General features: G+C 46.2%; 6 protein-coding genes across 6 annotated transcripts; 5 read left to right on the forward strand and 1 right to left on the reverse strand.

Annotated features, from left to right (window-relative positions):
• The first annotated feature begins 41,864 nt into the window (after positions 1-41,864).
• Positions 41,865-42,347, forward strand: LOC124681001 (zinc finger protein ZAT12-like). The gene has a single exon (XM_047216007.1). It carries the CDS (start codon positions 41,865-41,867, stop codon positions 42,345-42,347), a length of 483 nt encoding a protein of 160 aa, XP_047071963.1.
• A 1,311-nt stretch (positions 42,348-43,658) lies between these two features.
• LOC124680982 (ras-related protein RABE1c-like) lies at positions 43,659-46,432 on the reverse strand. Its single transcript, XM_047215991.1, has 9 exons — positions 46,415-46,432; positions 46,231-46,330; positions 45,292-45,364; positions 45,087-45,187; positions 44,927-44,992; positions 44,752-44,849; positions 44,358-44,420; positions 44,117-44,209; positions 43,659-44,037 (listed from the first exon to the last, which is right to left on the reverse strand). Exons 2-9 carry the CDS (start codon positions 46,301-46,303, stop codon positions 43,960-43,962), a joined length of 645 nt encoding a protein of 214 aa, XP_047071947.1. The 5' UTR covers positions 46,304-46,330; positions 46,415-46,432; the 3' UTR covers positions 43,659-43,959.
• Positions 46,433-58,950: 12,518 nt separating this feature from the next.
• On the forward strand, positions 58,951-62,330 carry LOC124680984. Its single transcript, XM_047215994.1, has 5 exons — positions 58,951-59,113; positions 60,045-60,133; positions 60,281-60,829; positions 61,073-61,220; positions 61,294-62,330. Exons 1-5 carry the CDS (start codon positions 58,951-58,953, stop codon positions 61,950-61,952), a joined length of 1,608 nt encoding a protein of 535 aa, XP_047071950.1. The 3' UTR covers positions 61,953-62,330.
• Positions 62,331-70,113: 7,783 nt separating this feature from the next.
• On the forward strand, positions 70,114-71,320 carry LOC124680986 (chalcone--flavanone isomerase-like). The gene is made up of 3 exons (XM_047215995.1): positions 70,114-70,237; positions 70,347-70,508; positions 70,622-71,320. Exons 1-3 carry the CDS (start codon positions 70,144-70,146, stop codon positions 71,059-71,061), a joined length of 696 nt encoding a protein of 231 aa, XP_047071951.1. The 5' UTR covers positions 70,114-70,143; the 3' UTR covers positions 71,062-71,320.
• Positions 71,321-76,401: 5,081 nt separating this feature from the next.
• Positions 76,402-79,434, forward strand: LOC124680987 (receptor-like protein EIX2). The gene has a single exon (XM_047215996.1). It carries the CDS (start codon positions 76,402-76,404, stop codon positions 79,303-79,305), a length of 2,904 nt encoding a protein of 967 aa, XP_047071952.1. The 3' UTR covers positions 79,306-79,434.
• A 1,200-nt stretch (positions 79,435-80,634) lies between these two features.
• LOC124681002 (protein synthesis inhibitor II-like) lies at positions 80,635-89,336 on the forward strand. Its single transcript, XM_047216008.1, has 2 exons — positions 80,635-80,676; positions 88,672-89,336. The coding sequence occupies exons 1-2, from the start codon at positions 80,635-80,637 to the stop codon at positions 89,212-89,214; spliced, it is 585 nt and encodes a 194-aa protein (XP_047071964.1). The 3' UTR covers positions 89,215-89,336.
• The last annotated feature ends 44,158 nt before the right edge of the window (positions 89,337-133,494 follow it).

The raw sequence follows: 133,494 nt of genomic DNA on the forward strand, positions 1-133,494 counted from the left end.
GGAAAAATGGTTTTGTTCTTTGTGGGAACACGGTGTAGGACATGATACGCAGTCAATATCGTCTCCCCCCATCATACCTTGGATAGACATGATGTATCTAACATGACGTTAACCAAATCAGTTAGAGTACGATTCTTTGTTCCGGCCACCCCATTTGACTGAGGTGAGTAGGGAGGCGTCCTCTCCTGGATAATATCATGGTCCCCAAATAATCTCCACCACGATCAGACCTAAGCCGTTTAATCTTTTGATCAAGTTGGTTTTCTGCTTCAATTTTGTAGATTTTGAAGTGATTAAAAACTTCATCTTTAGATTTCAGAAGGTACACATACAATATCAAGTGAAATCATCGATTAAAATCATGAAGTATCTTTTTTCATTCTTTGTCAACTCACCATTCATTTCACAAAGATCTGAATGTATAAGTTCCAGCGGTGATAAATCTCTTACCCCAGCAGTCTTGTGAGACTTGCAAGTTTTTTTTAGATTGCACACACACCTGACACTTGGAACTCTTGATAGTAGTATATTTCGTGGTCAAATTCGTCCCTCACCCCCTCATGTTCTTGGTTAAATTCGTGAGATCGGGCAACCCACGTGGTCTTAGCCTGCATCACTGATACTTGGAACTTTTGACAGTAGTATATTTTGGAACTAAATTTATATTTGCTAGCCGGGTCATCTATCCAAAATTAATACTATAATTAAATTGTAAATGCCAAATATGAAGGACGAGGTTTATCAAATTTGAAGTCTAACTTGATGATTGTACACCTCTTGATCCTCTACTGCCACGGAATTCAGTAAGAAGTAGTACAGCCCATTCATACAAGAACTTCATCCGAGGCGAGGTACTAGTTGGTAGTACAAAGAAGCAGTTATACAAATGTAGTCGCTCTCGGTTCGCGCATGTGTGCTGAGGTGAGCAGATTTCAGTTCGTGTTTATCCAAGTTAACTCCTCACAAGTCACAACTAGCTGCTCTGTCCCAACAAGAGGGAGTAGCATGTCAACTGCTGCAAAGTCGCATTACCCATTGTTTCATTAATCTATCTATCTATCTATCATAGACAAGTCCAAAGAACCGAGTATAATTATTGCGATACTTTCACAAAGAAACATAATCTGATTGCATATACTCCGTAATATAATGCTACTCGCACTGATCAGTGGCATCATTCTCAATTAGCTGAAGAAAAAACGTTCCTAGTAATACAATACAACATTCCTGAAGAAAAAACGTTCTCAGCCGCGTCCCTTAAAGCCGTTTTTTGTCCGGCGCGTCCCGATACGATGTCCGGCGTCTCGAGCCCGCCCCCGCCTCACAAGGGACGCTCCGGGCACGCCGGACACAACAAAAAGCAAGGTGAACTCCCACATGTCGGCGACCATTTCCATAAACCATTGGTTCGCATTTTTTTTCTCGTCGCTCCTTCCCTCCCGCGCATCCCACCCCTCCGCCGCCGCTGGATTTGTCGGCCGTTTCGACGTCTGATCTCTTCTGAGAGTCGGCACCGTCGTCGCAGCTGGCACTCTCGCCGGTCGTTCCGTCGCCGCCGCTTCGCCAGTGCGTTCCAGAATGCGACGTCAAATCCTCTCCACCTTCGTGCACACAAGGTGCTCGACGACTTGCCAAGTACGCGCAATTGGTCGCGGTTCGTTGCCTCGTCTGCCGCGGCACAATTTTAACCATTGATTTTGCTTCAGACATAGATAGCGACGATGAGATGCTTGCCCTACTGCTGGAGGACGAGCAAGCCTTCGACGACGACCTCCGGGAGCATTTGCTGATCATCGCGTCCCTCCAGGACATGCTTGACGCCGAGGCAGAGAAGAGGAAGAGGCTGCACCGCGGAGGATCAAGGCCGGGGAGAAAGAAGTCGAAGCTGCGGCAGAGGATGGAGGGGCATATCATGCTGCACAACGACTACTTCGCAGATGAGGCAACACATGCCGACAATTTTCGACGTCGGTATAAGATGAGCAAGGGTCTGTTTATGAATATCCTCCATGGAGTTCGAGAGTTCGACCCCTAATTCAAGCTCAAGCACGACACTGTAGGCGTTGTCGGGTTCTTGTCGATTCAGAAGTGGACCGTCTCCATGAGGATGCTTGCATACTGATACGTCTCCGACGTATCGATAATTTCTTATGTTCCATGCCACATTATTGATGATATCTACATGTTTTATGCATACTTTATGTCATATTTATGCGTTTTCCGGAACTAACCTATTGACGAGATGCCGAAGGGCCAGTTGCTGTTTTCTGCTGTTTTTGGTTCCAGAAATCCTAGTAAGGAAATATTCTCGGAATTGGACGAAATCAAAGCCCAGGGTCCTATTTTTCCACGAAGCTTCCAGAAGTCCGAAAAGAAAACGAAGTGGGGCCACGAGGTGGAGACACAGTAGGGCGGCGCGGCCCAAGCCCTGGCCGCGCCGGCCTAGTGTGTGGTCCCACCAGGACTCCACCGACCTTGCCCTTCCGCCTACTTAAAGCCTCCGTCGCGAAAACCCTATACGAAAAAAACCACGGTACGAGAAACCTTCCAGAGCCGTCGCCATCGCGAAGCCAAGATCTGGGGGACAGGAGTCTCTGTTCCGGCACGCCGCCGGGACGGGGAAGTGCCCCCGGAAAGCTCCTCCATCGACACCACCGCCATCTCCATCAACGTTGTTGTCTCCCATGAGGAGGGAGTAGTTCTCCATCGAGGCTCGGGGCTGTACCGGTAGCTATGTGGTTAATCTCTCTCCTATGTGCTTCAATACAATAATCTCATGAGCTGCCTTACATGATTGAGATTCATATGATGATGCTTGTAATCTAGATGTCATTATGCTAGTCAAGTGGGTTTTACTTATGTGATCTCCGGAGACTCCTTGTCCCACGTGTGTAAAGGTGACAGTGTGTGCACCGTGTGGGTCTCTTAGGCTATATTTCACGAGAATACTTATTCGCTGTTATGAATGGCATAGTGAAGTGCTTATTTATATCTCTTTATGATTGCAATGTGTTTTGTATCACAATTTATCTGCGTGCTACTCTAGTGATGTTATTAAAGTAGTTTATTCCTCCTGCACGGTGTAATGGTGACGAGTGTGTGCATCGTGTAGTACTTGGCGTAGGCTATGATTGTGATCTCTTGTAGATTATGAAGTTAACTATTGCTATGATAGTATTGATGTGATCTATTCCTCCTTTCGTAGTGTGAAGGTGACAGTGTGCATGCTATGTTAGTACTTGGTTTGATTATGTTGATCTGTTATGCACTCTAAGGTTATTTAAATATGAACATTGAATATTGTGGAGCTTGTTAACTCCGGCATTGAGGGTTCGTGTAATCCTACACAGTTAGTGGTGTTCATCATCCAACAAGAGGGTGTAGAGTCTAGCATCTATCTATTTATTCTGTTATGTGATCAATGTTGAGAGTGTCCACTAGTGAAAGTATGATCCCTAGGCCTTGGTCCTAAATACTGCTATCGCTGTTTGTTTACTGTTTTACTGCATCTATACTTCCTGCAATTTTACTACCATCATCTGCACGCCAGCAAGCACTTTTCTGGCGCCGTTACTACTGCTCATATTCATTCATACCACTTGTATTTCACTATCTCTTCGCCGAACTAGTGCACCTATTAGGTGTGTTGGGGACACAAGAGACTTCTTGCTTTGTGGTTGCGGGGTTGCATGAGAGGGATATCTTTGACCTCTTCCTCCCCGAGTTCGATAAACCTTGGGTGATCCACTTAAGGGAAACTTGCCTGTTGTTCTATAAACCTCTCGCTCTTGGAGGCCCAACACTGTCTACAAGAATAGAAGCACCCGTAGACATCAAGCACTTTTCACGGCGCCGTTGCCGGGGAGGAAAGGTAAAAGGCACTCATACTCCGGTCCCAGGTAAAGTACTTTTCTGTTGCCGTTGTGTGTGTGCTCGAAGCTATTTCCTTTAGATCCTGCAATTTCATCTTTTTGTTTCTTGTTTACACTAGTTAGGCATAATGGACAACAATGAGCTTCTTATTCTATTTCCTGATTTAAAACATGGATGGTTTGATGCGAAAATTAAAAAACCTATGGAATATATTAGTATGAACGCTTTGAACACCATTGTTGCTAATGATATGGAAAATTCTAAGCTTGGGGAAGCTGGCTTTGATGAGCATGATATTTTTAGTCCCCCAAGCATTGAGGAGAAAATTTACTTTGATGATACTTTGCCTCCTATTTATGATGATTATAATGATATTGGTCTTTTAGTACCGCTCGTTATGGAGGATAAATTTGATTATGATTACAATATGCCTCCTATATTTGATGATGAGAATAATAATGATAGCTACTTTGTTGAATTTGCTCCCACTACAACTAATAAAATTGATTATGCCTATGTGGAGAGTAATAATTTTATGCATGAGACTCATGATAAGAATGCTTTATGTGATAGCTATATTGTTGAGTTTGCTCATGTTGCTACTGAAAGTTATTATGAGAGAGGAAAATATGGTTGTAGAAATTTTCATGTTACTAAAACACCTCTCTATGTGCTGAAATTTTTGAAGCTACACTTGTTTTATCTTCCTATGCTTGTTACTTTGCTCTTCATGAACTTGTTTATTTACAAGATTCCTATGCATAGGAAGCATGTTAGGCTTAAATTTGTTTTGAATTTGCTTATTGATGCTCTCTTTTGCTTCATACTCTATTTTTCATGTGAGCATCATTAAAACTGATGAGCCCATCTTAATGGCTATAAAGAAAGAACTTCTTGGGAGATAACCCATGTGTTTATTTTGCTACTGTTTTGTTGAGTCTTGGAAGTTGTTACTACTGCAGCAACCTCTCCTTATATTTATTTTATTGCATTGTTGTGCCAAGTAAAGTCTTTGATAGTAAAGTCAATACTAGATTTGGATTACTGCGTAGAAACAGATTTCTTGCTGTCACGAATTTCGATATGCCTCCCTGTAGGTAACTCAGAAAAATCTGCCAATTTACGTGCGTGATCCTCAGATATGTACGCAACTTTAATTCAATTTGGGAATTTTCATCTGAGCAAGTCTGGTGCCACTTTAAAATTCTTCTTTACGGACTATTCTGTTTTGACAGATTCTGCCTTTTATTTCGCATTGCCTCTTTTGCTGTGTTGGATGGATTTCTTTGTTCCATTAACTTCCAGTAGCTTTGTGCAATTGTTATCACCAGAATTTGACCAAGTCAGAGGTGGGCCGCGATCAAGATGGACATGAAGAAATATATATAGAAGGAATACGTGAATCGGCCTTTTATACCAAGTTGGGCTTAATTGCCCGTGTATCTGTAACATATTAGATCACATTTTAGTTTAGAGATAGAATCTTACTCGTGCACGGTTTAGTGCACGCCCACATTAGAAAGTCCCCTGGACTATAAATATGTACCTAGGGTTTATGGAATAAACAACAACTCACGTTCAACCCCAAAACAAACCAATCTCGGCGCATCGCCAACTCCTTCGTCTCGAGGGTTTCTATCGGGTAAGCGACATGCTGCCTAGATCGCATCTTGCGATCTAGGCAGCACAAGCCCCACGTTGTTCATGCGTTGCTCGTATCGAAGCGCTTTTGATGGCGAGCAACGTAGTTATCATTAGATGTGTTAGGGTTAGCATTGTTCTTCGTTTAAGCATGCTTACGTAGTGCAACCCTTGCATATCTAGCCGTCCTCACGCCTATCTCAGGTGTGGGGCGGCACCCCGCTTGATCATTATTTAGTAGATCTGGTCCGTTACGATTGCTCCTTGTTCTACAAGGATTAGTTTAATATCTGCAATAGTTTGGCCTTACAAAGGGGGGGAGGATCCTGTGGCACGTAGGGTGGCGTTCGCAAGTCCTAAACGGGATGTTCCTAGGATCAACTTCATGTTGGTTTTTTTGGCCTTGTTTAGGATCGGCTTACGAGCACCGTGCGTGGCCATCTGGCCCAACCTCGGAGTAGGATGATCCGATTATGTGGTGAAAACCCTAAATCGTCGTAGATCTCATTAGCTTCATCTTGATCAAGCAGGACCACCAAGTATTCGTACACCCCGTACGGATCATGGGTGGATCGGCTCTTTGAGCCGATTCACAGGATAACCTGAGAGCCGATCGAGGCTCGTATTTAACGTTTACATGAATGCCCTGCAGGAAACTAAGCGAGGCAATCTCATCACCTTCCTGACCAGGTATAGGTCAGGTGGCACGCCCTTGCACTTCGCAACGCCGCGTGTGACCAGAAGAGCATTGCGGGCCGTCGCTCGGAGGGGTCTCGGCCAGCCGCAGCTCTAGGCTCCCCCGGCTCTACGAGTGTTGACAAGGCCGCCGCCCGCCGGTGGGTTTTGGCGATCAACACATTCCGGCACGCCGGTGGGACAATCGTCTACATCAACCACATCGCCATCTACATCCGAGATGGCGGACGGCACGCCGGTCACCTACGAGGATCCGCCCGACGACCTCAAGAAGCAATACAATGAGATCAAGGCTACCCTCGAAGCCGACCTCATCGGCTCTTTTCGGAGAACCCGTTCCGGTGGCATCGGATGGAAGGGGTTCTCACCGGAAGGTGCACTCGATGGGATAGACCTTTCTTCCCCGTCGGAGGAACGCACCGGGGTCCGCGGCAGGAGATCAACTACCCGGTGGCTCACTCGCTACACCGCCACTCGAGAACTTGGTTAACGTGCTCGGAGCGTGTCGCTCCGCGCGTGATCCAGGAGATCATGAGCCACCGGCACTCGCCGTCGGGACCAGCTCTCGGGACGCATCAAGGAGAATTGCCATTCCAGTCCCGTCCACCGCTGCCATTTGCGTTGGCAGCACTCGCTGAAGTGCCGACTACACCGGCATTCCTCGTCTACGGAATTGGTGGCGACCCCGGTGACTACCGGTTCTTAATGGAGGCGCCTAAGGAGATCCCTCATGGGTACGCATGCATGTATGTGCCGGATTGTGGTGACCGGGCACTCACAAACCAGGCCACAACATCGGGGACTCCGGCGAAGACAGGGAGGAACGTCGGCGGCAGAGCGGACGTGGCTAACTAAATACGCCACACCGACGAAACTCCCGAGCCCAGCTCCCGCAGCCGGCTCGTAGCTGGAAAAGCAAACGTGGCAGGCCAAGTACGCCACCCCGGCGAATCTTCGGAGTGCAACTCCTACGGCCAGCACGGCGGATCGGATCGGTACCATACCGAGAGACCAGTTCGGCATGATGCCGAAAAGAAGGGCGGTCGGCTATTCCAAGCCGTACCCCGACGATTACGAGATGATCCCGCTGCCACCAAAATATCGGCTCCCCGACTTCTCCAAATTCGGTGGATCGGATGGCTCCGGCTCCATCGAGCACGTCGGCCGATATTTGGCTCAACTAGGACCGGCTTCGGTGTCGGATCAGCTACGCGTGAGGCTCTTTTCACGGTCCCTCACGGGATCGGCTTTTGGATGGTACACCTCTCTACCAGCGAACTCCATCCGAGTCTTGGAAGCAATTGGAAGAGCAGTTCCATATGCAATACCATACGAAGCTTCCGAGTCCGGCATTGCCGATCTAGCACAATTACGTCGAAGCGCGGGGAAACGGTGACAGAATACATCCAGCGCTTCAGGAATCTTAGGAACCGATGTTATTCGGTTCGTATAACCGAAAAGGAAGCGATCGAGTTGGCAGTAGCAGTGCCTTGCAACACAGCTCAAGGACATGGCCTCCCAAGCAGATTATCCCTCACCGGCGCACATGGTTCGAAACTATCGGCATATGAACAGCGCCACCCCGACCTGTACCAAGACAAGTTCAAGCGTGCAGTAGTCATGGTCGATACGGAGGAGGATGAAATGCCTGCGGGAGGCCAAGAGATAGCAGTGGCTGAATGGACTCAGGGAGGAACCCCTGTGGCCTGCAAATGGGTAAAGCCACCAGGGCCGCCCAGGGGATTTGATTTTGACGTGACCAAGACTGAACAAATCTTCGACCTCCTGCTCAAGGAGAAACAGTTGACGGTTCTCGAAGGTCTCAAGTTCCCCACGGCGAAAGAGCTAAACGGAAAGCCGTACCGCAAATTCCACAACTCGCTTTCCCATGCCACCAACGACTGCCGGGTGTGGCGTCAGCACATCCAAGCGGCGATAGAGAAGGGGCGGCTAATTTTCAACCAGTACGCCATGAAGGTCGACACCCAACCCTTCCCCGCCGTTAACATGGTAGGAATCACCTACCCTGAAAGTTGCCAGCCAGGCCCCTCGTTCGAGCATCAACATGGTAGGGCCCGGAAACCACTCGGCAAAGATGGAGATGAGGGCAGCTGCTCTCATAGCAAGGATACGGATGAGGCCGCTCCATGCGATCGGCTCCGTCATGATGGCAAGCGCTATGTCACGGAGGGAGAGGTGAAGAATATAAGATATCAGCGACCCTCTCTCGATCACCTCCTCAACAAATATGTTAATCAGTATGGTCAACGCCGGCGCCCCTATTACAGTGATAGAGGAAATCGTTTGGCTAGAGAAGCCGAAGATATCGTCGGCAGGATCACGATGAGGAGGAGCATGAGCGCTATGCCACGGAAGCATCAAGGGAGCAAGACGACAACGCCAGGCATTGGGACTGCCCCTTCTTCGGACACTGCTGGGATTCAGGAATGAGCCGATTGCCCACAATCGGCAATTGCCCGAATGCAATCGAAAAAGAAGGAGGCAGCCAACGTGTCCGTGTTCGAGCGCTTAGGGCCTCTCCCACCACAAAGCAAATGCGCCGAGTCACCTCGTTGGGCAGATCTTGAAGATTCGGAAGACGAGGGAGAAGTGGAAGAAGACAGTACCACCGGCCAAGGTGGTGCCCTGACGGACTCAGCCGTTCCCAGAAGCGCAGGGTTCAGCGATTGCGCGGCCTGGAGGAAGCCGAAAGGTTGTACCTGCATACGCTAAGAAAGGCACGGCCCGATCTGGCTGCAAAGGTTCAGCGAACCCTGGATGAAGAGGGTCGTCCACGGAAAATGGAGTGGCGCCCTAAACAGAGGAAAGCCGATGATGAGACATCGGCCGGCACAAACATGGTACTCGTCTTGCCGACAGAGCGTAGCGCTCCACGACTCTACGGAGCACACAAGGTGGACGACAGCAGGCGCATCAAGTCAGAGGTTGGGTTGGTTTCATCCAGCCTGACAAAGTAGCAAGATCAAACCAATGGGCAAACCAGGAGAGGCTGATCCTTGTGATCGGCCCCAAGAAATTTACGAAGGGAACTTACAAAACCTTCAACGAACAAGCAACGTGGAGGCCGATTCCAGCAATCGGCCAAAATTATCCTCACCTACCTTTCTGCCTGGGTTCAACATGTTATCCAACAGAGCCGATACCATCAATTTTCTTGACAGAATCGGCTCGGGGGGGGGCGCCCAGGTATATGGAAATATGAGGGTATACAACAGAAGCATCTCATCTTTTGTTGATGAGGGTATACAACAGAAGCATCTCATCTTTTGTTGATGGGTAGTGGAATATGGGGGCCGATGCACAGGTCCCACCGGGCGTGCCAGAATGTGTTGACTGCCAAAACCCACCGGCGGGCAGCGGCCTTGTCAACACTGTAGAGCCGGGGGGAGCCTAGAGCTGCGGCTGGCTGAGACCCCTCCGAGCGACGGCCCGCAATGCTCTTCCGGTCACACGCGGCGTTGCGAAGTGCAAGGGCGTGCCACCTGACCTATACCTGGTCGGGAAGGTGATGAGATTGCCTCGCTTAGTTTCCTGCAGGGCATACATGTAAACGTTAAATACGAGCCTCGATCGGCTCTCGAGTTATCCCGTGAATCGGCTCAAAGAGCCGATCCACCCATGATCCGTACGGGGTGTACGAATACTTGGTGGTCCCGCTTGATCAAGATGAAGCTAATGAGATCTACGACGATTTAGGGTTTTCACCACACAATCGGATCATCCTACTCCAGGTTGGGCCGGATGGCCACGCACGGTGCTCGTAAGCCGATCCTAAACAAGGCCGGAAAACCAACATGAAGTTGATCCTAGGAACATCCCGTTTAGGACTTGCGAACGCCACCCTACGTGCCACAGGATCCTCCCCCTTTGTAAGGCCAAACTATTGCAGATATTAAACTAATCCTTGTAGAACAAGGAGCAATCGTAACGGATCAGATCTACTAAATAATGATCAAGCGGGTGCCGCCCCCACACCTGAGATAGGCGTGAGGACGGCTAGATATGCAAGGGTTGCACTACGTAAGCATGCTTAAACGAAGAACAATGCTAACCCTAACACATCTAATGATAACTACGTTGCTCGCCATCAAAAGCGCTTCAAGTACGAGCAACGCATGAACAACGTGGGCTTGTGCTGCCTAGATCGCAAGATGCGATCTAGGCAGCATGTCGCTTACCCGATAGAAACCCTCGAGACGAAGGAGTTGGCGATGCGCCGAGATTGGTTTGTTTTTGGGGTTGAACGTGAGTTGTTGTTTATTCCATAAACCCTAGGTACATATTTATAGTCCAGGGGACTTTCTAATGTGGGCGTGCACTAAACCGTGCACGAGTAAGATTCTATCTCTAAACTAAGATGTGATCTAATATGTTACAGATACACGGGCAATTAAGCCCAACTTGGTATAAAAGGCCGATTCACGTATTCTTTCTATATATATTTCTTCATGTCCATCTTGATCGCGGCCCACCTCTGACTTGGTCAAATTCTGGTGATAACACATGCCCCCCTGGTTTTGGAAATAACATTTCCAAAATCATTATGCTTTTCCTTCGAGAGGTCACGTCGTAGCAGAGTAGAGCCGTTACAGCATCCGTCATCATTATGCCCTGTCTTCTCAGCTTCTCTAAAAATCCTGACAGCTTTAGCATCGATCCCTTGGAAGTTGTAATGGCATTAATCCTTCGCCAGATTCATCATTATTTAACCGCGCCGACCGGTTAGCTCTCTCTCATATCCTCTATTCCATCCCCGCTATCGGCACCAAAAACCCCCTCTTCCTCGTAACAATGTCTTCCTCTTCCTCTTCTTTCTCCAAACTCTTCCCCCAATCTTCGCCGAAGAAGAAGACCGAAGGCGCCTCCACCCCGCAGTGAATCCCTTCTCCTCCGACAAGGAGAAAAAGAAGGAGAAGCAGCGAAGGCCAAAGCCTCTCCTTCCGCCCAGCTCCCGCCGAAGAAGCGCCCCGCATGTGGGCGGACAGCGAGGACGAGGATGATGACGAAGAGGAAGAGGAGGAGGACGACTCTTCCTCCTCCATCGGGTACCCGCCGACCAAGCGCTTCCGCTCCCGGGCGGACAGCGAGGATGATGATGATGACGAGGAGGAAGAGGCCCCGGCCAAGGGCCGGGGCAGCAGCGACGAAGAGCTCCTGGGAGCAGCGCCGATGACGTCGGCGGCGGCGATGACGAGGACAGCGACGACTAGTAGTATAGGACTAGTAGTAGCAGTGCACTAGGCACCAGATCCCTCTTTTGAGAGCCATCGGCTCTTTCTTGTAAAGCCGCTCCTTGGAATTAATGAAATTGTTCTTTCCATTTATCCTTTAATTGCTCCAATTTCATTCCCTCCGTTTGCCATGCTAAGACCGACAAGCAACGCGTCGGACTTCTTTCCTTTCTTGCAGCAACAAAGACAGTCCAAGCCCCGTACTAGGCGTCGGCTTTTCCTTCCCGGCTCTCGCCCGAGACGGCCATGATGCAGCCGCAGCCGAGGTAATCCTGATCGGCTCCCAAGAACAAGGCATCTTCCAGGCTTGTTGCCCCCCGAGTCTCGGCCCAGGTAAAGCAGAGCTGTATGGACCTAGGCTCGATCATGTCTGAGGGAACTCCTTATGCCGAGCTAGCCGATTTAAGTATACATCGGCTTCCCAAAAACGGAGAACCTTCAAGGTGAGCTGCCCCCCGAGTTTCTTCAGTCCCTGCCGGCCGACAGGCTCCCCGACATTGATCTCGATCATTGATCCGATCCACGCGCCCATGCTGCTCCTGACATTGTTCTTGAAGAAATCTCCCTTGAGTCGATGGCCCTGCATCGGCTTTCATGTCCTTAAGTCGATGCCTGCTGCATCGGCTGTGTTCGAAAATTTTCGAATTTTCACTTTTTGTTTTTTTTTTTTTTACAGCCGACCTGTGCATCGGCCCCCATATCTCAATACCCGTCAACAAAAGATGAGATGCTTCTGTTGTATACCCTCATATTTCCATATACCTGGGGCCCCCCGAGCCGATTCTGTCAAGAAAATTGATGGTATCGGCTCTTTGGATAACATGTTGAACCCGAGCGGAAAGGTAGGTGAGGATAATTTTGGCCGATTGCTGGAATCGGCCTCCACGTTGCTTGTTCGTTGAAGGTTTTGTAAGTTCCCTTCGTAAATTTTTTGGGGCCGATCACAAGGATCAGCCTCTCCTGGTTTGCCCATTGGTTTGGTCTTGCTACTTGGTCAGGCTGGATGAAACCAACCCAACCTCCGACTTGATGCGCCTGCCGTCGTCCACCTTGTGTGCTCCGTAGAGTCGTGGAGCGCTACGCTCCGTCGGCAAGACGAGTACCATGTTTGTGCCAGCCGATGTCTCATCATCGGCTTTCCTCCGTTTAGGGCGCCACTCCATTTTCCGTGGACGACCCTCTTCATCCAGGGTTCGCTGAACCTTTGCAGCCGGATCGGGCCGTGCCTTTCTTAGCGTATGCAGGTACAACCTTTCGGCTTCCTCCGGGCCGCGCAATCGCTGAACCCTGCGCTTCTGGGAACGGCTGAGTCCGTCAGGGCACCACCTTGGCCGGTGGTACCTGTCTTCTTCCACTTCTCCCTCGTCTTCTGAATCTTCAATATCTGCCCAACGAGGTGACTCAGCGCATTTGCTTTGTGGTGGGAGAGGCCCTAAGCGCTCGAACACAGACACGTTGGCTGCCTCCTTCTTTTTCTGATTGCATTCTGGGCAATTGCCGATTGTGGGCAATCGGCTCATTCCCGAATCCCAGCAGTGTCTGAAGAAGGGGCAGTCCCAATGCCCGGCGTTGTCGTCTTGCTCCCTTGATGCTTCCGTGGCATAGCGCTCATGCTCCTCCTCATCGTGATCCCGCCGACGATATCTTCTCGGCTTCTCTAGCCAAACGATTTCCTCTATCACCGTAATAGGGGCGCCGGCGTTGACCATACCGATTAACATATTTGTTGAGGAGGTGATCGAGAGGGGCCGCCGATATCTTATATTCTTCACCTCTCCCTCTCGTGACATAGCGCTTGCCATCATGACGGAGCCGATCGCATGGAGCGGCCTCATCCGTATCCTTGCCGTGAGAGCAGCCTGCCCTCATCTCCATCTTTGCCGGAGTGGTTTCCAGTGCCCTACCATGTTGATGCTCGAACGAGGGGCCCGGCTGGCAACTTTCGGGGTAGGTGATTCCTACCATGTTAACGGCGGGGAAGGGTTGGGTGTCGACCTTCATGGCGTACTCGGTTGAAAATTAGCCGCCCCTTCTCTATCGCCGCTTGGATGTGCCGACGCCACACCCGGCAGTCGTTGGTGGCATGGGAAAGCGAGTTGTGGAATTTGCGAGTACGGCTTTCCGTTTAGCTCTTTCGCCGTGGGGAACTTGAGACCTTCGAGAACCGTCAACTCGTTTCTCCTTGAGCAGGAGGTCGAAGATTTGTTCGGCCTTGGTCACGTCAAAATCAAATCCCCCGGGCGGCCCCGGTGGCTTTACCCATTTGCGAAGCCACGGGGTTCCTCCCCGAGTCCACTCAGCCATCGCTATCTCTTGGCCTCCCGCAGGCATTTCATCCTCCTCCGTATCGACCATGACTACCGCACGCTTGAACTTGTCTTGGTACAGGTCGGGGTGGCGCTGTTCATATGCCGATAGTTTCGAACCATGTGCGCCAGTGAGGGATAATCTGCTTGGGAGGCCATGTCCTTGAGCTGTGTTGCAAGGCCTGCTACTGCCAACTCGATTGCTTCCTTTTCAGTGATACGAACCGAATAACATCGGTTCCTAAGATTCCTGAAGCGCTGGATGTATTCTGTCACCGTTTCCCCGCGCTTCGACGTAATTGTGCTAGATCGGCAATGCCGTACTCGGAAGCTCTCGTATGGTATTGCATATGGAACTGTTCTTCCAATTGCTTCCAAGACTCGGATGGAGTTCGCTGGTAGAGAGGTGTACCATCCAAAAGCCGATCCCGTGAGGGACCGTGAAAAGAGCCTCACGCGTAGCTGATCCGACACCGAAGCCGGTCCTAGTTGAGCCAAATATCGGCCGACGTGCTCGATGGAGCTGGAGCCATCCGATCCACCGAATTTGGAGAAGTCGGGGAGCCGATATTTTGGTGGCAGCGGGATCATCTCGTAATCGTCGTGGTACGGCTTGGAATAGCCGACCGCCCTTCTTTTCGGCATCATGCCGAACCGGTCTCTCGGCATGGTACCGATCCGATCCGCCGTGCTGGCCGTAGGAGTTGCACTCGAAGATTCGCCGGGGTGGCGTACTTGGCCTGCCACGTTTGCTTTTCCAGCTCTGAGCCAGCTGCAGGAGCTGGGCTCGGGAGTTTCGTCGGTGTGGCGTATTTAGTTAGCCACGTCTGCTCTGTCGCCGACGTTCCTCCTGTCTTCGCCGGAGTCCCCGATGTTGTGGCCTGGTTTGTGAGAAGCATCTCATCTTTTGTTGATGAGGGTATACAACAGAAGCATCTCATCTTTTGTTGATGGGTAGTGGAATATGGGGGCCGATGCACAGGTCGGCCGTAAAAAACAAAAAAAAAAAAAAAAAAAAAAAAGAGGGTGCAAATTCGAAAAAATTTCGAACACAGCCGATGCAGCAGGCATCGACTTAAGGATATGAAAGCCGATGCATGGCCATCGACTCAAGAGGAATAGCCGTTACGATCAGAGGGTTGATGGAGCACTAATGGAAGAGCTCCGCAATGGGGTATTGTAAGAGCTCGGATCCTCTCTTCAAGAACAATGCCACCAAAGGAAAGGAGCCGATCTGGCCGGCAAGAACTGAAGAGACTCGGGGGGCAGCTCACCTTGAAGGTTCTCTGCTTGGGGCTACATCATGAGTTAAGGCTAATGTCGGCACATGTGTCTGGTTCGCCTTCACTAAGGCTCGGGGGGCAGCTCACCCTAAAGGTATTGCCCTAGGGAGCCGATTTAATTGGAATCGGCTAGCTCTGCGACATAACTGGTTTGGAGAGCGGTGTTCTGTTACAGAGTCATCAGTTTGAGCATCCAAGACAGTTCCAGGGCTCTTTTAGAATCGCTAAGATCAAGTCGCCAGCTTGCCAGGATCGGATGTGTCGTCGTCATCGGCAGAAGCCAGCTAGCTTGAAGGGATGGCTAAATTGGCCTGTCTCGCAGATTATCATGAAACTGATGCGGTACCATCAGTCATTAAGTATGGATTAGGCCAACAGTCGACAAATTCAGCATGAAAGAAATCGGCAAAATCAAGCTAAGGGAATTCTTCATTAATTTGAGGATTTCTTACAATGGGGAGCCGATTGCTCAAGGAGGGAAGAACAAAAGAGGGGTCTATTGACCAATCTACTACTGCTAGGCCTATACTAATTAGGTCCTAGTCTACGGGCCATCACTGCCCTCATCGTCATCCTCAGAACTCTCATCGGCACTGCTACCGACGGGCTCCTCGTCGCTACTCCCGTAGCCCTCCACGGGGGCTTCGTCCCCGTCTTCATCGTCGCTGCTGTCGTCGTCCCACCACATGCGGAGGCGCTTCGCTGGCGGATAGCCCTCGAGGGAGTCGTCGTCGTCGCCTTCTTCTCCCTCTTCTTCAGAGGTTGGGCAGCCGTTCCAGGAGAACTGGTCGTCCTCACTTTTGGGCTCCAGTTCCCCGTCGGCGAGGAACTGAAGATCTTCATCCCCGCTGGTCAAGGACTTGTCGTCCTCAGACCAAATGGAGGAGGCATGGCTCTCCACGTCCCAGTCTTCCGGGGCACGAATCTCTGGCGGCGTCTCGCGGGAGGAGTCAGACCCGTAGGAAAGCTCGGAGGAGGAGGAGGAAGACATGGCGGCACAGAGGGTTTTTTGGTGCTAATGCGAGAAGGACGAAGGAGACGCAAGCTGTTGAGAACGGTTAAATAAAGGGGATATGGGAGAGGTTCAATGCCACAGCAGTTTCCGAGGAGGTGTTGCCCAATTGGAAAATTTTACGGCCACGTGGAGAAGTGGAAGGGGCAATGCATCATGATGGGGATCCTGCGGCAGTTCTGCTCTGCCACGACGTGACCCGACGAAAGAAAGCGTAATGATTTTGGAAATGTTATTTCCAAAACCAGGGGGGCATGTGTTATCACCAGGATTTGACCAAGTCGGAGGTGGGCCGCGATCAAGATGGACATAAAGAAATATATATAGAAGGAACACGTGAATCGGCCTTTTTACCAAGTTGGGCTTAATTGCCCGTGTATCTGTAACATATTAGATCACATTTTAGTTTAGAGATAGAATCTTACTCGTGCACGGTTTAGTGCACGCCCACATTAGAAAGTCCCCTGGACTATAAATATGTACCTAGGGTTTATGGAATAAACAACAACTCACGTTCAACCCCAAAACAAACCAATCTCGGCGCATCGCCAACTCCTTCGTCTCGAGGGTTTCTATCGGGTAAGCGACATGCTGCCTAGATCGCATCTTGCGATCTAGGCAGCACAAGCCCCACGTTGTTCATGCGTTGCTCGTACTGAAGCGCTTTTGATGGCGAGCAACGTAGTTATCATTAGATGTGTTAGGGTTAGCATTGTTCTTCGTTTAAGCATGCTTACGTAGTGCAACCCTTGCATATCTAGCCGTCCTCACGCCTATCTCAGGTGTGGGGGCGGCACCCGCTTGATCATTATTTAGTAGATCTGGTCCGTTACGATTGCTCCTTGTTCTACAAGGATTAGTTTAATATCTGCAATAGTTTGGCCTTACAAAGGGGGGGAGGATCCTGTGGCACGTAGGGTGGCGTTCGCAAGTCCTAAACGGGATGTTCCTAGGATCAACTTCATGTTGGTTTTTTTGGCCTTGTTTAGGATCGGCTTACGAGCACCGTGCGTGGCCATCTGGCCCAACCTGGAGTAGGATGATCCGATTATGTGGTGAAAACCCTAAATCGTCGTAGATCTCATTAGCTTCATCTTGATCAAGCAGGACCACCAAGTATTCGTACACCCCGTACGGATCATGGGTGGATCGGCTCTTTGAGCCGATTCACAGGATAACCCGAGAGCCGATCGAGGCTCGTATTTAACGTTTACATGAATGCCCCGCAGGAAACTAAGCGAGGCAATCTCATCACCTTCCCGACCAGGTATAGGTCAGGTGGCACGCCCTTGCACTTCGCAACGCCGCGTGTGACCAGAAGAGCATTGCGGGCCGTCGCTCGGAGGGGTCTCAGCCAGCCGCAGCTCTAGGCTCCCCCCGGCTCTACAGTGTTGACAAGGCCGCTGCCCGCCGGTGGGTTTTGGCAGTCAACAGCAATGTCCAGAAGTTGTTAAGAATGATTGTGTCACCTCTGAACATGTGAATTTTTGATTATGCACTAACCCTTGAGTTTGTTTTAATTTTGGTGTGGAGGAAGTTTTCAAGGGTCAAGAGAGGAGGATGGTATACTATGATCAAGAAGAGTGAAGAGTCTAAGCTTGGGGATGCCCCGGTGGTTCATCCCTGCATATTTCAAGAAGACTCAAGCATCTAAGCTTGGGGATGCCCAAGGCATCCCCTTCTTCATCGACAAATTATCAGGTTCCTTCTCTTGAAACTATATTTTTATTCGGTCACATCTTATGTACTTTACTTGGAGCGTCTGTGTGCTTTTGTTTTCATTTTTGTTTGGTTTGAATAAATTCATGCTTGTGTGGGAGAGAGACACGCTCCGCTGGTTCATATGAACACATGTGTTCTTAGCTTTTAATGTTCATGGCGAAGGTTGAAACTGCTTCGTTAATTGTTATATGGTTGGAAACGGGAAATGCTACATGTAGTACTTGATAAAATGTCTTGGATAATTTGATACTTGGCAATTGTTGTGCTCATGTTTAAGCTCTTGCATCATATACTTTGCACCCATTAATGAAGAAATACGTAGAGCTTGCTAAAATTTGGTTTGCATAATTGGTCTCTCTAAGGTCTAGATAATTTCTAGTAAAGAGTTTGAACAACAAGGAAGACGGTGTAGAGTCTTATAATGTTTACAATATGTCTTTTATGTGAGTTTTGCTGCACCGGTTTATCCTTGTGTTTGTTTCAAATAATCTTGCTAGCCTAAATCTTGTATTGAGAGAAATTCTTCTCGTGCATCCAAATCCTTGATCCAACCACTGTGTCATTTGTGTCCACCATACCTACCTACTACATGATATTTCTCCGCCATTCCAAAGTAAATTGCTTGAGTGCTACCTTTAAAATTTCCATTCTTTACCTTTGCAATATATAGCTCATGGGACAAACAGCTTAAAAACTATTGTGGTATTGAATATATACTTATGCACTTTATCTCTTATTAAGTTGTTTGTTGTGCGATAACCATGTTCCTGGGGACGCCATCAACTACTCTTTGTTGAATATCATGTGAGTTGCTATGCATGTCCGTCTTGTCTGAAATAAGGGAGATTTAACACTCATTTAATGGTTAGAGCATGCATAATGTTAGAGAAGAACATTGGGCCGCTAACTAAAGCCATGATCCATGGTGGAAGTTTCAGTTTTGGACATACATCCTCAATCTCATATGAGAACATTAATTGTTGCTACATGCTTATGCATTAAAGAGGAGTCCATTATCTGTTGTCTATGTTGTCCCGGTATGGATGTCTAAGTTGAGAATAATCAAAAGCGAGAAATCCAAATGCGAGCTTTCTCCTTAGACCTTTGTACAGGCGGCATAGAGGTACCCCTTTGTGATACTTGGTTAAAACATGTGTATTGCGATGACAATCCTGGTAATCCGAGCTAATTAGGACAAGGTGCGGGCACTATTAGTACACTATGCATGAGGCTTGCAACTTGTAAGATATAATTTACATGATACGTATGCTTTATTACTACCGTTGACAAAATTGTTTCTTGTTTTCAAAACCAAAGCTCTAGCACAAATATAGCAATCAATGCTTCCCTCTGCGAAGGGCCTTTCTTTTACTTTTATGTTGAGTCAATTCACCTATCTCTCTCCACCTCAATAAGCAAACACTTGTGTGAACTGTGCATTGATTCCTACATACTTGCATATTGCACTTGTTATACTACTTTACATTGACAATATCCATGAGATATACATGTTATAAGTTGAAAGCAACCGCTGAAACTCAATCTTCCTTTGTGTTGCTTCAATACCTTTACTTTGATTTATTGCTTTATGAGTTAACTCTTATGCAAGACTTATTGATGCTTGACTTGAAAGTACTATTCATGAAAAGTCTTTGCTTTATGATTCATTTGTTTACTCATGTCATTACCATTGTTTTGATCGCTGCATTCATTACATATGCTTACAATAGTATGATCAAGATTATGATGGCATGTCACTCCAGAAATTATCTTTGTTATCGTTTACCCGCTCGGGACGAGCAGGAACTAAGCTTGGGGATGCTGATACGTCTCCGACGTATCGATAATTTCTTATGTTCCATGCCACATTATTGATGATATCTACATGTTTTATGCATACTTTATGTCATATTTATGCGTTTTCCGGAACTAACCTATTGACGAGATGCCGAAGGGCCAGTTGCTGTTTTCTGCTGTTTTTGGTTCCAGAAATCCTAGTAAGGAAATATTCTCGGAATTGGACGAAATCAACGCCCAGGGTCCTATTTTTCCACGAAGCTTCCAGAAGTCCGAAGAGAAAACGAAGTGGGGCCACGAGGTGGGGACACAGTAGGGCGGCGCGGCCCAAGCCCTGGCCGCGCCGGCCTAGTGTGTGGTCCCACCAGGACTCCACCGACCTTGCCCTTCCGCCTACTTAAAGCCTCCGTCGCGAAAACCCTATACGAAAAAAACCACGGTACGAGAAACCTTCCAGAGCCGCCGCCATCGCGAAGCCAAGATCTGGGGGACAGGAGTCTCTGTTTCGACACGCCACCGGGACGGGGAAGTGCCCCCGGAAGGCTCCTCCATCGACACCACCGCCATCTCCATCAACGCTGCTGTCTCCCATGAGGAGGGAGTAGTTCTCCATCGAAGCTCGGGGCTGTACCGGTAGCTATGTGGTTAATCTCTCTCCTATGTGCTTCAATACAATAATCTCATGAGCTGCCTTACATGATTGAGATTCATATGATGATGCTTGTAATCTAGATGTCATTATGCTAGTCAAGTGGGTTTTACTTATGTGATCTCCGGAGACTCCTTGTCCCACGTGTGTAAAGGTGACCAGTGTGTGCACCGTGTGGGTCTCTTAGGCTATATTTCACAGAATACTTATTCGCTGTTATGAATGGCATAGTGAAGTGCTTATTTATATCTCTTTATGATTGCAATGTGTTGTGTATCACAATTTATCTGCGTGCTACTCTAGTGATGTTATTAAAGTGGTTTATTCCTCCTGCACGGTGTAATGGTGACAGTGTGTGCATCGTGTAGTACTTGGCGTAGGCTATGATTGTGATCTCTTGTAGATTATGAAGTTAACTATTGCTATGATAGTATTGATGTGATCTATTCCTCCTTTCGTAGTGTGAAGGTGACGAGTGTGCATGCTATGTTAGTACTTGGTTTGGTTATGTTGATCTGTTATGCACTCTAAGGTTATTTAAATATGAACATTGAATATTGTGGAGCTTGTTAACTCCGGCATTGAGGGTTCGTGTAATCCTACACGCTTAGTGGCGTTCATCATCCAACAAGAGGGTGTAGAGTCTAGCATCTATCTATTTATTCTGTTATGTGATCAATGTTGAGAGTGTCCACTAGTGAAAGTATGATCCCTAGGCCTTGGTCCTAAATATCGCTATCGCTGTTTGTTTACTGTTTTACTGCATCTATACTTCCTGCAATTTTACTACCATCAACTGCACGCCGGCAAGCACTTTTCTGGCGCCGTTACTACTGCTCATATTCATTCATACCACTTGTATTTCACTATCTCTTCGCCGAACTAGTGCACCTATTAGGTGTGTTGGGGACACAAGAGACTTCTTGCTTTGTGGTTGCGGGGTTGCATGAGAGGGATATCTTTGACCTCTTCCTCCCTGAGTTCGATAAACCTTGGGTGATCCACTTAAGGGAAACTTGTTGCTGTTCTACAAACCTCTGCTCTTGGAGGCCCAACACTATCTACAAGAATAGAAGCACCCGTAGACATCACATACGGAGCACCTGCCGATACACAGGACGACGACCTTCGCATGAGTGAGTCTACTGCTATTGAGTGCATGTACAACTTTTGCCGAGCTGTGGTGGGAAATTTTGTCAAATACTACTCGAGAGGGCCAAATGAGGAAGATACTACAAGGATCATGGAACAAAATGCTACGATAGGATTCCCTGGAATGCTTGGAAGCATCGATTGCATGCACTGATCATGGAAGAACTGCCCGTTTGCTTGGCAAGGTATATACAAAGCATGACATGGATATTGTAGTGTGGTGATTGAAGCTGTGGTAGATTATGATCTGTGGATTTGGTATTCTTTCTTTGGCATGGCGGGATCACACAATGACATCAACGTGTTGCAGCAGTCTCCGGTGTTCAGCAGACTAGTGGAAGGGCATGCTCCAGCATGCAACTATGAGATCGATGAGCACCAATATACCAAAGGCTATTATCTAGCCCGATGGTATATATCCAACATAGGCCACTTTTTTCAAAACAATCTCGAATCCATCAGGTCAGAAGAATTCCCACTTTGCTGCGCGACAGGACGCTTACATGAAGGATGTCGAGCGGGCATTTGGTGTGCTGCTCTAAGCTGGTCTCACGACCAAATATGGGAGGTGATGCAGGCTTGTGTGATCATGCACAACATGATCATCGAGGATGACCACAAGAATCATGCTAGGGCACATGTTGGTCCCTATGAGTGTCAGGGCCCTCTTGCGGAGGTTGATCATGAGTTGCCTACAGATTTTGCTGATTTCCTCGCCATGCACGTAGAGATCTGTGACAGCAATGTTCACGGGCAACTTCAAGCTGATCTCGTTGAGCATTTGTGGAGGATCAAAGGATTATAAGCAAATGCCGCGACACCTTGATCTAGCCCTATCTATTACATTTGTTTAGTTGTTTTATTATTTGTTGTATTTTAATTTGAAAACAATCTCCGCAAACATATTTATTTGTATGCTATATTTAATAAATGGTTGTGTTTTCAAAAACCCTTATTTAATATTTGGGGGCGGCGTTTGGGGGACGCGACTGGGGAGCGACATCCCCCAAACGCGGCACGGACAAAACACGTCCCCCAAATGCCGTTTGGGGGACGGTTTGGGAGGACGCGACTGGAGATGCTCTCACAATTGTTCTACAGTTCCAGTGCATTAGCTCTGCTCATAGCTCGCCACAGCTCCCAGAGATGGTTGAACACTATGGCGTCGCACATCAGCTCTCGAAGGCGGCGAAGACGGCGGCATAAACCACCGGCCCAATCGGCGCACTGCTTTTCCTCAGCGTTCTCTTCTTCTTGGCGGCTTTCGGCTTTTGCAGGTTCAAGGAGCGCAAATGCGCGCATTTGGCGGCGGCGGCGGGGTGCAGATACTTGCTCAAGCTCTCACTTTTTCCCTATGCGGGCCATGTAGGCTCGAGGCGTCGGAATTGGCGGGGCTTGAGGGTGGAGCAGCTGGGGACGTGGAGCAGGGAGCAGGGGCGGAGCTAGAATCAGAAATGAGAGGGGGCAAGAATATGGTTATTGAAGAAATATTACTTACTAAGTGGAGGCAAATCACCATTTAAGCTACTCCCTCCGATTCATATTAATTGACTTCAATATGGATGTATCTAGACACATTTTAGTTCTAGATACATCCATATTAGAGTCAATTAATATGAACCGGAGGGAGTAGCTTTTACAAGGAGATAAGAGATTTGAGTGGGGGTAGCTGCCCCCCTAGTCAATAGGCTGGAGTCCCTCATGGTGAGAGTGGAATTGTTTGTCGTTTGTTTGTAACAAGCCCTCTAATGATGATAAGTTTAATCGTTGTTCCATTTGAGGAAATAGGCTAGAGATATAATGAGACTTGCATCCCTCTTTTGCTGCACGCCTGCACGCATCCTTCACAACATCACAATTGTTCTACACTTCCAGTGCATCAGCTCTGCTCGCAGCTCGCCGCAGCTCCCAGAGATGGTTGAACACAATGGTGTCGCGGATCGCCTCTCGAAGGCGGCGAAGACGGCGGCAGAAACCGCCGGCCCAATCGGCGCACTGCTTTTCCTTGGCGTTCTCTTCTGCTTGGCGGCTTTCGGCTTTTACAGGCCCAAGGAGCGCAAATGCATGAGACTCGGTAACCTACCCAAGGCGCGCATTTGGCGCCGGCGGGGCGCCAAGTGGGTTCGCTGGATGCAGATATTTTCTCGAGCTCTCACCTTTTCCCTGTGCAGGCCATGCGGGCTCGAAGCGCTGGAATTGGCGGGGCTTGAGGGTGGAGCAGCTGGGGACGTGGAGCATGGAGCAGGGGCGGAGCTAGAATCAGAAATGAGAGGGGGCAAGAATATGGTTATTGAAGAAAAATTACTTGCTAAGTGGGGGCAAATCACCATTTAAGCCAGCTTTTACCCCCTCGGAGATTAGAGATTTTAGTGGGGGCAGCTGCCCCCCTTGTCAATAGGCTAGAGCGGCCATGCCGGCCCATGTACCCCCTCGGAGGGGACGACACCGGACATCTGGGCCTGAACCTGCATGTTTCTCTCTGAAATCGCCTCCACCTCTGAGGGGAGTCCTCTATAACCATGCATAGGGTGAAGTGGATCTGGCATTTCTTGCTTTTTTAGCTGATTTTATTTAGATGAGCTCTATTACTGATGAATTGATTTGGGTCTGTTGTCTGCAATGGATATATACGTGCAACAAGAGTTGTGCTATGTGTAAATCTGCAAGTAACTGAGTTTTATTTATTTGTTGTACACGTGCAATGTAAAACATGATAGAAGCATTCTAGGCGTGCACGATATGTCCCGAAAAGAAAATATTGGGTAGGGTACTCGTGATCCTCAGTGTGGGGCAGGCCCAAAAATTAACATATCGAGAACTGAGTTTCAGCTCAGTGGCAAGGCAAGCGAGTGAGGTTGGAATCCCCATCTCGCAGTAATTTCACATGGAGGGGCGAACTTTAAACCGGGTTATCATCCGAGCGTCCATCCGCTTGGAGAGTCTCATCCTACCAAAAATTAACATATCTAAGTTGTAGAAAATTTCAAGGTAAAACATGCACATATATATAGCATTGATATTTATGCGTGCCAATTTTCAAAAAAAATATGTATGTCTACAGCCTTCACAAAAAAAAGAGAAATAGGCGCATCGCACAATAAAATCCTTCAACTTAAACTGTTCATCAGAATTTTTGTCTTTTTTTTTTTGCCTAAGTTACATACTTTCAAACTTTAAGTTTGTAACTTGGCACACATATACCTATATACATTCTCTACATGCAAAATTTTGTTTCATATCTTTTAAATTCTACTATTTAATATTTGTTTCAGTTTGATGTTTACGTGAGATCAGGAGTACCTATACAACAAGATTAATAACATTAAAGAATTTTTATATATTAAAGCTTTTCCCCAAACAAGTTAGGGTAGGCATTAGGAGTACCTATGTTCATGTAGTCATAAAGTTTGAAACTTTAGTAGCTTTTGAACCCGAAGTCCAATTTGTAAACAATTTGAATAGATGGGTTCTTAGCAAAGATAACTTTAAAATAAGACCATTTACATTTGGAACTTGGTGAAACTTTGAAAAAATGAAACCCGGTGAATTTCAAACAATTTATTTCATTGTGTTTTAAAGTTTACTCAACAACATCAGAAAGTTACTGGCTATGGCCTTATAGTTCAAATCATAAATAATATTCATGAAAAATAAGATAAACAACATCGAGTTTCAAGTTCAAATCCTAGGGGAAACACATAATGGATGCATTAAAACCATAGTGATCACAATTTGGAGACACAATATCTTTTATCAAGTTTTATAGAGGTCTTTTTTCATCATCGTGTTTGAATGTGTTTCGTCATAATTCAAACATTATTAAGAAAGTTCGATACATTTATTAGATTGCAAAAGTGTTTTAATTATATACCTAATTTAATTTACTTAATTTGGTTTCACAATCTATGGAGCCCATCCTAGATATGTTTAACAGTCCTTGCCTGGATAAGATTTTTTTAAACTGAACTAAATCTTGCCAAACGTATGTGAACTCTCCTCCTCTTCGACCTTTTCTTACACCACCCCACCGTTCTCTGGCCATAAGGCATAGTTTTGCTAGTTGTTCGGTGAGTCCTTTGGGCGCTTTCTCTATTGCCTCTCATCCCCCCACCCCTCATTCCACCCCTTCGTTTGTATTCATCTCCGCTGTCGCTAAATGCACAAAGGACGATCATATATCAAGATCGCGGCGAAAAGTGCAAAGACACGATGTAGGTCAAGAAACCATCTCATGCGTGACCAATGCCTCTAAACCCTAAGAAAATAGTAATGCTTCATTTCCTTCCGGAGAAGTAATCAAAATGAATGTACGATTTTTTTAACCATTTTAGAGAACCGCAGTTTTTTGACATAAGACAAACCCACAACTTAAAGCATGCACTTCCTATAACCATGCTAGCATTACATACCAAATTGTATTCTTGCAAGAGTACTAATAGCAGCCAAAACATTTACATTGCTGAAAAGAGTAGTTATATGAAGTGCACGCGTAAGAGTGTGTATTCTCTACTCCTATACAATGTGGATGCGGTTTTGAGAATGATTACATTTACATCACCTCATGTTCTCCACCACCTAGTAAAGGGCCGCGCCATGGGTGAGTCTATTTTGTCAAGAACCAACCATAAAAGGTTATATGCCGCGAAAGACTCTCTGAAATCACTGAGAATTTTGCTCCAATATAAGAAGGTGGGCATATAGCCCATACCATATCGATATAGGTTATTGTCAAACAAGCATCCAGCTGTGATGACTGAGAGGTATCCGAACTCTGCGAACATTCTCAAGAAGGAAGATGCTTCTGGGTCTCCAACTCGAGGCATCCTAAATCCGGTTGTACTTGAAACACCTGAAGAATTGTTCGGTAAAAAAAACATCAGGCTCCCACGTTTGAGGAAGGCACATGGGTTGCTATGAACCTAGCAAACAAAGACTGGAGACGCGAATTCCGATTCAACAACAGCAGAATGCACAAAAGGAAATTAAGATAAATCTGCTAAGTCACTTCTACACCTAAATTCCTTTATAACGATATGAGACAAGCAAGGGCACAGAAACCCCCAAAGGACCACATCTGATCGAATCAAGACACAGTCATAGTAGCATGGTCTCACACTCTCACCTACTCCCTCCGTGCACAAATAAATGTACATGCAAGTTTTTCAAAATAAATCATAAAGTGGAGTAAAAAAATACATTGGAAACATGTATTTTTTCTTTAATTTTTTCACTTCGAATAAGCTAAATGTATGTAGAAAATAGAAGAATATGTGTTTAATATTATTGGATTTAATTTCCGTCCGATAAAAGAGAAGAAATTAAAGAGCATTGAGAAAATAAGAGTACACTTTTGTGGACAAAATTTAAAGCTAGATATCCACTTATTCAAGGATGGAGGGAGTACTCCGTAGTTCTGATGGAGACGGTCTAGATTGTAGACCCGATGGAAGCGGAGCGGACGACGACACCGGTGAACTGAACCAGGTTTTCGTTGCCGTTGCTGGTGAGAGGATTTCGATCGATCGCTTTCGCTTGTCAAATCGAACCCATGATCAGGCTTAAATGTGCCTTAGCCCGAGGCTTAAATCACCAAACCCATGATCGAGCTAGATTATCCACTTATTCAAGGATGGAGGGAGTACTCCGTAGTTTTGATGGAGACGGTCTAGATTATAGACCCGATGGAAGCGGATCGGATGACGACGCCGGTGAACTGAACAGGTTTTCGTTGCCGTTGTTGGTGAGAGGATTTCGATCGATCGCTTTCGCTTGTCAAACCGAACCCATGATCAGGCTTAAATCTGCCTTAGCCCGTCCTTGCTCGACTGGTATCCTCAGCGGAGTCCGAAACGCGAGCGAGTTGAACTTCCCATTGTTATTTCTGTCGGAGTCTGAGAGCGAGAGAGGCCGACGAAGCTTTTGGAGCACTGGGCCAGGTCGTGGCGCCAATGCCTGGGCCAACTCCTCCTACCATGCTACCTGTGGCTCAACTTAATTACAAGAGCCTAAGAAGTCAGCCTGATCTCCCTGTTCTGACCAAAATGATGAAGAAAATTTGCGACGACGAAGTTAGTTGAGATCATCAGATGCACTGTATGTAGGGTGTAGACAGAACACCGGCCGCACTTCCCCAGTTGCTTATTAAAGATGGTTTGCCCAAAGTTGCTGCACTGCACTCCAAGTAAGACTTAGAGTTTGTTCAGGTCACCGATTACGCCAGACCGGATTAATAATTAGAGCTCTCATTCTCCACTGAAGCATATAATTACTGGCTATGGCCTTATAGTTCAAATCATAAATAATATTCATGAAAAATAAGATAAACAACCACTAGTAGATAACAGGCCTTTTGTTCCGGGTGGTAAGGGCCTTTTGTCGCGGGCGGCCAGCCGCGACAACGGAGGCGCGACAAAAGGGTCCACCTTTTGTCGCGGGTCGCTTACGACCCGCGACATAAGGTCCACCACGTGGCAGGCGCGGGGCGCGCACGGCACAGGCCCTTTGTCGCGGGCGGTATTACCACCCGCGACAAAAGGCCCTCTACGTGGCGCGCGCACAACGCTGCTGCTTTAGGGTTTGAGGGGTGCAGCACCCCTCCCCCCCCCCGCCACCGACCGCCTGTTATTTCATTTTTTTCGTTCGAAAATAAAAGTTGCATATATTTGTACGCTACTAGAAGTTGTACACGTTCATTCAATATATATATATATATAGATCGATCAAACAAATGTTGGAAGCAAAAGTCAATTTCCCTTACATGTAGATTCCCCTTACATATATATATACATTTAGCTCACGATCGACAAGCGGTACTAACGACCGTCTATTTGGAGGTAGAGCATCTATTTGGACTAAACAAGCCTTTGTTGTTTAGTACTTCTTTAACCAAAAGTCCCGCCAGTTCCTCCGCAATTCCTAGTAGGTGTTCCTTTGGTTGGAGTCTGTCCCGCATGTAGTCGACCTATATACGAAAATGAGATGAGTATGACTATATCAATCTTGATAACGAAATATTGACGATAATAAATAAAGTTTGTGAGTGTTATTTCTTACGTTGAATTTATTTTTATTCTGCGTCTCAGTGGTTAACATGCGAATGGACTCGCAAACGTAGTATCCACATAGATTCGTCCCTTGTGGCTGCTGAGGGCACGGTACAGGAGTAAATGTTAACTTCTCTGCCCAGGTACCATCCTTACGATGTCTCTTGAAAGCGGTCCAAGCCCCGCCGGGCAAAAGAATGATTGAATGAGTGGATAATTAATTGATATCTCACGAAAGATATAGCGCGGCGATGAAGAAAATTACACTTGGAGCAACTTCTGCAAGTCGTGGAACCCGTCCACGCCTCTACTCAGTGGGTCTCTTACTTCAACTATTCCCTTATCAGGTTGAATGTCTAGTAGAATCCAGTGGAAGCTGCACATGTTATGTATATACGTCAGGAATTACACTTAACATCGAGTAAGAAAAATTGAATGTGCATAAAAGATCATTAAGACTCTCACTCGTAGTTGTAAGGAAACAATATTGAATCACAGAAATATTGCTCCCCCAAAAACCTTAGTAGGTTTCCCCCGTGTCTTGGGCATTATACTTTACCGTTTGAACATGTACTTTATCCGGGTCAACAAACCCAATATTGATAATATTATTACTTTTGCATTCACCGATCTTCGATCTGCATAATAGAGAACACATAAGATATAATGAGTATATGCAATGAAAACGAACATGAACTGAATCAAAATGAACTTATATGTAGTTAACAACTTACAAGCAATAGCAACTCATGAGAGATTTGTCGAGGGCTTCTAAATTGAATAACTGCCGTAGTTCATTCATCTCAATATGGATCTCCTCCTTTCGGTAGTAATATTCCCATGGTATAGTCGCCACGATGAACCTTATGTTCTCCTTGCATGCATCAAGGTACCACTGATGCAAATTCCGCATATGTGTTGGCAGTTTATGCAGCTGCTCTATGCTGACCAAGTCGGCCCCGTAGACAAATTTAGGAGCTATATCAGCAATGGGTAGTGCAGCATCTGCTGCAAGTAGCAATTCCTCCACGGTAACTGAACATGAAGCCGCTAGCCTTGCAGCTTCTTCCATATCGATACCACCATGTTCCTGGTACACCTTGGGAACATTAAGCACTTTGAGTGCTGGGATCGATTGTTTGGGCTGAGCACCGAGGAGGGGAACTTCCTTTCTCTTTTTGCCTTTTGTCGTTGGCTTGGCCTTGAGGGGTGCACTTGTTGCAGTTGACTTATTCTCAGCTGCACTTCCAGCTGATGATTTGCTCGTGCCAGCAATGTCCTTCTCCTTAGCCTTTTCAGCCTTCTTTTGGTCAATTACCTTCGCAAGAGTGCGTGTATAGTCATCCTTCTTCTCGTGTAACTCATACTGCGATGGTGTGTTCAGAAAACTAGTAACATATTCTATTTGCTTCTCTGTGTATGGCTCTGGCGCAGGAGGTTTTGGCTTATTAAAAAAATCATAATTGATTTTCTTAACAATGGCATCATTTTCCTCCGGGGTACGATCGTAAGGACGGGGGAGGAACCTTTGGTACTTTTGGGAGGGGCGACATCTTGCGGACAGGACTCTTGAAACGCTTCCGGCTGGGTGCATTCCGAGTCTTTTGGGCGGAGGCGGCGGCGCGTGGAGATGGACTACCGATGTCGTGGTCGACGTCGTACCCACGGGGTGATGGTGGCGACATGTGATCAGTAGGAGGAGGTGATGGTGGCCTGCGATCACCCGGAGGAGGTGATGGTGACCTCGCCGGGACGACCGGTACTAGGTGCTACCCAGCTCGGCAGCCTCGATGTTCTTCTTTTCCCGGAGAATGATTTCTCCCAAGCACCTCTCCGAGTGTAAGCCCCCCATCACCTCCAGGGATATCGAGCTCCAATGTCCCCCACGACGGGACAACCGAATCCACCCCGACACGAGCATAGCCAGCTGGAATCGGATTGCCATGCCATGTTGCCGGCTCACCTTCAGGTCCAAATGCCGGTAAGACATAGCCGACCGCCACCTTAACGAAACCTTCCCGAACACCTCATGGAGATCACAAGGTGTTTGCTCCTTGATTCCATCCAAGGGGTCGCCAGGACCGGCATCTATCATCATCCGTGTAGAAGGGGCCTCCGAGTCGGCCACGCTCGTTGTCTCGTCGCCGAGATATGTCGGCGGTATTATCCGGCGGGCGCTGTCCTTTTAGTTCATTTATCTCCCGCCGCTCGCCGCTGAAGCTCCCGCCGCTGCTGGTCAAGTCGGCGTTGGAACTCGGCCATCTGGTCATTCTCGCACCTCCAACTGGCGTTGTTTAGCTCTCGCTCGGCTTCTATAAGTCTCCGCGTCGGCCGGAAACCCAAGCGACCACGGAACACTAGGGCCGAAGCCTCTTGTTCGTCCTCCCTTCTCAGGATTACCGAGGACAAGCGTCGCAAGTCTTTCTCTCTATCGGGAGCAAACTTTAGTTTTCCCGCCTTTATTTCTGTCGTCACTTTAATCCATTCTTCCCTGGGTACCCTAACCCTGCTGTCACTTTCAACAATGTTCCCTGTCTTCATATCATACTCACAGCCATGCGCGAGGAACCAATTTCGAGCCCTAATGTCCCATCCTTCTCGCGTGGGTTCTAGAGTGATCTCATTCCGCTCCATCTCAGCCTCTTGTGCATCCCACTTAGGCATGGCTACTTCGTAGCCCCCTCGCCCCGTATGATGGTGATATTTCTTTTCGCTTGCATTCTTCTTGTTTTTCTTGGACAGGTTCACATCCTCCTCTGATTCTTTGTACTTCACAAATTCTTCCCAATTATGCTCCTGCTTCGCTAGGTAGTTCTCGAATAATGGAGGCTTCTTGTCTTTCTTATAATTTTTCCATAACCGGTTCTTATACGCTCGGAAAAGTTCCCCCATCTTCTTAAGAGCCCATTTCTTCACTAGCGCCCTCTGCTTGGCATTCTCAGAGTCCGATCCCAAATTTGGCAAAGTGAAATGTGACATGAGGTCGTCAGAAGTGTGTTCTTGTACCTATCGGCAACCTGATCTTCGGACACATTCTTGGTCTTGTTCCATTCTCTAACAGGTGATCGGGATATGATCTCTAACCACAACTCCGCACCGATTCTTAAATGTCACTCCGACACTCGCGGGTGCCACAGGTTGGCCTTCCGGTGATATAGCTTCAATGTTGAAGTGGTCTTTTTTTCCCAGCTTCTTTGCCGGGCCTCGTTTCTCCAACTTATCTTCGGAGGCCTAAGAGAATAAAAATCAGCTTAATTTATATACATAAGTACATATAGAATTCCATTAATGCCTCAACTGATCGTATACCTCGTCATTACCGGAGCCGTCGGCTTCTCCATCACCGGAGCCGCCGGCTTCTCCATGATCACCGGAGCCGCCGGCTTCTCCATGATCACCGGAGCCGCCGGCTTCTCCATCACCATCGCGGATTATGTTCTCGAAAATGGCTTCCTGTTCGAAGTCCCGTTCGAATGGATGATCCATTGTTTCTGCAAAAAATTAAATCGATAAGTACATGTTCTAACCCTAACCCTAATCAAACACTAAGTAAACCCTAACCCTAACCAGAGATGGGGTAGGCTCAAGGAGGGGAAGTCTCGGCGTGGAGCAGGGAGAAGAGGGCGCGTCAGGTAGAGGATCTCGACAATGCTCACGTGTTTGCGAGAGGGAGAGGGTGTCGGTGACGCGTGTTTGCGAGAGGGAGAGGGTCTCGGCGGCGATTGTTTGCGAGAGGGAGAGGGGTGTCGGCGCGTGTTTGCGAGACGGAGAGTGCGCGTGTTTGCGAGAGGGAGAGGGGTGTCGGCGCGTGTTTGCGAGAGGGAGAGGGCGCGTGTTTGCGAGAGGGGGAGGGTGTCGGCGACGGGTTTTTGCGAGGGGGGAGGGAGTCGACGTCAGTTGTTTGCGAGAGGGGTCTCGGCGGGTGTTTGCGAGAGGGGCGTCGACGGTTACAACAAAATTTAAACTACAAATTTTTTACAAAAAAAAATAAACTAACTTACAACAAAATACTTACAACAAAATTTGAACTACTAATTATCTAACTACAAAATTTGTACAACAAAATTTAAACTAACATACTAAAATGTCTATATACTAAAATACTTACAAAAAAAATTGAACTACTAATTATCTAACTACAAAATTGGTACAACAAAATTTAAACTAACATACGAAAATGTCTATATACTAAAATGTATAATGTCTAATTATCTAACTAAGTCTAATTATCTAACTAAAATGTCTAATTATCTAAGTAAGTCAAAAAAAATTTAAAAAAAAAGAGGGCCGGCCGGGGGCGCCGGCGCACACGGCGGTTTCTACCTGCGGAGGGGGCGCGGCGGCGGGGCCGGCACGAGCACAGGGCGGCGGCGGGGGGCGCGCGGCACGGCGAAAGATCGACGGCGCGGCACCGGCGGCCGGCGGCGCGCGCGGCGAGGGCGTGCGCGGCGAGGAGATCGACGGCGGGGCGCGCGGCACGTACGGCGGCAGATCGACGGCGCGGCACCTGCGGCCGGCGGCGCGCGCGGCAGAGGAGATCGACGGCGGCAGAGGGCGCGCGCGGCAGAGGGAGCTCGAGGAGGCCTACGGCGGCGACGGCGCGGCAGAGGAGATCGACGGCGGCAATGGCGGCACGGAAAATTCCGGCAGCCTGGCGGCGTGATTTTCGCTAAGTGCTGGCCTCCGGGTGTCGCGGGTGGGGGCTCCGCCCGCGGGGTTAGGTATTTATACCTAACCCCTTTTGTCGCGGGTCGAGCCACGACCCGCGATAGAGGCCCCTTTTATCGCGGGTCGTGCCACCACCCGCGATAAAGGGGTGTCTCTTATCGCGGGCCGTGGCTCGACCCGCGACAAAAGGGGGTGGGAGGAGGCGGCTGATCCGCGCCATGTGCATCCAACGGCTCCGGCCGTTTGAATCCAACGGCCTAGAGCCGTTGGACGCGGATCAGCCCCTGGAGCTGTTTTTTTCTGTTTTAAAAATAAACCCTGCTTTATCTATTTTAACTTAATAAAACTATTATTTCAATAACTTTTAAATGGTAACTCAAATAGAAAAGTTTTATATATGAAAATTGATCAGAAAAATCCAATGAACATGAATATGACATCCATATAACTATTTGCATCTCGCATCATATCAAACGTTTCACCGCTTCCACGTGCCTCGCCCCGCCGACGCCGGCGTGCGACGTGTAGCCACCGCTACCACGTGCCTCGCCCCGCCGACGCCGGCGTGCGACGTGTAGCCACCGCTTACACGTGCCATGCCCCGCGTGCGCTATATAGAGCGACGAGTGCGGGCGCAACCACACGTCTCCACCGCCTCCGCTCATTCATCTCCGGGATGTCTCCACGTCGTCGAGGGGCGTCCGGTTTCCGTGGCGTTCGAGTGCGTCCGAGCGGTAGGTTCACCGCCGAGATACGCGCCGGTGGCTTCCGCCTCACCCTCGGCACGTACAACACGCCGGAGGAGGCAGCGCGCGCTTACGACGCGGCGGCGTGGCGCTTTCGGCGGCCAGGGCACGACATGAACTTCCCGGATGTTGAATCGCTAGAGGAGGCGGAGTTCCTCGCGCCACTGCCGTGCCTCGTCGACGACGAGGACCGTCGCCGGCATCGCCGGTGCAGCGCAGATCGCCATCGCCGAGCGCGACGAGCGCGTTGATGCGCCAGTGGAGGGCGCAGTCCCCCGACGCGTTCTTTGCTAACCTTAGGGCACAACGCAGGTCCAACAGGCGCCACCGTCGGGCCGTCGCTGCCTTCGAGCTCGAGAACCCGAATACAACTTGGACCGAAATCGACCCTCGGTGGGATGACATTTGGACGGAGACAACCTCCGACGACGAGTAGAGACTAGACTAGTAATTTATCTATTTTATTGTAATTTCAATAAAGTCGTTGTCGGTTCTATTAGTTTAAATTTAGTTTATAAAGTCGTTGTCGGTTGTTTTTGTTCAATAAAGTGGTTGACACTGAAATTTATTACGATTGAACTGAAATTAAAGTACAGAGCTCAACTGAAAAATAAGATACATGGCCAGATTCGAATGTTGGAGCCATTCAATCATAGTCGTGCCTAGTCCTATAATAGTCGCCACTGTAGTCATCAAAGTCGCCGACGTCATCGTCGCTAGCATCGGGGTCGCGGTTGTCGAACCTCGGCGGATGACCGCGCGTGGGCTGGGATTGAGGGTAGCGCAGGCGGGGGCCACGATAGGCCATGACGCTCTGGAGAGTCCGGCCGCGCCACCACATCCGACGGCCGGCCTCGTTGAAGTTCGAAGGAGGCGGGCCGTCCTCCTCGTACTCGGCAACCGCCCTCTCACGCCGATTGATGAAGAAGCTGTCCCAAGTCGGGCTGTAGTCGGGATGCCACTGGGGATTCCTCCGCTGCTCAGGCGTGAGCTCGAAATAGTAGTGGTTCGTGATGGCCATCTCGCGTGGCACACCTACAGGGATAGGAGGGACCGGTACGCCTCCGACGCTCAGCAACCAGCCGATCGGGACGCGGTAGCCAGGAGGGCAGGGGTAGTTCGAGGCGCAAAGCGCCTCCGCCTCCCGGGGTGTTAGACATACGATGGAAGTCATGGGAGAGAGTGATGAGGTTTGCAGATATGAGTCCAAGCCTACATATATATAGTGGAAAAATGGCGGGAATGCGGGAAGAAAATAGGCGGGAACGAAGTGGCGCGCGAAACTTTCATCCCGGGTGGAGGCTCAAACCGGGACAAAAGACTGGGGGAGGCTTATCTAGGAGGGCCTTATCTGGGGGGATGATGCATCGAAGCGGACACCGCTGTTTTGGTTGGTGCTCTTTTTATCTTGGTCGATCGTGTAAAATGTATTCCCATTTATCTCGTACCCTTGGAATGTACATATGTTTGAAGATGGTAACCTGGCCAACAAGAACAGCTGCTCCACAACAGATGGGTCATTAATGAGATGTCTTTGCAACCAACTCGCCGAAGGTATTCATGTGTTGACGTGTAATCAAGGACTCGGGCTGGCCCGGCTTTATTTCTCGTAAAGCATTCTTATGTTTCTCGATGTACGGAGCCACCAAGATGGAATTGTATAGAACTGTGTAGTGTGCTTGATTGAAAGAAATCTTGTCCCTGCACACCATTGATTTCCTTCCTAGTGTGCCTTTTCCAGTCAGCCTCCCCTCATACCGAGATTCAGGAACACCAATCGGCTTAAGGTCGTGAAGAAAGTCAACACAAAACTCAATGACCTCCTCGGCTCCGTAGCCCTTTGAGATACTTCCTTCCGGCCTAGCTCGGTTATGAACATATTTCTTTAAGACTCCCATGAACCTCTCGAAGGGGAACATATTGTGTAGAAATACAGGACCGAGAATTCTAATCTCTTCAACTAGGTGAACGAGGAGGTGCGTCATAATATTGAAGAAGGATGGTGGGAACAACAACTCGAAGCCGACAAGACATTGGACCACATCTTCCCGTAATCCCGACAAAGTTTCGGATCAATTACCTTCCGAGAAATTGCGTTGAGGAATGCACATATCTTCACAATGGCTAGTCGAACATTTTCTCGGTAGAAGTCCCCTCAATGCAATCGGAAGCAATTGTGTCATAAGCACGTGACAGCTCATGGGACTTCAGGTTCTGGAATTTTTTCTCCTTCATATTTACTATCCCCTTTATATTCGACGAGAAACCAGACGGAACCTTGATACTGAATAGGGCTTCAAAAAAGATCTCCTTCTCATGTTTGGTAAGAGCGTAGCTGGCAGGCCCTACAAACTGCCCTGGGATGATTGCCGTTTCGTCCTTTATGAAGTTCCCGGTCCTCCCGTGCTTCGGTGTATCTTTTGTCTTTCCATACACGCCCGTGAAAACCTAGAATATTCACACAAAGATTCTTGGTCAGGTGCATCACGTCGATTGCAGAGCGGACTTCCAGGACTTTCCAATATTCTAGCTCCCAAAAAATAGATTTCTTCTTCCACATGGGCGCGTGTCCGTCATCGTCTTTCGGAACAGGTCGACCGCTCGGACCCTTTCCAAAGATAACATTTAAATCCTTGACCATGTCAAATATATCAGCACCACTACGGGGACAGGCTTCGGACGGCGGTCCGCCTCGCCATCGAAATGCTTGCCTTTTTTCCTTAAGGGATGCTTGCGCGGAAGGAAACGACGATTGAACGGGTACACAACTTTTCTCGCTTTTTCCCAAATATTTACTTTCAGCCTCATCTAAACAGTGTGTGCATGCATTGTATCCTTTGTTCGTCTGTCCTGAAATGTTACTGAGAGCGGGCCAATCATTGATGTTTACGAATAGCAACGCTCGTAGGTCAAATTCTTGCTCCGTGTGCTCATCCCACACACGTACACCTGGTTTGGCCCACAACTCCAAAAGTTCATCGACTAATGGCCTTAGGTACACATCAATGTCGTTGCCCGGTTGCTTTGGGCCTTGGATAAGCACTGGCATCATAATGAACTTCCTCTTCATGCACAACCAAGGAGGAAGGTTGTAGATACATAGAGTCACGGGCCAGGTGCTGTGATCGCAGCTCTGCTCCCAAAAGGATTCATGCCATCTGTACTTAGACCAAAGTATAAGTTCCTTGCCTCACCTGCAAAATCCGGGAACTCTCTCCCGATGTTTCTCCACTGCCGACCATCAGCGGGGTGCCTCAACATCGCGTCTTTCTTACGTTCTTCCATATGCCATCGCAACAACTTGGCATGCTCTTTGTTTCTGAACAAACGTTTCAACCGTGGTATTATTGGAGCATACCACATCACCTTCGCAGGAACCCTCTTCCTGGGTGGCTCTCCCTCAACATCACCAGGGTCATCTTTTCTGATCTTATACCGCAATGCACCACATATCGGACATTTATTCAAATTCTCGTACTTCTCACCGCGGTAGAGGATACAGATCATTAATGCATGCATGTATCTTCCGCACATCTAATCCTAGAGGGCAGACAAGCTTCTTTGCTTCATATGTACTCGACGGGCAATTCATTATTTCTTGGAAACAGCTTCTTTAATATTATCATCAATTTGTCAAATCCCGAGTCAGTCACACCGACCTCTGCCTTCCATTTCAGCAATTCCAATATGCTACCCAGCTTTCTCTGCCCATCTTCACAACCTGGGTACAACAATTTGTGGTGGTCCTCTAACATCTTGTCGAACCGCAACCTCTCCTTATCCGTGCCACGCCTCTTCTTGCATCGAAATGGCCCGACGAAGATCATCATCAACAGGATCATCCGATGCCTCGTTCTTCACCTCCTTCTTCTTCATTGTCGTCCATTGCGGTATCAAAGCATTCAGAGAACATAGATCGGTACTGGTCATCATTATCTTCTTCCTCATCGCCGTCTTCCATCATAACCCCTTCTTCTCCGTGCTTGGTCCAAACATTATAGCTGGACATGAATCCAAACCGAAGCAGGTGGCTCTTAATGTCTCTTGAGCAAGAGTAATCCTTCTCGTTCTTACATTTTAGACATGGACAGCACATAAAACCTTGGTTCGACTTGTTGGCCTCGGCCACAAGCAGGAAAGAATTCACGCCCTCTCTGAAAGCGGGAGCACATCGGTTACCGTACATCCATGGATGACTCATCTGCATCATAAGTACAATTATATATGTATCAGATGCAATCACCTTGCTAAAATTAGTATTGTACGGACTATGCATATATATATAGTCGAGAAAATAGTTGCTAACCTTTTAGGATCAAAAAGAGGAGAAATCTTATCAAATAAAACCAAGTGGCATCCCTCTCACAAGCATTCCATCAAACACCTCTTGTGCACATGTAGAAAAAATGAGCTAGCATACACCTCCACCTTCACCACCAAGGAAAAAATGAGGTGGGGGGTGGCTGGCTGCTTCTATATATATAGGCATGGCCCTTTTGTCGCGAGCCGTATTACGACCCGCGACAAAAGGGGTGCCGACAGGAGGCGCCAGCCCTCAGACCCCTTTTGTCGCGGGTCGAGATACGGCCCGCGACAAAAGGCCCTGCCCGCTCCACATGGTTTCGGGGCGACGTGACCAGGCCATTTGTCGCGGGTGCAGGCGCGCCCGCGACAAAAGGCTCCCACGGAAGCCCTGTTTTCCACTAGTGAACATCGAGTTTCAAGTTCAAATCCTAGGGGATACACAAAATGGTTGCATTAAAACCATAGTGATCACAATTTGGAGACACAATATCTTTTATCAAGTTTTATAGAGGTATTTTTTTCATCATCATGTTTGAAGGTGTTTCGTCATAATTCAAACATTATTAACCGAGTTCGATACATTTATTAGATTGCAAAAGTGTTTAAATTATATACCTAATTTAATTTACTTAATTTGGTTTCACAACCGTTGTCGCTAAATGCACAAAGGACGGTCATATATCAAGATCGCGGCGAAAAGTGCAAAGACACCATGTAGGTCGAGAAACCATTTCATGCGCGACCAATGTCTCTAAACCCTAAGAAAATAGTGAATGCTTCATTTCCTTCCGGAAAAGTAAATTTTTTTTTGACAGATCACCGGGGAGAACAAATCGCTCCCGCCTGAATTTACCATTTCATCAAAGATCGGGTGGAACCCCGTTGAGTTTTACATTAGCAACAAGAGGAGGGGAGCAAAACGCCCAACGCAAGGGGACGAGCTCAAAAAAAAAAACGGAAAAAAACAAGGAGAAGCTAGGGTCGTTCAGGGACAAGGTAGGTTAGCCAGAGATCGACATCCACACGCACATCGGAGGGGAGGCGGGCTCGCCAGAGGGAGGCGTCATCCCTGCAGCTCTTGAGCAGGAGTCACAGGGAGGGCGCGAGCCCGTTAAACACCACCCCATTTGCATGTACGATTTTTCTAACCATTTTAGAGAACCACACTTTATTGACATAAGACAAACCCACAACTTAAAGCATGCACTTCCTATAACCATGCTAGCATTACATACCAAATTGTATTCTTGCAAGAGTACTAATAGCAGCCAAAACATTTACATTGCTGAAAAGAGTAGTTATATGAAGTGCGTGCGTAAGAGTGTGTATTCTCTACTCCTATACAATGTGGATGCGGTTTTGAGAATGATTACATTTACATCACCTCATGTTCTCCACCACCTAGTAAAGGGCCGCGCCATGGGTGAGTCTATTTTGTCAAGAACCAACCATAAAAGGTTATATGCCGCGAAAGACTCTCCGAAATTACTGAGAATTTTGCTCCAACATAAGAAGGTGGGCATATAGCCCATTCCATATCGATATAGGTTATTGTCAAACAAGCATCCAGCTGTGATGACTGAGAGGTATCCGAACTCTGCGAACATTCTCAAGAAGGAAGATGCTTCTGGGTCTCCAACTCGAGGCATCCTAAATCCGGTTGTGCTTGAACACCTGAAGAGTTGTTTGATAAAAAAAATCAGGCTCCCACGTTTGAGAAAGGCACATGGGTTGCTATGAACCTAGCAAAAAAAGATTGAAGAGATGGCTGTACAAAGGGGAGACGTTTCGGCGGTCGCCAGAGACGCGAATTCCGATTCAGCAACAGCAGAATGCACAAAAGGAAATAAAGATAAATCTGCTAAGTCACTTTCTACACGTAAATTCCTTTATAACAATATACTGCATGAGACAAGCAAGGGCCCAGGAATCCCCAAAAGACGATATCTGATCGAATATAATCAAGACGCATAGTCATAGTAGCATGGTCTCACCTAGTTCTGAATTCTGATGGAGGGACAAAAGGCGCGCGCGGTCTAGATATTGTAGACCCGGAGGAAGCGGCCTACAAATTAAGCGGGACGACGACGCTGGTGAACTGAGCTGGGTTTTCGTTGTCGTCGTTGGTGAGGGATTTCGATCGATCGCTTTCGCTTGTCAAACCGAACCCATGATCAGGCTTAAATCTGCCCCGACTCGCAGTCTATAATACCGTTTCAGCGTCGCCTAGTCCGAAACGCGACCGAAGCTGAATTTCTATCGGATTCTGAGAGCGAAAGAGGTCTTTGGGAGCACTGGGCCGGGACGTGGCGCCAGGGCCTGGGACAACTCATCCTACCATGCTATTGCTACCGGTGGCTCAACTTAATTGCAAGAGCCTAAGAAGTCAGCCTGATCTCCCTGTTCTGACCAAAATGATGAAGAAAATTTGACGACGACCAAGTTAGTTTTGATCATCAGATGCACTGTATGTAGGGTGTAGACAGAACACCGGCCGCACTTTCCCAGTTGCTTATTAAAGATGATTTGCCCAAAGTTGCTGCACTGCACTCCAAGTAAGACTTAGAGTTTGTTCAGGTCACCGATTACGCCAGACCGGATTAATAATTAGAGCTCTCATTCTCCACTGAAGCATATATATTCTTCTGCACATTTTTTATTCGAGCAGAACCGTGAGAGTGGTTGCAGTCGCCTTAGTTGATCTTTGGATTTCCGGCCGTACCTGTCAATTAACTATTCTATCCATCCAAAGTCAGAAGAGATTTCTAATTTGGAAATTTACAAGTCAAGGGATGAGTTCCAATTATATAGAGCAAAAACGCACATAAGGCCGGGCAAGAATAAGTTCAGACGGCAAAACAATAGAAAGGACGGCAGACATGACATAAAACACTGAATTGCTCTCATTTGAATTGCTTAATTAGAACATGTTGACTAGCTTAGTCACTAGCTAGAGCAAGCTACGGAAATGGTTAACCTTAGTTATCAGGAATGAGAAATTTCAAGGAGGATCAAATAACTTAGGAGCTACGGAATGTGTGTCAGACACATCAACTGCGAAGGACGGGGTTGATCAAATTTAAAGTCTAATCTAAGGAACTTGATCCTTGACTGCTATGGATATGATTAGTACAGCCAATTCCAATCAGAACTGTACTTGAGGCTAGGTACTACTAGTACGAAGTACTTAATTAGTAGTACAGAACTACAGATAAATAAGGGATTATACTACACACTAGTCGCTCTCAGTTCGCGCATGAGTACTGCGGTCAGCAGATTTCACTCCGGGTGAACTCCAAACTCATCCAACCACCCCCAAAGTACTCCATTTGTCCAAGTCAACTCCTCGGAGCTGCTCTGAATATCTATCTCAACGAGAGGTAGTAGCATGTCAACTCCTACAAAAAGTCGCATCACCCATTAATCTACCCATCACAAACCACCAAAGTCCAAAGGAACGAGCAGAATGATTGCGAGACTTGCGCAAAGAGACTTATTCTCAGCATATAGAAATGCTACTCGCAGTACACTATGATCACTAGCATCATTCTCCAACTAGCTTACTTAATTGTACTACCATAGATGGATGGATCCTATAAATACCTCGTCGTCGTCTCCTCTTGCCTGATAGCACAGTAGCACGACACGAAGAAGAAAGAGCTCGCCTCGTGGTAGCTGCACATTTTCTCTCTGGGCGCGCGGCGACGAGACGATCGACCATGAAGAGGCTGCAGCTGAGCTTTGGCGACGAGCCGGAGGTGGACGGCGCCGTTATCGCCCAGGAGGTGATGCTGTTGCTCGCCGCGGCGGGTGGCGAGCCCATGCACCAGCACCAGCGGCCGCGCGCGTTCGAGTGCAAGACGTGCAACCGCCAGTTCTCGTCGTTCCAGGCGCTCGGCGGCCACCGCGCCAGCCACAAGCGGCCGCGGGGCGGCGACCAGAGCGCGCCCGCACGGACGCCGCCGCCACCGAGGAGGCACGGGTGCGCGGTGTGCGGCGTGGAGTTCGCGCTCGGGCAGGCGCTGGGCGGGCACATGAGGCGCCACCGAGCCGCGGGCGCCGACGAGGAGGATGACGCCGCTCGCGTGCCGGTGATCGCCGAGCGGGAGACCGGCGAGACGAGGGGGCTGATGCTGCTGGGCTTTGACCTGAACGCTACACCCTCCGATGGGACGGCGCAAGCTCTGGACCTGTGGGCATGAACCTGCTTGTTTCTTCCTGAAGTAGCTTCCTATACTCTTTAACCTAGGGATCGGGGATTTCTTCTGCCTTCTGTTGTAAAATATCGTTGGAGTACTGCTGATTGATTGATATGTTTTTTTTTATTTGGAAATATACAGCAAGATCTTCCTGAGTAAGCGAGTGACTGAGTTTAATTTCTAGACCAGCTTTGCTTTTTTGCTCAATGATCGACTAAATACTAGAGATTTGTTCGTCAGGAAAATTGGAAAGTGTCCAAGGCGCGTTCTTTGCCCAACCAGAACATATGAAGACAGATTGCATCTCTTCTTTTCCTGTAACTCCAGCCATTGAGTGTGGAATTATTTACAAATTGATTGGTCTCTAGGCACTGATATTCAGTCAGCTGTGGCAGCAGCTCGGAGAGACTTCGGCAAACCCTCCTTTATGAAAGTGATGATTTTATCTTGTTGGAATATATGGAAGCAAGGCAATTGGAAAATATTTCAGGTGAATGTCCCACTTTTGCAGAGTCGAGATGTAATTTTATTCATGACATTACTCTTCTTGTTCATAGGATTAAAGCTAAGTACAGATGGATAGCTAGCCTACACTAATCTTTTGTAAAGGTAAGTAGGTAAGCTTAAAGGTTCTTTCTGTATATATGGTGTATGTACTTGGGTAAGATGTGAATAAAATCTAACTGTGGGGCTTTTGCCTCAGTCAATGGTTAAAAAAACTGTCACGAAAAAAAAACAAGCACACATCAAACATTGCTGTATAGTACCAATGCAGATGCGTGTGCTCAAGCTCGCTGTCGCCCCTACCTAAGGGCATGACCAATGCATAGCTCTAGGGATGTTGCTTCGCAACTTTATCTTGGTTCGGGTGGTCCAAATTAGGTTCGGATAAGGAGGCAGCCTCTTCAGCAGGAGGCAGCCTCTTCAGCTATAAAGTGAAAACTGAGTGGAAATGTGAGAGAGAAAGAGAAAAACCAAATTAACTTTTTAAGAGAAAGACATATTAATGGGACCATAATATGGCATGCATATGTCAAAAGTTTATCCAAACCTAGTTGAACAACTGCCTCCATTGCTCATGCCCTAATGTAATGCATGTTGGTCCAAAGGGTTATTTGCCATTGTCGAGAGCATGTTCAGCAGACTTCTGCCTACCTTATATAATGCACAGGAATCGTTCTTGTGTCGAAAGTCATAGCATATATGTCAAAAAAGAATATCATCATTGAGCAGATATTATGCCGTAGAATATCAGTTCGTTCCATCTACCTGCTAAGCAACCAGCAACCCGGCTAATATAAAGAGCATAGGAGATAAAGTGAAATAGGCAGCAAATTCAACTTTATATGTCCAAGTGGTAACCTCCAAAGTCCACAACACCAACCCAGCTACCCACACAGTATACGCGCTAATCGTGATCACTTATCAACATCAGAGTTAGTCTCCACCGATACAGCAAGGAATTGTTCTGACTTAAACACACACTTGTCCGAATCCTAACAGCAGCAATAATAACTTAAAATAATGCATGAAGAAAGAGGCCGAAAAAGAATTAAATGCCATAAAAATTACAGGCACCAGGTCACCACTATCTTATCCTCGTGGCGACAACAGTTCAAGATCCGCAGCATGCCGACTTCTGTGCCGCCTCTGCATCAGCTCCACCCTCGTTGATCTTGATAGTCCCTCCCCCCTGAAACCAAGAGAAAACTGTAAGGCACCATGCAATATAATGTACAAAGATGTGAAACCTACGAAAAGGGTCAACATACCTCAGGCTTTGAATCAGCCTCTGAGAGTCTCTGTTTGATATCCCTCGCTATAGAAAAGAAAACCTGTTCAACATTCAGGTTTGTCTTCGCACTCTGCAGGAGCAAATATACAAAAATAAATATATCAATTATGCACTGGAAACGAATGCGTAGGAAGATGTCATCTAAGTCATCAAAGAAAAAATTACAATTATGCTACAAAGAAGAAATGCAATAGCAGAAGTTGTGACTTCTCACTAACCGTTTCAAAAAACTGGATCCCATATTCATCAGCAAGGGCTTGACCCTTTGAAGTGGGAACAGCCTGCATGAAGGAAGGCAATTGAGCAGTTAAGAGAGATACAAGTTAATCCAAAATAAAGTTTGGGATGAACATTGTGATTCTAAGTCTACAATGCTGAACATTTTTTTTCTTTTTTGTTTGCATTCTGGGCTTCTGGCATGATATATGGATTGTTAAATGATACTCTAAAGTCTAAATGCATAAGAGTAACATCTCCACAGCCTGACTATTATTCAGTGAAGATATGTTTACTGCACTGGACATGAAAATAGACTCAATGCAACATCAAGTCAAGTCGAAACAGCTACAGAACAACCATGCATAGAAAATAAGTCATAATGGAAGAGCATACCCTTTTGCTTTCATCCATATCTGCTTTGTTCCCTATCAAAATTTTGTTTACATTATCTGAGGCATGCTGTTCAATGTTCTTGATCCAATTTCTTATGTCTGCAAGACAGTGACAATGGAAATGATCAGAACAAGCACAATATTGAAAAGATCAACCGAAGCACAAAGGTCCATACTATTGAAAGATGACTCATCGGTGACATCATATACAAGCAAAATGCCCATTGCTCCTCTGTAGTAGGCTGCAAAGAAGAATCGGACATTTGAGAAACTCCATCCATACGATCAAGAGAAGTCTAGAAACGCTCCTGCTTTGCTCATAGTATGCAACCATACCGGTAGTTATAGTTCGGAAACGTTCCTGGCCAGCAGTATCCCAGATCTGCAACTTAATCCGCTTGCCATCCAACTCCACAGTCCTTATCTTGAAGTCGATACTATTTTAAGAATCCAACAAGCATGGTTTACAAGTTGAGATAAGCATTCCCATGCAGAATAATAATTTCAGAAACATATATTCTTTGGTTTCTACAGTACATACCCAATAGTGGTGATGAAGCTAGTGGTGAAGGAGCCATCTGAGAACCGTAAGAGCAGACAACTTTTCCCAACACCTGCATATAAAAGTTGGAAAATGAGCAGTTATGGATCAACATGCAAAGCAGTAAACGTAAAATAAGAGAAATACTATATAAAGCTAAGTATCGGTAAGGCCACATAAAAAAGAAGAGCATAAATCACCACAACATACAAATACGGTAAGGCCACAAACAGGGATAAAGCTAGGGTCTGTTAACCCTGATTTGGTTACTAATAGCTTTATTTAAGGGGAAAGGAAACTAAGATTTCTTTTCCTACTTGTATAACTTAAACCAACCATGGGATTTTGTTAACACGGAACAAGGGCGTGTTCCTGACTTCATGTGACAACCATATGATCAATGTAACTAACTACGTATTGCAAGCAGGAACAAGCTTCTCTTGCAGAACACACACTACTAATCCAATAAAACAAAAGAGGTTAGATGCTCTCTCGCCCGTTAAAATTTCACACAGACATCTCCGCAAACTGGTCTAAGGCGCCTGATCCCAGCCGGCACATCAACTCAAAACGCACGCCAAAGTCGGCTTTGGGATTTTGTTAACAGCAGGACAGGCAGGCCGCAGGCACAGGAACAAGAGCTTGCCCCTGAGTCCATGTGACGATCAATGTAACTAACTATATTCCCACTTCGATTTCTGCATCACTTCAGCCATTAGATGAATACTACCGCTTGCGCATTGCAAGCAGGAACAAGTTTCTCCTCCTACAGTTAGAAGTTAGATTCAATCAACGGGTTCGAATTTCACGCGGCCATCTCCGCGAGCTGATCTAGGGCGCCAGATCCCAAACGGCACAACAAATCAAGCCGCACACCATACTGGGCCCTAGAGCCACCAGATCTCGCGCGGATCGAGGGGGGCAGGGGCAGGGACTCACCGCTGTCGCCGATGAGGAGGAGCTTGATGAGGTAGTCGTAGTCGGCCCGAGCCCTAGCCGGCGGCGCCGCCATCGCGGCCTCCTATCTCCTGATGAAGGCCTAAAACCGCAACGAGATTAGATCAATGTATGTAGACGGAAACCGAACGGCGCGCGCGGGGGGTGAATGGCGGGGCGAACGGACCGAGCGGAGGGGGCAAGGCGTCGGTCGCTGGCGTGCGTGCGTGCGAGCTCCGATGCGGTGGCGGCGGCGGCGTCGGCGATCGCGCGATCGATCTCTGTCTCCCCTCGCGAGCGGCGAGCGAAGGCGGTGCGTGGGCGAGGCCGGAGAGGAGAGGAGAGGGAGCAGGCTGGGTTGGGTTGGGTTTTCTGGGTGCGTGGTGGTGGACCCGGTCCACCTCTGGATTTTCTTCACAGTCCAGGTGCGATACGTACGGGCTGCGGCCTTATACCATTTGGGCCGAATGAGCTAGCCTAATGGCGTTCTTCATTCGGAGTATTGGGCTTAGTTCAAAGGAACTTTAGCTAGGGTCTGTTCGGTTCTGGAACTAGCTGGCCGCACCTGGAACTGATTCTAGTGTTCGGTTTTGCACTGGAATGGAACGCACTCATTCCTCAGCAGGGAATATTCCCACGAGATACGGAATACACCCATCCCTCCAATTCGGCCGGACGAGGTGGAACCGGTCGCTCTTAGCGCTAATTCCTCTCTCTCCCCTGGCATAACCTCTCTCTCTCGTCTTCCTCTCCACCCCACCCCCGATTTGCTCTCCTCCAGGAGGCGAGGACCGGCGACGGCGGCCATGGCCGGGCCAGGCACAGCACGGCCAGGGGCAGCGGCGGCCACGGCCGGCCAGGCGTAGCCCTCCTCCCTGCTCCTCCGTGCTCGCGGCCAGGGGCGGCGGCGGCCACGGCCGGGCCAGGCGCAGCCCTCCTCACGGCTCCTCCGTGCTCGTGGCCAGGGGCGGCGGCGGCCAGAGGCGCGGCGGCGCGGCTGCCCGAGGAGCAGCGGCATGGACCGAGGCGCGGCCAGCCTCCTCCATGCCGGCGCCCTTCCCCCGTGCTCGCGCCCCTCCTCCACGCTCGCGGCCCCTCCTCCGTCAACGCCAGGGCCCTCCCTGCCTCCATGCTCGCCGCGGCGGGAGCCTCGGCCGGCCGGCCGGGCGCGGGGCGGCAGGGCGACGACCTCGGCCATGCGCGGATGCGTGGCCAAGCTTCATCCGATTTGGGGGAATTAGCTTAATTAAAAACGTTTAGATTAAATTAGTCTCTAATCAATTGATGTCTAGGTTAATTAAAATCCATTCCATTCCACAGGTTCAAATTCAACCGAACACAGCATATAGGATGGAGAGAATGGAATGGAATGGGATGGGATGGAACCATTCCATCCCATTCTAGTATATCCTAGAAACGAACAGACCCCTAATGTTTCAGGTGGGATGGGTACGGGATGTCCGTCTCCCACTCGCTCACATCCGTGTAATCCCGCTGCCCCACCTCCCTAATATCCCACCAACAGAAAAACTAATAGGGCTTCTAAGGGATGTCCCACTTGTTCCAATTTCTAATCAATCAGGGAAGACAGCCAAACAGCGCAAGTAGAAATTGAAGCAACAGCCGCTCGACTGGACCGCGCTCCCCGACGCCGCGACGCTGCACTTCTTCGCGCGCCTCAGCTACCGGGACCGCGCCGCCCTCGCCGCCACCTGCCGTGCCTGATGGTCCCTCGCGGCCTCCCCATGCCTGTGGGCCGCGCTCGACCTCCGTCGCCCGACCCTTCCGCCGCCGCCTCCATCGCGCCGCGCTGCTCTGCCCACCTCCGCCGCCTCCGCCTCGCCGGGTGCGCCGCCGCCGACGCCGCGCCCTTCCTCCGCGCCACCAACCTCCGCTCCCTCCGCCTCTCCGCCTGCCGGAACCTCACCGACGCCGCGCTGGCCGTCCTCGCCGCGCGCCATGCGCGCCTCGAGGAGCTCCACGTGGGGGCCCTCGACCCCCATCGACCGCGTCTCTTGCGACGCCCTCCGCCACGTCACCGGAGACCAAGGCAGCTGCAGCGTGGGGATCAGGAGACGGCGGCGGCGAAATATTCCCGTGAGCATTGAGCAAGCACGGGAGGGTTCGGGACCTGTGAGCTGTCGCTGGGCTAGTTGGGCTCATCCCACTCAGCTCGTACGGGACTAATGAAAATTATTAAAGGGGTGAACGGGATTATCGGGATGGGATGGGACACGGGATTAATGGAATATCCCATCCCACATGAAACATTAACTTTAGCCCACCATTTCTATTTGTAATTGGGTTGGACCGTTGCAGAGATAGATATGTAATTTGTAAACAAATTGAATAATTTGCGCATCGAATCCGGCAGCAGATCCGTTTTAAATTATTCATATAGGATTTTAAAAATATGACGGATAAGAATATTTGATTTCGAAGTGGAGCCATAGATAAGACTCAAGATACAATATAGCAAATAACATGGATATATAGATTATTCACAAATTAATGAGAACTGGCAAAGTGCCCGCGCGTTGTTGCAGCCCAACCAAAGTTGCTTCAAAATCTGGAGCCTTTTCATCTCCATCTCCATCCCCAATCCTGATCATTCTGCACCCTTGGCAATATTCCTACCTGTAACAAAATATCAAAACCTTCCATTATCAAAGCTTGGAGTTGAGCTCAATATATGTGTGTTACTGACGTGGGTAAACATTTAATTAATCACAAAAATAAATGTTCTAAGCCAATGATTCCAAAAATGTTTTTTAAGGAAAAAATGTTTAGATTTTACGAACAAATAAAGTTGAGATACACTTGCCCAAAAGAAGAGGGATATACTCATGTTAATCCACGAGTACACCAGTATCAGATTCAATTGCACGCAAAACAATCCCAATCCAAACAAAAATTACATGGCATCAATATTTTGCAGTAGTATAGATCCAAGTAGTTGTGGCTAAGTACATGTATTCCTAGGACACATTACCATAAATGGAAAATACCTTGACCTGAGTACCTGACGTAGATTTTCAAGATGAAACAAATCATCAATTCAGAAATGGTAGAAGATGCAGTTGCGCTGAAAGTTTCCAAACATCCCCTTTACTATCTCTTTTGTGTTGTTTTCATGTGACATGATCATTGAAACAAGAACAAACGGAAAATCCAGTTCAGTTGCCGCCAACAAAGCAAAAGGACATGAAAGAGCTTTTAATTAGGAATTATTTGCCAGCAGTAAGACTTATGATGACTGCTTTGTTCTTCTGGGATTTGCAGTAGATGGAGAAAGGTTGCGGTGCAAAGAACTGCAGATAGATCCTCAACGACTACGGCATGCCTACAGTATTTCCTTGTGGCAAAAGGGCATTGCATGAAACATAAGCAATCTGAATATCTGATACATCGATACAGTTTAACTTGTAATTTGAGGAGAAGAGAAACTTGACCGCGGGAACTTCCGAGGAGTTGTATGACAGATTGCCGATTAGGTAGCCGCACGCAGATTTTTCTACTACCAGAGATTCATAGTGGTCATCGTCAGTTTTTGCACAAGGAGGATCCAAAGTAACTCATGAGCAGATCTCAGATTTTGCCCAACAATTCATGAACCACACCGATTTGCAAGGGAAACCTTGCGCGCTTGCTATCCATGCGGCCTCAGGCCTTGTTTACTCCTAGGGTATTTCCATCCCCTAGGGGTTTGGGGATGAGAGGGGATTGGGTGAAAACCCCCCTTTAACCCAATCCCCATTTTCCCCCTCATTTCCCCACACCCTCTCCCGCAGCCTCTAGTTACTTTGTTTCTGGGATGAGAGGGGATATGACACGATTGGGATCAGATGATAAAAACTCAACCTTTGTATCCCAGGACGTGATAATGGACACCCAATAAATTAAAAACTCAACTCGGTCTTTAACATAAATTCAGTGTCATGCAATTTTCTCAAATAAGAACACACATAGATAAATGCTCGACCCAATACATGAGCAACCGCCGCCATAAACTCAATGTCATGCAGTTTGACAAAACATTAGAAGTCATGGTGCGCTCACCGCTCAAAGTCGGAAACCACGTCGCCGCTGCCAGAGGACCTCCAGCTACAAATACACGCAGAGGTAAAATTTAGTACTGATACATCGCTTACTGATACTTCAAATGTATACTAACTGCATCTTGGAAGCATTGGTGCATTACTGTTCATTTAAAAGTAGTTCCAGATGCAGAGGATTGGTGCATATTCAGAATTTATGTGCATTTTTAGAATATCGACATGATATGTAGGCTTGGGACAAAGACACAACCAGAGAACCTACATTAGCAAGATTAGTTTTGGCATGATAATTATAAGATGGTACATCATAACTTAACAGAGCTAGGCATCATCTATGTGCTTCCTTCCAGTTCTAGGTCTCAAAATAGGAAATGGAAAAAGTAACATCTACTCTGTCAGGTTACCAAACTGGATAACAAACACTCCCTTACTGTAAATGATTAACTTCAACAGTTTTAAAAGTAACATCTACTTCATGTTACTCTACCAGGATACCAACTATAACATGATAGAACAGTTAGGTAACCTCATAAATAACATGCTTATGATGCCTCAGGATCAGAATCAAGCACTAGAGGGAGCACGATCTTGCAGAAATTAAATCTTGTAAAGCAGAATACTAGAAAACAGAATGCAAATGCAAATTAATTTGGAGCTAATATCTAAGAGCTAAGAGCTAGCAGTCAGCACAAAAACATATGGTTACCAAACTATACAAGATTACCAAACTGGAGAACAAGATCAGAAGTGTTATTGGTATTGCAGTGAAATATAGGTATTTCAGTGACTAGACTTGAAAAGGAATTTGCAGAACAGAAGTGTTACCTCAAGTCTCAATTCTTGCAGCTCACCCCGGAGCCACATGATAGCCGACTCCTCGTCTTCAGCAACCCAAATGAGGAAGGTCTCACGGTTTTAAAGACGACAATTCTTGCAACACATTATTTTTTATTAAAAGATACATACAGACTACAATCAAGAATAAAGCATCTAGTAAGGTTAATTACATCATATATTCTTACAAATAAAGTGCAAGCAGAAAGTGCAGAAGCAACTAGGTAAAACTAGTCTCCACTATTTTTATTAATAGCCAACAGAATATAAAATAGATGAAAATAAAACTACACAGGGCTCAGCAACTGTGGCATCTAAATCTACAGCCTTGCTCGGACCCGCAAAACTGTGTGACGAATCGTCAATTTGAACAAGAATTAAACTCTTAACTTGGAAAAAATATTTTGCACACAACTATTTGATCATAGTATCATGGATTCGAACAAGTACTTCACTGAATTTTTACTGGACACACAATTTAGTTACAAACTTTCTATTTATCAAGGTGTACCATATACTTTCTAAAGCAGCTTCATAGTAAAATTTCCTAAACCAAACAGAGAAAAAATTAACACAAAATCTGTGCGATGATTAATGACTAATGAAGTGTTGGTTACACAAAGCTTGAAATCCTCATTTCCGTCCATGTTGGTGTTTGTCTCTCAAAGCAAATCTGAAGCCTGGGAGTATAAAGATCTGTGCAATCTGAAGCGAACTGTATATGGATTCTGGTGAGCTAGCTGAGTAGAAAGTCATAGCTGCGCAAACTTCATTTCTTCTTCATCTGAGATAGACAGACATAGAAGGACGATATCAGCTGGGAAAACAGACTCGCGCTCCGTCCTCTCCCGGCTCCTCCGTGGCTACAAGCCTGCGCAGCCGCCCATGCCTAGCTCCTACCAGCGAGCTCATGCACCGCTGCTACCGGCGGCCTGTCCAGGGAGCCGGCCGCCGACCCACCTCGCCCGTGGGTGGAAGCACGAACCGCGGATGGTCACCATGGCTGGACTCCTCGCCTACTCCACGGTACTACTGCGAGGTGGCTCCAGATCCGAGCTCCGATGCAGACGACAGCGGCAACGACAAAGAAACCCTAGCAGGGAGGGGAAAAGGGACGAGATGCGAGGACTCACCGGGGACCAGTCGCCGGAGGAGGATCTCGTCGACGCCGATTTGCTCCTTCTTTCCACGCCGCCGTCTCCTTTCACGCCGCCGTCGGTTCCTGGCGCCACCGGTCGCGTCCCTCTCTCCCTTTCCACGAGCAGAAACACGAGGGTACCCTCGTGGGTGAGGATACCCGAGGGTGAAGCTTAGCGGGTCGGAAAGTTCGGGGATGGGCCGGAAATTTTCCCGGAAATACATGAGAAGTAAAAAGGTCGTCCGGGAAGTTACGGGATTTGGTCGTGGGCCGTTTCCCCTCCTAACCCCGAAAATACCAGAGAAGTAAACAAGGCCTCAGCGGGTTGCATTTGTTTCTCTGCTCCGCATGTGCGTCGCTGTCGCCCTGGCTGGCTCTCCGGATGCTGACATCACGCGCCTCCCGCTGAATGTCATCGGCAACGTCGCGATGCTCTGCGTGCGTGTCATCGTCGGCCTGCCTATCATCGGCAGCAGCGTGATCCCGTAGGAAGGATTATGTTGGTTCTAGACACAGGATGCATCCGCTTTCATGCTGGTGCGGGGTAGCCAGCTGGCCGGGGGCACCACAGTCTCTCCTGGGGCCTTTATTAGCCCTTTGTACACCCTATTAATTTGGATTGAACGTATCTGGAAGGGATTCTGCCATGGCGATGAATTGGTGACGTGCCAAACGTGGAGATCGGCTGCCTGGTTTGGTTGCCTGCCGGTTTTCCTCCTTCCGTGTGATTTTTATGCGGGGCAGGAGGGGGTTCGGAATCGGACGAAGGAATCGTGTGGGTGGGTCATCTGGCTTCTGGTTTTCTTCGCTTGGTGCGAGATGAACTCCGGTTTTTCTTACACGGTTTTTTGTGCAGGAAACACGCGAACGAGGTAATAGGGTCTTTTTGACGTACCATGGGCTTTTGATGGATGGACACCACTGATTGCAAACTAATAGTAAAGATTATCCAAATATTATAAACCGGACAATTCGATTTTGAGTCAAATACCAACATGATAAAGTTAGTAGTTATTGTGTTTCCGACTTTATTTGGCGAGCATGTTGAGCTCTAAATTTTGCCACTGGTAGGCTGCTGGCGTAACTTCTAAATTTATTTTTGTACCATCTCGTCAATGCTTGGGTTTTATCCTAAATCATGTCTCTGCTTTCTTAGCTAATTGACTAATGCAAGGCTCAAAGGTTAAATTCCCCAAAAGATTTTCTTGAAATGTACTTCCTTGTCTACAAAAAAATTTAAGCTATTTTTGTTTTCAATCCAAGTATGCATGTTTCTAATTCAAAACTGCGTTCTAGTATGTCCGCATTTGAATGCACAACTTGTTATTATCCGCTCCGCTTCGAACCGAGAAGATAATATGTAAACGATATGGCACGATCAAAATCCAATCCATGTCATACTGTATTTTTCTATAAAAAAAAGTTTCGACAACCATTATTAACACGGTTTAAATGCTTCATGCATGTGAATCTCGTGCAAATTTCCGCTCAAAATATATAGATCATGGCGTACAGTCGTCATTTCACACCGTCCTGCTGAAAAGTCCTCCCAGGTGGTAAGTACTAGTAGTACTAGGATAACTGGATTTGTTGAGTGATTACATGTCAAAACGCTACGATTGAATACAGTTGAGCGAACAAGGGGGTGGAAGTCCACTTGTTTCCGCGGGAACAGTTCATACTTCATACTCGCAAGGCTCGCGACTAGGTGCCGAGTCTTGCTTAAATATTAGCGGGACTTGCCGACTGATTACATAAGCACGTTATGTCGTTAACTAAGCACATACAGTCTAGTAGCACCGCTGAAAATACGGATTATGATTTATGAGTGCCACTCGTTTGAGCCAGAGATTTTCCGAGCAGTTCAAACTTACGCGCGCGCGAGTAGGTGCTGGGTCGTGGTCGATCGACGGCCGACTTTGCTTATTACAATCCCCTACGTGGCTACGTCGGTCCTACGTTCGTACGTAAGCAACGTCTTATCTCTCCAGTAAGAAGCTAGCACAACCAAAAAAAATTGAAATATCTAGCTAGCTTCCATATACCTGCACGGTCTGAAATTCGAAATTTCGGATGGCGCGTGCTCTGTATTAATAAACGATAAATGTGTGTACACGCAGAAGGAGACCAATAATTCGCCAGGTCAGTCCCGTATTTTCATACTAACTTGGCCGCAATTCGCATGCTAAATCATACAAGTACAACGACCGGACACGATCGGAATTCGGAACTGGTACTCTGGTAGCTGACGCGCAACGAGGACGTCCAGAGCTCACTCGCCATGATTATTCTGGCCAAACGAGACGAAACAGAGCTACCGGCTCCGTTTGTTTATCACTCCTTCATCTCACTGTCACCGGTCCGTGCCGGGCCGGATAGGCGTAATAAGGTGTTGCCGGCCAAATTAGGGAGGCCGAGCAGATCATTTTCCCGGTCGGTATCGCGTGGGAGCAGCAGATGATAAGGGAGTGTACAATGAAAGAGAAGGAGAAAGGCAATAGATATTAGTAGTATGATTTATTTTTTATTGTCATCTCTGGCTAGCAATTACAAACCAAAATTCATAATATATAATTATATTGCCAAGGAAAGACATATATGGAGAAAGCAGCCATTTTTACTTTCTAGAAGATCATCTCTTAGCTAAAGGTATGCGATCATCTTTTATTTTCATTATCTCTCTTTTTATGTTAAGAAGATTCACTAAACTATTAATAATGGGTGTGTCTATGTCTCAGTCAACTGAGATTTTCTTAAGTCCCTGTCAACTCAGAAAAATGCAACTGCAGTTCAAAAAAATGTGCAACTCAGATCACTTGCACTTTTCTGGCAGAAAAGTGCAACTCAAATGCATTTTTGTGGATGACAGTTGACTGAGACCTAACAAATCCGATTAATAATTATTATTAGCAGTACAAAGAGCGTTAAGAGAAATAAAAACTACGAATAGATCACTCGACCACCGGGCGCGATGCCGTCATCACCCCTCTTTGATAGAGCAGGGCAAAACTAGCGCACTAGAGAAGCAACCATCACCAAAAGATGAGAACCGTAGATTTGAAGAGTGTGACCTGCAACCACACCAACGAAGACGAAAATCGATGAGATCCCAGAAGATCCGTGGACACAAAGCTCCATGTGCTGCCCTCCTAGCAACGAAAAAGCTCGCTAGAACAAGCAACTGGACACCCTCCCGCCAATGAAAAACCAAGACCCAACATACCTCCATGGCCTAAGAGGCCATCAGGGACGTGGTTGAACAGAGGCATCGCCAGCGGACATGGGCGGAGCTAGAATCAAAAATGAGAAGGGCAAGAATATGGTTATTGAACAAAAATTACTTGCTAAGTGGGAGCAAATCACCATTTTAACTAGCTTTTACAAGGAGATTAGAGATTTGAGTGGGGGCAGCCCCCCTTGTCAATAGGATGGATCCGCCCATGGTGAGAGTGGAATTGTTTGCCGTTTGTTTGTAAGAAGCCCTCTAATACTGTTAATTCTACGTTTAATCATTGTTCCATTTGAGGAAATAGGCTGGAGATAAAATGAGGATTGCATTTGCCTTTTGTTGCACGCATCATTCAGAACATCACAATTGTTCTACACTTCCAGTGCATCAGCTCTGCTCGCAGCTCGCCCCGGCCCAATCGGCGCACTGCTTTTCCTCGGCGTTCTCTTCTGCTTGGCGGCTTTCGGCTTTCGCAGGCTCAAGGAGAGCTACTACATGAGGGTCGATAACCTACCCAAGGCGCGCATTTGGCGTCGGCGGGGCGCCAAGTGGGTTCGCTGGATGCAGATACTCGCTCGCTCGAGCCCTCAGCTTGTCCCTGTGCGGATCGTGCGGGCTCGATGCGCCGGAATTGGCGGGGCTTGAGGGTGGAGCAGGGAGCAGGGGCGGAGCTAGAATCAGAAATGATAGGAGGCAATAATATGGTTATTGAAGAAAAAATGCTTGCTAAGTGAGGGCAAATCACTATTTAAGCTAGATTTTACAAAGAGATTAGAGATTTGAGTGGGGGGCAGCTGCCCCCCCTTGTCAATAGGCTGGATCCGCCCATGCCAGTGGAGGTAACGTGACGCGAACCCTAGCAGGCACCTCGTTTTTCCTCTGCCTCTTATCGGTTCGGGATTCATAATCTATCCTTTAACTCAGTAAAATTATTTTTTATGTAACTTAGGAAAATTCTATTTTTTTTATCTTGATTGAAATGTCTCTAGACATATTTTACATATAGATACATGCGAATTTGCGATAAGAATCATGAAACTTGGAAAAAGTAGGCGTAGCTTAGCAGTATAGTACTGACTAGTGACTACTACTCGGTACGCTTACATCTCACTGTATAGTACGTACGGAGTAGTAGGCTTAATTTCTTGCGGGAACAGGGCGCTGACTTGATTTCGAGTGAGACGCTTTCCTACCTCCTTCTTCCGCGCGCGCGCGCGTAGAATATTTCGTATTCAAATCATCAAATGCTTCCATCGATCGCGCGCACATGCGGTGATGTGCACACCCGCGCGCGCGATCTCCATGGATCACAACTGATCACGCCACTCCATTATTGCCTCCCTAATCCAGCATCCGCGTACTCAATTACTCCGCGCACACGGTGATTTAATTTAATTACAGCCGCCAAACCACGCATCACCACGATAGGTAGACGACGCCACGGCGGGAGGTCAAGCCTCGGTCAGTCTGACTGAACACAGCGGCTCGGGGCATCTCCAACCGGGCGACCCATCCCGCGCCCGCGCGTCCGGATGGGTCCAGCCGGACAAAAACCCGGCCCAGCGTGCGGACCCATCCCTAAAACGGATGCCCGCGGCGTCCGGAACGACGCAAACCCGGCCCAAATCTTGGCCGGGTTTGCGTGGCCGCTGACGCGAAAGGCTGGTCGCTCGCGTCCGCCGGTTGTCCGCCCTCGGCCCGCGTGTCATAGGCATAAATAATATTTTTCATTAAATAGAACTCATTACAAATTTTTTTAGCTACTACTTCTATCCTAAATACGTACGGGCCGGCGGCCTCGCCGCGCGACTCCTCGCCGGCTCGCCGTCGGGGCCGTGGATTTCACTCGACGCGGGCGGCCTGTACGCGTGAGGATTCCACTCCAGCTTCCTACGGGCTGGGTGGCGCGTCGGCGGCGGCGCGGGCCTCGGCAGCTTGGACGGAGGGCATCATCCTCCTCCTTTCCGCCCGCGCAGCTCGGGCGCGCTCGCGCTCCGCCTCCTGCGGCGGAACCATCCGCTTCCCGCATAGCTCAAGCTCCTGCAGGGCGGCGCGTTCCACGGCGGTGCGCGCCTCCGGGCGGACGCGGCCGGCGGCTCGGGCCTCGTGGTTGTCCTGCCGCCGGCGCATGCGCTCTTGCCGGCCGCGCTCCGCCGACGCGAGCATCCTCCCGGGCGCGTCGCTCGGGCGACGGCATCCGGATGAGGTGACGGGCTGCTCGCATAGCGAGCGGCTCGTTCTTCCGGCCGAGGAGGTCGCCTAAGCCGCGGCGGCCGGCCCGCCGGATGCCCTCGTGCTCCTTCGTCACGCGCGTGAGGTCGGCGAGACGCTCCTCGATGGCGGCGTTGATGTTCGCCGGCGCGAGGTCCTCCGCGGCCGACGGGCTCCTCCGCGGCGTCCGCCCCCTCCTCCACGGCCGCGTACCGGCCGTCGGCCGGTCTCGTGCCGGCCCTCCGCGGCCGCTTCCCCCATCTCCGCGTCACCGGCCTTCTTTGCCGCCGCCTCGGCGGCGACGCGGAGCGCCTCGTCGTCGGCGACCCACCGCGAGTCCGCGCGCTCCTCCTCGTCCGTCCGCGGGAACCCGGCCCGGGCGGCGAGGAGAGCTTGGCCCATGTGGACCGAAGGGTGCGTGGCATGGCGCCGGAGAAGGTGGAGGGAAGAGAACGGTGATGCGGTGCGGGTGAGACCGCCGCCGTCTTTTATAGCCGGCGGTGCGGCGGGAAACTTGGGCGCGAGCGCGCGCCAATGGCGTTTTCGCGCGCGGGAACCTTGGTGCGCGCGGGATCTTTCCGCGCGTTCCACCGCCCACCATGGCTGTCCCGTCGAGGCACCGCCATGGCGCGGCGCGCGCAACGAAGACGAACCACGTGGCGTCTCTTTGGGTCGCCGCGTTGGGCGCCGCGTGCGACCCAAACGGACACGCGGACGCGGGGCGCTGTCCGCGTGTCCGGGCGGCCACGCAAACGGCCCAAAACGGACGGCCCAGCGCGTCCGTTTGGGTCGCCCGGTTGGAGATGCCCTCAGTAAGCGAAACAGCGAGAAGAGACAACAAAATCTGTTGTCACCTGGGGCCCACGCGCAGCGGGGGCGAGTTGTAAAAGAAAAACAAGCGTGGAAGCCGTGACTGCAATTCCACGGAGAACAATCACACAAAAAAAATTCCACGGAGGCGAGGCGCGAGGTTGAAAAGGGCAGGTGCTGATTCGGACGCAACCGCTGCTGCCGCCCGGGCGCGAGCGAGCGAGCCAGCGCGCCAGCGCCGCCACCCAACGCCTCGCGGCCCCTCACCTCGCGCCTCCTCCCGGATTCCCCTCCCCAGCCAAGGCGACGCGACCGCCCCAAATCAAGCCCTCCCCGTCTCCTCCTCGCGGCGGTTCCCTCCCTCAAATACGTGCCCCGGAGCGGTCAGCGGAGGTGATTGCTTGCGGGGTCTGCCTGTCCTGTCCGTTGCCGGGGCCTGGATCATGGGCGGGCCGAGCGCGAGCGCCTGCGGCCGGCGGTGCAGGTGGACGCAGCGGTCGAGCCGGACGAGAGCCGCAGGTGACGCGGCCGTGAGACGAACGGTGTCCGCGCCAGCGACGGCGCCGGAGGAGGCCGCCTCGACCGCCCCTACGCGGCGTACCGCAGGTTAGTGTCCGCCGTGCTCCCCAGGATTTAATGCTTTTGATCGATGCTCGGATTTCTGGCTACTCTATGTTTGTTGCTGCTTTTACGGTCGGTTGGTCAACAATTCGAGCGTCGGCGGTTGCATGATTTTGCTGTTTTTGGGCGATTTTCGTTGGATCGTTTCACACGGATTACTTTGCTTCCTTCCGGGAATGGATGGTTGTCACGACATGCCCAACTGCGTGGGTTGCGTGCTTGTTCTGCTACTATTTTGGTTGCGCCGCGGGGTGCTTCTGCTTCTTCTAGTTCAAACGATGCAAATCGCGCTGGTAGGAAAATACAAAACATATTCCAATTTAGTGTTTGTCCGAGGAAACGAACAACAAGGAAGGGATCGTGGAAAATTTCAAACAACAGGCTCGCCCGAACAAAAGAATATAGAACAAAAAAAATTGACTAGCGAGACTGCAATAATGCAGTTTATGAATCTGATAAGTACGGGGCCATTTTGAGAGTATACCCTCGGGGGGGAAAAGTACTACTAGAGAGAAGTAGCCATGTTACTGGGTTGAAAATTCTATAGCAATTCCCCTTTCTCTTACAACATGGAAATTCAGAGGCGCAAACAGTCTAAACCACAAAGCATCTGCAAGGATCATAGATGCAACTTACTAGTAATTTGGAACTCCCTTTTTTTTTTCTTCGAATTCTGTACTCCCTTTTGATGCCTCTGCAATCCTATTTGATGACATGGCTATGCAGCCATTTGAGATTCGATGTGTAGCTATGTAGATCTGTGACTCTGCTAGTACTCTGACATCTTTGAATTGTTCTTGTCGTGGATTAAAGAAATTATGCTACATACCAAATCTTGAACGCTTCTGTATCAAAATACTAGTACTAGTTGCTTTGGAGCTGACCTGTTCCTCTTTTGTTTATGTCTTTATCTTAGGGTTTGCTCATGTGGATAAGCAGCGGCGTGTCTATGGACTATTGCCAGACTCCACAAGTACCAGCAGAGCCACAGTAAAAGAAGATGGTGTAAGTTGTTCAATTGCTCACTATTGTTCTGTCAACAATATCAATGCAAATCCATATATTTTTTTCGATTTACGAAACTTTATTTTCTTGAACTATTGTATTTCCTGATGTCCTCGTTTCTGATTTTTTCTTTGTTTCTTACTACAGCTTTACTCGGGCTTATGTGAGTTTAGGCATAAGAGATCCAGTGGTACAAATAGTTTCAGTCATCAATTGGCTATAAGTGCTGGAAGGTCTGAATGTACGAAGATGGGTCCGTTAAGTGTGAAGCGATCCCTTCCAGGGAAAATGTCACAGTTAAGTCCACCGTGGCGTGGCCACAACAATAGAAATCAAAACTACATCGGTGCTGTAAATCAAAGGCGTAAGGTTACACGATCTGGAGGAGCAGTCAACACCTTGAGAAAAGAGGAGATTCATAAGCAGTCTGATTCTTCAGAAGGAAGACACTGGCAAACTTTGTTGGATAATGCATTACTCCGAAGAAGGTCACAGACAGCAAATGAAGAATCATCTGAACAACCATGGAGCTGTACAAACAGTGAATCTGATAAGGCTGTATGTTTATCTTCCAGTGGCAGCATGGATGATTTCCATGTATGTTTTCCAAGTGACACTAGTGATACAAGCGACAGTTCCAAGTTTTCTTCTCTGGGCAGAGTAGCGAATGATCAATGGAGGATGAGTTTCAAGAAGGTACTTTATAGAACCTGCTATTCTTCCTTTCAGTTATACCGTACCAAGTGCTTGTAAAATCAGAAACATCCAGTAGATTTCTATTCCTAACTCATCACTCTGTTATCCCCCATTATAAATAAGCTTATTACCATCTATCGATTTTGAAATTAGCTAGGAGTATAAAATACTTTCTTTGTATTCTAATTTTGCTTTGCCTCGAATCTGATAGCTAAGTTGAGCTCCTCCTTTGTTGTAATTCAGGTGCACTGTCCACTTGCTGCACGTATAAATGCTATGTCCGTAGTTCCCTGTAAAGAGATTGAGCAGCCAAGCCCAGTATCTGTTCTTGAACCTCTATCTGAAGATTTCTCCGATGCTGAAACCATCAAGCAATGTAGAGATCATCATGGTAAGCAATCTCGCCATTCTTTGTATCGTTCATCCTTTTCTTGTAGCTAATCTTCTGTTGCTTTTCAATGCAGATCCCCAGCCAAGACCTGAGCTAGTAAATCTTCCATGGGTTGGAACTGTTGCTGACGTACTAGGCCTTGGTGAAATTAATAATTACTTATGCTCTGAGATGGAGGATAGTAAAAATGACGAAACCACAGAGCTGGTTGAAGATATCCTTGAAGAATTTGGAGATGAAGAGGAAAGAGACTTTTCTTACCTGTTGGACCTACTTATTTCATCTGGTATTCATGGCGTCAAGGAGGACGAGCTGTACAAGGTGTGCCAGTCTCTTAACTGTCCTGCAGGTTATGATGTGTTTGACAAGCTCGAAAAGAAATACATCAAGGTTCCTCAATGGTCAAGGTCAGACAGGAAGCTTACATTTGATATGGTAAACACCATATTGTCGGAAATTCTTGCCCCGTGTTTGGACATGCACCCTTGGGTAAATAGCACTAGGAATATGGCACCAGTGTGGGGCTCAGAGGGTCTCTTGGAGAAATTATTGCTGCGGTTGACTCAGAGACGTGAAGCACTTGCGCTTATTTTGCCCAAGCCTGAGAAGCAAGCATTTAATCAGACATGGCCGGACTTAGCAGACTACATCGACAGGGCAGGAAGGGAGGTTGAGAAGATGATTAAAGATGATCTTTTGGAAGAGCTGGTTCTGGATTTGATGTCCAGCTAGGTGCAAAGCTACTTCTGGAGCTGTTATCAAGTTGGTTCCAAAATTGCAGTAGGTCCTTGCTTTGTGTTAAGTTTAGGTTCAGTTGTATTGTTTCTTTGGTGCTTAAGGTCAAAGTTCTTTTTCTTAAAGCAGTGGTAGACAATATTTTGTCGTCGTCGTGTAGTGGAATAGAGTATCTGAGGAAGTGGTACATTCTGTTAGATTAGGTGAGGTAATTTAGTTAAAATTCTTTCATAGCATGAACATGAAAGCAAAATATGTAAGAAGCGGAATCATTTCAGTCGTGAGGCATTTGCAACCTGTAAATCAGGCCAGTTGTAGTCATGTCAACATTCATACTGTTATTGGGAGAACAGAAAATAATGAAGGTTGTTGGTACCTTCTGCGTTTTGTGTTGTTGATAACTCCTTTTTGTTGATAACTCCTTTTTGTTGTTGATAACTGTAGCCAACTTCAGTAAAATGAAGATCTCTGTTTTCACTCCGAAAAAATGTTGGCTTGTTTGTTGCGATAGAATTTACGATGTCAATGATCTTGTTTGAAAGACGCTTTAATGAGTGTTTGATGGTGAAAGTACAGTTTAGTGATGTTGAGCCAGCGAGCTGATCAGCTAGGGATCCAGAATGTCTGGAAGCCATGGCGTGTAGGGAGGGGATGGCATTGGGGTCTGATCTCCTACTACAATGGGTAAGGGTGTTTTCGGACTGTCTCAATGTCATCTGTAGTATTGAGGGTGAAGGGAAGGGCTTGTATGGACATGTCGTTCAAGAGCTACGGTAAGAAGGAACGACTTCCAGTGGTTCAGTTCATTCATGAAGGAAGGAGATCAAATGCTGACGCACATTGCTTGGCGAGAGGTTCAGTTTCTAGAGACCTAGGCCGGAATGTGTGGTTCGAAACCCCGCCCGAGGGTGTGTGTAATTTTTTTGATGTTATTTGAGTAAAGTGGGCGTGAGTTCTCAAAAAAAGAGGGTCCAGATTTTTTGAACTGATTGTTATCTCCCTAAGGCATTGTTTGGCAGAAGCGGTTTCATTAGTTTTGTTGTGTAATAGGAGTAGGTCCTTTTAATTGATTCAAATTTAGTATAAAGTTGTACTAAATCTGAATCAGTTAAAAGAGGCCGGAGGAAGTATACCTCATGGTTGTATTCGTATTTACTTTTTGTTGTTTAGCTCCTGATGGATATATACCCCTTGTACCTGAAGAACTACCAACTGGCATCCGATGTTTCTTGTTTACTCCTGTCCGGTTCAATGAGATGATCAAAATCTAGTGTCTATATGAGCTAAGCTAGCTAGTTTGATGAGCACAACATCGATCGATCGATCAGCTATGTGCAACCGTTGAATAGTAAGGACAGTTGTTGTTAATTGTTTGCCCCATAGAAATCACGTACACCATATGCATGTTGCCTACACCAAACTGAAAACAAGAACATATCTCGAAAATTGAAAATAAGAAGAGATCGATCACTCTTGAAGTGTACAAAATGGCATAGTAGATGTAAGGGCATGTACGTACAATGGGGTGACGTCAGCCTTCCCTTACAGATGCCACATCAAATTTTTTCTTAGTTGGAGGAGAGAGATTGAAGAAAAAGAAGGTTGTTTTCCCTTAGCTAAGGGATGATCCCTTACAAAATAAGAGAAGACAATTTTCTTCATTGTACCATTTGTCTTCCCTTAACAACCCAATTTCCTTCTAAAATTTAATTGATTCTCAATAATTACTAGGGATGCCAATAAGAGATAATACATTGTATCACTTATATTTAGTGTGTCTTCTCTAGATGACATGGACTGCTAAGAGAAGGTGTGCATTCCCTACCATTGCACATGCCCTAACACCGTAGAAGAACCAATCTTTGTGAGACACCAGAAATAAAAAAATGGAAGGAAATAGCGGCCAATATAATTTAAAACTGCTCGTACTTATGAAAATGGGATACTTAGTTTCGGTAATAGATCCATGAATCTTGTTTTGCAAGTGTCCGAGGATTTTAGCCACGTCGGCTTCCTCCAATCTTGAGACAGGCAGAGAAAGCGTCAAAGGAGACAACCGTCACATCCACCTCTGGCAGGCCGGGAGCCGCCGCTGCAGGAGGGGCGGACACCTCCGCGCCGTCCGGGCCGTCAGCAGCCACTCCCGCTCTTGGAGCAGGTACTGCCGGGTCTGGCGCGCCAGGAGCGATCACTCCAGTGCCGGTCCATAGATTTCGGAGGCCCTAGGGCGAAACGATATTAAGGGGCCCTTTTTCACAATATCGAAGTTATCGTATGGCAGGGGGCCATTGCCCTCCTACTCTAGAATTTTTAAAAGGTATTTATTTATGCTAAATTTGTATATATTAATTAAAGTTTAAGCACGATTGGTGTTCTGGCCCCTTAACAATCTCCACCACACACGAAAAACTTAAAAAATATTAGTATTGAGCAAGAGAAATATTAGAGTAATGCAATAATAAACTAAATAATATTTACATTTGAAAGATCCATGGTCTTCAAAATCTTGAAAATACATTTGAAAATATTTATTTCTATTGATCAAGCAAACTATGCCATAATTCTTATTTCTACCAATAGCGACTTGTGTACACGTGTATATAGATAATTCTTATTTTTAAGATTAATTATAAAAAAATATGAGGATTGGTGTTCTTCTGGACATTTGGGAAGGCTAGAGAGAAATCGTATCTTTGGAGAAAATGTTTAAATATTTTTTGTTAAAAGAAGTTGGAGTAGAGGCACGGTAAGCTACAGCTTGGACCTTCTATATTTTTATAAAATAATTCTAAATGGTAAATCCTAAAGTGTAAATATTAAAATAAATGTTTGGTAAGAGGCACCGTAAACTGTAGCTTAGGGCATCTATACTTTTTAAAATTATTTTAAACTCTATGGCATAAATAGAGGTATAAATATATCAAGTATGTAAAAAATATTGGGCCAGGGCCCTCGCTCCTAAAGGCCCGAGGAGAGCGCCCCTTTGCCCCGCCCTATGGGTCGGTCCTGGATCACTCCCTGCTCCACGTCCCCAGCTGCTCCACCCTCAAGCCCCGCCAATTTCGGCGCCTCGAGCTCGCATGCCCCGCACAGGGAAAAGGTGAGAGCTCGAGCAAGTAACTGCATCCAGCGAACCCACTTGCCGCCCCGTCGGCGCCAAATGCACGCCTTGAGTAGGGTACCGAGCCTCCTGCATTTGTGCTCCTTGAGCCTGCAAAAGCTGAAAGCCGCCAAGCAGAAGAGAACACCAAGGAACAACAGTGCACCAATCGGGCCGGCTGTTTCTGCCGCCGTCTTTGCCGACCTAGAGAGGTGATGCGCGACGCCATTGTGTTCAACTATCTCTGGGAGCTGCGGCGAGCTGCGAGCAGAGCTGATGCACCGGAAGTGTAGAACAATTGTGATGTGTGAATGATGCATGCAGGCGTGCAACAAAAGACAGATGCATTTTATCTCCAACCTATTTCCTCAAATGGAACAACGACTAAACGTAGAATTAACACTATTAGAGGGCTACTTAAGAATAAACGGAAAATAATTCCACTCTCACTGAATTAAATCGATATCAACTAGTCAAACACTGATCATCGCCATATCAACAGTGCAAAGGCGCAACACCTTACGCACCGATACGCGGTTAGGCCCGTTCATATCTGCCACCCAGAAGGATCTCAATCACTGGCAGCTCACATGTTTAGGACACACAACATATCTGCCATCACATACATCGGCCAGGGCGAAGGAAATTTCAAAAATCACGGGAGGTACACTTGTGCACGGATAGGTGAATCTCCCGATCGGCAAGCAGCAACACACAAGATTTTTTCTATCAAAAAAATAAAGACTTTTCTTGTCAAAATTAACATTTTTTCGATAAAGGAAATATACTAATATCAAAAGATACCAATTATTGATAGAAAACAGTCTAGCCCTGGACCTGATGGCTTCGGCCCCTCCTTTTTCTCAACCTTTTGGGACTTGGTCTCTCCGGACGTTTTTGGAGTTTTCTCCTCCTTCTACAATGGTACCATTGACCTCAGAAGAATTCACAGGGCCTTCTTGATCCTCCTCCCAAAAGTAGACTATGCTAACCATCCCTCTCTCTTCAGGCCAATTTCCTTCCAGAATTGTGTCATGAAGGCTATACAAAGGTGCTCACCTCTAGGCTCCAGTGTGCCATCCACTCTCTTGTGGATGCCAATCAAACCGGGTTCCTCTCAGGGTGTCGTTTCTATGAAAATATTGTCTACGCTGCGGATCTCATTCGGTGTTGCCACCGAAAAAAATCCCCCACCGTCGTCTTCAAAATCAACTTTAGAAAAGCTTTCGAATCCGTTAACTGGGAAAGCCTCCTGGCCATTCTCAAATCTAGGGGCTTCGACGAAGGTTGGTGCGAGTGGATGTCCCGCATTCTTGCCACCGGACACACTTGAATCCTCCTCAATGGGGCCCCGGGGGACTGGATTCGTTGCCGCAATGGGCTTCGGCAAGGAGACCCTCTTTCTCCATACCTATTTATCATTGTGGCTGACATCCTTCAACGCCTCATCCGTAAAGCTTGGAGGGACAGCTTGATTGGCCACCCCCTCTCTCCTGGCCTGCCTTGTCCCGTTCTCCAATATGACGATGACACTCTCATCATATGTAGGGCCGACCATGCTGCGGTCTCTCATCATATGGAGGACACCTGCGACCGGTGGTCGTTCCGGCCCAGCTCCGTCCGTCGCTCCAGCAGCGTGGAGAAGGCAAGCAGGCCAGCACGCAGTAGCCCCACTTCAACCTCCAACTCTAACAATTCGGTAATTTCAGATTTTTGTCACTGTTATGTGACTTATGTATAATTGTCTAAATGTAAAGTGATGGATAATGGAGTTCAGCAATTAGGAATTTAGGATTGATGTCCAATTAAGTGTAGCCACATACTAAAATATGTTGAACAATTTTGTTGTAGAATTGTTGAAGTCTTCAAGAATGAAGAGACTAAGATTTTCTTGCTGAAATCGCATGGTTGGGATGCATTCCTTGAAAAGGTCACATCATTTTGCAATAAAAATGGCATTCAAGTTCCTGTGATGAAGGATGATTATGTGCCTTATGGAAGATTGTCACGGTTTTCTCGACGTCAAACAAATGATGATCATGTTAGAAGAGAAGTTTATCTTGGAATTGTTGATCAAATTATTCAAGAGCTTTATAATAGGTTTGATGAGATCAATATGGAGTTGCTTTCTTGTATGTCGACATTGAGTCCCGCCAACTCATTTGCTGCTTTTGATGCACACAAGGTACGCAAGCTTGCTGAGTTCTACCCCAATGAGTTTAAAAGCCAAGATTTGATATACCTTGAGCTACAACTTGATAACTATATTGATGACATGAGAAGATATGAAAAATTCAAAGGCCTACAAAACTTTGTTGATCTTTCGGTTAAGCTTGTAGAAACAAGGAGGTATATAGTTCATAATTTGGTGTACTTGCTTATCAAATTAGTATTGTTTCTTTCAGTGGCGATAACAAATGTTGATGGAGCATTTTCTGCAATAAGTTTTTTCAAGAGCAAGTTGAAAAATAAGATGGGTGATAGCCTTTTCAATGATTGTCTAGTCACATACATTGAGAGAGATACTTTCTCCAAAGTGGATGAAGAAGATGTAATTGAGACTTTCATGGCCATGACAAGGCGTAGGCCACATCAATTTTTTTTTTGAAGATGAACCACCCTGATTTAAAATCCTAGATCTGCCAATGTTTGACGGTGAAAAATCATTATATTTGGTACAGTTTAGTGATGCTGAGCCAGCGAGCTGATCAGCTATGTGTCTGGAGGTTTTTCCGTTGTTTAGCTCCTGATAGATATATACCACTTGTACATGCTCGAAGAACTACCAACTGGCATCCGATGTTTCTTGTTTACTCCTGTCCAGTTCAATGACATGATCAAAATCTAGTGTCTATAGGAGCACAACATCGATCGATCGATCAGCTATGTGCAACCGTTGAATGTTGAATAGTACGGACAGTTGTTATTAATTGTTTGCCCCATAGAAACCACGCACACCATATGCATGTTGCCTACGCCAAATTGAAAACAAAAACATATCTCAAAAACTGAAAAGAAATGTTATATTGTGATCCAAATTCATATACTAAAGGAAGGCTAACTTCTGACGAGCGGAGCGAGCCCCGTCGCCGGTAGGCTTGGGCTGATATATATATCGTAAGCAGTCGGTTAGGGTTTATCAGATTATAAGATAATCCACGACGTTTGTAAACACTTCTCGATATAGTTAAGTTTTGCTGGCTGACGCCCGTGGTTTTTTCTCTTATGTGTTGGAAGAGGTTTTTCACGTTAAATCTCGTGTCTCCTTGCATTTTCTTTTATCGTTCTTCGTTATTTGCTTGTCGCGTTTATAACAAGAAGAATAGACCGATCACTCTTGAAGTGTACAAAATGGCATAGTAGATCTAACACCATAGAAGAACCAATCTTTGTGAGACACCGGAAATAAAAACATGGAAGGAAATAGCGGCCCAAATAATTAAAAACTGCTCATACTTATGGAAATGGGATACTTAGTTTCATTGATAGATCCATGAATCTTGTTCTGTAAGTGTCGGGGGATTCTAGCCACGTCGGCTTCCTCCAATCTTGGGAGACGCAGATAAAGCGCCAAAGGAGACAACCGTCACATCCACCTCTGGCAGGCCGGGAGCCGTCGCTGCAGGAGGGGTGGGCACCTCCGTGCCGGGATCCGCCACACCCTTTCCCTGACCGTGAGCCGCTAGTGCAGGGTGGGGCGCCCCCGCGCCGTCAGCAGCCACACCCGCTCCTTGAGCAGGTGTTGCTGGGTCTAGCGCCTGCGCACCAGCAGCGATCACTCCCTACCGTGGGCATATCCATCCGATTGACGGGGGGGGGGAGCTGCCCCCACTCAAATCTCTGATCTTCTTGTAAAAGCTAGCTTAAATGGTGATTTGCCCCCGCTTAGCAAGTAATTTTTCTTCAATAACCATATTCTTGCCCCCTCTCATTTTTTATTCTAGCTCCACCCCTGACTCGTGTCATGTTCAATTCGTTAGGAGCTCTGTTTTCACTCCGGAAAAAAAGGTTGGCTCGTTTATTGGGATTGAACTTAGGCTGTCATATGATTCTGTATGGAAGAGGCTTTCATCGAGTGTTTGACGGTGAAAGATCACTACTCCCCCCGTCCCACGAAAATTGTCTAACATTTGTTAAAATTTAGATATATGTACATAGTAAATAGCATTTAGATACATCTAGATTTCAATAAATCTGGGCATGGAGCGGAAAGTGTTTTTGACTCTCGAGCTTCAGTGCTCCCGTCATTTAACAAAAATTAAAGATATTTTTACAAGTTACTAAAAATCTGAAAATAATCTTGGGGATTATCAATGATACATCTCACGGTCATGCAAAATCTTAACCCAAAATTAATTTTATTTTATGCTAGACAAAAAGGCAAAATCTGATATGTTTGATAGATATGAAAATGACCACTCAGGTCTACACTTTTATCATTTTGTGTAGATCAGAATATAAAGTATTTGAAGCGGATATTTTACACGTTTGTGAAATACAACATTAACTATACACGGATTTATTTTCAGAATTTTTTGAAACTCAAAAATATAGTTTATTTTTTTTAAAAAAAAACAGGATCACTAGTGTCCATATGCACCAAATCTCTGTCCGGCATGGAGGGAGTATATTTGGTACAGTTTGGTGATGCTGAGCTCCTTTCCTTTGCTCTGAATGGTAGCTTGCTTAACCTCGCCGCAAGTCCCCTCCTGGCCGTTGGCCCGCCACGTCTTCTCGATCCCGCCCAACTACCACGAACCACACCCCCGTACGCTACCTAAAACTACGTAATTGCCACGACATCGTCCCCGTTGGGGTTAGGAGGTTTAGCCCTAGATTACATGTCATGGCCTGGTTTGTAATTACGGCGAAATTAGGGTCCGGGCATATACCGATCGTGGCACCCAGCCAGCTAACCATCCCGTGCCCCCACGCTTCGCAACCAAAACCCTGGATCGCAGCTACCCCCTTGTCCCGTGATGGTGATCTGGACGTAGGTGTCTGTTTGCTATTTATTGACGTGCACACACAGCTACCATCCCGATCCAACCCCCCATCTCCGGCCGCGCGCGCATCGATCTCATACCCATGGCCGTCTCAGAGCTTGAGGTCGACGGCGTCGTCTTCCCGCCGCTGGCCCGTCCGCCGGGCACAGCCCACGCGCACTTCCTCGCCGGCGCAGGTAACTAATTCGTTCGCCGCTCCGGCCGGCCCCGGTTTCGGCTTAGATTCTTGGAGCGCGTGGCAATGCGGCATGTGTCCGGCTCACGCACGGCGCCGTGTACGTGCAGGTGTGCGAGGGATGGAGCTCGGCGGCAACTTCATCAAGTTCACGGCCATCGGCGTGTACCTGCAGGCCGACGCCGCCGTGTTCGCGCTCGCCGCGAAGTGGGCCGGGAAGCCCGCCGACGAGCTCGCCGCCGACAACGCCTTCTTCCGCGACGTCGTCACGGGTACGTAACACGTACGCGTCCGTCCTTGCGCAAACCAAGTTGTGGTAGTTAAGCACGCGCGCGGCTAACTCTCTGTTGCGTGCACGCGCGCGGCAACCAATTGCGATATGCAGGCGAGTTCGAGAAGTTCACGCGGGTGACCATGATCCTGCCGCTCACCGGCGCACAGTACTCCGAGAAGGTGACCGAGAACTGCGTCGCCTACTGGAAGGCCGTCGGCAAGTACACGGACGCTGAGGCCGCCGCCGTCGACAAGTTCAAGGAGGCCTTCAAGGCCGAGAGTTTCCCTCCCGGCGCGTCCATCCTCTTCACCCACTCCCCCGCCGGCGTCCTCACCGTCGCGTTCTCGAAAGACTCGTCGTTGCCGGAGTCGGGCGGCGTGGCGATAGAGAACAGGCCGCTCTGCGAGGCCGTGCTGGAGTCCATCATCGGCGAGCACGGGGTCTCGCCGGCCGCGAAGCTCAGCCTGGCGACCAGGGTCGCCGAGCTCCTGAAGGAGGCCGCACCCGTCAGCGAGCCGGCGGTGGCAGAGCCCGTGTCGGTTTCAGCGTGAACGGACTGGGCACCGTCACTGCTGGCTTATACATGTGGTTGGTGATGTCCGTGTTGACACGTCGTGTTCCGGAGCTTCTACCGTTGTTTCTCTTGCGTCGAGGTCAACCGTGCTAACTTGAATAAACAAACCCCAGCCATTGAAATTTATTTACATCAAATATTTAGGGGCTGTTTACCTCTCGATAATTTTTAACAATCAATACGATGATGTATCATACTCCCCAATTTCACTATTTCAATCAATAAGGCGTTCTCTTTTTGTGTGTTTTTTACTTTGAAAAAAAATACTCTAAATATATAAAAATTGTTGGTGTAAAATTAACATTATAGCAAAAGCTTCTGGCCACTACTGCAGGGTTATAGCGAAGTAGTACAACAATCTTGGGAAGAGCCTTGTCCTTTCACCAACAACTTCGCTGTGCTTGACTGCAAGCTCAAAAGGCTGGCGAAGTGTCTGTCTAGGCAAGAAACTACATTGGTGATATCAGAAAGAAAATGCTTGTGGGGCAAGAAATTATTCTCCGGCTTGACACGGCGCAGGAGGTGAGACAGCTCTCGGTGGATGAGAGGGAGCTCTGTTCATTCAGGATGGGAACGGGCCGACCCGGCCCCGGCCTTGGCCCTGGCCCCTATGGCCCCAAGGCCAATTTGAGGGGCCATGGGCCGACCCAATTAAAATATCTCAGTGGCCCTGCTGGCCCGTTGGGTATCTGGGGCCGACCCAAATTCTAACTTTAATACAATTTTTTGGTCGAGCTTACACCGAAAACATTCGGCAATATTGACAATAAACAACAAAAATGCTCTTGATTCGCCCAAAAAGAGTGACCTTTCGATCTTTATGTAGGTAGTAATTATTTCAGCTATACGTTAGAGTATATAAATTACATCACGTATGTTCAAAACAAGTACATGACCAAACTGACCATCAGTCCATCAATTCTCCCGCAAATGATTTACTCAACGTACGTGATCTGCAAGACTGCAAGAATTTTTGTCATCGGAAAGACTAAGGACTCGTCACAGTTTCAGTTTAACTAGCATTCATTTTTGGCAGTTGCAGATTTTCAGTGCCACCCTTAAACGAGGTCACCCATTAGTCTTGACATTGCTTCAGTTAGTTCAGCACGCGAGCCAGAGCCGTCACAGACACGCCACGCACTGTGAACAGGTTGGGGACACCGATTCGGGCAGAATTAGTGCCTAATGTAGCTACGATTTGGGTCGACCCGGCTGGCCCGACGGGTCAAACGATGCCGGCCCCATTGGCCCAAATTTTATTTAGGGCCGACCCACGTGACCCAATGGCCCTGAAATTTTGGGTCGGGTCAGCGACCCGTCGGGTCGACCCGGCCCAATCCCATCCTGACTGTTCATGCCTCAAAGCTCGAGGAGTTGGGCTGGCGGTCATTAACCGTATTAAAGCCAGGCAGCGAGCTAGGGACAGATGGCTTAAACTTGGAGATGCCAACACCAAGTACTTCCATTCAAGGGCCTCTCATAGAAAGCAAAAGAACATAATCCAATCCGTAACTACAGATGACGGGATTGCGACAACTCCCTCGAAGCTGGAGGAAGTAAGCTTTGATCACATGAGCAAGATCATAGGCACAGACGTCCCTTGCACGCAAAGTTTCGATTGGCCTCAGCTTGGGCTTCCAGCTCCAGACCTATCTGAGCTAGACGCTCCGTTTACCCTAGAGGAGTTGAAGGTTGCGGTCTTTGATACACCATCGGACAAAGAGCCTAGGCCAGACGGTTTCTCCGCGGCGTTTTTTAAAACCTCTTGGAATATCGTGAAGGCTGACCTGCTAAGAGCACTCAACAAATTCTACGACCTCAATGACCCTTCCTTCAACAGCCTTAACACTGCATTCTACATCCTGGTGCCCAAGAATAACATGCCCACTATGATGTCACACCCAATGCGATGATGTATTATACTCCTCAATTTCACTATTTCAATCAATAAGGCGTTCTCTTTTTGTGTGTTTCTTACTTTGAAAAAAATACTCTAAATATATAAAGATGGTTGGGCAAGGATCTGTCAATACAAGAATGGTATAGGGACATGGTGAGTAGGCGCTCCAAGGTTCAGAGGAAAAACATCTTTCCGGCATCAAACCTTATTTGCTGGGAAATCTGGAAAGAGCGGAATAGACGGATTTTTTAAAAGAAGGAGCTCCCCATGGCGGATTTCATTGTTCGTCTAAAGGATGAAGCGGCTGCATGGAAGCTGGCCGGAGCACCCATTCCTCTTGTTGCTCAGTATGGAGGGACCCCCTGTAAATAGTGTGCTCTAGGTTGGTCTTTTTTCTGACCTCCTTCTTTGTAATCGTCTTTCCCTCTAATGAAATGAAATAGCAGCTCTCCTGCTATCATTAATTTTTTTAACATTATTAGAAAATGTTTTTAATATGAATACAATAATATTAATTACATATAATATAATAAAAATGTGTTGCTCAATTTTTCGGTCAAAATTCATCTTAAAATACGCGTGCGCCTTATTCATCGAAACATGTACAGTATAAGAAGTGAACGATACATGGTGCAAGAGATGTTTAAAACAATAATCAGCAAATTGTCGAGTTCTTTGAACTCTTCTTTTCTTCCAAAGACATATTATTGTATTTTTTTAAAAGACAACCATGAAAAATAACACATAGACCAAACAACCATCCTATTATACCCCTAAAAATAGAGGATTCTTTGATTTTTTTGGCTTTTAGCCACATAAAATCCATGCATTCATTAAATTTAACCATCATTGGCGTTGGGACAAATATCTTTTTAATCAAGGAAAGGCCTAAAAGCACTTGTCGTAGAGGATCGGTTCCCTCCCGGCCCCTCCCTCTAACGTCGACAACGAAGGATGAGACAGAGTTGTGGCGGCTTCACACACGCGTAGCGGCAATTTTTGCTTAGCGCCATTTATTTTACTTCTCGATTTAGTGATGCGGAGATTGACCTGAAGACATGTTACATCATCAAAGGTTCAAGAGTCACAATAGTAATCGTGAGCTCATCTATATATTAATCGAGTAAATTGATGAATCTAAAAGGAAACCCTAAGGGGGCGAAAAGATGTTTCGTGAGTTGAGTGTTAGTACAACGATCCCTTCTCCTTCTCGGTGTTCCCACGTACGACGATCCGCAACATTGATCGACTCATCATGAGTTGAGTGTTAGTAAGACTGAACAAATCCCGTTAAAGAGCACTTGTGAATATTTTATCCTATCGGACATAATACACTGTAGCCACTTGAGCAGCTGTGAAAGAATGTTTAATAGGGGAAACTTAAAATGAAGACAGAGCTACATGTAGACTTTTATTTCTAAACACTCATAATTCATATTTCAATTCTAAAGGTGACCATATTCTATATAATTTGTCGGGTTTTGTCATTTTTATCTAGAACATAGTGCCATCGTCGTGCTCGTGCAGATCGGCCCTGACAAACGGCCCAGCGGGCACGACACGGCAAATCCAACGCGGGGGTTGTACACCGAAAATCAATTGATTCACCGATCCTCCTCCCAACACTGGTACATCTCGGAACGCCCCTCACCTGTTCGACCGTGAACCTGACCCACACGAGGTTCGAGCACCACACTCAAATCACCGCACGTCGTTTGTAGCACACCCAAAATGGACTTTCCAAAGTTTGTTGGCGATGATCATCAAATTTGGCTGGACAATTGGGAGATATTGCAGGATCTATGGGGTCTCACCGACCATAAAACTCAAATTTGCAGACCTGAACATGGTGGGCAACGCTGAGCGCTGTAGCTAAAAACAGTTCAACATATTCAAGTATCACCACTAGGCAATGACATGCCGTTCGAATGCCATTGCTGCACACTGGTGATGTTCGGCAGCTAAACACAAACAACCATGTATCGGCAAGTCCCAGCAGACATTAGCCTGATCAATTTGATGAATCGCCCGAGCAAAAGGGTTGAGCTATTTTAGGACAACCTTCGGTACAACTTGAGATCCTTGGGATCTAACATTCGGTACAGTCTGTACAGGGGCACGCAGATCGACGCAGATGGCGGCGGCCACGACCTGTGCCGGCGGCGCTCGTGGCGGCGATGAGCGGTGCTGGGCGCGGAGGCGGTGTGGCTCGTGGTGGTCCACGCCGACAACGCCCTCGTCGCTCCCCATCATCTTCGCAATCCCCTCCTCGCTCTCCATCATCTTCAGTTCTTCACATGTTTGCAGCGCGGGGTTTTCAGGTTGCAGTGGCTTGATCTCGATCTGGGCCGGCGAACTGGCGCATGTCTGGATCCAGTTGCATTCTGTTGATGTGACAAAGGTAAGATTCCTCTGTTTAATTTGAACGGGAAAAAGACTCTGTTCATTTCTGGATATCCTTCCCAGAACCTTTTGCTCTGTTCTAGAAGGGCAGCAGGTCCAACTGTGTTCATTTTCTTTACCTAGATATTTGATTCTTATCGTGTTATGTCATGCGAACAATAAGTACTAGCTTAATCCCCACATATATATATATATAGCGAATGCGCATCGAGAAATTATTGATCGTTTCTCTTATATTATGCTCATGAAGTTAATGCACAAAGAGAGCTGCATATTTTGTTTGTGCTGCCACCGCTGTTCAAAATAAGAAATCCACAGTTTATAATAAGAATAATTCTCAGGTTACATTTCTCCACTTCCTCCTGCTTACAGTTTCTTTTCATTACTAACATCATACTGAATTAGACTGATGGACTTCACTAAATTTTGATTCATCCGATGTCATCCATTTGTGCTTAAAAAATATGCGTAATAGCCTTACACTGTAGCAAGCACCCTAATTAATAGTCCATCACGGAGGGCTGTATGAGAATGCATGCGCATACATTCAGCGGGAAAAACTGGAGTAAATATAATGCGCTAGCCTTAATATAGTTATCCCATCGCAGTTCATGAAAATAAATATATAACTTTATAGAATTGTCAATTATTAGCATTTTAACTATTCCAGCAGTGAAAATAAACATATATTTATAGAAATGTCACTTATTAGCATTTTAACTGGAGTAATTTTTTTACTGCTAATCTGTCACACAAATGAGTGATGGTTAGTGGTTATATCCAGGTTTCAGTCTTCGGTCGTGGTAGGGTTTTCATTTAGCACAGCTTATCTGCAAATCAACACACGTTTCTATTGCCATCATGTATTTAGACAGTGTCACATTCTTTGACTAGCTTTTGGCCACTTTTGACTAGCTTGTGGCCATTTCTTCTCTTCTGAATAATACTACCAGGGGCAGTGGTCCATATGGCTATATGCTCTAATTGAGTTGGCGGCTTAGTAAAACAGAAATAATGGCGCATTTCTCAACTCCGATATCCTCCATGGATGCTGCTGCAGCCCTTTGTCTTTTCCTTATTCTAGCCACCATGATCGCCTCTCCTGCTGTCTATGCACAACAAACCAACAACAGAGGGTGCATCACAAGCGAGAGGGATGCACTGCTGTCATTCAGAGCTGGCATCAGAAGCGATCCACAAAACCTCTTTTCTTCTTGGAATGGCCAGGATTGCTGTCAGTGGAGTGGTGTCAGGTGCAGTAACATGACAGGCCATGTCAACAAGCTTGACCTCCGCAACAATCTCTTCTTGGACGACATCTTCCGTTCCTTTCACAGTGAAAATCCTCATGGAATGCGTGGGAACATCAGTTCTTCCTTAGTTGCTTTGCATCATCTGGAGTATCTAGATCTCAGTGGAAACTATCTCGGTGGAGTAGGTGTGCACATACCCAGATTCTTCGCCTCCTTCCAAAGCTTGGTATATCTCAACCTCTCTTGCATGGATTTTTATGGTAACGTGCCTCCTCAACTTGGTAACTTATCCAGATTGCTATATCTTGACATCAACAATGCTTGGTACACTGATGGTTATGGCAGTATGCTGTACATCGAGGATATCTCATGGTTGCCGCGTCTTCCTTTGTTAAGATTTCTCGACATTAGTAGTGTGGATCTCAGTGCCACTGGCAATTGGCTTCAAGCAGTTAACAAGTTACCTAATCTAAGAGCCCTTCTTGTCCATAACTGTAAACTTGTTTTTCCACTCGTGCCTGTTGTGCATTCTAACCTCACGTCACTTGAGGTGCTTGATCTAAGTGATAGTGGGTTTGACACCATTAATCCAGCCTACTGGTTCTGGGATTTCGGCATCATCAGGCATCTTGACCTTACAAACAATGAACTTTCTGAAGCATTTCCAGATGCAATGGGAAACATGACTTCGCTTGAGGTACTTCATCTTGGAGGCAATAATCTCACGGGTGTAAAACTGAAGGTACTGGAAAATCTATGCAATTTGAGAGTTCTTACGCTGTGGTCAAACCTGATCAATCAGGACATTTCACAATTTTTGGAGGGGTTGCCTCGCTGTGCATGGAGTAAGATTGAGTTGTTGGATATGTCTTGCACGAATCTCACTGGGGAAATTCCAAAGTGGATAAATCAGTGGACTGATTTGAGCATTCTTCAGCTCTCTTCTAATATGCTTGAAGGATCAGTACCTCTAGAAATTTTTATGCTCAGCAAACTCAAACTATTGTATCTAGATGGCAACTACTTCAACGGTTCTATTTCAGAGGAGCATCTTGCCACCTTAGTGAATTTGGAGGAATTGGATTTGTCTTACAACTCCCTACACATGATGATCAGCTCAAACTGGATCCCACCTTTTCAATTGCATTGGGCATATTTCGCAGGTTGCAAAATGGGGCCTCATTTTCCTCTGTGGCTAAAAGGGCAGAGGGATGTTATTTATCTTGACATTTCTGATGCAGGCATAGTTGACAACCTTCCGGATTGGTTTTGGAGTGTGTTTTCAAATGTTATATATTTGAACATCTCTTTTAACCAAATCAGTGGCATGTTGCCAGGGACTCTTGAGTTTATGTCTTCAGCAGTAATATTTGACCTGAACTCCAACAACCTCACTGGCACCCTACCGCAGTTGCCAAGGCAATTGGCGGAACTTGACATTTCCAGAAACTCTCTATCAGGGCCACTGCCACAAAACTTTGGAGCTCCGCTACTTGAAGAGCTATTGCTTTCTGAGAACAGTATCAATGGCACTATTCCAATATATATTTGCAAGCTGCAGTTATTGCTAGTTCTGGATTTAGCAAAGAACTTCCTGGTAGGACACCTCCCACGGTGTTCAGAAGAAACTACAAAACCGAGCAGATCCATTTTAGCTCTAGTTTTGCATGAGAACAACTTGTCCGGTGAATTCCCTTCATTCTTGGAGAGCTGCTCCCAGTTGGTTCTACTTGATCTTGCCTACAACAACTTTGTTGGAGAGTTGCCAACATGGTTAGCAGACAAACTGCCAGATTTGTCTTATCTTCGGTTGGGTCATAATAGGTTCTCTGGCTCTATTCCAGTTCAGCTCACACAGCTTGGACACCTACAGTATGTGGACCTTGCATATAACAGAATAGCAGGATCTATACCTCGTACACTGGCCAACTTAAAAGCAATGGCGCAGGTGACAGAAGCATTATGGCATCCCTTAGTGTGGGGATATGAAAGGCCAGCGAACCCTGACACGAACGATTCGCCAAAATACGATGACAGTTTAGTAGTGGTAATGAAAGGCCAATACCTTAATTACACCAGGAACATCGTCTATATGGTTGGCCTTGACTTGTCGTGCAACAATCTGGTCGGAGAGATTCCAGATGAGTTAACTTCTCTTGTTGAACTTAAGATGCTGAACATCTCCCATAATCATTTGTCCGGTAGGATCCCCGAGAAGGTTAGTTTGCTGCGATCATTGGAGTCTCTCGACCTGTCGAGCAATGAACTGTCTGGTGATATTCCTTCTGGTCTCGCAGACATCACAACATTAAGCAAGCTAGACCTGTCGTACAATAATCTTTCAGGAAGGATACCCATGGGGAACCAGCTGCAGTCACTCATCGACCCAGAGTCATCGTATATCGGCAACAACTATCTCTGTGGACCTCCTCTTTCCAGGACTTGTTCGGAGCCTGATGCAACTGGACGCGATATTGAGGAGCATCAACAACATGAGGCCAAGTACTTTTATCTTGGGCTGGCTGCAGGATTTGTCTTTGGTCTTTGGTTGGTCTTCATCATCTTCCTATTTCGTTCATGTGCTGGGTCTGCAAGAAGCGGAGCAGTGTCATCGCGCCGGACACGTTTGCCTGAAGGATTGGCGCTGCAGCTTCGTCATGGGTGAAAAGCAAGACCGGTAAAGCCCGTAGTGATATTTTTTATTTTTTATTTTGCATTTGACTTGAGCATTATTGTTGTTGGAACTAGTAGTCTTGATACTACTGCATGATGTTGTGATGTGGACAGTTTGGAAAATAAGTGCGACTAAACAATTGTACTGTTCTTTTTGTTATAGATTGTTTGGAAGTTCTCTTAATTATTGTAGATGGTGTTCTCAAGTACGCAGAAATCATTATTTTCCTTTCGCTATTCTGGACCTATGTGTTTTACAAAGAACAACACCTTCATATTTGGAACATATATAAATTGTAATGTTTTCTATCGATTGTTTTGAAGTTCTCTAAACTGTTTTAGATTGTGTTCTCAAGTACGACGAAATCATTTTTCAATATTGGACCTCTATGTTGAACCTCTATGTTTTACATAGAACAACACCTCATATTTGGAACATATATAGAGTGTATTATTATTTTTATTGATTGTCCTCTAAATCACTTTAGATGGTGTTCTCAGGTTCGAAGAAATCTTTTTTTCTTTGGCTATTCTGGACCCGCCTCTATGTTTTACATAGAGCACTACCTTCAAATTTGCAACATATATAAATACTTCCTGTAAACTAGCAGAATAAACACTGCACGCTGTCGCTCAACGTGTGGATTCAGCTAGTGCAGTCTGTAGCTAGAGTTTCAGTTAGTTTCAGTTCGCAGCTGCCGATATAGCCGTTAGGTTTGATTTGGCCGTGGGATGGCATGGCATAAAGGTCAGGCACTGACATGGCCGGCATGCTTCAGTCCACGGATCTTGGTGCAGGTTTGTAGCTCAATCTGTTTGTGCACGTTTGCATGTATTCAGAATAAAAGGAATAGAAAGCAGAGAGGAAAAACTGCGCGACTGTAGGCAGCACAAAAACTTGTGTGCTCTCATCTTCTTCTCCATCCCCATCCCCTTCTCCCTCGCCGCAGCTGAGAGGAGCCTGTCGGCAACAGCCAGCGGGCGGCTGCCAAGGACAGCGGCGGCGGGGATCTCGCTGCTCCCACTCGACGGATAGAACTCTGGCAATGGAGGCGGCGGCCTCGAGCAGTGAGGGCAGCGTCACCGGTGACATGTGCATGTGTTGGTGCTGGGGGCCATCCTCCTCGGCCACATGGGTGCCTTGGGGGTGGTGGCTGCTTGTTGCGGTGTTCCCTGCCCTCTGCCTTAGATCCAAAGATGGTGTCTCTCATGTGTGTGATTCCTGCCCCAAAGTCGGTCTCACCGATGTTTGAGCCTTAGGGGTGGCGGGGGATGGGGCTCCGAGGGAAACCCTTGACCGGTGGTGGCGGTCATGGCAACGATGACGCAGTGCATCGTTCCCCTTCTTGGAGGCGACATCGAGGTATACCTCCCTCCCCTCCTATTCCTCTCCTCCTAGGTGAAAACCCAAGTCCCTTGGATTGGGCGGCGACGGGGGCGTGCTGGCGTTATTTTCCTCCTGGGAGGCGTCACTTTGGGACTGGGTGGTGGTTGAACTGTGCGGCGCAAGGGGCTGCTGGTGGCGGTATTTGTGTTGAGGTGTTATCACCAGAATTTGACCAAGCTGGAGGTGGGCCGCAATCGAGATGGATGTGAAGATTATACATGGAAGAAATACGTGAATCGGCCTTTTATACCAAGTTGGGCTAAACTGCCCATGTATCTGTAACATATTAGATCGCATCTCAGTTTAGAAGTTAGAGTTTTACCCGTGCACGGTTTAGTGCACGCCCACATTAGAAAGTCCCCTGGACTATAAATATGTACCTAGGGTTTATGGAATAAACAACAACCAACGTTCAACACAAACCAATCTCGGCGCATCGCCAACCCCTTCGTCTCAAGGGTTTCTCCGGCAAGCACCATGCTGCCTAGATCGCATCTCGCGATCTAGGCAGCACGAGCCTGCCCACGTTGTTCATGTGTTGCTCGTACTGAAGCCTTTTTGATGGCGAGCAACGTAGTTATCATAGATGTGTTAGGGTTAGCATTGTTCTTAGCATCATATGTCGTCGTAGTGCAACCCTTGCGCATCTAGCCGTCCTTGTACCTCATCATGGGTGCAGGGGCGGCACCCCGCTTGATCGTTATTTGGCAGATCTGATCCGTTACGATTGCTCCTTGATTTATCAGGGATTAGTTTAATATCTGCAATAGTTAGGCCTTACAAAGGGTTGGAGGATCCAGCGGCGTGTAGGGTGTAGTTTGCTGGCCCTAGACAGGATGTTCCGAGGATCAACCTCGTGTTGGTTTTTAGGCCTTGTCTAGGGTTGGCTTACGATCACCGTGCGCGAGCGCGAGGCCCAATCGTGAGTAGGATGATCCGATTATGCGGTGAAAACCCTAGATCGTCGTGGATCTCATATGCTTTATCTTGATCAAGCGGGACCACCATATATTCGGCCACCTTGGACGAATCATGGGTGGATCGGCTCCATGAGCCGATTCACGGGATAACCTCGAGAGCCGATCGAGGCTCGTATTTAACGTGTACGTGTGCGCCCGCAGGAAACTAAGCGAGGCATCATCCACACCTTCCCGACCGGTATAGGTCGGGTGGCACGCCCTTGCAATTTGCATCGGCGCGCGACCGGGGAGGCTTTGCGGGCCGTCGCTCCGAGGGACCGGGGCCAGCCGCAGCCCTAGTTGTTCCCGGCTCTACGGTGTTGGCCGATCCACTGCCCGCCGGTGGGTTTCTGACGCCAACACATTCTGGCACGCTCGGTGGGACCATCTTCAACATCCACGACATCCACCACATCGCCATCTACATCCGAGATGGCGGAAGAAACTCCGGTCACTTACGAGGAGCTCAATGGCGAGCTCAAGAAGAAGTATGACGAGGTCAAAGCCTTCCTCGAAGCCGACCTCATCGGCTCTTTCCACAGGACCCGCTCCCATGGCATCAGATGGAAGGGGTTCTCACCTGAAGGCGCCCTTGATGGAGTGGACCTATCCACCCCGTCAGAAGAACGCACCAGGTCGCTGCGTCAGGAGATCAACTTCATGGTGGCTCATTCGCTGCACCGCCATTCTGAGAGCCTGGTGAATACGTTGGAGCGCGTCGCTCGCGCGTGATCCGGGAGATCATGAGCCATCGGTACTCTCCATCGGGACCAGCTCTAGGGACTCACCAAGGAGAAGTACCACTCCAGTCCCGTCCACCGCTGCCGTTCGCCTTGGCAGCGCCTGAAGCGCCGAACGCATCGGCCTACGTCGTCTACAAGATTGGTGGTGACCCCAGTGACTACCAATTCCTACATGACACGCCCAAGGAGATCCCGCACGGATACGCATGCGCATACGTGCCGAGCTGCAATGAATCGGGCACCCTCGAACCGAGGTTGCAACAGCGGGGACTTCGGAACAACGGGAGGAACGTCGGATGCGGACCACGAGAAGCAAACGTGGCTAGCTAAATACGCCACCCCGACAAAACTCCGAGCCCAGCTCCTGCGGTTGGCTCGGAACCGGAAAAACAAGCATGGCTGGTTAAGTACGCCACTCCGGCGAATCTTCAAGGTTCGGCACCTACAGCCATCACCGCGGATCAGATTTGTACGATTCCGAAAGATCGGTTCGGTATGATGCCGAAAAGGAAGACGGTCGGCTATACCAAGCCGTACCCCAACGAGTACGAATTGATCCCGCTACCACCCAAGTATCGGCTCCCGGACTTCACAAAGTTCGGCGGATCGGATGGTTCCAGCTCCATCGAGCATGTGAGCCGATATTTGGCACAGCTGGGCATGATCTCGGCGTCGGACGAGCTGCGTGTGAGGTACTTCTCACGGTCCCTCACAGGATCGGCTTTCGGTTGGTACACATCACCGCCACCGAACTCAGTCCAGACTTGGAAGCAGTTGGAAGAACGGTTCCATGAGCAATATCACTCAGAGGCTTCCGAGGCTGGCATTGCCGATTTAGCACAAGTACGACAGAAGCGCGGGGAAACAGTGTCGGAATACATCCAGCGCTTCAGGACCGTTAGGAACCGATGCTATTCGGTTCACGTAAGCGAAAAAGAAGCAGTCGAGTTGGCGGTGGTGGGTCCGTCATCATCGATCAAGGACGTGGCCGCCCAAGCGGACTACCCTTCATTAGCACACATGGTGCGAAGGCTGTCAGCCGTATGAACAGCGCCACCCGGATGTCTACCAGGACAAATTCAAGCGCGTGGTTACCATGGTTGACGCAGGCGAAGATGAAGGCGCTATGGGAGACCAAGAAATAGCAGTGGGCTGAGTGGACTCGGGGAGGAACCCCCGTGTCCCGCAAATGGGTAAAGCCACCGGGGCCGCCCGGGGATTTGATTTTGACGTGACCAGGACGGAGCAAATCTTCGACCTCCCGCTCAAGGAGAAACAGTTGACGATTCTCGAAGGTCTCAAGTTCCCCACGGCGCAAGAGCTGAATGGAAAGCCGTACTGCAAATGGCACAACTCGCTCTCCCATGCCACCAACGACTGCAGGGTGTGGCGTCAGCACATCCAAGCGGCGATAGAGAAGAGGCGTCTAATTTTCAACCAGTACGCCATGAAGGTCGACACCCAACCCTTCCCCGCCGTTAACATGGTGGAAGTCACCTTCCCCGAGGGTTGCCGGACAGGTCCCTCGTTCGAGCATCAACATGGTAGGACCCGGGAACCACTGCGGCAAAGATGGAGATGAGAGCAGCTGCTCTCGAGCAAGGACACGAGAGGGGCCGCTCCATGCGATCGGCTCCGTCAAGATGGCAAGCGCTACGTCACGGAGGGAGAAGTGAAGAACATAAGATATCAACGACCCCTCTCTGATCACCTCCTCAACAAGTATGTGAGTCAGTACGACCAACGCCGGCGACACGGCGACGATGATGAAAGAGATCGTCTGGCTAGAGAAGCCAGAAGATATCGTCGGCACGATCACAATGAGGAGGAGCACGAGCGCCGTGCCACGGAAAAGCCAAGGGAGCAAGATGACAACGCCAGGCACTGGGACTGCCCCTTCTTCAGACACTGCTGGGATTCAGGAATGAGCCGATTGCCCACAATCGACAATTGCCCAGAATGCAATCGTAAGAAGAAGGAGGCAGCCAACGTGTCCGTGTTCGAGCGCTTAGGGCCTCTCCCACCACAGAGCAAACGCGCTGAGTCCCCTCGCTGGGCAGATCTCGAGGATTCAGAAGACGAGGGACAAGAAGAGGAAGAAGACAGGTACCACCGTCCAAGGTGGTGCCCTGACGGACTCAGCCGTTCACAAAAGCGCAGGGTTCAGCGATTGCGCGGCTTGGAGGAAGCCGAGAGGTTATACTTGCATACGCTAAGGAAGGCACGACCTGATCTGGCTGCGAAAGTTCAGCGAACCCTGGATGAGGAGGGACTGCCGCAAAGAAAAGAGTGGCGCCCCAAGCAAAGGAAAGCCGATGATGAAACATCGGCTGGCACAAACATGGTGCTCGTTCGTCCGGCAAAGTGTAGGGCTCCACGTTTACACGATGCACCCGAGGTGGACAACAGCAAGCGCACCAACGTGATAAAGTCAGAGATTGGGCTGGTTCTATCCACCGGCCTGGACGAGTAGCAAAAGCACGTCAATAAGCAAGCGTGGCGAGGCTGATCCTTGCGATCGGCCCCCCAAAAATTTGTGGAGGAACATTACATAACCTTCACGGAGCAAGCAACGTGGAGGCCGATTCCAGCAATCGGCCAAGATTATCCTCACCATCTATTTTGCCTGGGATCAACGTTTGACCCAGCAGGGACTACCTGAAGAGCCGATACCATCAATTCTCTTGACAGAATCGGCTCGGGGAAGCACCTAGGTGGATAAAACACGAGGATATGAGATAATACTATCAAGTATGGGTGCCGATACACAAATCGGCCTAAAAAAATTTAAAAAATTTTGAGCACAGCCGATGCAGCAGACATCGACTTAAGGATATAAAAGCCGATGCATGGACATCGACTCAAGAGGAATAACTGTCAGGGGATCAATGGAACTGGAGCTGCTGATTTGGAGTAACTCGGAGGGCAGCTCGCCTTGAAACATCGATGTTCTGGAGAGCCGATTTTGTTGAAAACGGCTAACATGGCGCTACGAGGGGGAATCTGATGATGGTCGGTTCGGATGGTCCACTTTTATCCTCGCCCTGATCAAGGCTCGGGGGGCAACAGACCTGTACTTACCGGAAGGAGAATCATCAGTTGAAGGACCGGTGCGTTGCTATCGGCTCGTTATGCCAATGCAAAAGGGGACAAAGAGGAGAACTGTTCGATGCGGTTAAATGAAAGGGCATGGAGTAAATACTCGAACAGTTTCCGAGGGGGTGGTGCCAAAACTGTCAAATCATGCAGAGAAGTTGAGAAGGCAAGTTATCATGATGAAGGACTCTGCGACGGTTCTGCTCTGCCACGACATGACCCGACGAGAGAAAAGCATAATGATTTTGGAAATGTCATTTCCAAAACCAGGGGGGCATGTGTTATCACCAGAATTTGACCAAGCTGGAGGTGGGCCGCAATCGAGATGGATGTGAAGATTATACATGGAAGAAATACGTGAATCGGCCTTTTATACCAAGTTGGGCTAAACTGCCCATGTATCTGTAACATATTAGATCGCATCTCAGTTTAGAAGTTAGAGTTTTACCCGTGCACGGTTTAGTGCACGCCCACATTAGAAAGTCCCCTGGACTATAAATATGTACCTAGGGTTTATGGAATAAACAACAACCAACGTTCAACACAAACCAATCTCGGCGCATCGCCAACCCCTTCGTCTCAAGGGTTTCTCCGGCAAGCACCATGCTGCCTAGATCGCATCTCGCGATCTAGGCAGCACGAGCCTGCCCACGTTGTTCATGCGTTGCTCGTACTGAAGCCTTTTTGATGGCGAGCAACGTAGTTATCATAGATGTGTTAGGGTTAGCATTGTTCTTAGCATCATATGCTGTCGTAGTGCAACCCTTGCGCATCTAGCCGTCCTTGTACCTCATCATGGGTGCAGGGGCGGCACCCCGCTTGATCGTTATTTGGCAGATCTGATCCGTTACGATTGCTCCTTGATTTATCAGGGATTAGTTTAATATCTCGCAATAGTTAGGCCTTACAAAGGGTTGGAGGATCCGGCGGCGTGTAGGGTGTAGTTTGCTGGCCCTAGACAGGATGTTCCGAGGATCAACCTCGTGTTGGTTTTTAGGCCTTGTCTAGGGTTGGCTTACGATCACCGTGCGCGAGCGCGAGGCCCAATCGTGAGTAGGATGATCCGATTATGCGGTGAAAACCCTAGATCGTCGTGGATCTCATATGCTTTATCTTGATCAAGCGGGACCACCATATATTCGGCCACCTTGGACGAATCATGGGTGGATCGGCTCCATGAGCCGATTCACGGGATAACTCGAGAGCCGATCGAGGCTCGTATTTAACGTGTACGTGTGCGCCCTGCAGAAACTAAGCGAGGCATCATCCACACCTTCCCGACCGGGTATAGGTCGGGTGGCACGCCCTTGCAATTTGCATCGGCGCGCGACCAGGAGGCTTTGCGGGCCGTCGCTCTGAGGGACTGGGGCCAGCCGCAGCCCTAGTTGTTCCCGGCTCTACGGTGTTGGCCAGTCACTGCCCGCCGGTGGGTTTCTGACGCCAACATGAGGCAACGTGGCTTCATGTTTGGTTGGCGTCTTTAGCTTCATGTGCTCTATGACCAAGTGTGGTCCGTGTCCACCGGTGGTGCGGCGCCCTCGATCATGGGCAAGAGGGGATAGGGATCACCTCTTCGGCGGCTTGGTTGAGTTGGCTCGTGTGATGCAGAAGCTTGGGCCCTTGCCCTTCATGGTAGTTGCGTTGCCATTCTCATATTGTATCTTCTTGCAGTGATCTCAGATTAAAGTTTGCGTCTTGATGAGTGGTTAGTGCAGCGATCGATAACGGTGTCCACGGTTTCGCTGGATGGGGTGTTCGTGTTTGGTTCTTGCCTTGCGCAAGTTGTTAAGTGTGCCTTCCGTGTTCTTGGAGGTGCTACTCTGCGTCACAATGGTGTGGCGCCCTTCGATCCGAGGTGAGAAGGTAGGGGCCTTCTTCGAAGGTGGAGGCAGATGTTGTTGTATTGTGATCCAAATTCATATACTAAAGGGAGGCTAACTTCTGACGAGCGGAGCGAGGCCCGTCGCCGGAGGCTTGGGCCGAAGCGTAGCGTAGTCAGAAGTTAGCCCATACGTCGTGCCCTGCAGGGACGCCTGCGAAGGGGGTGCGGGGGGGCAGCCCCCCGCGGTACGGTACAGATCGTTGGCACCGCCTATATATACATCTTGTAAGCCGCCGGCTAGGGTTTATCAGATTATAAGATAACCCACGGTGTTTGTAAACAGTCCCCGATATAGTGAAGTTTTGCTGGCTGGCGCCCGTGGTTTTTTCCCTTTCTGTGTTGGAAGGGGTTTTCCACGTTAAATCTCGTGTCTCCGCTGCGATTTCCTTTATCGTTCTTCGTTATTTGCTTGTCGCTTTTATAACAGATGTATATACTTCAGCGGCGATCCAGGTGTTGACAATGGCTACATTATTCTCCGATGGTGTTTTCTCGGCGAGTCTTCTCCAAGGCTCTAATCACGCGGAGTGGATGAGGGCCTCGACCTTTAAGGTGTGTTTCTTGTAATCTTTCTTCGATTTTGTTGTGTGTGTTGCATGTAAGCTGATATCTAAACACTTTGTACATGCTGATTCGGGCCTTATTAATTTAACGCATGGCTTAGGCCTCCTATTTTATTTTAAAAAGATGTACAGTACTATTATTATTGGATCAATGACTCGGTACTGCTTCTTGAATAAATCTCATACTTCAGAATCACTACTGCTCATCTCTGATTATGTAACACGTACTCGATTGGAAGTCAGAACCGATCTTTGCATTAGTAAATGGAGACGTAACAGCTGAAGTTCTTTAAGTTAGCAAAGGAACGGTAGAAACCGGAACACGACGACGGCTCAACCTCGGACACGGGACACGTGTACCACCATCATCACCAGCCAGCATCTGCGACGGTGAACGTAGGACCTCCTTCGCATGGCGTCCCTTCTGAAACCGACGCGAGCACCTTTCAACGTGTTGCGACCCATTCCACGCTGAGAATTGGTCTTCAGAAAAAGGTCTTGTTCTTCAGAAAATTCGTCTCGAACTCCCAATCCCAGGTATGACACCCGTACGTGCTTGCTGCAAATCGAAGTTGGCCTTGTCTTCTTCTTTCAGCTAGCAGCAAGCAAGCTACGCCTGGACGCCTGGTCCCCGTGGACCCCGTCGCCTATACATTCATTCCCGGTACATTTTTCTTCTTCCACCCCCTGCTTCCACCCCACCCTGATCTTCTCACCCTTTTCTACAGGTTCTGATTCTCATCAAGCTTGTCGGCGTCCTTCTTGGCCCGCAGCAGATGACCGAGGCCGTGAACGCGCTCGCCGCGCGCACCGGGGCCGACCTCGGCTCCGGCGCGAAGCAGCAGCAGGCCAGGGATGCCGTGGTGGCGCTGCTGCTCATGGTGAACGAGGCCACCCGGTTCCAGACCGTGTCGGCGTTCGTGGCCGGCCTGATGCACCCGAAGGCGGCGGCGAAGAGAGGGACGATCACCAATGAGATGAAGGCGCAGGTGAACGGGTGGCAGGACCTCTCCAGAGCGCTGCTCCAGACGGATCGATGTGATGTAGACAAGCCTGAAGGCAAGGGGAAAGGCCAAGAGGAATCAGCTGCAGAAAAGAAGCCACCTCCTATTCGCCCGCGCCCGGGAGCGTTCCAGGCGTCTGATCAGATGGATGTGAAGACGGCGCACAAGGCGGCGGCGACGGTGGGGATCCTCCTGTTCGTCCAGGTGCCGGGCGGGATGGACGAGACCAAGGCGCTGCAGATGTTCCGCGCCAGTGTCAACTACTAGCTCGATCGCTTGGTGTAGCTTGGAGTATACATAGTTTGATGATACATACGTACGGCCTGAAAATAAGTATGTTTGGGAATACTTCAACGGTAAATAAAGAAGTGAGCAGATTCCACTTTTTAGTCTCTGTATTTGTAGTACTATTTCTGTTCATAAAAACATGTCGAAATTTGTCTAAATTCAGATGTATCTATAGTTCCATACAGTACATCGACCTGTACAATTTATTTTCTCAATTAGGGAAAATTTCATTGGGGTTTACACATAAGGCCCTATTTGGATTAGAGGTAGTTTGTCATGTGTGTGTGCTCTGGTATTCTTGAATTAAAGACATGAGTATAGATTTTTAAAAAATCCATTCTTGCTCAAATATAGTGCATATAAGTATTTTTGAAAGTCAAACAATGTAAAGTTTAACCAATTATGTAAGAAAATAATATCAACATCTAGAATATCAAATCAATGCCATTAGATTCATTATGATGTACATTTTCATATGTTGTACATTTAATATTGTAGATATAGGTAAGTTTCTAAATAAACTTAGTTAAAATTTACACGGTTTGACTTAGAAAAAATTATATGCACCATATTGTGGAAGGAGGAAGTACTTCTATTCCAACCAGGGTCTAACGATGGGAGTTGCGCACTGCACACGTACCACGGTCCAAAATTCTGATGGAGTGTCGGGTTCTCTAATTCTATTTACTTTATAATACTACCTCCGTTCCGATATAAAGGTTTTGCGCTTATTTTTAGGTCATCAATTTAATTAATGTAGCACAAGATATATACTACAAAGCATATATCATTACAAAGTTCATATGTTATACTTTCTAACGGTATAATTTTATAATGTAGTAGAACTTATATTATATTGGTCAATTTGATGATCTTGGGATACGGCGTAGACCCTATAAACCAGTACAGAGGAAGTATAAGTCTTAAAGATCCCAACATTAAATTAATAAAGCTTAAAGCGGACTAGTACAACAATACTTACACCGACCTGCTAGGTTTGCCAGCTAACGATTACAGCTAAGGAGAAAAACAACAGATAAAAAGGGAGCAAGCTACACTAACTAGGACTAAACACTAGGAAGAAATCTTGATGCCATTGATGAAGGCGAAGATTTCTATTCAAATAGCGCAATGATAAAACTGACCAAACCAACATACCTCCCATGCAGAAAGAGAGCACACCCACGACCGGAGGAGCTTGGTTGACTTCATGGCTCGAGACTCTGAATATTGCAACTGTCATTGTCTGTGATGCATTCTTAAGACCAACAAGACGGTACAATAAGCACCGACGGCTGAGGACGCAAGATACCGCTTCATCTGAATCCAAAGGACTCATCGTATTCATTCGCTTCATGAAATCAATTTTATTGTATTAGAGGTTATAATATCATTTTTCTTGTAAGACTGATGTGAGCCACTTGTTTTGCGGGTATAAGCATACCTTTCTTAATCAGTAGGGATTACAAGTAACTTAGTATCAAGCTCTTGATAAATTAATTCGGGGACTCATTCAAGCCAAAACATAGTTATATTCTCCGCCCTTGCCCAATTGGCAAGGCGGTGGCTAAACCTTAACTAAACAGCTTGGGGCATTGCCTTTCAATATTGAAGGTGATGCGTGGGCATCTGTGAGGCCAACCTATCTAAAGTTGTACTTTCGTTCTTCCTTCTTGTTCTATTTTTCATGTACTTTTTCCTTACAGTTAACTTATTTTCCTTTCCTATATCTACGATCCTCTGAATCAGCATGTTGTGCAACCATCGTAGTCGTGAAAAAGTGGTATCTAGGCACATCGGTCCTGATTCCCCTTCCCACCCTCCAATTCCCTTCTCTTGATTAGTGGCACCGCACACAGGCCAAGGTTACCAAATCACCAAGTTTGGCGTTAACATACATTCGTCATTCACGCTCTTAAGATCCGTTGTTTGACCTAATTGGAGTCATCATCCAGACTCGTTCGAGAATGTGCGCACATGGAAGCAGAAGAAGCAGCCATATCCTTGTTGTGGCATGGATGGAAAAGACACCTCGCTACAAGTTGAGATCTCTAAGTTGTATGAGTTGAGGTAGGGTGTGGCCATGGAAAACACACGCTCATCCAACACAGAGGACATCAAATACATGATTGTCATTGGCAAAACAAAGTCGTCCCTTTCCCATCCAGTAGCCACCCCACTCACTTTCACTCATTGCCAAAGTTTTAACTCATTCTACATCCATCCCCACCGTGCCGGAAACACAAAACTCTTTTGTTCGACCCATATACTTCTAAAACCTCACACCAGATCAACTTCCTTGTCCCGACTACCCTCGTCGCTCCCATGCAAAAAAATACTACGCTCTGAACTTGGAACCTATTTCATTCTTATGTCCCTCCAACTTCGATACTACCACCCTTTTGTTGGCCACAGTACACACAAGCCACAATTCCTACTACCCATCCACAAATTTTATGCCATCAGATTACAATCCTCTCACCAAATACCCCTACCCCTACTATCAACCGAAACCCTCCCTTTTCCCATGCAACCAACAAAGTTTCCAAAAAAACTCCTACATGCTAAAATTCATACATTTTACAACTCCTACATGATATATTATCCAATACCACTACAACCTCAACACCAGTCAGAAAAACACGCGTAGAACCATTAACACCTTCAGAATGAACATCATATCAGAAAACCACATATCGAGCCGACTCTTCTTGGTAAAAATACAGCTACATGACGCTAAGAGTGTGAATAATATTCTAACTAGCATACATACTTGATGATCATAATGCTAAATAGGGGATAGAAATACCTAGCTACATATCTCACAATGTGATTTTCAAAGCCTCGGATGGGATAAGCTCTGTAAAATCTGTATACCTTTTTTTGCTGACCTAGTTTCAACTTTTACAATACTTGAGACAAATTCATGTAGTCAATACAAACATTGATGCTTTTGAAGATTGGATGGACATGATGAAAGCGATCATTCTTCTATATCATAATTAATTTTCCTACAAAGATTCCTAAGCGGATTGAAAGAGAATAAATATCTGGTTAACATTTAACAACTCTAAAACCTTTCTCGGTTCTTATTGGTATGCTAGACAACATTAGCAGTCCTACATATCAAACAATAAGAAATCTTCAGCTTTTCAGTCCACTATCAAGCAATTCAACGAAATTTCGATGATGCTTATGAAGATGATGTGTGCTTGGTGGAAAAAACACAGTTTCACAAATCAAATCCCTCAAGAAGCACATGCAACTATTTCCACTGGAACAAAGTTACTTTAGAACCAAACTTCGTACTTAGCATTTCAACCGAGACATATAATGGATGATTGGGATATTCCACAATTTATGTTATCTTGCAAATTGTTGGGCAAAGAGCTATTTCATTGTTGGATACTAGCAGTGCCAACACATTATTTGATGCGGCTTTTACCATGAAACATAATTTTGCACTTTCACCAGCAGAAATGTCAAAGTGATAGGAGGAGGTGAAGTTATTCTATACTAGCAAAGTGCCCCTTTTCCATTCAAAACAAGACATTTGCCGCTGATTTCAAATCTCTTCAACTATGGGGTAATGATATTATCCTACTAGACAACTGGATGAAATGACACAAACTTATTTTGTATGGCTTCCTTGTAGGAAAATTACAATTCACGATCAGGGGACTCCTCACATCTTTGTTGATGATATGCATGGTTCCTCAACAAGATTACATTTTTTCTAACTAAGAATGTCCCAAAATGATAGAGTGGGGAGATACTTGCTTTGTGGTTAATCTCGAAATCCTTAACTCTGAACCATTGGTAACACAATGTTTAGAGTTGGATTAGTTGCTCAGCCAAATGTGTCCGAAAAAGAAGAGCAAAGCAAAGGTTGCATGACCAAAACTGAACTAAATTTCAAGATATATTTCAGGCGGTGATGCATGAAATGCATACATGAACTTTTTTTCCTTTATCATATTGAATTTACACATATTTGCAACATATATAATGATAATACCATGTTTTACATTAATTTATGAGGATTTACCAATGCTCCCCTTTATTTGGTTTATAACTCTGCAGAACAGGAAAACACTGTTTTGTGTATTTTTCACTTTCAAAGACCTATACGTAGTCAAATTGACCTGAGATTTTTGGAGCGTCATTTTTTCATCCGGAAAAGCACCCTGGGCACTAGAACCTCACCTGGAAGGGCATGAGGCCCAAAAGAGCCCATGTGACACGCCCAAACATGTAGGGTGCGCCACCTGCCCTCTTTCGACCGTCGATTGTCCAAATCGCGTGATGTTTTCTCCCACCAACGTATTTTGACCTAAAAATCACTATATATATGGCCCCGAAGAGTTCTCGGGAGGAGAGCGCCACAGAAAAACAAAAACACGAAAACGGAGGCTACAACAGAGAAGATTGGAGGGGGAATTTCCGTCGGGATCACCGCCGGAGGGATCTCCACCTTCTCCAACGTCTTCACCATCATCACCATGATCAAGGGAGAGTAGTCCACCTCTAGACTACAGGTTTGTGGCAGTAGCTTGATCTATTTCTCTCATGTTCTTAATAGTTCTTAGTGCCATATGAGCTGCCTCACATGATTATGGCCATATTTGTAATACTTATGTGGTGGATCATTATTCTGTGATATTGTGCTATGAGATCTGATCGTATTATGTGTAAGATGTATTGATAGATGCATATTATGTACCTTATTCTTAAGTATTTGTTCTGATCCAACATCTATGCAAGAGCGTGTATGGGGTGATGTGTGTGTCAGATGGAGTAGTATGGTTTTTGTGATTGAATTGTGACAACAAATTCATGATGTATTACGGCTTTGCCTTTTCTTTTGATACCTCACTAGGGATAAACTGAATGCATGTGCTATGTTCGCCACGTGACAAAAGTGATGATCTTGTTTGGTCAAGGTAGCATATTTGATATTTAAACATCATGTCAAAGTACTTAAGACTATACTCTGTTGATTATTAATTCAAGATTGCATGGAGTTTTCCCTTTCTTGTGGAGTATAAGAGAGATGTGTTGCATCATCTCTATGTTAGGATGTGATGTCCATACGAATGTGTATCTTACTCATGTTATTTTTCGGCATCCTCATATCTCATTGATGAATTTCTTTTTATCCAATACAACTTAAAAGAGAGATTAGTCAAATGAACCCCGGTCCACTTTTTATCATAAGAAACAACTTTGTATTGCTTTTATCTTGTTATCTATATGCTGCACTATTTTAATCCGAAAATACAAAAATATTTACTTTTATTATTTGCATTCAAAACACCAAAAACAATCAACCCATTTACAGTTTTTTACTTAGTTACTTTATTTCATCTAATTTTACTCGCTTTATTTTTACTTGTGTTTATTTACTTACGCGAAACGTTGTGCTTGACAACCACACGGTAGAGTTGGGGACACAAGGCTTTTATTTTACTTGCAGGATTGCTAGAAGAAGAGAGAAGAGAATACTCCTTGTCCAGTTCCCCGAGAGTTTGATATAAACCCTCGAGTTACCCTTGTGGGAAAGATACTCTGCTAATACAACACTCTGCACTTGGAGTCCCAACGTATCAAGATCTTTTTGGCGTTGCTAGTAGCCGTCATCAGGCGGGCCTAGCTCTAGAGAGAGAAATTGACCACATAATTCCTATAATACGAGGTGCCAAACCTCCCAATATAAGTTCGTACATACTTTAGAAACTAATTAGGGAAATGCAGCAAAACTATAAAATAAGGTCTAACTATAGTGTCATTTCTTTCTATGTAATATTGGTCAAGGAAAAAAGATAAATCTCGGAAACTTTGTGTGGATCACAGACAATCCAGTTATCTAATAATCAAAAATAAACTTCAGTCATGTGATAGAAGATCTTTTGTATGATATCCATGGATCAACAATTTTCTCTAAAGTGGATAATAAGGATGAGACGGTAAGAACTACACCAAACATCATTTAGTACCAACTTGGACACTATGAGTACACGGCCTTTGGTCTAAGCAAGCACGTGCAACTTTTTAAGAACTTGTGAACGAAATATTTTTCAAATGTCTAAGAAAGTTTGTGTTAGTCTTCATTGATGGCATCCTTGTTTATAGCAAGAGCATGGATCAACATTAGAGACAACTCAAAATAGTGTTGCAACACTTAGAATGCATGACCTGGAAGTAAAGATGAACAAATGGACATCATCTCTCATACTGGTGCAGCAACTGACCCTACCAAGTACCAAGATAGCTTCACATAGAGTAGCAGAAAACACCACAATTAGTCATGAAAATTAAGAGGATATATTGTCCTGAGAGTTAATGACGAAATATGCAGACATTTGCCATTCATTAAAACAAACTTTTAAAAAACATGTTTTCTCGGAACAGTGGGTTCATAAGAAACTGCCTTCAAGAATCTAAAACAAGCCATGTCAACTCCTACCACATCAGGAAACTGAGTCAACCTTTCATATTGGAAACAAATGATTGTGCTTCTGGCCTCGGAGTATACCTGGCCATACCTTAGGCTGGGCCGAGCTTCAAGCCGGGACAAACTACGTCCGCAATTGAAAACCTAGGCCCAAGTTCAACCCATCCCAGCCGCTAGGCTAAGAAAAAAACCACAAGCTTGGCCCGACCATTGGAAAATCTTGGCGGGCCTCAGGCCCAAGCTAGGCCCGACCCGAAGCGACCGTGGTGCTTGATGTTCTAACCCAGACCCGATCCGGTGACATATGCTTCGGGCCAGGCTAGCCTAGAATTTTCCAGCCGAGGCTTGACCTCCCTCCGATCCATATTAATTGACTTCAATATGGATGTATCTAGAACCAAAATGTGTCCAGATACATCCATATTAGAGTCAATTAATATGAACCGGAGGGAGTAGCATGTTTTGGGTCAGGCTGGTCTGGCGATTCCTGGTCGGGTTGGCCATGGCCAGGTTTACGTGGGAGCAGTATTAATGCAACAAGGAAAGCCCTTTGCATTTTGTTTGGGTCCAAAAAACATGTCCCAATTGAAAGAACATCTCTCATATTATGTTTTGTGTGTTTGATGTCAATATATATGATACTCTAATGTTTGTTGAAGAGGTGCAGGGATTACATAGATATCTATTGCATGTGTGTTGGATTTGATCGCCTATCAAAAGTATTCAGAAAAATGTTGGCCAGGCCGGATAATCCGGGCCGGATATTGTTGAAATATCCGGCCCCCTGATTTTGGCTAAGTCTGTGAAGAAAAGTGGCTCTGGCATAGGGCCGGACATTTGACCGGATATTGTCCCGGTATTGTACCAGGGCCGGAATATCCGGGCCGGATATTTTGGAAATATCCGGGGCCCTCGAAAACGGCTAAGGACCTGAAGAAAAGTGGCTCTGGCATAGGGCCGGACATTTCACCGGACATTGTCACGGTTTTGTACCTGCGGCCGGATTATCCGGGGGGGGGGGGGCGGATTATCCGGCCCCAACTTAGGCCGGATTATCCGGCCCCCCGGAAGACTCAACGGTTGGATTTTGGGGAGGGGTATTTATACCCCTCTTCTTCTTCCTTACCTCTTTGCTCAATCATTGCTCAAGAACTCAGCCAAGCTACACCACCATTAGAGCCAACTCAAGAAACTCAAGATTTGCAAGATCTTCTTCCTCCCCCAACCAAAGCTCTTGATCTTTGGGGATTCGAAGGAGAAGCCACCGATCTACATCCTCACCGAAGCGTTCTTCATTTCCCCCTCACTTGTTTGAGGGATCTCATGCTAGTGTTCCTATTTGGTTCCCTAGTTGATTTGTTGTTGATGTGTTGTTGTTGATTGTTGTATTGTTACAGATTTGGGAGCCTCCAATTCAGTTGTGGATGTGTGCCCCAAGAACCTTGTAAAGGCCCGGTTTCCGCCTCGAGGAAATCCCTTAGTGGAAGTGGGCTAGGCCTTCGTGGCGTTGCTCACAGGAGATCTGAGTGAAGCCTTCGTGGCTGTTGGTTTGGCTTGCGTAGCAACCACACTCCTCCAAACGTAGACGTACCTTCTTGCAAAGGAAGGGAACTACGGGAATCACTACAAGAAAAGTTGCCATGGCCGACGAAGTTGAAGTCGCGCCGTGGTTGCTGGTGTACCATGGCCGACGATTTTTGGTCCCTCCGTGGTGCATGTCAAAACTTTTTTTTCTCGTTTTTGAGGCCACCTAGCCCGACGAAAGCGGCCAAAACGTCGTGTATGGTGGCCCGGGACGTGGTGCATCTCGAAATCTCGGGTTCGCCGGCCGAGTCAACGCAAATCCGCACCGCCAAGGGATGTAGGGCCCAGATGGCAGCCTCTCTGGCATTGTTTTTTTTCTAGATCGCGCCATCTCGTTCAACGTTCTCCGATCGAGCCGTTTACGATGCAGGATCATGGGTCCCGCATGTCATCCTCTATGAACCAAAATTCTTTCTATTCTTGGATTTTTTTGACCCCCGATTTCCGGCTACTTCCTTTTTCTTTTGATCCCTTGCCGCCCGATACGTCTCCAACGTATCGATAATTTCTTATGTTCCATGCTACTTTATTGATGATACCTACATGTTTTATGCACATTATATGCCATATTTATGCATTTTCCGGAACTAACCTATTAACAAGATGCCGAAGAGCCGATTCTTGTTTTCCGCTGTTTTTGGTTTCGAAATCCTAGTAAAGAAATATTCTCGGAATTGGACGAAACTTTCGCCCGGGGTCCTATTTTTGCACGAAGCTTCCAGAAGACCGAAGACCTAACGAAGTGGGGCCACGAGGCGGCCAGGAGGGAGGCCGGCGCGGCCCAGGCCCTGGCCGCGCCGACCTACCTCCTGGGCCCCTCGTGTGGCCCCCCGCGTTGACCCTCCGCCTACTTAAAGCTTTCGTCGCGAAACCCCCAGTACCAAGAGCCACGATACGGAAAACCTTCCAGAGCCGCCGCCATCGCGAAGCCAAGATCTGGGGGACAGGAGTCTCTGTTCCGGCACCCTGCCGGAGCGGGGAAGTGCCCCCGGAAGGCTTCTCCATCGACACCGCTGCCATCTCCACCGCCATCTTCATCACCGCTGCTGCTCCCATGAGGAGGGAGTAGTTCTCCATCGAGGCTCGGGGCTGTACCGGTAGCTATGTGGTTCATCTCTCTCCTATGTACTTCAATACAATAATCTCATGAGCTGCCTTACATGATTGAGATTCATATGATGATGCTTGTAATCTAGATGTCATTATGCTAGTCAAGTGGGTTTTACTTATGTGATCTCCGGAGACTCCTTGTCCCACGTGTGTAAAGGTGACAAGTGTGTGCACCGTGTGGGTCTCTTAGGCTATATTTCACGAAGTACTTATTCACCGTTGAAGAGCGTAGTGAAGTGCTTATTTATATCTCTTGATGATTGCAATGTGTTTGTATCACAATTTATCTATGTGCTACTCTAGTGATGTGTTATTAAAGTAGTTTTATTCCTCCCGCATGTGTGCAAAGGTGACGAGTGCGTGCACCGTGTTAGTACTTGGTTTATGCTATGATCATGATCTCTTGTAGATTGCGAAGTTAACTATTGCTATGATAATATTGATGTGATCTATTCCTCCTACATATGCATGAAGGTGACAAGTGTGCATGCTATGCTAGTACTTGGTTTAGTCGTTTTGATCTATCTTACACTTAAGGTTACTTAAACATGAGCATTATTGTGGAGCTTGTTAACTCCGGCATTGAGGGTTCGTGTAATCCTACGCAATGTGTTCATCATCCAACAAAAGTGTAGAGTATGCATTTATCTATTCTGTTATGTGATCAATGTTGAGAGTGTCCACTAGTGAAAGTGTAATCCCTAGGCCTTGTTCCTAAATACCGCTGAGTTACTACTGCTTGTTTACTTGTTTTATCGTGTTACTACTGCTGCAATACTACCACCATCAACTACACGCCAGCAAGCTATTTTCTCGGCACCATTGCTACTCGCTCATATATATTCATACCACCTGTATTTCACTATCTCTTCGCCGAACTAGTGCACCTATTAGGTGTGTTGGGGACACAAGAGACTTCTTGCTTTGTGGTTGCGGGGTTGCATGAGAGGGATATCTTTGACCTCTTCCTCCCCGAGTTCGATAAACCTTGGGTGATCCACTTAAGGGAAAACTTGCTGCTGTTCTACAAACCTCTGCACTTGGAGGCCCAACACTGTCTACAGGAAAGGAGGGGGAACGTAGACATCAAGCTATTTTCTGGCGCCGTTGCCGGGGAGGAAAGGTAAAAGGTACTCACACTTCGGTTCCAGGTAACAGTACTTTTCTGACGCCATTGTGTGTACTCGAAGCTATTTCCTTTAGACTCTGCAATTACATCTTTTTGTTTCTTGTTTTTATTTTTCACTAGTTAGGCATAATGGAAAACAACAAAAAAATTAGTGAGCTTCTTATTCTATTTCCTGATTTAAGACATGGATGGTTTGATGCGAAAATTAAAAAACCTATGGAACCTTATTTACATGATAGTAGCAATGTTATTAGTATGAATGCAATTACTGCTAATGCTATGAAGAAGTCTAAGCTTGGGGAAGCTAGTTTACATAAAAATAATCTTTTTAGCTCCTCCGCTTTGGAAGAAATATTTTGCTCCGATAATGCTTTATCTCCCATATGCGATAACTCTAATGATGCTTCGATATTTTAAATCCACCTGCTGAAAGTATTCCGTATAAAATACCTATGAAAATTATTGAACGTGTTATGGATAACCGCTATGAAGGGGATGGAACTGTCCATCCTAGTAATCATTTACTGTTTTTGCATGAATTATGCGGGTTATTCAAGTGTGCAGGTATTTCTATGGATGAAGTGAAGAAGAAACTATTCTCTATATCGCTATCTGGTGAAGCGGCGCATTGGTATAAACTATTGAAGGACGGGCACTCTCTTGATTGGAAGGATATTGTGCCTCTATTTTATTCCAAGTTCTATCCTCCAAGTGAAATTCACAAAGATCGAAACCATATATATAATTTTTGGCCTCATGATGGAGAGAGTATTGCCCAAGCATGGGAGAGATTGAAGACTTTAATGCTCAAATGCCCCAATCATGAGCTTCCAGGTAATATCATCATTGATAATTTCTATGCAAGACTTTCTTTTCAAGATAAGACCTTGCTGGATACTACTTGTTCTGGATCATTCACGAGCAATAAAGAAGAGTTTAAAAGGGACCTTCTTGATCGGATTAAGGAGAACGCTGAAGATTGGGAGAACGACAAAGGTAAAGAGTCGGTATAAACTATGATTATGAATGCATTGAAACTTTTATGAATACCGATAAATTTCGAAATATGAGTGCTACTTATGGTCTTGACTCTCAAGTTGCTGCAAATCTTTATAAAGCCTTTGCTTCTCATTTAGAATTGCCTAAAAAGAATTTTGATAAGTATCATGAACCTTTTAAAGAGGCTTGCATGAAGAATGACATTGTTGTTAATGATTGCAATAAGCATGCTCAAACTCCTAAGAATGCTATTTCCTATAAGCATGTTAATTTTTGTGGAATACATAGACCTTGTGGAATTAATCAAATAGAAGATGAATATTGTATCCATCACAGAAATGAAAAAACAAGAAAGTGGTCTAGAGCTCTAGATGATCTTGGAGAAAAAGTGTGTGCCCTCTATCCTTTTATTTGTGAACTTTGCCATAGAGTTGGTCATTTTAATTTTCAATGTTCCTCCAATGATAATTCAAACCCCATGAGTGCTGCAAATTTGTATTGTGATGATGAAATTATTCCTAATCAGCATGATGAACTTACCTTATTTTTAAAGTGTGAAGAGTTGTCAAGAAAAATTTCTTTGTTAAATATTAACGATCTTGATATTGATGATGTCCTGCATGGTTGTCTTTCTTATTGCATTGATAATAGCCATACAAATACTTACATACAAAATATTTTAGAAGATGACACCTTGCCAAAATATGATAGGACCGCTGTTTGTTTTCAACTAATTAATGAAAAGGAGGGATCCTCCCAAGCTTCTTCTATTGTTTCTAAAAGTAAATCAGGTTATGCGGACAAGCCACCCTTCAAGCCTCTTCCTCCTAAAGAAGGGAGCAAGGAGAGGGAAGTAGAGAAGAAGAAGAAGAAGGGAACGAAGAAGAAGAAGAAGAAGAAGAAGGAGAATAAAAAGAAAGAGGTAACGGCGTATCCCCGCGTGAATGAGATAACGCTAGGTAACCGTAAGTATGTTGCTCCTAATGATTATTGTGATAATGAATCTGAATACGATGATCTTCCTATGCCCTTTACATACATTAGCGATCATGATTTGAATGAGCATACTACTTTTGATATTACAAATCTCTGGGAAACTATTTCTGAAAATGATAATAATTTCCATAGTGTCGGTGCTATCCATGCTTCCTCCCATAATGATATAGAAAGCTCTAAGCTTGGGGAAGAGGTGTTTGAAAATCCTTTTGCTACTGGTCATTATGTTCTTGATACATCTCCTTCTAATAACAATGATGGTATGGTCATAGATAAACCGACTGTGATAGATAACTATTCTATTTCTTATGATGACACTGTGCCTCCGATCTTTGATGATTATTATAAAGAATGCTATGATATAGGTTATAACTATCCTTATGAAACTTGTCATAGTCATGATTGGATTACCAAAAACAACTCTTTTAATATGCAACTTGTTTACCATGTTCAAATTCTTGATAATAATTTTGCTCCAATTACTATTAATGAGAATAACTCTTCTTATGCCAAAATTAATGATACTTCTATGCATATGAACCATGATAAGAATGTTTTAAGTGACGGGTATATTGTGGATTTCATCAATGATGCTACTGAAAGTTATTATGAGAGAGGGAAATATGGTTATATGCATCTTAATAATATTAAGTTTCCCCTCTTTATGTTGAGAATCTTTAAGTTACTCGTGTTTTATCCTCTTATGCTTGTTACTTTGCTCTTCATGAATTCATTTGTGTATAAGATTCTTCTGCATAGGAAGCATGTTAGGCTTAAATGTGTTTTGAATTGCCTCTTGAAGCTCTCTTTTGCTTCAAATACTATTTCTTGCGGGTGCATCACCAAAATTGCTGAGCCCATCTTAATGGCTATAAAGAAAGAACTTCTTGGGAGATAACCCATGTGTTTATTTTACTACAGCAATTTTTGTTTTGTTGAGTCTTGGAAGTTGTTTACTACAGTAGCAACCTCTCCTTATCATGTTTTTGTGCCAAGTAAAGTTTCTATGTCAAAGTTGATGTTATATTTGGGATTGCTGCGCAGAAACAGCATTGCTGTCTGTCACGAATCTGGGCACAGGCCTCTGTAGAAAATTCGAAAAAATCTGCCAATTTACGAGCGTGATCCTCAGATATGTACGCAACTTTCATTAGTTTTGAGTTTTTCCATTTGAGCAAGTCTGGTGCCAGCTTTAAATTCGTCTTTACGGACTGTTCTGTTTTTGACAGATTCTGCCTTTTATTTCGCATTGCCGCTTTTGTTAAGTTGAATGAGTTTCTTTGTTCCATTAACTTTCAGAAGTTTTGTGCAATGTCCAGAAGTGAAAAGAATGTTTGTGTCACCTCTGAACATGTGAATTTTTGATTATGCACTAACCCTCTAATGAGTTTGCTTGAAGTTTGGTGTGAAGGAAGTTTTCAAGGGTCAATAGAAGAGGGTGATATAATGTGATCGAGAAGAGTGAAAGGTCTAAGCTTGGGGATGCCCCGGTGGTTCATCCCTGCATATTTCAAGAAGACTCAAGCATCTAAGCTTGGGGATGCCCAAGGCATCCCCTTCTTCATCGACAACTTATCGGGTTTCTTCTAGTGAAACTATATTTTTATTCCGTCACATCCTATGTATTTTACTTGGAGCGTCTGTGTGCTTTTATTTTTGTTTTTGTTTTGTTATTTTAGTTCTCTGAATAAGTTCATCCTTGTGTGGGAGAGAGACACGCTCCGCTGGTTCGTATGAACACATGTGTTCTTAGCTCATAATATTCATGGTGAAGTTTCCTCTTCGTTAAATTGTTATATGGTTGGAATTGGAAAATGCTACATGTAGTAATTGGTAAAATGTCTTGGATAATGTGATACTTGGCAATTGTTGTGCTCATGTTTAAGCTCTTGCATCATATACTTTGCACCCATTAATGAAGAAATACATAGAGCCTGCTAAAATTTGGTTTGCATAATTGGTTTCTCTAAGGTCTAGATAATATCTAGTATTGAGTTTTGAACAACAAGGAAGACGGTGTAGAGTCTTATAATGTTTACAATATGTCTTTTATGTGAGTTTTGCTGCACCGGTTCATCCTTGAGTTTGCTTCAAATAACCTTGCTAGCCTAAACCTTGTATCGAGAGGGAATACTTCTCATGCATCCAAAATCCTTGAGCCAACCACTATGCCATTTGTGTCCACCATACCTACCCACTACATGGTATTTCTCCGCCATTCCAAAGTAAATTGCTTGAGTGCTACCTTTAAAATTCCATCATTCACCTTTGCAATATATAGCTCATGGGACAAAATAGCCTTAAAAACTATCGTAGTATTGAATATGTACTTATGCACTTTATATTTTATTAAGTTGCTTGTTGCGCGATAACCATGCTTCGGGGAACGCCATCAACTATTGTTGAATATCATGTGAGTTGCTATGCATGTCCGTCTTGTCTCGAAGGTCTATCATTTTAGTGGTTGGAGCATGCAAAATTGTTAGAGAAGAACATTGGGCCGCTAACTAAAGCCATGAACCATGGTGGAAGTTTCAGTTTTGGACATATATCCTCAATCTCATATGAGAACAATAATCATTGCTACATGCTTATGCATTTAAGAGGAGTCCATTATCTCGTTGTCCATGTTGTCCCGGTATGGATGTCTAAGTTGAGAATAATCAAAAGCGAGAAATCCGAAATGCGAGCATTCTCCTTAGACCTTTGTACAAGCGGCATGGAGGTACCCCTTGTGACACTTGGTTGAAACATGGCATGCGAAGATCCGGTAGTCCAAGTTAAGTAGGACGAGGTGCGGGCACTATTAGTATACTATGCATGAGGCTTGCAACTTGTAAGATATAATTTTCATAACTCATATGCTTTATTACTACCGTTGACAAAATTGTTTCATGTTTTCAAAATAAAAGCTCTAGCACAAATACAGCAATCGATGCTTTCCTCATTGAAGGACCTTTCTTTTACTTTTATTGTTGAGTCAGTTTACCTATCTCCTTCCACCTTAAGAAGCAAACACTTGTGTGAACTGTGCATTGATTCCTACATACTTGCATATTGCACTTGTTATATTACTTTATGTTGACAATATCCATGAGATATACATGTTATAAGTTGAAAGCAACCGCTGAAACTTAATCTTCCTATGTGTTGCTTCAACACCTTTACTTTGATTTATTGCTTTATGAGTTAACTCTTATGCAAGACTTATTGATGCTTGTCTTGAAGTACTATTCATGAAAAGTCTTTGCTTTATGATTCAGCTTGTTTACTCATGTCATTACCTTTGCTTTGATCGCTGCATTCATTACATATGTTTACAAATAGTATGATCAAGATTATGATGGCATGTCACTTCGGAAATTATCTTTGTTATCGTTTTACCTGCTCGGGACGAGCGGAACTAAGCTTGGGGATGCTGATACGTCTCCAACGTATCGATAATTTCTTATGTTCCATGCTACTTTATTGATGATACCTACATGTTTTATGCACATTATATGCCATATTTATGCATTTTCCGGAACTAACCTATTAACAAGATGCCGAAGAGCCGATTGTCGTTTTCTGCTGTTTTTGGTTTCAGAAATCCTAGTAAAGAAATATTCTCGGAATTGGACGAAACTTTCGCCCAGTGGTCCTATTTTTGCACGAAGCTTCCAGAAGACCGAAGACCTAACGAAGTGGGGCCACGAGGCGGCCGGAGGGAGGCCGGCGCGGCCCGGGCCCCGGCCGCGCCGACCTACCTCCTGGGCCCCTCGTGTGGCCCCCGCGTTGACCCTCCGCCTACTTAAAGCTTTCGTCGCGAAACCCCCGATACCAAGAGCCACGATACGGAAAACCTTCCGGAGCCGCCGCCATCGCGAAGCCAAGATCCGGGGACATGAGTCTCTGTTCCGGCACCCCGCCGGAGCGGGGAAGTGCCCCGGAAGGCTTCTCCATCGACACCGCTGCCATCTCCACCGCCATCTTCATCACCGCTGCTGCTCCCATGAGGAGGGAGTAGTTCTCCATCGAGGCTCGGGGCTGTACCGGTAGCTATGTGGTTCATCTCTCTCCTATGTACTTCAATACAATAATCTCATGAGCTGCCTTACATGATTGAGATTCATATGATGATGCTTGTAATCTAGATGTCATTATGCTAGTCAAGTGGGTTTTACTTATGTGATCTCCGGAGACTCCTTGTCCCACGTGTGTAAAGGTGACGAGTGTGTGCACCGTGTGGGTCTCTTAGGCTATATTTCACGAAGTACTTATTCACTCGTTGAAGAGCGTAGTGAAGTGCTTATTTATATCTCTTGATGATTGCAATGTGTTTGTATCACAATTTATCTATGTGCTACTCTAGTGATGTGTTATTAAAGTAGTTTTATTCCTCCCGCATGTGTGCAAAGGTGACAGTGCGTGCACCGTGTTAGTACTTGGTTTATGCTATGATCATGATCTCTTGTAGATTGCGAAGTTAACTATTGCTATGATAATATTGATGTGATCTATTCCTCCTACATATGCATGAAGGTGACAAGTGTGCATGCTATGCTAGTACTTGGTTTAGTCGTTTTGATCTATCTTACACTTAAGGTTACTTAAACATGAGCATTATTGTGGAGCTTGTTAACTCCGGCATTGAGGGTTCGTGTAATCCTACGCAATGTGTTCATCATCCAACAAAAGTGTAGAGTATGCATTTATCTATTCTGTTATGTGATCAATGTTGAGAGTGTCCACTAGTGAAAGTGTAATCCCTAGGCCTTGTTCCTAAATACTGCTGAGTTACTACCGCTTGTTTACTTGTTTTACCGTGTTACTACTCGCTGCAATACTACCACCATCAACTACACGCCGACAAGCTATTTTCCGGCACCATTGCTACTGCTCATATATATTCATACCACCCGTATTTCACTATCTCTTCGCCGAACTAGTGCACCTATTAGGTGTGTTGGGGACACAAGAGACTTCTTGCTTTGTGGTTGCAGGGTTGCATGAGAGGGATATCTTTGACCTCTTCCTCCCCGAGTTCGATAAACCTTGGGTGATTAACTGTCAATGCCTATGGATTATAGGCTAGGGTTTAGTTAGAAGTAGAGGGCAAGTAGATCTCGAAGGTTTCAGCCGAAAAGTACTCGACGAATATGAAAACTAGGGTTTGCATACAATGATTTGATGATCTTCTCGTCCCTCGACCCCCCCTTTATATAGGTGGAGCCGAGGGATTCGTGCTATACAAGGATTACAGTAGTCCGGGACGGTTTCTAACTCATCCCGCCGTATTTACAAATAACACTTCCTATTACAACTCTATCTTTTCCTTAAATACATCTTGGGCTGTCGAGTCTTCTTATTCTTCTGGTAGTGGGCCTTCAATAAACCCCGGGTACGATATTAGGCAGGCCCATTTGGGATGCCTATGTCAGTAGCCCCCGAGATTTTGCTTGAATCGTAGAATCGTGGAAAATCTCCACCGTCTATTTTTATTCGAAAGCTTTTAACTTTTATACTTTTTCTCATAAAATTCTATATTGTACAGGGATATTGGTAGTTGGGGCTAGTTCATCCGACGGATCGTGTACTAGTTAACTCGCTCTAGTGGCAATCCGCAAAACCTACTTCAAAATCACGTCCCCGGACATGATTTCGGATACCGGTGTAAACTTCGACAGCGCCGCTTAAGGTCTTACCATTCTGTCGAGTCCCGATTAAATTTATCGAGTACCTAACGCGTCCGTTAGGATTTTTCTTCGTATCTCGTTGATACGGATAAAAGTAGCAGAGCGCAGCCTTCGGCGATGCCACGCCCAGCAGAATAGGTCCGGGGTCTTACCTTCGCAATTTTGCGGCATTCGGAAATTGATCGCAACTTCGGCGTTCGAGAATATATTGTCGAGTGCTTTTCCGGCTGTTGGAATGGCACATTTTATTGAGTCAAATATGACTTATATTGCTTTCCCGATGGGAGTATATGGAGAGTTAATGATAACTCGAAATATACTCTCTTGCTTGTTCTATTTTTCCTTTGTTAATTTCATCGGCACGCGAACAGCCGTTCCCGATGGGAGTAGCCCCCGAGGCTACAGCCAAGAACTTGTGCTTGGTTGTAGGCTCAACATTTTAGTCCACCTTGTCACTATATTGCCATTATCTCTTGATATTCTTTCCTCCTTCTTCTTCTCTCTTTCTTTCTTTTTTTTTTTTTTTTTTTTTTATTTATCGGGTGCGCGAACAGCGCTCCTGATGGGAGTAGCCCCCGAGGCTACAGCCAAGAACTTGTGCTTGACTGTAGGCTCAACATTTTCTATATTTGCCATTGTCGAAAGTTTTCTTTTTTCGAAGTAGCCCCCGAGCATTTGGGCAAAAACTTGTTTCCGACCAAAGGCTCCCGATGCATTCAAATAACTTATCCCGTCGCCATTCTCCTTTCTCTTGTCGACATATTTTCCCTTGTCAAATTTTCTTCAACTCTATCACTGGTCGATATTTTTCTCGCTTTGTGGGTCCATCGTTCCCACCATGTTGACACGTCGTGCAAGTGGGGACACACGTCCTCCGCTTTTTCCGGTGCTCGTGCGGTAACGCCTATTCCCAGAAAAAATACTTTTTTGCCCTTGTAACCAGAAAATCAATTCTCACCACACGATTTCCTCATCCAACGGTACACTGCTTCACCCAATTCTTATATAAACCTGTCTTCAACCTCCGTTCATCCCTCGCTTGCGCCGCTCACCTGTTCCTCTTCGCAAATCTTCCTCTCGCGCCCAATCTTCGCCGATTTCCCGCTCTCGCATACATTGCTCAATCCGCTTCCGTGGATGCCGCCGCGTGCGCGTTTGACCCGCCACAAGCACTCCGCAGTCCGCGATGGCCGCCGAAGATCTTGAGTGGGAGAGATCCAAGATCTCCAACCAAGACGCCAACCCGATGAAAAGGCTTGGCCTCGATGAAGAAGGAAGGCGCCATCCGCTTCCCGATGAAGAAAGCTATCCCAAGCCTCCAATGGAGTATCGGGTTAGTTTCGTTGATCATCTTATCCGCGGCCTCTCTACCCCAATCCATGATTTCCTCCGCGGTCTTCTCTTTGTCTATGGGATTCAACCGCATCATCTCGACCCCCAATTCCATCCTTCACATTTCTATTTTTATCACCCTTTGCGAATGCTTTCTTGGAGTCGCTCCTAATTGGGCTCTTTGGAAACGCATCTTCTCGCCTCCGCCGCAATGGCTCCCACAACGTCACTTATAACATAGGTGGCGTTGTTATCTCGTATTCGTACCGATGTCGATTATTTCGACGTCAAGTTTCCCGATTCTCGTCCAAGGATGGCGCAAGAAGTGGCTTTACATTCACGAAGAAAGCGCCAACTCCGTTGAGCACAACATAATTCCCTTCGACGGAGTGCCAAAATTCAGCGCCGTCGCTCCCGGGATGCCGAAGCTTCGAGGAAGAGAAAAAGGCGACAGAGGCGCTCATGTCTCGCATTCGCCAGCCTTCAAAATACTCGAGGCGAGGAGCTATCTCGGTGTTCAAATCACTCGCTTACTTCCTTAGGATTAGAGTGCAGCCTCTTCGTGCTCGCAAAAATCCCCTTTGGACGTACTCGGTGAAAATGACGCCAACAGTAATCTCCGGTAACCTTTCCACCAAGGACTTGGAGAAGTTGGTTCGAAGACTTTCTCGCCCGGGCAAAGATCCAGCTCCTTCTTCTTGTCGCGTGGAACCATACAGCTCCACCAATCCACTCCCCAAGGTATTTTGTCTTTCCGCGTTTTTATCTTGTTGCGCCCTTTTTTTTCCTCGCATCTCATTGTATTGTCATCTCTTTACGTTTTCTTTGGTTTCTTATTTTTTCAGGACCATCCTAGTATAACTTCCCTTCCTCCTCTTCCCCGAGGGTGGAGAAGTCGAAGAAATGACCGTCGTTGCCGACGATACTCAAGGCTCTTCTCGTCCCTCGAAAGTGAAGTCGCGGGTTCTCACAAATCTGCGGCTTCTCATGAGAGAGAGGTTGAGTCTCGAAGCTAGTGAATCGACCGAATCCCTTCCTCCCGCTGTTTCTCCGAAGAACAAAAGGAAAAGGACTCGAAGTCGAGGATTCCGGCATTTCTAAGGCCGAAGAAGTTGTTCCTTCGATCCGAAGGCAGCTTATGATCCTTATTTTGAGTCCCTCATCAGCTCGTAAGTCAATTTTATCTCTCCTCCTCTTTTTGATGTACTCGAAAGATTTAACTCTGTCTTGCTTTTTGTACCGTCGATTTTTTTTTTTTTTACTAGTGATGAGGAAGAAGTACCGAGCATCGACGTAGCTCCTCGGACCAAGCACGTCACGTATCGTGCTTGTTTCGTACACGTTAGTTGAAGGAGATGAAACATCGCCTCCCCAACAAAACGTCGTCACTACTACTCCACCATCGAGCCCCCTTGTCCCTTCGCCAAAAAGGGCAAGGGTTGAAATGATCGTTGAGCCTCCTCCTCAATTGGGCAGTTCTTCCTCGCAGCTCTTGGATGATGTAAGTTTATCGAGATCTATATTTCCTCTATTTTGCTTTTGTGGACCTTTACTTTGTGTAATGCCGAAATTTTTCCCCTTCTTTCCTTCTTCTTTGACAGCCTATGATCAAGGATCTTATCCGCATTGGGTCCCAATTTATTGGGTACCGCGAGTATGCCAGCCAGAGCCGAAGGTGACGACTTTTATACTTGCTGTTTTTCCTTGGTTTTTTACTCGCTGTCGCTTGTCGCTATTTTTGATCTTTCTTCTCTTCCTTTTCCTTTCTCAACGTAAAAACTTGCGGAAGCTAACCAACGTGCCGAGATACTTTCTCGGAATCTTGAGAAAAGTGAAACGGCTCGCAAGAAAGCTGAGCTTGCCGCTAGCGAAGCCGTAGCCGAAGCCGATGATGCCAAAGCAAAGGCTGCTAGTGTCGAAGAATTGCAGCAAAGGCTCAAAGATGCTGAATCTGCCTTGCACGAGCAAAAATCTGCACAGAGTTGCACGAGAACAAGGGATCATCAAGCGTCCGAATTCGCAAAGTCGACGTACACCGAGTAATATCACTTGTCCCTTCTATTTTGTTTGTACTTCTTGTTTCTTGGTTTTTGACTAATGTTCTTTCTTGTGTGGCAGCCCAAACCAACCAAGATTTTGACCTGGAAAAGCCTCGTCAATGACCCTCTTCTTGACGCACTTTCTCTTCTAGAGTCCCATGGACGCGAAATTCGTGAAGGCGTGGCCAATGCCGTGGGGCTTTGTCGGCGTTGTTCCCCTACTTCTTCCCGAAGAAAGAGGAACCTTCGACTTTCCTTGACCTCGCCAAGATGTTCAATACATCGAAGATCTTGGGCTGAAGCCGCGCCATGAGAACATGAAGGTAGCCGTTGAAAATACCGTTGCTCGGTTGCCGACAGCCGCAGACTCTCGACCGGACGAAGGTTGGCGACACCGATCCGATAGAACAAGTCGAGGTGGAAGTCACGGATGAAGGCGGCCAAGCCCAATACGAAGAAAATCTTGGCGTATCTCGGGATCCAGCCAACGTCGACTCCTAGTTCGTCAAGGCCGGAGGTCTAGTTGCATGCCTCTGTTTTTCTTTTGCTTCTTTTGCTCTTGTCGCCAAAGTAGTCTTTTGGCGACACGTATTTCCCTAGCTCCACCGTAGTGCCCTTGTAATTATTCTCGAGAGATTAATGAAGAACTCTATCTTTGCCTCGTTTTTTAATGTTGTTCTGTTTTAAATTTCAGTTGATATTTGATAACTATACTCCAATTCCTACTCCTTCCAATGCTTCGCCTTCTTCCCGCGGAGAGAACTGTTATCGATACTGCACCTGTCGATGATACCTTGTCGCAAGAATTGAATGATCTTCGACAACAACTTCGCATGCGAAAAAGCAAACACTTGCGATGATGGAGCAGTCTCGTAAATCATCCGAAGCCGAAAAGTTGCCCTTCAGCAAGCCCGCGAGGCCGTGGCTGCTAAGGAGATTGCCGTTTCGAAGCTGAAAAGCGGTCACTCGAGAAAATTTCATGCTCGAGTTAATGAATGAGGCCGATGCAGTATATGTCGGGTATGTTTGTCTCGTCTTGTGATATCTTTCATCTTCATGCTATTGTCTCCTAAAGGTTGTCCCTTCGTTGTGTTGATAGGTGCCTTTATTGATGCCGCTGCCGAGGAAGAGAGGGTAAACACTAGGACAAACCTCCTTGTCAATCTTTCCTTGGACCATGGTTCTTTGTTTTGGGCCACTCCGGAGAGGACCCGCCAAATTACCAGATTTCAGGATCGTACCTCTCAAACCCGTGATTTCCTTCACTTCGTACCAAAACCTTATCTATGGTTTACAACTCCATGTTTCCTCGAATGTCCCACCAAAAACTCTTCCCGAATTGATGGAAAGGTTCAAGGATGCTCGCAAGATCCACGATTTTGTCAAAGCACAACCGGTAGCCGGTGCCGATTTGCTCTTATCATGCTCCAGATCCGTCACTCAAAGCTTGACCTTGCCCAAGTTGTCGAGAGGGTTCATCAAAAGGTAAAACGCCGGAGAGTTGGTGTTGATAGGATTAACACGAAGGTTACACCTATAGCCGAAGAAATGATTGAGGACCTTCTTCGGATGGATGCCGACTTTTTTGCCGATGGCCATTATGCCGACTTTCTTGGTGCTGCTCCCGAAGAGAACAGAGTTACTCTTGATGACATACCGAATCAAGACTAGTTATTTGCTTCTTGTAGAAATTTCTTCTTTGTAGTCCATGACTATATTGTAAAGCAACCATTATATTTCTATGTTTGCCTAGCCCCCGAGTGTTTCGGTGACTTTTTACTATATTTGTATACTTGCGAGGTTGTGGACCAAGGCATTTATATATTGAAGGCAAATATGAGCCCCCGAGCTTTTACCGAGTACTATTTTGTATTTTTATTGACTCACGAGGTATTTGAATACCAAGGCAAGATTTTTTTCTTCTTTTGTTGATGAACTATATTGAAATTCGTCGGAGCGATGACTTTGGTCGCGTTGACAAAGAAAAAGGTGATATAGCCACTATCTTTATTATATTGCAGCACCGCGAGCCCGCCTCATTAAAAACCTTCTCCGGCCCCACTCGGTGCCCCGAAAAAGGAAAAGAGTGCGTCTGAAAACTCGCGGGCGTTTCAGGACATTGAAGTTTTACAAGGACTATATTTCGACTCTAGGCGTAGAACCGCCTGAGTTGCGCCACGTTCCAGGGGTTTGGCTCCTCCACCCCTGTCTTCTTGTCCTTTATCCTGTATGCTCCTCCTCCGATTACTTCCGTGACGATGTAAGGGCCGAGCCACGGTGACTCGAGTTTTTCATGACTTTTTTGCGTGAGCCGAAGAACTAGGTCGCCCACCCGAAAAGATCTTGGCCGCAAACGTCGACCGTGGTAATTCTTCAAGTCCTCGTTGATATTTGGTTACTCGAGACAATACTTCATCTCGAGCTTCATCAAGTGCGTCCACATCATCTTCTAATGCTTTTCTCGACGTTTCTTCGTCATACTCCGCGACACGTGGAGAGTTGTGCTCTATCTCGATTGGTAGTACCGCTTCGCTCCATGTACCGTAAAAACGGAGTTTCCCGTGTCGCTGTATTTGGAGTTGTTCGGATGCTCCACAACACACTTGGTAGTTCTTCGAGCCGGTATGTCGAGCTTTTTCTAGTGGTCCTAACAAGCGCTTCTTGATGCCATTGCGGATGATGCCATTGGCTTTCTCGACTTGCCCATTGGTTTGAGGATGTGCAACCGATGCAAAGTTCAGCTTGATACCCACCTCTTCGCAATAGTCTTTGAATTCATTGGACGTGAAGTTGCCGCCGTTGTCCGTGACGATGCTCGTGGGGCACTCCAAACCCGAAGACGAGGTCTTTTATGAATTTTACTCGCAGATGCTCCGTCCGGTGAATTTATCGGCTTCGCTTCTATCCACTTTGTGAATTTGTCGACAGCCTACTAGCATGTATTCCTTTCCTCCCGGCGACGATTTGTGTAACTTGCCAACCATGTCGAGTCCCCATTGTGCAAAGGGCCATGACAAAGGTATTGGTGCTAGCTCGCTGCCGGAGAGTGAGGTTTTGCGGCAAACCTTTGACACGCGTCGCAAGTTCGTACTATGTCCTTAGCGTCCTCTATTGCCGTCAACCAGCAGAATCCTGCCCGAAAAACCTTGGCTGCGATAGCTCGACTACTTGCGTGGTGGCCACATATTCCTTCATGTACGTCCTTTAGAATTATTCTTCCTTCTTCGGGTGTAACGCACCTTTGCAAGACGCCCGAAATACTTCGCTTATATAATTCTCCCTTAACCACCGTGAAAGCTTTGGAGCGTCGGATTACTCGCCTTGCCTCAACTCGGATCATCCGGTATTTCTTTCCCGAGGATATATGATATGTATGGCTGCATCCATGGTATCTCGTATTACTAGGACCAGGTCTTGCTCTTCTTCTTCTTCCTCTTGCTTCTCCTTGATAGCCCCCGAGGGTTTCTTCTCCTTCTTTTTTGATTTTGTCGTTTCGATGGATCTCTCTCGTTATCTCCTCCCAAAATACACCTGGTGGGACCGCAAGGCACCGCGACCCGATGTTTGCAAGAACGTCGGCTTCGTCGTTGCTCAATCTGCTAATATGTTTTACTTCGCATCCATCGAACAATTTCTCGAGCTCATTGTACACCTCCTTGTATGCCATCATGCTATCATTGATCTGCGTCACATTGGTTCATAACTTGCTGAGCTACCAACTGTGAGTCGCCAAAGATTTTTAGTCGAGTTGCTCCGCAGGCTTTCGCCATCTTCATCCCGTGTATGAGAGCCTCATATTCCGCTTCATTGTTAGATGCGTTGGGGAACGTCATACGAAGGATGTACTTCAACTTGTCGCCTTCAGGTGATATGAGTACTACTCCTGCGCCAGCCCCTTCTAGCCTCTTGGACCCATCGAAGTTCATGGTCCAGGTTCTCGATAAATCTGGGGTCCCGTATTTTGCAACTCCATCCACTCGCGATGAAGTCCGGTAGTATTTGCGACTTTATTGCTTTTCTTTTTCATACGTGATGTCCCGAGGGGAAAGTTCTATTCCCCAAAGGGAGACACGACCCGTAGCTTCCGGGTTGTTCAAGATATTTGACAAAGGAGCTTCATTGACCACTATGATCGGGTGTGCCGAAAAATAGTGGCGCAATTTTCGTGCCGTCGTGAACACTCCATATGCTAGCTTTTGGTACCGAGGGTACCTCTGTTTCGAGGGCGACAAGACTTCGCTCACGAAGTATACCGGTCGCCGCACTCCATGGATTTTCCCTTCTTCTTCTCTTTCGACAACTAACACCGTGCTAACCACTTGGGGCGTGGCTGCAATATACAGCAGAGAGGTTCCTTTTCCTTAGGAGCCACTAAGATTGGTGGTGTCGATATTTTTCGCTTTAGATCTTCGAAAGCTCGATCAGCTTCTTCGTTCCACTCGGAATTTATCTCCTTGCTTTATCGCCGCATAAAATGGTAGTGCTTTTTCTCCTAACCTCGGCGACGAATCCGCTCGTAGCCGCGACTCGCCCGCTTAGTCGCTGTATTTCTTTCAACTTCGTTGGCTTCCTCATTGTTACTATGGCTTGTATTTTGTCGGGATTTGCTTCAATCCCTCTTGCTGAAACTAGAAATCCCGAAGTTCTCCCGCTGGGACCCCAAAAGAACACTTCGTCGGGTTCAGCTTGAGGCGGAACTTGTCGAGGTTGTCAAAAGTTTCTTTGAGATCCTCGATCAGCGTTGCCCCCTTTTTTGATGTTATGACGACATCATCGATGTATCCTTGCACGTTTTTCCCAATCTGTGTTGCTATACACTTCTGCATCATCCTCTGATATGTTGCTCCCGCATTTTTTAGACCGAAGGGCATTGTCTTGTAGCAAAACACGCCGTAAGGTGTAATAAACGCTGTCTTGGCTTCATCATCTTCTTTTAGTCTGATCTGGTTATAACCAGAGTATGCATCCAAAAAGGAAAGACGTTCACAACCTGCCGTGGAGTCGATAATTTGATCGATCCTTGGGAGGGGAAAGTGATCCTTAGGGCAATGTTTGTTGAGACACGTGAAGTCGACGCACATGCGAAGGACTGTCGTGTTTTTCTTTGGCACCATCACCGGGTTAGCTACCCATGTGGCTTCGTAGATATCTCTCTCGATAAAACCAGCTTCCTCTAGTCGATTTATTTCGATAGCATGGATTTGCGGTTTGGTTCCGAAAAGCGCCGCAAAGGTTGTCTCGATTGGTTTCGCTCGTTGGATCCAAATTTAGGTGGTGCTCGGCAAGTTCCCCGGGTACTCCCGGCATGTCACCTGGACACCATGCGAAGATTTTCCAGTTCTCACGGAGGAACTCGACGAGCGCGCTTTCCTATGCGATATCCATGTTGTTTGCAATGGATGTCGTCTTTTTGGATCCGTCGGGTGAATCTCGCACCTCCTTAGAATTTTTCTCTCGTGTTGAAAGTTGATTCCTTGTTTGGCCTTCCGACGTCCGGCAAGTACGTCGTAATCAGTCATGCTCTTCGACGCCAAGTATTCCGCTTGCATCCCGAAGGTTTCGACAATCGATGGAAATCCTTGTCGCACTTATCGCCTAAAGCAAAACTCCCTTTGACCGTGATTGGTCCCTTGGGTCCAGTGCAATCTCCATAACAGGTATGTATAGTGTGGTACTGCCATAAATCTAGCGTATGCTGGTCGTCCCAACAAAGCGTGGTACCGCGATGGGAAATCCACGACTTCAAACTCCAGCTTCTCGATTCTATAATTTTCTCGGTTCCAAACCGAACGTCGAGGTTGATCTTCCCCAATGGGTAACTTGGTTTCTCCGGTGTGATGCCGTGGAACCTTGTGTCCGTTGGCTTCAGGTTTGCTAAGGATATGTTCATCTTCCTCAATGTATCTCGCATACATGAGGTTTAAGCTGCTGCCACCATCTATGAATACTCGAGAAACGTCAAATCCCGCGATAACCGCCGGCGTAATGAGTGCCGACCGCCCGGTCGAGGAACTTGCTGCGGGTGGTCCGCTATGGTGAAGCCGATGTCTTGTCCCGACCAATTGAGGTACTCAACCGTTGGTGGAGGCATTTTCTCCGCCATGAACACCTGTCGCGAGATTACTTTTTGAGCTCTATTGGATGGCCTTCCCTTCCGAATCATCGACACTGCTCCGTTGGAGTTAGGATCAACATAGGGTGGTGGTGGCTGGTGCTGCCGCTATTCCGAGCTGGTGTTGATTGCCTTCCGTAATCGCGGGAGGTGGCGGTAGATGAATTTCGCTCCTAGGCTCCCGAGGGTTTCTCTCGTGCTGCTCGTGCGTGAGCGTTTTCCGCACATCCGAACATTGCTTGGAAATTTCGACAATCTTTCTGCAGGTGTCCCGACCGTCTTTTCCCATTGCTATCGAGGAAAAATGCATCCGGCACGGTCCGTTCAGCATTTCTTCGGGAGACATAAAAGGTCGTGGAAACCTTGGCCCACTATTTTGCCTCGTTACGGAGTCGTCCCTATTATCGCCTCGCTGCTCATTGCTTCTCCGATAATCATCTCTCGTTGCTTGCTCCCGTATTTGACCGAAATCCTGCCGAAATTTGCCCCGGGGCGTCGTAATTCGGATACCGCCGAGGAAATCGTCGCCTCGTCTCGATAATTTCGACTACGGTCCTCCTCCGCGACCTGTGTCGTTTATTGTGGACAGCGTCTTCTCCGTCTGCCCATCTATTTGCTATCTCCATCAACGCGGATACTCGTTTTTGGATTGGTCCTTCCCAAGTCCTCGACAAAATCTCCGCGCCCGATTCCCGCGACAAACGCATCTATTGCTCTCTCGTCGATATATTTTCTCGCCGAGTTTTTTATGATGTTCCACCTTTGGATGTATTTTCTCATTGACTCATCCGGCTTTTGTCGACACGCCCTCAGCTCTTCCAACGATGCAGGCTTTTTGCATGTGGATCTCGAAGTTTTTGACGAAAACGTCCTCGAAACTTTCCCAGCTTGCCGATGGATCCTCGGCGGAAGTTTTTTGATCCAAGATCGTGCGGCTCCACTTAGGTGCACCTGAATACTTTGCATGGCTGTTGCTCTAGTTCCTCCAGCTAGCTTTACCGTCTCGAGGTAATCGATTAGCCGGTCCTCCGGTCTTGCAGTGCCGTCGAACTTTTTGAAGTGATCGGGTAACTTGAATCCCGAGGGGACTCGAGTTTTTCGGACTCTTCTCGTGAAACAAGGTAGACCACACATATCCTCGTCATTAAGCTCCGGGACCGCCGATGATCTCTTCTCGCTTTGCCTTGCTCTCGTCGACCCTTGCTTGTACTCCTGTGTCTCTTGCTCCACTTGGTCCTTCCGGAGCTGCCGCCGTTACTGCTGCAGGTCGTGGACTATTTTGCCTTGCTGCTCCTTCGGGAGGCGTTGCTACGAACGCCGTCCCCATAGCTCCAACTCCTGCCAATGCCATGTTGTATAATGTTTCCCTTGGATCTCCCGGGGTGGCTTGGATGCGAGGATGTAAGCTTGTGTCGCCATATACCCAGCCTTCCGGTGTCCTAGGGATAATATTTCCTCTTGTATCTATCGACATAAAGGACATGTCGAGGTTTTGAACCAAGTACTCTCTGTCTCGCTTCGGGTATGTGTTGTAGCCTTGATCTTCCTCTCGTTCCGAGCCTCCCCGTGGCTATCACCCGAAACTCTAGATTGTCCACTTAGATCTGCCCTTCTCCCGCCGGATGCGTAGCTGCCTCCTTTCTCCCGTTTAGCTCAGCCTGTCCTGTTTTTCTATTTCTCGGCAGTTCGTGCGAGCATATATTGATAAGCTTGCAGTTCTTGAGCTGTAGCTGTTGTCGTCATTGGTTCTCGAACCATCTATGGCTTTTGCCGCTCTATCCCAGTGCTGCCTCGTGGAAGTTGGACTCTGACGCGTGGTGTGGGCCCGACATATTTAGTGCCCATACCTCTCCTTAGATCTGAGGGATCGACAAAAGGATTTCCCAATTGATCGAAAGCCTCCGATGTTTCCTCTTGATCTTCGATAGCATAAATCTGATGATATTTTGTACTCAGATCTATGTTGGGTTCGGTGACATCATTGTTGAGATTGATGAAGACCTTGCCCACCGTGAGAGATTTGTCGACGAAGTCGTAATCGTCGACATCGCTTGAGCCATCGCTTATATATGAGTCCGCAGATGACCCGGACGATGCGTTGTCGAAGATCTTGGCGAGTTTCTCTCTTGCTCGGTGCCGACGTAGCGTGTTGCCGAAGTTTCTTCTTCCGACTCGCTTGATGATGCATAGCTTGAAAATTCAGAATCGACCGCCGACGATCCCGACGAAATCGGAATTTCGACACGATACGATCCTTCTTTCTTGACGCGAAAGTGGAACCTTCCGAACGTCATCTCCAAGGGCTCCGCCAGATACGCATATGCATCCAAACGGGAGGGTGGGTGAGGAACAAAATCAACAGGACCAAGTAGCGATCCGTTTACCTCGATCCATAGTGTTGCTCCCGGTTGACGATGTCGAAGATCTTGAACGTGCCATCGAGATCGGATCCTTACGCCTCTAATTCCCACAGACGGCGCCAATTGACAAGGGATTAACTTGTCAATGCCTATGGATTATAGGCTAGGGTTTAGTTAGAAGTAGAGGGCAAGTAGATCTCGAAGGTTTCAGCCGAAAAGTACTCGACGAATATGAAAACTAGGGTTTGCAGACAATGATTCGATGATCTTCTCGTCCCTCGACCCCCCTTTATATAGGTGGAGCCGAGGGATTCGTGCTATACAAGGATTACGGAGTCCGGGACGGTTTCTAACTCATCCCGCCGGATTTACAAATAATACTTCCTATTACAACTCTATCTTTTCCTTAAATACATCTTGGGCTGTCGAGTCTTCTTATTCTTCGGGTAGTGGGCCTTCAATAAACCCCGGGTACTATATTAGGCAGGCCCATTTGGGATGCCTATGTCACCGAGTTCGATAAACCTTGGGTGATCCACTTAAGGGAAAACTTGCTGCTGTTCTACAAACCTCTGCTCTTGGAGGCCCAACACTGTCTACAGGAAAGGAGGGGGGACGTAGACATCAATTCCCTCTTCTATGTTGACTATGGATCTGCTTCAGCTTCACCATAATCATTATATTTCTCACCTTCATGCTTCTTCTGTACTAAAGTACTCCTCTGTTGAGGTAAAGCATGAGTTTTGATTGGTATTTCCTTCTGAATATTGTGGTTGCTTCCCACAACTTTACTCCTTTCTGCTGATGGAGCTTCATCTTGTCTTCGGAATCTTCCAGAATTCGTCACTTCCTCACACGAATACCATTACCCTCTAGATCTATAGCATTAAGTAAGAACTTGATATAGCAACATGCATTTGCATACCAAAGTCAAACTTCATGTATGGATCTAGTCAAACAATGAAAATCCGATAAAATCCAAGAAGATTCAGCTTTGTGCTTATAATACACATCATCATAAGCCTGAATATAATAGTTGAGTAAGACATCTCTAAACATCAGGCTGAGATGTGTAGTATATAACACCACATAAGATAGGTTTGTATCGTGATACTTAGCACGAATAGGTGGATTCTTATATTTGTCTCAACCGTTACCTTAATTGCACATTTGCAATGAGATAAACTTGAAACAACGTGGTTTGGGATGATTAAGGTTAACCTAATTTTCTTTGGAAGTACTACTTAACTTAGTATTATACCATATATAAGTGCTATTGAGGACTATTTTGTATGATACCTCTAGTTCTAATATGGTTACTCTGAATACATATCTATTAAGATACAGTTCCTATACTTCTAAGTGTTTCTACCATAAGCATATGGTCATGATGTGCTTGGCACACTTCCCATATTTTTGGAACACAGTTTTTGCACTATTGGTGAACACCTTACTTCTTATTGTACTCCACCTAAGTATTTATGATGTTCTAGTCCATCACATAACGATTCTCAAGTGAATCATATATGATTTCTATCTCTACCATGTAAGTAGGCATATTTTATTCCTATCTCTCTTTCTTACCTCCCATGATTGACTCATCATGGTCGATAATACCTCATATTAACTCATAGTTATCACTTACTATCAATTGTTTCACACGTCTAGATAATTTTACTTACTCATTACTTATCTGGGTCTACATCTTCTATTAGGATATCTTAATTATCTTCATCACTTGATATTACTTCTAGTACAGGTCTGAGTAATTCTTAATTAACTATAACATGTGTTGGTACACATCTTCCAATAGGATATCTTCCTTATGGTTGTATCCTCTCTTTGGACTACCATGTATTGTATACCAACTGGGGTCTACTCATCTATTGTTTAGGAACTTAATTGTGCACTACATGTTTGGGATTAGCTGACTAACTTTACTTTATCTTAGTAAGTTAGGTAAGAAATGTTGACTCAAGTGTGTCAGGATTATTCTCAAGTGAATATCCATCTCAAGTCATAAGAAGTATTTGGTTTACCTAGGACAACTTCCTATAGACACTACCAATCCTATAGGTCTCCTTTAAAGGGTTTTAATCCTAGGGTCAAAGCATTTGCTCCGATACCAACCGTGGTGACCCGACATACCACCGCATGGTGTAGTATGCAAGTCTGATATAACACCAATGAAACACCGTTCCACTAGTATTATATCGCTCGTAGTGGTACAACGAAACATATGCGGGTCCAAGGCATGTCTATAGAATTACAACATTGACTCTGTTACATAAGATCATCACAGCCTCCTACTTTACAATGAGGTAAAACCGCAAATAACTCCGGAAGAACGACTCGTAGACTAGTCTTATCACGAACTCTATTTGTAGAGTATTTAACTAGCTACAGAGGCTATGAAAAGATTCTAGCTAAATAGGAGCTAAGTTTAGGAAGCTAGTTCCTTTCTATTGCTAATCTAGGTTTCTCCTTGTTGGATGTGGTATCTGCCTCTTCTGACAGGTTCCTGTCCCTTGAAGTAGTTGTTGACTCCTTGGTCTTCGTATTGCACTGTAGATCCTCCTTCGGTGCCTCCATATCTAAGCAGGGGATTTAAGAGTGGTATGAGTACGAGCGTACTCAACAAGTTCATTATAGGAAAGAGGTGTTTAATGCACTAGCTACAGCATTAGACCAGAAAGTCTAATACCAATGCAGGTTTTCATAACCATTTCTTCAAGAGATTGCTTTTATTCAGAAGAACTATGTCCGTCAGCCTTCACCGGTTTACTAGAACTTCATGGAGCTCCTTTCCGGCCGCGTTCGCAGTTCCATATCCCGGAACAGGGAGTGATAGGTCACGGTTTGTTACACTCTGCAGAGGTGTGTTGCTTTACCCATAAGAGATCTTAACCTTGGTGCCAACCGGGTGATCTTCCCGTCCACACTTCCTATGGTGTGAGGCCCGGTATAAGGTCTAGCCAATCATGTTCCTCCGCTACCTCGAACACCCACCCTTTGTTGCATACCCCGACCCCGGGTCCTCGTCGGTCCTCATTACACCAGATTCAAGGATGGACCCCGACCACGACAAAGTGTTGGGACTCGTTAACCATACACTCCTACGCCGGTAGCTGCAACCCATCATAGACCACATTACCGTGGGGAATTAGAAGGGCATCCCCACCCTCAAGCTTGTTCTGCAAGCCGACAACCGTCTACGGTAAGCACTGCTATACCGTGGGGAATTAGAAGGGCTCCCCACCCTCACAGTTGCTGCCGCAAGACACAAGTGTCTACGGTAAGCGCATCCGTTGATGAACGAGAGGTGGAAACACTTTTGACTACTCCGTCCCACTCCGGATCTTATGGTTAACACGGGTATTACGGCACAAGAATCACTGGCGACATTTGTTGTTTAATCCTAGATGGATATTAACCCTTGCAATGGAACCTCCACCATATCAACACAATCCATGGTTCCATTGCCCACCACATAGTCATATTCATAGTTATGAAAGTAGTGGTTTTGGTTTTTATGCAATAGTGATAATCATAGTACTTTGCAAGTAATTTGATAAAGATACTCAAATGACATGAGCAAGTGATGAACTTGCCTTTCTTGACTGCAAGATTATGCAGACAAGGTCTTCGGTGCGTAATAACTCCAAATTCTGAAATTGCATCATCGTCCGGTAAGGACGATGGTTAAAAGATTGGCAAGGATGCAATAATGCATAAGTATGAGATGCAATCGTTCTAAGCGTGTCCTAACCCCGATGATTTAGGATTAGTGAGTGGTAATGATTGGTTTAGGGTGTGTTGCACTTTTAGAGTGATTCACATACAAGGTTCTTATTCAGGTGTGATTACTTGGTATTATAAACAGGTAGATAATAAGGCATAGTAATCAATTGAGCACACAAAGAATGATAATTGGCATAATGTTAACAAATAAAGAACAGTGGTTAGTTTTAACACTATATGGCATTGTTAATGATTAATTATCATATATTTCAAAAGAATAACTTTTGAAGAACATGTTCCTTAATAAAGAACAAGTATGATAACTAGGTTGATGGGGTTCTATGGTTGACGAGGGTTTCATTTAGTTTCTAGAGTAAGTATTAGATGGATCACGACCTAGTTGGATTCATCAGCTACTAGGGTTTATATGGTTTTAGTGAGTCATATTATAATCAAATCATTATATAAAGGTGTAATCAAGGTTGGTATACCTTGTTGTTGATAACTGGATAGGGTTTATCAATCCTATTGAGCAGGTTTGATGGCTACTCCCTATTTTCTTTAAAAGAATAGCTTTTGAAGAACATACTTCTTAAATAATAAGAAGTATTGCAATTAGGGTTATAGGTTCTATTAGATAGGGTTGAGGATACTCTCTATTTTCTTCAAAAGAATAACTTTTGAAGAACATACTTCTTAAATCATAAGAAGTATAATAATTAGGTTGAGGTTGTTTAGGTTTGCTATTTAATTCCCTAAGTAAAGATTAGTTGGTTCCTAAATAGGATGTTTGATAATTATCTAATACTAGCAGGGTTTAGTGGTTATGGTGTATGATGCACAATTAATAGGTATGGTTGCTATTATGGTTCATCACAGGGGTGTGATGCTAAATCAGGATGAGTAAGGATAAGATTCTTGGTAATAAGGCTAAGGTTGATCCTATTTGATTATCTAGGTAAGTTAGGTGTGCCTACATGGAATACTAATTTGCTAGTGATAGGGTTCTACATTTTATGTGGACATAGATATGTCTTTAGTTGCTAATTATGGCTCTATGGTAATGGAGTGACATGGTCACATGTTCTAACCTAGGGTTTAGGTTAGAATTAAATTAAGGTTCACATGTAATAAAGGAACTAGTGTGTGATGCATAATTGAATTAGGGTCTTAGGGTTCCACATATAATTATGAGGTTATCACTTGGTTTATAATGGAACTAGAGTTTTCTAATTACCCTATAATTCTTGGATTAATAACTTCATTAATAAAGTTGAAGTTATTAATAACTTTGAAATTAAAATAATATTGGATTTGTCCTTTTATTATTTTTAAAGAATTAATAATTAAGGTAATTTATTAATTAGGATTTAAATCCTTCTAATAATGATTTAACAAATAATAAGTAAAGAAAATAAGTTTAATGTTTTCTTTATTCATTTCCTGGTTTTTATTTGATTTTGGAGATCTTTAATAATTATTTAATTTTAATTGAATTTAGAATTAAACTTAAAGGCTTAATTAACAGATATTAAATAAGGGAATTTTTATTAAAAATAAAAATTTCATTTTATATTTTTATTGGATAGAGTTTTCTTTTCTAAGAATTTTAATATCTCATTTATATTTTTCTGACTTAAATTGGATTTTCTAAATTTATTTGAAGTTTCAGCAGTTATTGAATTTGAAATAAAACACAGGAAATGCTAAACCTACCCCGGGCTGTCTACTCACAGTCACTGACTAGTGGACCACTGGTCCACGTCAGGTGCCACTGTGGCGTCGAGGTGGCAGAGAATTGGCTGGCCGACGGCCAGTGGCCGATGGTCGCCGGTGCTGGGCTTCACCCGCGGGCGCGCGTGGGTGCTGGCTCGACCCAGGGCGATGCGTTGAACCATAAGGTGGCGGCGTCGCCCCAATACGGTCATCGGAGCATGGCCGGCGATGATGTGCTACGGTGGCGGAAAGGGAACGGCGACGAGGCGACACTACAGGGTATAATCGGGCAGGCCAGGGACACGGTGAGTTGCGGGAGCTCACCAGGAGGCTGTAGGGCGTGACGGCGTAGCAAGGGAAGTCGTGGTTCGCCGGAATTGCTCGATGCCGGCTTCGGAGAAGACGACCTGGTGCGGTTGATAGGAGGCGCGTCAGCTCGATTCCTCTTACCCGGTGATGATGTCGAGCATGGCGGTGACGACGGTGATCACGGCGGGGCCTGGGGCTTCCCCAATCGGCGGCGATGGCCGGAGTCCTGTCGACTAGGGTTTCGGCAAGAGGGGAGAAATGGAGCAAGGAGGAAGAAATCGAGCAGCTAGGGTTCGTCGCGGTATTTATACGGAGCTTTGGAGCATACCTCGTCACACAGCCGGTGAAGGAGAGGGCGCCAGCGCGAGGAGAAGCCGGCCACGACGTCGAGGTGGCCTCCATGCGCCAGAAGAGATGAGGACGACGCCACTCCACTGTTTTTTTTAGTGAAGGGGTATCGTGGGCTGCGGTTTGGTGATGGTCTGGGCCAAGTGTTGGGCTGCTCCTGGGCTCTGGTGCTGGCTGCGGTGGCCAGGTGAGGTCCAGGTAAGGTTCTTTTTTTTCTCTTTTTTTTATTTCTATTTTGTATTCTTATTTGTTGAATTCAAATTTGAAATCAATTCTGCCATGCAGGTATTTGTAAATACTATTCACTTGGAAATTACCTCTCAAGTAATAATTCTACTTGAGACATACTATTTTGATTGTTCATATAATGATAGGTTCACCATACACTATAATTCAAATAGGTAAGATAATGATTATAATCTTGGGATTTCTATTTTCGTGCCCTCGGGTCCTTAGTTGTACTCAGTTTTCCCCAGCTCCTTAGTTTTTCCTCAGTTTTCCCCAACTTCTTGTCTATAACCCGCAGAAAGAGCTCGGACGGAAGGAATCCCGTTTAGTTGACGTTGGTTGGTGCCGGCAAGTGGGGCCGCTGTTGGTGCCCCGCAGTGGACACGTCTCCACTTATCCGGATCATCATGGGACCCACAACTTGTCCACGTGAGAGCGCCGGACCCACGGCTTACCCGGGTGACCGTTGCAAAATGGGAGCCCGAGCTAGCCCCGCGCCCATGCCCGTGCCATTGCTTCCCCTTTCTTTCTCCGCGCCCCATTGTTCTTCTTCTCCGCCGGCGGCAGCCCTTCTCCGGCACGCGGGTGATGTCTAGTTTCTCTTCGACCTCCCGTTCTTCATGGCCGCGGTATGGACCCGTGCCTTTGACAAGATGCCCCGACTGCCCACGCCAGAGCCTGCGAAGCGGTCGATCCGTAAGACGGACGAGAACGGCAACCGTGGACGTGAGTTCGTTGCATGCGAGAGCTTGCCATATAGAGAGGGGGATAAGGTTAGATCTCGCTCCAATTTCTCTGTTTTCTCTCGATTTTCTTGTTATTCCCTCGAATTTGGGATTTAGGGTTCACGTTGTTGTTTTCAGATCTTGAAGAAATGCGGGCATTTCGAGTGGATCGATGTGTACGTTCGGAGGCTTCGGTTGCGAGGAATCAATTGGCGCTATTGGGGGCGCAATTTGGGAGGAGGGGGACTTGCTGTAGAGAATGCGGCGGAGAGAGGAGCCGTTCCGATTAGGGACCTTCCGATTATGCCTAATGCTCCCAATGCGGAAGCTGGTGGAAGTGAAGGGAGAACTGAAGAAAATGAACAAGCGAGTTAAGGCAGCTGATCGAGTTGAAGAAGCAAGCTAATCCGATGGCTGGTTGTTTTTTTGTTGTATAATTACGATCGGATTCTTATCATTGCTCACCGGGCGCTAGAAGTTGTTACAAGGGATACCTAGTTACAAATCCATTATTCGAGTTGGGATGTACTTGTAGTTGTTTTCAAAGTTAGTGTGTGCATTCACCGAAATTACCAAACTATATTCCCTAAAAGAAAAGGACAACTAAAGATAGTTGATAATTGTTAGAGGGGTGACAAATAATGCAATCGCCGAAATTCGCAAAAATGTATGCCTCATGTTTATAACAAATTTATACCACTTTTAGGCCGTTTCAAAATACCAATACTATATCCCAAACTATATTCCCTAAAAGAAAAGGACAGCTCAAGATAGTTGATAATTGTTAGAGCGGTGACAAATAATGCAATCCCCGAAATCCGCAAATATGTATGCCTCATGTTTATACCAAAATTATACCACTTTTAGGCCTTTCCAAAATACCAATACCATATCCCAAACTATATTCCCTAAAAGAAAAGGATAGCTAAAGATAGTTGATAATTGTTAGAGGGGTGACAAATAATGCAATCGCCGAAATCCGCAAAAATGTATGCCTCATGTTTATACCAAAATTATACCACTTTTAGGCCTTTCCAAAATACCAATACCATATCCCAAACTATATTCCCTAAAAGAAAAGGACAGCTAAAGATAGTTGATAATTGTTAGAGGGGTGACAAATAATGCAATCGCCGAAATCTGCAAAAATGTATGCCTCATGTTTATAACAAAATTATACCACTTTTAGGCCGTTTCAAAATACCAATACTATATCCCAAACTATATTCCCTAAAAGAAAAGGACAGCTCAAGATAGTTGATAATTGTTAGAGGGCTGACAAATAATGCACTCACCGAAATCCGCAAATATGTATGCCTCATGTTTATACCAATACTATATAGGGATTAAGTGGCAAACTCGTCATTGCATTCTCCACCGACAGAGAGAGAGAGAGAGATGGGTGGCCACGAAGAGAGAGAGAGAGAGAGAGAGGTTGCCACGAAGAGACGGATAGGGGTATACTGCCCGTTAGATCAGTGGATCAACGGTTCGTGGAGTCGATCCGTGTGACAACGGCTCAACCAATCAGGATAAGTTTGGGCTTCTCGAGCATTTGTGACGAGTACTTGAGGGCAAAACTGAGTAGTACTAAGAATCCAAGGGCACATAAATAGTAAATAGACTAAGGGATTCAAACAAAAGAATTACAAAATGAAAAATGTGTGTTTTGTACAATATAATTCATATTGGGCTACATCAAATTATTTGCAATTCAAATATACATGAGTGTGACAATTATGGCATCATTTAGACAAACTATGTTTTGGGAAAGATGTTTTGCAAAGGGGTTTGGGTGGAAAACCATGCATCTTCATAGCTACACTAGTGATTCCGAGAAGTGGCAATTTGTGGTAAAACTTGATTTATATATGTTTGTTAAGGTTTTCTAGGTGGCAGGGTTGCGTAGGAAGACTCCATGAGTAGTTGCCACTATGTTTTTATTTTTTGGATTTTTTTGCGCATGAAATGACTCAATTAGCTATGTTAATCTCATTTGTTGACTCTCTGTTGACCAGCTACTTGAGGGTAAAACTGAGTATATTGCACTTGCCGGTCTAAGTCCTCGAGGGGAAAACTGAGTACGGATAAAATTTACGTATAAGGCCCGAGGTTATAACCGAGTACACCAAACGTCCCGGGGTTAGACTCGGGTAGCGGTGCACGCTGCGGCCGTGCATAGCGGACGCGTGTTGCCGTGCATAGCGGACGCGTCTTGCGGTACACGCCACCTTCGTCTTTATAGAGCCCCTCTTTCTCTCCCTCGACGCACGTTCTCACTGGCTCACTGCAACCGCCTCTCCTGTCCCATCATCTTCTCCACAACCGAAGAAAAAACCCCGAAGAAAACCGCCGGCGATGGAGAAGAATGAGATGCCCATTGTCGGCACATCAGCCGCCGCCCCGTCCGGGCCCCTGTCGGCTGCTTCCATCGTAGCAGCCGGGCGCATCGGCCGCCGCCCCGTCCGGGCCCCTGTCGCTGCTTCCAACGTAGCAGCCGGCGCATCGGCCGCCGCCCCGTCCGGGCCCCTGTCGCTGCTTCCAACGTAGCGGCCGGCGCATCGGCCGCCGCCCCCGTCCGGGCCCCTGTCGCTGCTTCCAACGTAGCAGCCGGCGCATCGGCCGCCGCCACCGTCCGGTCCCCGTCGATTGGGACCCGTACGAACCGAGTGCGGTACGACGCGCCGGAGAACCCCTACGACACCACCATCGTCGACAACGAGCCGGAGGTAACCCTTTGTTCCCTAGTTCTTATCTCATTTCAATCATTTTGTGTTAGATCTACCGTTATTACGGTTCGTACGTTCCTAGTTCAATCCTTTTTTGTTAGATCTTGCGTTATTACTTGTTCGTCCGTTCCTAGTTCGATCCTTTTGTGTTAGATCTTGCGTTATTAGTGTTTGTGATTTGCTTTTGTTTAAGATTTGTGCCGATGATGATGAATATTTGGGCATAAATTGATTCAGGGTTTGGTCGGTAAACAATTGGTGTGTACAAATTTGTTGTGCATGATCTTTGGTTTGCCGACTCAAATCCTGGATATAAGTGTGTCCAATGTAACCGAGGCTACCTCTTTTTTCGAGCCCATATTATCATGCATGATTTTTTGTTCACTCTCTGTTCCATCATCGTTGCAATTGACTCCGTGTTTTTTGCACGATCTTTGGTGCTACGTGACGAGTGCAGAAGCAGCGACGTCGACAGCGACGACGAGTCCTTCCACACCAAGACTCGTCACGTCCTCGGGACGGCTGCGATCCGGCCATTACGATGGCCCTTTTGCTCGAGGCATTTACAAGTGCCCCTTCGCAACGAGAAGCTCCGCGCCACCGACTTCAACTCCCCGGTGAACCATGCTGAATCCATTGGCGGATGTGGCGCTAGAGTTGGAAGGACCGTGAACGTGCATGCGTACATGGCCAAACACAAAGCACTTGGGATTCACCTGCGCAACCTCCAAGCGAGTCACACGCGCTACACGGAGGCGTTGAACGTGCCTCTCTGCACTCTCGTATGTGACTGCTCTATCCGTAGAGCAGCTTAATTTCATGTAAATTGTAGCTTATGTTGGATCTATCGGTACTACTTTTGGATCTGTCCTGAATATATCTATGCTATGTTGGTTGCTCGTATGCAGCTTATCCTATATTTTTTCTCCGGATTTGTGCCCTAGATTTCCTACCTGATTGGGTAAAAACGAAGGCATAAAGAAATGAATGGCGTTAAAAAACAGAAGGAGAAGCTGCTCTAGATTTGCTACCAATTTGGGCTATCAAATATGAATGAGATCGAGCGATAGATAGGAAAAAGGTACATTGAAAACTGCTAATCTGGGCGGAAGAGACAGAAACCACTCGTGCCCCCGTCCCGGACCCACACGGCTCCACACGCTACGGCCCCACACGCTACGGCCACACAAACACGGCCTCGTCCTGTCCCACGCGGTCCCACACGACGCGACCCCACAAACGACACGACCCCACTCGTCGGCACGGAACGGTCAACTTAACGGATTCCTTCCGTCCGAGCTCCTTCTGCGGTTCAGACAAGGGCTTGGGGAAAACTGAGGAAAAACTAAGGAGCTGGGGAAAACTGAGTACAACTAAGGACCTGAGGGCACGAAAATAGAAATCCCTATAATCTTCCATTCTCTTTCTTTTGAAATTTCAAATTTTTTTATGATTCAAGGAGATGGCCAAATGGCAGAGCTTTATGTACCAAATTATTTCTAGGGTCTTGATTTAGTTACTTGCATATTATTTTATGTGAGCTCCAATGTATTAGGGTTTTATAGGGTTGATGATAACCCAATTTCAAGGTTAGCATTAGTGTTATGGTCTATTAATACTTTGATTTGTCTAGAGTAATTCTACTCTCATCATGGTTTGATCTTAATTACAATGATAAGTGGTTGATCACCACTTGTGGGTTTTAACTATAGGACTAAGCATTAGATGTCTCTTATGTTCTATAATTAAGCATAAGGTTTAACTAATGAACCATTCTAGGGTGCTAGTTACATTATCCTAATGGCTCATGGTTTGAATCTCAAATATGGCTTCATTGGGTTTTATTGTGCTCACCCAAGTGATATACAAACTAGGTTGAGATATAATTCTGGTTGTGGATATGATATGACACCATATTGTATTTGCTAGGGTTTACTCTGCTCTATGATAAAATGGTTACTTGCTTCTTTAATAATTATAATAGAACTCTCACCTCTCTGGGTTTGATGTATAACTATTTGAAATAGAGAAGAATTATATTTCTTGAGTGGATCTCCTTGTTATTATTCAAATGTTGAAATGGAATGGATACCATGAGGTTCATGGTAGGATCAAGGATTAGTTTTAAATCATGGAGAAGATAAGTCAAGAATAGTTTCTCCAATTATTGTTACTTGGGTTCCAATTAAATGGATGTTCATATGTTATGGCAAGGAATATCATATTGTAATATTTTATAGGATCAAGTAATTGATCATTGAGTAAAGTGTTGTTGTGTTAGTTTTAATTCCATTTGATCTAACCCCTTAGATCAAATCATCTCCACCCAAAACAAGGTTTTACCAATGTCACATTGAGGTTTATAGCGCTTGACTTGATGAGCTACTTCAATTCCACCAAGGTCAAGTGAAACTTCAGTTACTGTGATTGTTTTACTTTAAAGCGCGAAAATTCCCCAGATTTTCTATGCATGAATGCAATGCACACATCTGTTTACTCTATTTTTGTAACCCCATTACCTGGGATATTACATTGATAAACAAGCATATGCATGTCTAGACATATTCAAATTAACCCGACAAATCATGTATGTACCCCTAACCCTAAACTCTGTCTTATGAAGTTAACCATGAAGAGAAGTGGTTTTGGGTTTCAAACATTGAGATTTCTAAGAACCCCCCAAAAGCTTCATTTTAGAATGACTAAGAAGGATCCAGGCTTACCTTTTCATTTTATGTTTTAAACTTGTTTAAATCTTGGTCAAACCTAGGATTTGACCAAGATTCAAATGGGCATAAACATTAATTCAGAAAAAACAAAAAATTAAAAACCAACGCGCATATATTCTTCTTATGTCATATAGTAAGCATTCAAGTTGATAAACAAGCATGTCTAGACATATTCAAACCCGACAAATCATGTATCGATCTACCCCTAACCCTAAACTAGATTTGTCTTATGAAGTCAAGCATGAAGAGAAATGGTTTTGGGTTTCAAACATGGAAATTTCTAGAACCCCCCCAAAGCTTCATTTTAGAGTGACTAAGAAGGATCCAGGCTTACCTTTTCATTTTCATGTTTTAATCTTGTTTAAATCTTGGTCAAACCTAGGATTTGACCAAGATTCAAATGGGCATAAACATTAATTCAGAAAAAATGAAAAAAATGAAAAACCAACGCACATATAGTCTTCTTATGTCATATAGTAAGCATTCAAGTTGATAAACAAGCATGTCTAGACATATTCAAACCCGACAAATCATGTATCGATCTACTATACCCCTAACCCTAAACTCTATCTTATGAAGTCAACCATATGAAGAGAAGTGGTTTTTGATTTCAAACATTGAGATTTCAAGAACCCCCCAAAGCTTCATTTTTGAATGACTAAGAAGGATCCATGCTTACCTTTAAACTTGTTTAAATCTTGGTCAAACCTAGGATTTGACCAAGATTCAAATGGGCATAAAAAATCAAAAAAAAACAAAGCACATAGCCTTTTATGTCATATAATGAGCATTCAAGTTGATAAACATGGTCTAGACATATTAAAACACGAAAAATCATGTATCTACCCTGGCCCTAACCCTAAACTCGATCTGTCTTATGAAGTCAAACATGAAGAGAAGTGGTTTTGGGTTTCAAACATGGAAATTTCAAAAACCTCCCAAAAACTTCATCTTAGAGTGACTAAGAAGGTTCCATGCTTACCTTTTCATTTTCATGTTTTAAATTAACTTGTTTAAATCTTGGTCAAACATAGGGTTTAAGGTTTAGGGATCATCGATCGAGTGCACACACACATTATTAGAGGCACATGCGCCTTTGCGCATAAAGTGCATGCGTATATATATATAAGTGTGTTTCTTGGCCACCAACGATATATAGATCTAGAGAGAGAGATTGAAATATATTTAGGGTTTAGGGTTTAGGGTTTAGGGTCTAGGGTTAGGGTTTAGGGTTTAGTGTTTAGGGTTTAGGGCTTAGGGTGTAGTGTTTAGGGTTTAGGGTCTAGGGTTTAGGTTTTAGTGTTTAGGGTGTTTAGGGTGTACGTTTAGGGTATAATTAGGGATTAGGGATTAGGGTTTTAGGGTTTAAGGTTTAGGGATCATCGATCGAGTGCACACACACATTATTGGAGGCACCCGCGCCTTTGCGCATAAAGTGCATGCGTATATATATAAGTGTGTTTCTTGGCCACCAACGATATATAGATCGAGAGAGAGAGATTGAAATATATATATATATCCCCAAGAATATGTTCAAATATATATTGAAATATATGCACGAATGATATGAAAGGTATGCCATGCGCGCATAGCATGAAGAGAAGTCGTATTGGTTTCAAACATTGAAATTTCAAGAACCTCCCAAAAGCTTCATTTTAGAGTGACTAAAAAAGATCCAGGCTTGCCTTTTCATTTTCATGTTTTTAAATTGTTTAAATCTTGGTCAAACCTAGCTAGTATTTGACCAAGATTCAAATGGGCATAAAATTAAAAAACATAAAAATGAAAAACCAAAGCACATATATAGCCTTCTTATGTCATATAAAATAAGCATTCAACAAGTTGATAAACAAGGTCTAGACATATTCAAAATAGAAAAAGCATGTATCTACCCCTAACCCTTAACTCTGTCTTATGAAGTCAAGCATGAAGAGAAGTGGTTTT

The sequence above is a fragment of the Lolium rigidum genome, unplaced genomic scaffold (assembly GCF_022539505.1).
Source record: "Lolium rigidum isolate FL_2022 unplaced genomic scaffold, APGP_CSIRO_Lrig_0.1 contig_32528_1, whole genome shotgun sequence".
NCBI classification, from domain to species: Eukaryota; Viridiplantae; Streptophyta; class Magnoliopsida; order Poales; family Poaceae; genus Lolium; species Lolium rigidum.

Bases quoted from the DNA above. Each gene is read 5' to 3' on its own strand.
- LOC124681001 (XM_047216007.1), top strand. From the start codon at position 41,865: ATGAAGAGGCTGCAGCTGAGCTTTGGCGACGAGCCGGAGGTGGACGGC.
- LOC124680984 (XM_047215994.1), top strand. From the start codon at position 58,951: ATGGGCGGGCCGAGCGCGAGCGCCTGCGGCCGGCGGTGCAGGTGGACG. The intron at 59,114-60,044 runs GTTAGTGTCCGC...TCTTTATCTTAG, and splicing joins CCCTACGCGGCGTACCGCAG to GGTTTGCTCATGTGGATAAG. The intron at 60,830-61,072 runs GTACTTTATAGA...GTTGTAATTCAG, and splicing joins GGAGGATGAGTTTCAAGAAG to GTGCACTGTCCACTTGCTGC.
- LOC124680982 (XM_047215991.1), bottom strand. From the start codon at position 46,303: ATGGCGGCGCCGCCGGCTAGGGCTCGGGCCGACTACGACTACCTCATC. The intron at 45,365-46,230 runs GTGAGTCCCTGC...TTTTATATGCAG, and splicing joins CCTCCTCATCGGCGACAGCG to GTGTTGGGAAAAGTTGTCTG. The intron at 44,210-44,357 runs GTTAGTGAGAAG...TTGCTCCTGCAG, and splicing joins GGATCCAGTTTTTTGAAACG to AGTGCGAAGACAAACCTGAA.
- LOC124680987 (XM_047215996.1), top strand. From the start codon at position 76,402: ATGGCGCATTTCTCAACTCCGATATCCTCCATGGATGCTGCTGCAGCC.
- LOC124681002 (XM_047216008.1), top strand. From the start codon at position 80,635: ATGACGCAGTGCATCGTTCCCCTTCTTGGAGGCGACATCGAG. The intron at 80,677-88,671 runs GTATACCTCCCT...CCTTTTCTACAG, and splicing joins TTCTTGGAGGCGACATCGAG to GTTCTGATTCTCATCAAGCT.
- LOC124680986 (XM_047215995.1), top strand. From the start codon at position 70,144: ATGGCCGTCTCAGAGCTTGAGGTCGACGGCGTCGTCTTCCCGCCGCTG. The intron at 70,238-70,346 runs GTAACTAATTCG...GTGTACGTGCAG, and splicing joins GCACTTCCTCGCCGGCGCAG to GTGTGCGAGGGATGGAGCTC. The intron at 70,509-70,621 runs GTACGTAACACG...TGCGATATGCAG, and splicing joins CTTCCGCGACGTCGTCACGG to GCGAGTTCGAGAAGTTCACG.